This window comes from Syngnathoides biaculeatus, chromosome 23 (genome assembly GCF_019802595.1).
Source record: "Syngnathoides biaculeatus isolate LvHL_M chromosome 23, ASM1980259v1, whole genome shotgun sequence".
NCBI classification, from domain to species: Eukaryota; Metazoa; Chordata; class Actinopteri; order Syngnathiformes; family Syngnathidae; genus Syngnathoides; species Syngnathoides biaculeatus.
In genome coordinates this window covers 20,336,367-20,451,505 of record NC_084662.1, presented here as the reverse complement: position 1 = coordinate 20,451,505, position 115,139 = coordinate 20,336,367, and the positions used below count along the sequence as shown (strand labels likewise).

Genomic DNA, 115,139 nt, shown 5'->3' with positions numbered 1-115,139 from the left:
CTCACCCCCTTATTTTAGTGTTTTATCGCAGCAAAAGGGAGAAGGCCCATGACAAGTCAGGATTCACTGAGATGCCGAAGAGAACTTACAAATCGTAAAATGCAGTCGCCGGTCCATCTTCCTCCATTGCAATCATACTGATTTTACTGTTTAGACAATGTGCAACTAGATTCTCTGTAGCTGTATTAGGCATTTGCATTCCAAGTGATGTGAATTGTGCGTTCTCTGCATGACAAATGGTAGATTTTAGTCTTCTAAATAAAACCTGTCAAAAAATGTATACAAAAAATGACAACATGGCAGTAGCGACTTGACAAAACGCATGCTCAGTATTAGGACGCAGTTGATCGTTCCATTCTTCCCTGCAAGTTTGCAATATTGCCACTCTTCCTGTCTTGATATATTTACCGACTGTGACCATCTTGTTGTAAAATAATGCAAAAGGGATCAAAAAAGTGAGATGAAAATGAGAAAATATGAAGATCTGTGGTTGTATTGCAAAAAAACAAAAAAAGACCTGTTTTCTAAACGATTATGCAGTTCTGTGATGAGATGTTGATTAAGTGCTCAAAGAGGAGGACTGGTTCTGTACTGTAACATAGGTTTTGGATGCTCTGAAAAAAATAATAAACATTTGCAATGTAAAGCAAAGACGCATATTTCTGAGAGACCTTACTTTTATAAGAAGACTGTCCCTGTAAGTTTATTCTCCCCGTGTGGTTTGTTATTGGTAAAAAAAAAATAAAATGAAAAAATAAACAATAATAATAATCACAATGTTGATGATAACTATCCACTGAAACAAAAAAGAAAACATAAAGGGTTTTTGTTGCTTCTGTACTTTAGAGCTATGCATACCAAATCTCCAAAAATGTCCCGTAGTTAGAGTAAGGTGATGAAATACCCAAACCTGAATGACACAATACATTCAACTGTGAGATTGATGTCCTCAACGCATGTGATATTAAAAGACTCCCTTTCTGTATCTTGTCAGTGTGTCAAGTGGTGGACATTTTGTAGCTAGCTGAATTGATTAAAAGTAATCAACCCAAGATACACTTGTCTTTGTCTTTATTGCTCTCATGGATGCCCTCAATAGATGAACAATATTGTGATTAAATGTTCAAAATGACATTTCCATCTCAATAAATTACAATGTTGTGGAAAACAGTACATTGCAGTAATTGCAACTATGTGTTGGGTCTAAGCAGGTGGAAATTTCAAAATCACTGTCTTCACTGACATTCTGATTGCCCACCATCTAATTTGGATGCCTCACGCCCTGTCGACCCTCCCTTTTGCACACCCCTGCAGGTAACCTCCTTGTTTGTGTGATGAGCAAAAATATATCCATAATTTTATCCTGTGTTTAATGAGTGGGCTATACACATATATGATAGAACATCCATCCATTTTCTTAGCCGCTTATCCTCACAAGGGTCGCAAGTGTGCTGGAGCCAAACTCCCAGTTTTCAACGGGTAGGAAGCAGGGTACAACCTGAACTGGTTGTCAGCCAATCGCAGGGCACATGGAGACAGCCACACTCACAGTCACAGTCACAACTATGGGCAATTTGATTATGCATATTTTTGGGATGTGGGAGGAAACCAGAGTGCCTGGAAAAAACCCACGCAGGCACGGGGAGGGCTGGGATTGAACCCGGGTCCTCAGAACTGTGAGGGGAACACTTTCCAGCAGCGCCACCGTGACATCACATTATAGAACACCTTACACAATAATAACTAGATACACTGACAATGAGAACACCAACAACATCAAAATATGAAGAGAGAAAAAGGGGTCTTTGTGTACTGTAATCTACGGACTCAAAGTTGTTGTTGAAAACCCACTGACTGTGTTCAAATATTGTAAAGTACATGCAACAGACTTATAAATCAGAATATAAACAATGTACAGTACACTGCTTGAACATGCAAGTAATTTAAATCACTCAAGATCCTATTGCCAACAAAAAGATTAAGTGAATTCATGGAGGACAAGATTCACAGATCTTAATAATGGCAGAGTTTGGACACAGCTGAGGCTGAAATCCCATGAATGTCTCCCTTCTGTAAAACGCCAAAGAGTTGTGTGAGCATAAAATGTAAGAGGGAAAAAGAGCACATCCACTGCTGGGAAGAAAGGCAGAGACAAAAGGAGGTCGGCGGTGAAACTGTAACACACTAAAAAATAATACTAAAAATTCATTGGGGAGGAGAGTAACTGTAAAGCAAAGACTATAAGAGGTGGAAACAAACACACAATCAACTTTCAAATACTAATACTCATAATAACTGCAGTTGATCTGAACAATGCAATGCCAAAAATGGGCATACTGTGTGGCTGACTACCACCTTGGGGTAGTAGGAAAATGTTCTAAAATGAACGCGCACCATAATTACTCCTTCTTGTGAGTGAACATAAGGCGTGAGAAGAACCTCGTGGTTAGCATGTCTGCCTCACAATCAAGAAATCTCTATTAAAAAGCCTCAGTGTGGCGTTTCCATGTTCTATCCACTCGTGTGGGTTTTACAGGCATTCCTGTATGTTGAGTTAATTGACGACTGCAAATTTTCCATAATTTTCTTGCAACTGATTGGCAACCAGTCCAAGGTGTAGCCTGCCTCTCCAATGAAGTAAACTGGTTTAAGAACACTTTATTATAATGATGATGTAACCATCTATGATTGCACCACTATGCAAACTAACTTATTAAGCACGAGCTCAAAACGATTGTCGGTATCATTCAGGACACCCTGTAACCTTTTACAGGGTTACTACCTCTCCGCGACCCACTTTCGGGTCCCGACCCACCATTTCAGAATCTTTTTTTACACTATAATGGGAGATTTTGAAGGTCCTGGCCAGCACAATGCTGAGTGAATGTTACGTCAATACCATCGAATTGTTTGTTACCAATGCATGATGACATTTTTTTGTTTGAAATCCCCGATCAAGTGATTACGTCGTTCTAATTGGAACTGCCATCCTGCTGAATTGCTTTCCAAAGGTTTTTGGGGTATCCATATCCTCTGAAGGACTGTACCATCGTGTTTCAGTGAGGCCTGATTGCAAAAGATTGCTGGTAGATGATGGATGATAGCGCTATCCAAAATGAGAGGAGGAGATTAGACGAATAGCACAGCCATAACAGCAGACTGTGGAAAGGCAGTATGGGTGGGGCTGCTCTCTGCCCCACCCGGGGAAACCACTGCAATATCTCGCCCTCGCACCAACACCGCAGCTTCTTATCAACAAGCTTTGTGTTGCAGAAGCCACCCTCCTGACATGTTCTGTCATCACATCCACTCTTTGGATGGTGTTAATTGGAGCGATGGTGAGAGCTGCCGGATGAGAAGCAGATGAGACAGGGAAAAGGCTCACACATTGACTCAAAACCTGAGAATGAGAATGGGGGAACAAGCAGGGGCTGCCAAATATTCGCTTCAAATATCCATGTCCACAGTCAAGTGGTTGTAAAAACGGAATATATCCAGAGAGCTCACAGGGTGACCCGCTGTCACGCCACATCCCGTCTCTGCATCCTCAGAGGCATAAAATGACCTCTACTGTCACGCCAGGATGTGGAGGGTAATCATTCATCGGGGGGGGGGCAGGGAGGGGCAATACTGACACTTCCTGGCAATGTAGGTGAAGTTCAACTGAAGACAATGAGACATACTGAGTTTGCTTAGTTTTACTAAAATCAGATTTTCTTCTTTAAAAAACAAACACAAGCTTGGGGATATGGTTATGATTTTATTTTCTATATTTTTAATGTATAAATAAAGAGACAGCATGGTGAACTAGTGATTAGCATGTTGACCTCACATTTTGAGGTTCTTGCCTTCCATTGTGGAGTTTACATGTCCTGTGCCTTTTGCCGTATTTGTGTAAGTATTACAGCTTCCTCTCACCTTCACAAAACGTCCATCCATCCATTTTCTTAGCCGCTTATCCTCACGCAGCTCGCGGGAGTGCTGGAGCCTATCCCAGCTGTCAACGGGCAGGAGGCAGGTTACACCCTGAACTGATTGCCAGCCAATCGCGAGGCACATGGAGACAGCCACACTCACAATCACACCTATGGGCAATTTATGGTGTCCAATTAATGATGCATGTTTTTGGGATGTGAGAGGAAACCAGAGTCCCCGGAGAAAACCCACGCAGGCACGGAGAGAACATGCAAACTCCACACATGGGGGAGGACCGGGATTGAACTCGGGTCATCAAAACTGTACAATGGTTTATACAACACCAAACATCAAAAGTCATCCAGAACCAAAGCGCAACAAAAAGTCATGTCAAAAACGATCTTTCTTGTCTTCTTTTCCACTCTCTAAAGACAAAACCTGCAACTCCAAATGTATCAAAATCAAATAGCTGCTTAATTTGTTCCTCATCAGACCAATCGGAAATATCAGGATTAACACATCGATGTATCACGTCGTGGTTATGATTTCCCTCAGAGGGACGTTATCTCTGTCAAAACATGTACCATAAATGATTGATTGCCTCACATTAATCTTGTAATACATAGACATCTAACTGATGGAAAATCACTTTTGAAATCAGAAGTCAAGGATAATAGTTTATTCAGGAATTGTTCATGTTACTCTCAAAGGGTTTTGGTAATGAAAACACTACTTGCACTATCTCATTATTTATTGTGACAACAATTTTGTATTTTGGAATAAATTTGAGAAAGAATTATTACAGTTGACAGACATGATTTGCTTTCGCACGCCACACATAATGATATGGTAGTCCGAATCTGGTCCCTGGACCTTGGGTTTGACAATCAGTTTCACTTTTTTTTTTCTTTATGTCATCCAGTCACACATTTCGTTCAAGCTATTATCTTCAAGTATAGTACTGTATATTATTGAGCCGACAAGTTTCAGTGGCCAGAGGGAGAGTAACCAGAACTCAACTGAGCTCAGAAGATCATTGATTACTAGACTCTGAAGACAAAATTAAAAATTCGTTCTAGACCAGATGTAAGGCACAATTGAACATATAATCACAGTGAACAGCAATTTCACTTGTTTCATGAACGTGAAACATGAAAAAGACAGCCAGCAATGAGTCATGAAGACATTACTGAGGGGGGAAAAAAGCAGATTTTATTCTAATCTCCAAATACTTTTCAAGACTTGACAAAAAGATTGTATTCTTTACAATGTAACTATTCTGGCATTTCAGTCATGCATAACAATAGTGTTGTTTTTAGTTAAATGGAATTTACTATTTTACACCATAAATGCAACATTTTCCTGAATTAAAACATGGTGCCTCATTGGACACAGCTGCACAGACTCATGACTCACAAGTGATTACATGCAATATGTGAACATGGATATTGTACCTGCAAAGAAAACAGCAAAAGCAGTTTAGAACCTGCTTCCGGACATTAACAGTGCTATGGCTGTCAATTTTTCCTCAAACAAATCCTAATAAGTCTTATTTTTTAGATGCAGGTTTTATATTTCTACCAACACTGACTGAAAGAAAAGCCTGCAAAGGCATGGCTGGTTGCAGTAGTCCCTTTGAGTGTGTTTGTGTCATTTCCATGATTCAGAATTACTGCTACACTCATTTTTGACAGGTCCAGCAGAACAGGCACAAATAATAAAGTGCCTATGGTTTAGCGGGTTCCTCATAGCTTCTCACCGAGAACTTGAAGCCGTGGTTATGAAGGCGGTCGATGAGACTGGTTTTGTAGAAGGCACTTCCTGGTGTGTATACGCCTCCCCTGTCCAAATTGAGGTGGAGGGATACCAAGAAATGATATCAACACATCACACATACTGTATGAGAGTTTTTCTTTTTTTTTTCTTTTTTTTAGGAAGGTGGGTCAGGTAGTGTGAAGGAGACATGACTAACCTCCTGGGAAGGGAGTGTTTTTCTTTCAGCACAGTAACTGCTGCCTGTACCATAGCAATCACAGTGGCCACATAACCAGGCTCTTGAAAAGAAAAAAAAAACAGTTAATATTGACAACTATTTAGCATTACTTTAATATTTTTGCAAATAAAATAAATAACAGGATATATGATTAGTTACAATTCAATACAGGTATATTGGAATTAGGGACACAACAGACTAAGAGTGGGTGCAGTGGTACTTTACTCCTATGTAAGCTCCAGACCCAAACATGCTGTCCCAAGACGTTGGTCGCCTTTCGATTTGCTTGACTTTTGAAATTTACCCACTGGAAACAATAGATATTGAACTATTACCAGCCTAAAACCTCTGTGGTTGTTACAGGCAATTTTTCAAATACTGTAACCCTATGGAGCTCGTGCACGTGACGTCACCATTTTCATGGCCCCATATTGCCGGTCAAACAGAGCTGGTCGACATTGTGGGAGACATTATTTACAATACCCGAGAACTGTTGTGCGGTTGGTTGTCACAACAGACGAGACAAATATTCAAAGAGATCATTTTATGGAATACTAGCTGAAAAGACCAGAAAATATCGATGGATTTTGGCAATTAAACACGATGGATGGTGCCCAACCAAAATACACACGCACCAGTGTAATGATTGCTTCATTTCAGGTAGGAATTATTCTTCTCAATCTGAAATTACTAAAAAGCATGTACAATGCCAAATTGGCTCATTTGAGAACAATGCATGTTAATAAAAAAATAACTGTCTGTCCAGAGGTTTACGGAGGTTAAGTGTGACCGCAATCGCTTTCATGTACGTTCCATGTAGACGACCCCATCCTCATTTTTTTTTTCAATCACAGTTAATGAATGCAAGTTTGTAAATAAGTTAATGTTGCTTGATAAAATATTGAAAGTGCAACGTGAGATTACTGCAGAAGCCTTGGAGGTGAGTTTCATCACATTAAAACAATACATCACTGTGTTATATATGCATCTTTTAAAATTAATGGTTTCTAATTTGCCTTCAAACATATTGTACTGAGCAGCCAGGAAAGTAACATGAATTCTCACAAAAAAAAGACAAAGCTAAACATTTCTGGCTTTAATCATTTTTTCATGAGTTTTCTGTCTGTTATTTTGTAAGTTTTCCTGAAAATTATGATCTCCCTCCAAATGTTGTGACTTTGTCAATCTTAAAATTAAGCTTAATTGGAAATATCGATCCAAACATACATCTGTGTTTTCATAGCACTACTTATCATTAGGGTCAAGTGTGAATCAGAGCTGAATCCATCTGACTAGGGCACCTTCAAACAAGGGGTTCTCAATAGTTTTCACCCTGGGGGACACAATTTCTTAGTTTCTTTGGCACACATGTACAGTAACTGCCTTTTCAAATGCGTTGTATCACCAAAGGTGTATTGTTTGACATGACATCTGCCAATCAAAGGCCTCAGTATTTGTTAAACTAGTGGGTAGCAAACAACGTAAAATTTCTACTTGATTTTACTACTTGTATGTTCCATGTGGGAACTTGGTACAACTCCTGTACCATAAAAATTGGAATAAAAAAATAGGTGTAAAAATTATTACTAGCTTTAAGAGACCCACCCAAATGGTTCCACTTTTTGAGAATCACCGCATTCAAGCACTCACACACACACACACACACACCATTGGGCAATTTAGAGTGATCAAATAACCCAACATGCATGATTCTGTATGTGGTAGGAAACCAGAGAACCCAGAGACAACCCACATAAACAAGGGGAGAATATCCCAACTACACACAGGAAGGCTCGCAGAGTCAAGCCCGGGACCTCTTGACTCTTAAGAAGACTCCCTAACCACTCACGCACCATGCTGACAAACTCAAAATAGAATGTTGATATCGGAATACCATATGAGTTATGCACAAATACCTGCTCCCATAACTTCAGTGCAGATCTTGGCATTGGGTGGTCCCTGTAGGGGGTCTGTGCCCTCTGAGTATCCCTCTCCGAAAAACATCATGTTGAAGCAGGTGTCCTCAATCTGGTAGGAGAGCGTACAATATGAGAGATTGATTAAAAGCGAATAAACTCTTTAAGTTGACAATGAGCAAAATACATCAAAATGTACAGGTATATTAGATATACTTGAATAAAGTCAAGTGTTGACTACTGAACACGGAAGTGGCTATTTGTAGGTATGTATTCTTGAAATAATAAAACATTTACCAGGACCGGTGTCAAATATATATTTCAAACCCAAACAACAAATGACCAGTTTTCTCCTTCAAAGTAGGCGAGACAAAAAAAAAACAGCATGTCTAACAAAGAAAAACTGCAGATTGCTTCTTTCTGCACTAAAGAGGCAGGGAGAGTTTCAGCATAAAAACCTGGTACATGTAGATGTTGCCACTCTCGAAGGTTCGGACACACTCTCACACACACTCGGACATTTTGTTCCTAAACCTTTGACTGCTACTGTATATTAGCTGATGTTACTTTGCTGCGAACTTTTACTTTTCAACTAACCTACAGGAAAGAAGTAAACATATCCTTACCTGGTTAATTGTTGGACCAGCCTTACTGAATAAGCCAAAGGAAAAAAACCTGGGAAACTTGGAACAGAAAGACACCAAACATCAACATAGAGTACAAATCAGTTCCCGGTTTATCTGGATTTAATATTCCAATGCCATGTAATTCGTTCAATGCAGCTCACCACACAACAGTAAACACCACTAACCAGCGTTGGCAAGCGAGATAGCGATGGGTAAATAGTGTGACGTCACAGGAACACAACACGATACAAGGCAGTTTATGACTCAGCTTTGACTTTGACTCTTTTTTTTTTTTTTTTTAGATTTTTTTGGCAAAAACTGTGCCTTCATTGTAAATATTTTATCTGAGTCATTTTACCTCATATATAATGTCCATCCATCCATTTTCTTTGCCGCTTATCCTCACGAGGGTCGCGGGGAGTGCTGGAGCCTATCCCAGCTGTCAACGGGCAGGAGGGGGGGGTACACCCTGAACTGGTTGCCAGTCAATCGCAGGGCACATTGAGACAAACAGCTGCAGTCACAATCACACAAAGAGGCAATTTAGAGTGTCCATTTAATGCTCTATGCTTTTGGAATGTGGGAGGAATCCGGAGTGCCAGGAGAAAACTTGCACAGGCATGGGGAGAACATGCAAACTCCACACAGGCAGGACCTCAGAACTGTGAGGCCACCTCTTTTCCAGCTGAGCCATCGTGCCACCTCATGTTTTCTATTCATTTATATTGGTTCTAGCACCCTGTGGAGTAGTGTTCGCTATCTCGTTGTTATGCAAAGTCATATACAGTAATGACAATAAAGGCTTTGCAAATGTTGACAATGGAAAATTTGTGAAATCTAATTGGTTATAACAAGGTAACAAAGCAATGATGTCCATACCGTGGTGAGGAGTTTCCTGCCTATGCTGAATTTGACCATGATCCAGAAGAGCAGTCCACCACAAAAAAGCTTGGCAACTGACCAGAGACCACCTACCCCAACATATGCAAAATACTGGACCTGTCATAGGAGGAGAGTGGGGGGGGGAAGTGGGGGGGGATTATTGGGTTAACAGAATGGGAGGGATTGTAGTACTGCCAATGATATGCAGGTCCCATCTGGTGAAGTGGTGAGCACAGCACAATTTGTTTTTTTTTTCTTTGCTAATCAATTCTGAGCTGTCTCTGTAGCGCTGCTAGCGGGCGTTGCGGATGATTCATGGACAGAGTGAGAGCCACCTTGTGGAGAAAGGCAACGCTAACTATTGGTAAAGTGGGGTAGCTTGCTACTCAAAACCACTCATAGAGGCAATCAGACCTAAGGGCGGTCCTTAAGAGTACACCCACAGAGAGATAATTTTTTTAAGATTGAGACAGATTTTTGTTGTTGTTGTTGTTGTGGGGGATGGAGGTGTGGCTAATCTGACCTGAATGGGTGCCCCCTTCAATTTCACTGTTACATGGTTCCACAGTCCTTTTGTTCTCTTCTCAATTTGGCATATCTTGCAACTACCATCTTCCCACTCCTAAAATGAATAGCTTGACTTCCATCACCGCACTTCGGTGACAAAAGAACGTTGAGTCACATACACCCCTGCATGCTTCTGTCTTCCCGACCATCTCGGCGCGGAAACTGATTTGCAGTGTGGCTTTTCAATGTGTTCTTTAAGTCACAAAATGCAAATGTTGACTCGCAAACTGCAATGCAGGACATCTTATTCAGGTCATGAGTGAGGATTCCTGGTTTATACACATGTGGCTAAGATTCGTCTTGCAGAATGGATATCATATTATTCTTCAGGCATATCTAATTATAAGGAAGCAGAACACCTCACTTATTAAAATGTTAATTCCTGGTGACAGAATTCAATTTATTTATTAAGGCACGCCAAAATATTGATTGGAAGGATATGGTAAGTGCACTTTTCACCCTTCTGGCTTAGTAAGCATAATAAATGATATAAGAAATATTCACAATCTGAGGAACATTGGGGTGAAAAGAACATTTGGATAATGGTCTCAGAAAAGGGATATCATGTCCAAATGATAGATTCAAAACAGTCCACCATTTATGACAGTCCACCATTTATGAATACAAATACTTACTCTAATTCTACTCCTGAATCAAAAGTCTTATCAATATATTCCACAGTGTGTAGTGGAGAGACTACAGTGCAGGGCTTACACTGTCAGAGATCAGCACGTGATAGTCCATTTCTGTCCCTCATGGTTCAATATACACTAATTTTATAATAGCAACAAAAGTGAGTCATACACACAAAAAAATGGGATTCAAATATTTTTAAGTTACAGCAACGAAAAATAACTGGCATTCCATTCGGTGGATTTAAACTGACAGGACTACTTACTGGTGAGCGACATTCCTCCTGGTAAAGGAAACGTTGTGTTCTCTTGACTACAGAGGGGTCGGAACCCATGAAAGGGATGGCATACTGCACAATCTCCTTGCTAAAAAAAACAAAACCTCTGGAAAAACATAAACGGACAGACAATGAACACAAATCCATTCATTCATCAACTGCAATGGTACAGTGGCAGTAAAAGTGTGGCATTTGACTCACTAATTACTATCATCCCTTGATCGGCCAACAAATATGCTGTCTAATAATTCAACTACTACCAAATATAGACCATGTTGAGAACAGTAGTAATGATATTCTCATTACAAAGGGATGTGATTAAATACGGTAGTCCACTAAAATAAATTAAAAATACTTTTTCTGTAACTGTTGGAAATGTTAGGTCAGTATGTTAGTTAATTTTGAAAAGAAGAGAGGAAAAATCAATCTCTCCTGCTCTTGGGGGAAATAAATCCTCCATTTGGATTCAGCACGGCTGAGCATTACATTCCACTTAAGCTATAATTACCGGAAATAAGGACAATTTCCAGAGAGCGATTACCTTACCTCGGGCGGACTTTGGTTCCCACCACAGGTAGCGGCTTGTGGCCAAACTTCCTCCTCAGCTTGTGAAGAGCGCTACTATCTGCAAAGCCGTACACGGCCGACTGCCAAGTTGCATCATGACCGCATGAGCCCTGCGAAAGTTAACAATACTTGTAACACTGGTGACCAGATTTTTTCAAATTGGCCAACATTTCTTCTCAAATAATCATTCATGGGCAAATGTATTGTCATGTACAGGACACTATTGTCATGTACATTGCTTATAAAGCTAAGAAAAGGTATTTCATCAAAACATGCCAATTCTGCAAATACATCAACAAACAGAATTTATAAACTTAAATAGTAAGGATAATTTGACATAGATTACCTCAGGGCCACTGCTTATTGTTAGGAAGCTTTCCACAGCTGTCAGTGTCCCTAAAATCATGAGAGTACAAATTATTTCAAAAAACCACATCATATGTGAAAAGCAGAGATGCTATACTGAGCCCACCAAACTGGACCAGTTCATGCCTCAGCTACAAAGCACTATGATGTCAATAGACAGTAGATGGGTCAGAAAAGTCGCTAAGTATAAATTCTAGATGCAGTATAAGATACAATCACAAAAGCCACTCTTGCCTAGAGCTACTTGTATTACTTCTTTTTGCATTTAGAAGACTTTTGAGGGTCCACACACATCAATCTTGCTATAAAAAATAACCCTAACATTGAATAAATTACTTGGATTATTTCTTTTTGCACTTATGTGACTTCTGAGGGGCCGCTGTATCAAAGCAGTCACAATAATAAGTCTAACCTTTAAAGTTGCTCTGAGTATAGAGAATTCCCAGATCTGCTGGTATGGAATCAAAGCCGCAGCTGCCAATTACATACACTCCTCTCTCCAGTGCCTTAGCGTGGTAGTCCAGCTGCATGCGCTCCAGGAACTGCCAATTGTTTTTTTGTTTTTTTTTTTAACACGGCAGCATTAGTACGAGTGCTTGACTCTCAACATTCATATAACTAGACACAGAAATGTCCCATTACCTGAGGTTCTCCACATATGTCAATGTAGTGAGCTCCGTTTTCCACACATGCTGCGACCACCGGCTCTCCATAAAACCTGTACTAAAACAATGACACAGACAACATAGTCCACCAGTAACTCAATACCAATTTCAACGTGTTTTTTTTTTTTTTTATTATTATTATTCCTTCCTCGATAACAGCAGCATTCAATACTTACCGGACCCACACAGTTGAGAATAACCAGACCCTGTTGGCACATGATGGACAGAGATTCTTTGCTGGACACATCTGCTTCAATGATGTCAACGCCTGTGCTCAACTCGGGCATGGCTGGAATACGTAGGCATCTTTAGTGTTAGCATTCAGTAAAAAAAAAAACGAAAAAAAAACAATAAAAGAAAGAGCATTATGACAAGAAAAGCATCTTATTCAAATAGCTTGATTCTGGTTCCAAACGATTCTCGATTCCGATTCAATTATGTGGCTGTGGTGCCAAAAAAGTTTGCATGGTTCAAATAAAGTGTGTCAAAAACATCCATTTTCTTGCCAGTGGCACGGTGAACAAGTGAGGCGTAGCGTTTCTGCCTCACAGTTCTGAAGACCGGGGTTCAAATCCCAGGCGCACCTGCGGGGACTTTGCATGATCTCCCCCGGTATTGTTTTGACTGAGAGTTGACTTCATTGAAGCTCTGTGCGGTGTAGGCCGAGGCCTGGAGCGCATCAGACACTACACATCGAGAAAGTCTTATTTAATTTGAACGATTCAAGGAGAACCGGAACGTTAGCGTTGTTTGCATTCAGTTCTCAATGCTCAACCATACAAGCCTTACAAACGCGATTTCTATGAGTGGTTGACCATATGCAAGTAGTTTTGCAAATATAATGATCAATCAAAATCCCAGGTTTTATCACATGATCCTTCACAACTGTCATGATCCTGCTGCTCCAGCCCGGGCTGTGCGGATACCCGCGCGGCCGCACTAATTGGAAGGCACACACCTGTGCCTCATGCGGCCTGATTATCCCCTGTATATATAGGACCCCAATGATGAATGGTTCTCCGCCAGATTGTTGAGGTTCATGTCCCGGTCCAGCACTCTCGTACCCCTGATCGGCAACCCGTGTGTACAGACCTTTGCCTGTTCTCCGACCGACCCCGTAAGCCTGACTTTTTTGACACTTCTGCCTGCTTTGATTGTTCTCCCGTGTACCGACTCCTTCCTGCCCGCTGACCTGCTCTCTACGCCCGACGTCCCAACTACCGCTGCTGCACCTGACTGCCTGCCCGATCCCCGACCATTTAATAAAAAACGTTTTTCCTCAAACTACCTTGCATCTCCCGAATCCTGCATTTGGGTCCTACCTCTGTTCCGATGGGTCGTGACAACAACAAAAATCACATTTACGGGTACCAGGTGAGATATTCGCCTTTCACCATTTTTAGATATTTCGATTTCAAAATGTGCTTTTCTACAATGTCGAAATCTATTTTCAATGCCAAATCATGCTGAAACACACAGATGTACTGGCCAGAACGTCAAAGAAATGTAAATATTCATCCTCATCTTGGTAAAAAGATGCCTAAACAAACGTGCAAAAACACAAAATGCTTCAGACACAACTTTTCAAACAAGATATGAGCTCTAAACACACAGAAAGGCAGACCCCAAAAAAGATGCAAATGCACACAACCTGAACACGTCCACAACTTAATATTGACTTGGTCTCAGCCACACACAGCCACAGAAAAGACAAAAAATACACATGCAGATACAAACACAAAGATACTATATGCAAAGGTGAGTAGAAACCTGCGACATTTACTGTCGTATTTTCTTAAGTAACGTACATGCACAATGTAAGATTGTAATTTTATATTTTGTTAAAAATGAATTTATTTCTCCTTTAACCACCCAAAATTAGCATCTCCAATTAATGCATGTTTTTAATGATTCAGTTTTTTTTATTGCTGTAGTTAAATTATAGTGGGCCAAAATCAGAATTTGATCTTTCCTATATTTATATTGTAGTCAATTTGAGTTTGAAATCCAAAGTTATTACTCAGTAACACGTTAATGGATAGGGTTCCAATAACGCCATCTTCTGTGTCATAGAGGTCAGGCAACACAGGTGATAGGTGAAGCGTGAAGTTTTTTTCTATCGTTAATTTATCCGATTGGTCTAAATGTGGCGGTGACGTCATTGAAACCTATGCAAAGGATTCAGTCTCTTTGAATGACACGCCACACTGCAGCATGATTGGCTCCTGCGTCATGGGAGGGGCAGGCTATACACGTTTGACCAGCCAACCATATCAAATAAGAATTCGGGACTTTGTTATGGTTAGATTGCGGCTAGGGTTGGTATTTTAGCGGCATGGATGAGTTAAAGATGGGATTAGGGTGGGTTCGGGTTCGTGGGAAAAAGATGAACGCCGCTATACCTAAATCATACTTCTTTATCAAGAAAGCAGTAGGGCGTGTTTACACCAGAGTGCAGCATCGGGTGTCTTGGAGGCACTCAAATAAAAGCAGGGCATGTCCTGCCTAGAAACTATGAGGAAATTCCAATAACCCCTCTACCACTGCATAGCGCAAAATTACTCTTACACAACTGAGTATTTGGAGGACGACTTTATACTTGACTCATAATATTCTAAAGTAACAGCATGGTGATCTTGTTTGAGTACAATGTTGGCCACCCGACCAACTTGTATACACACCCAGTCTATCGGCGGCCTGGTTTAACACCCCCTTCAAACGCTGCCTGCTTCTTCCGGCCACGGCCCATCTGAAACGGTTTTCTCCGGTATTGTCAGCGGCGTAGCGGGCAACTTCTTCAACAACAAACTTCCCGGTAAAACCCGAAGCACCGAATATTACAATGTGGTAAGGTCTGCTGGATGTCACCACCTCCATTGTTTATGTGCTTGGACAAAGTCACTCCGGGTAACGGGTACTTCCGGCCGGTTCACGCGGATTGTCCGCTTTTTATTATTTTTTTTAATTTATTTTTCTTTTTTGTAGTGTTGCAGGGAAATAAATCGGTTGAAAATAAATCTGATCGTAACCAACTTCACAATGGAATTACACTCATATACATTAAAGATGCGCCGATACCACTAAAACCCGGTTGGTCCTTTCTGTGATACGTTTATGCGTCTGCCATATTGAATGTGTCAAGTATACGACGTAAACTAATGCAAGTAGATGGATGGAACGTCATAAAGCGACAAAAAATTGTTTGGCTGTAAAAATAAAATGTAAATATACTTTGGTTAAAAATGGATATTATTGTAGTTCCATGTGTGGTATTTTGGAATAAATATATGGACCTCATTGTCTGGAAAAAAAAAAAAATAAGGCTCTAACGCAGCCACTCTTTGATAGCCAACAACGTTTACGAAATCTCATTCAAAATGATTCATAAATTCTATCCATCCAAGGATCAGATTGGTAAAAAACACAAAATAGATGTTGATGTGAAATCTACTCTTTGCTCTCAATAGGGATGATTCTTTTAAGTTATATAGGAGGAATGTGCTATTTGAGCTCACTGATTGTAGATATGATAATAGGAAATCCAACAAAGTATATATAAATAATCTTGTAATATTTATGGAAAAATTTTCACATTCATGAGTGTAAATTTGCTCGCACAAAAACATATTTTGATGCCTTGTTCAGTGTGCTTAGAATATTCATTCTATTAAATCCTCTCAAAATAAAAAATCTGTTAAGACCATAAGTGTTTGTGAACAGTTTAATATTCTTCTATAACCCCCCCAGTGTAAATCGTAAGAAAACCGATTTTGCGTGTGTATATTGATGTGACCTAAGCAGGGGGGTGGGTAAATTTTCTATATCCCCTTTAATCACAATACATTAGAGTATAAATATCAATTCAGTATTCATTATGATCATATTCATCCGTGCTACCAACTTTGCGGAAAAAATAAATAAATGCAATATTTCCTGCACTAGTCATACTCCCTTGTGAACGTACCAAATAAACAAAAGGCAGATTGCGCAAATTGACAAGGCACTTGGTAAAGGAATATGCTTTACCCATTGCAATAAATGTGGAATACAGGTGAAATATAAATTTCAAACCCTAAATTGCACATCTTAACTATCCAAACCATGTTGAGGTTGCATAAATATACTTTATAGTCCGTCATCATTTCAGTGTTATTCAGTCATGTGTATAGAAAAAGTAAACCTTTTATTTATGTTTGCAATTACGCTCGCCCTGCATTGGTCCTTTGGTATTATGACGTAAACTGGATATGCTCATTAATCTAAACACAGAAACATAAATTTCAAGGATAAACCTGAAAACATTGGGCATCTATGAGCACTAAAAAAACACAAAGGCAATGCAAGTACCTGAGTGAGGTGCCTGTAAAATGGAAAATATTGCATCCATGAAAACCTGTGTAGAATGAGGCCTGCTTTCAAAATCCTTGATGCACGCACTGCTGCGCTTATGCAGATTGTTGGACCCTGGTGATGGTAAATATATACTCACAGCTGGGCACACCCTAGTTATGACTTCCCTCGGAGAGCTATTATGACTATGAACCCCTATGAAAGAAGTATCACCTCATAGATTTAGACAAAACCAATTGAAGAGTAACTAGTTATAAAATCAGAAGCCTATTCAAAAATAACATTCTTAAGCCTTTTCAAAAATGACATTAACTATGATATTACTTTTCAAATTGAGATTGGTCACAAAAATACTTGCAATCTATCGCAACATTACTTTGAAACACAATTAGCAATTTGGATTCACTTTCGTGGGCCACATAAAATGAAGTGGCAGGATGAATCTGCCCCTGCGACATCAGCTTTGACACCTGCGCCTTACAGTATTGACTGATAGCGTGTATTTTATTACTATCTTGTGAGGTAAAACCAATCCATGACACCTGCGCCTTACAGTATTGACTGATAGTAATAATGTGTATTTTATTACAACCTTGTGAGGTAAAACGAATCCATCCATGTTCCATCCCATTCTTATTGCAGCTGACTTCGGGTGCAAGTCTAAAAATCAACGGGTTTGGCCCTGGTTGGTACTTGGCCCAGGCAGTCTGTGACTGGTAGTCTGGATCGGTCACACGCCAATCACAGGGAACATAGAGACAAACATTCTCTCAACTGCATTTTGCAAGAATTACGATGTGAATGCATAATTTAGGCCAGAGCACCGGTTTTAGAGTCTTCAGTTGTCCTAAAATGCATGTTTTGGGCATGTGGAAGTACCTAAAAATAAAAATAAAAACATACAAATTCCTCACAGCAGGTCCTGAGCCCAGATTTGACCTCACAATTTTGAGGCACTTGTGCTCAGAGATTAAACCAAATTTATATCAAAAGTGCGAATGGTGTTTTCTGTGTGCGTTGCGATTGGCTTGCAACCAGTTCAGGGTGTACTCCCGCAACCCTTGTGAGGATAAGCAGCTCAGGAAATGGATGGATACATTGCTGTTTAAACTAAAACAAGGTCAGTTTTATCTCTTTGGTTCATGCAGACAACAGTTTGGATTCCTGGCCAGCATCCAAGTTTCTAGTATATTTTGCAGGGTGCTGAAGTATCCCTAAAATGAATCCCAGCACTACTAAACTTCTGATCCTGGAATTACCCATGCTGGCCACCCACCGACTACCTAGCCAGTGTCAGTATGAAGGGGTTGTGTCAGAAAGGTGACGGTGCTGAACAAAACATGCAAGTGACTTGCTGTGGTGAGCCCTCATGGGTGCTCAAAGTCACAACAAAAACAAGCTGCATTTGATCACGGGTCAGTTTTTTCTCTTTTTCTTTAAGAAATTATTTCTAAAACATCAGTGTCATGTGTCTGATCCAGATATGCAGCACTGGCTCAATTATAACAGAACAGTAAAACGGGTTTAAAATGATTGGCCCATTGTTGTTTTAAAAAAAAAAACGTATGCAATCGTGAAAATGACAATTTCCTTGTTGTATCAACACAGATAAACTCATAACACAGCCAAAAGTAATTGGAGCAAAGGACTAAAAAGAAAAAAATCCCCAAAATGCTACAAATGGGGGAAACAAGTATTTTTTTTAAATATGGACAAAGTCAAAGTTGCAAGAACCCTTGAGGTAAAGGTTTTGTCTAGGATAAATGATTAACACAAGTAAGCAATCATCTTTTGACTCGAGAATGCTTACAGCTCGGTGTTTCTCTGAGAAATTCAAACTCAACTTCTTGAGTCTTAACAAGCTGAAAATTGGTTGTCTGTGACTTCAACCCCATGTCTCTTATGTCCAGTGAGGCAGCCATTCTCCGAGCCCTTCGAAGAAACTCCCCACATTCGTCATGTAGAAGTCGAAGTTGAGACTGAAGTCGGTGCAAATGTTAGAGGCCGTGTCCACCAAAGAGCAGTAGAGCCCAGTCCCGCCTACGCTGATCACCACGGTAACAAGACACAGCAAGAGCAGGATCAAGCAGGAGTTTCCACCCAGCTCATCTGCATTGAAGACATATTCCATAGATGTAAAGCAGGATTTTGGTTTGGCTCAGTCAAAAATTACCCGATAATCATAATAAAAGAAGAAAGGCAGTTAAGTACATCTCAGAATGAGCCTACACACGCAGACTTGTCATGTCAAAGGTTGAGTGAACATTTCAAAAGCTCAGAAGCTAACCGTGTTCGATGCCATCTTCCGGCTCGCTGAAGCGGACTTTGCGTTTGGAGTTCATTTTGTTGTCCATGTTGCTGGGGGGCGGCAGACCATCCATGGATGCTCTCCTCCTCTTCAGTATCGAAACCAGACCATCAGTGCTCGGATTCTAAATTTCAAACACAAGCAAGATGATAATGGATATGAAAAGACTGGTGCTGCAAAAGTAAAGTAAGGTGAATGAGAGAATTAAATGGGACATGTCTGCTTTGTTCTTCCCAATCATCTTTAAATGGAGAATGTGAAGTGACAGCTAGAGAAAAACAAATGCCAGTTGTTTGTTTAAATTGAATTGTCAGCCGCAGCAGCCACCGCGAGCATCTTGAGCTTCAACATTCATCCATTCCAATGTTTTGTTACTGGGACATCAGTTCTGTTCTTCTGTCTCATCACAACAACTTGGGATGTAGACAGTGCAACAAGAGGGAATAAAACTTTGGACCTTCCTTCCAAACTGAGGGGACCATGCAGCTTTTAATTCTCTCACTTTATACACCTTGAAACCACCAACGGGTTTCTTGTGGAATAGCAGGCGTCCAACGTCAGTTCTGAGGATCCAGGTTCAATCCCAGTGTGGAATTAGCGTGTTCTTTCCGTGCTTGTGTGGGTTTCCTCCGGGCAATCCGGTTTCTTCACACATCCCAAAAACACGCAACATTAATTGGACACTCTAAATTGCCCCTAGGTGTGATTGTGAGTGCGACTGTTTGTCCCTATGTTCCCTGCGATTGACTGGCAACCAGTTAGGGGCGTACCCTGCCTCCTGCTCATTGACAGCTGGGATGGCCTCTGGCACTCCCACAACCCTTGTGAGGATAAGCGGGAAGAAAATGGATGTATGGATAAAATGAATGTAATAATTCCAGTGTTGCCTGGAAGTCTTGAATAAGTGCATGGTAAGATGCACAGTATTCATACATACCCTTAAACCCCGTTAGATAAAACCTAACCTGAACTATGGGAAATCTTGTTATATTGTGTGTTTATATATATATATATATATATAGCCATTCAGTAATAAAAGCCACATCATGCATACAGATCTAACGCCGTATTGTACTGAGAGCCCACCAATGCACAGCGTGACCTTTTCACAAGTTACGAAGCAAACAATGCAAACTATTGTGGACTGTAAATGAAAGGCTGCTCCATGCTTCCTGCTCGTGTTTTCCTTATACAGGCCTTCATGCACACTCTAGTGTATCAGCTTTTTCATTTATATGTATTGAAGTGATGCTCAACGCGATCGTAGTTTGTATGTGTGACTACACCTTTATAAAAGACAAGGTATTATTTTGATGATTCATCTGTACACCAATATACTGTACATGCATTTTATATACCACTTATCCTGTTTAGGTTCACAGCAGAGGTCTATGCAAATATAAGGAGCTTATTGAATGTGTATGGATCCCACACCTAATGGACAAGGTCAGTGGTGTGAACCACTAAACTCACAATGCCCCACTTTTAAAAGAGATTGTATTACAACCATCTATGTTCTAGATCTTGTATTCTCGTGAGGGTTATGCATGAACTGGAGCCTATCCCAGCTGTGGTAAACACCCTGGATTGGTAAGCATTCAATCACAGGCCACATATAAAATAATAATTCACACTATTGAACTCACACCTTACAATGTCCAGTAAAAGTCCCAAGTTGTTCACAACCGTGCTACATTTGAATGATTAAAAAAGAATAAAAATAGGTACAGTGGTACCTCAGAGTTCAAAAAAGTGTTCAAAGACCGATTTGTTCTTTTCTTTTTGGCTTGTCCAGTTAAGGGTCGCCACAGCAGGTCATGGCAGATGTACGCATATTTGTTTGGTGCAGTTTTACACCAGATGCCCTACCTGATGCAACCCCTCTGCATTTTAGCCGGGGAGAGAAGTTTACAGCACCTGGTATTCCCAGGCGGTGTTCCGTCCAAGTACTAACCAAGGCCAAACCCGCTGATTTTTTTGGCCCAAGTCTTATTCTAAGTCCGATCTTAAATGTCTACTGAACATGTGGAACCATGCTTCAGTGGAAAAACTACTTTGATACCATCTTTTTTGTGCCTATACATTGCTACATGTTCGAGTCACAAAAAATCTATCCAGTTAAAGCATCCAGGTCAGAGCAGGGCTTCCCACACCGCAATAGGAGAAGGTAGCCACCAGGTAGCTCATGAGCTAAGAAGCTCCCGGGGCTCCTCTCAGTCTGCGAACAGGCTTGTCTCCAAGGCGTCCCCTCCCCTCAAGCTCTCATGTGAGACCATGTAGTAAAAGAAACATAAAACATGATGATTGGACACTTCCCCTCCTCGAGCCGTCACCTTATCGTGGTGGAGGGGTTTGTGTGTCCTGATGATCCAAGGAGCTAAGTTGTCTGGGGCTCCATGCCCCTGGTAGGGTCACCCATGGCAAAAAGGTCTTAGGTGAGGGACCAGACAAAGTACAACTCCAAAACTCAGATGACAAGTACAAAAATTGGGCCTTGGTTTCCCTTGGCCGGACACGGGTCACCTTGAGAGGGGTTGGACTCTGTTCCACTCTGGAGTTGCCCCCAGTGAGAGACACCGAGCAGGTGTGGGTATACTTATTGCCTCCCGGCTTTGGTCATGTCCCAGAGGCGGATGACATTGAGTCCGAGTGGACGATGTTTCGCACCTCCATTCCTGAAGCGTCCAACCGACGCTGTGCCCGTATGGTGGTCAGTGCCTGTTGTGGCGTCAACCCGCGAACACGTTGGTGGACACCAACAGTGAGGGATGGTGTCAAGCTGAAGGACTCGTATCTGCCATTTTTGGCCTGTGGGACTCCTAAAGCAGCTGATAGGTACCGGCTGGCCAAGCAGAATGCAGCTTCAGTGGTCACTGAGGCAAAAACCCGGGCATGGGAGGAGTTCGGTGAGGCCATGAAGAATAAGTTGACTTTGAGGAAATGGTGGTCCACCGTCCGATGTCTCAGGAGGGGAAGTAGTGCACCGTCAACACCATTTATAGTGGGGATGGAGCACTACTGACCTCAACTGGGGAGGGGGGGGGGGGGGGGAATATTTCGAAGACCTCCTCAATACCACCAACATGCCTCCACATGAGGAAGCTGAGTCTGGGTGCTCTGAGGCGGGCTCTTCTATCTCTGGAGTTGAGGTCACCGAGGTAGTTAAAAAGCTCCTTGGTAGCAGGCCCCAGGGGTGGATGAGATTCGCCCGGAGTTCCAAAAGGTTCTTTATGTTCTGTGGCTGTCCTGATTGACACACCTCTGCAACATCGCGTGGACTTCGGGGACAGTAGTGCCTCTGGATTGGCAGACTGGGGTCGTGGTCCTCCATTTTAAGAAGGGTGACCGGAGGGTGTGTTCCAACTATAGGGGATCACAATCCTCACCCTCCCTGGTAAGGTCTATTCAGGGATACTGGAGAGGGGGTCCGTCGGGAGGTCGAATCTCAGATTCAGGAGGAGCAATGTGGTTTTCGTCCTGGCCATGGCATAAGCATAAGTAACAATACAATCTTAATTTACTGTCACAATATCATTGAAAAATAGTCATGTGTTAGCCAAAAATGATTTCTTTAAATTGTTTTGAAAGGTTTTTACTTTTATTTATCATATTTTTCTAAAGTAACAGTAATCCAATACAATTTTTGATTACTCTGCCCACCTCCGTTGTGGAGTTCTTCATCAATGTGTCCCTGCCGATTGACTGAAAAACGAAAGCACAATCCACGCCGTGAACTCATTTAGAGAACTCAGGGTGTAGAGTTGTGCCTGTGAATACTGATGTTTAAAAATGTAGTTTTCTGTAAGCGTAAAGGAACTTCTTCATTATGATTCACTGTGGCCACCCTGGATCCACCCAGCCTGAGCTCCACTCGGTTACATAACAGAACAGAGTTCAGCCTGAAGTGCTCATTAGGTACAGCTGATTTATTCCATGCCCTAGCAGACAGTCTACAACCCTGCAGCCAGGACACGATGACTTGGCCCCGGCTGAGAAACACAGCACAATCCCCATGTGTCTCAGGACTAGGGTGGAGGACTTGAGATGATGTCATAAGGGAGGCCAAGCATTGAGAGTATCCCTGCAAAGGCTTAATGGCTGCGGGCTGGGGCAGGGTGGAGTTTGCAAACATAACATCTACCGTAATTCCATGCATGTGTCAAGGAAGAGTGAGATCAGCTCAGAGTAAGAAAGGAAGGAAGGAAGGAAGGAAGTTAGAAGTGTGAAGGTCTTTCGTACCTCATCTGCATGGCAAAGTCTATCCAGGTCCGTGTCTGATGCCTGGGGAACTCCTGCTGTCCACTCCACCTTCAATTCCTCCTCTTGGTCCTCTACTTCTTTCATTTGCTCGTACGGCTCTTCTTCACTTCCATGTTTAGGATGCTTAGGTTGACCTGACTTGGACTTCATGTTTGCCACTTGTTCATCATCCTCTCTGTGTGGTATTTCATGCTTGAATGCTGCAACGCATGCATCATCGACATTGTAGTACCTATCACGCATTAACTCCACATAGATTTTAATGAGATGTGTTACAAGAATGGCTTTACAAACTGTGCAACTAAAAGGATTCAAATGAAATTTGCTTTTATTTTTTCACAAATTGTTAATGCTCGCTCCATATTTAATGCTCAATTTATTTATTTATTTATTTATTTAAGGTGGGGGTGGTGGAGGAGGGGAATAAATAAATATTTAGCTGGAAATAAAAAAATATTGCAAATGCTGTAAAAAAAAAAAAAAAAAAAAAAAAAGATTGTGTAACTTTTGCATCCCAGGGCTGTATGTTTTTTATTGAACATTTGTACGAGGTTATTTGTAGGCAAGAAAAAAATGTGAAATATTTTTAATTATATAATTGTAAATTATTTTCACTTTTATTTATTTATTTCTACTGAAATTATTCCTAATTCATAGATTATTCAAATAAGTGAGATGTCAAATGCATTAACTAATATTCACAAAATCTTGAACAATTATTTTAAATGATAAGAATACAACATGAACAATACTTGAAATATACATCATTTACCAAATTTTTGGGGGGTACATAAATTGATACAACAAATATTACAGGTCTCCTTATACTGCAAATGTTTGGTGAGCTGTATTCAAAAGAAGAGCAGCAGAAACCCGGACTAAGATGTTGAGATAGTATAAAATTATTTGGACCAGGACTTTAATGTGTAGGTTTTTTTTTTTTTTTTTTTTGCATTCATTAAAATGATTAATAGCAAATAACAGATTAAAGTGCATAAACATTTCATCCATTTACTGAGCTGCTTATCCTCACAATGGTCACAAGAGTTCTGGAGCCTATCCCTGCTGTCAACGGGCAGGAGGCGGGGTACACCCTGAATTGGTTGGCAGCCAATCGCAGGGCACATGGAGACAGACAAGAATCGCACTCACAATCACACCTAGGGGCAATTTTAGAGTGTGCAATTAATGTTGCATATTTTTGGGATGTGGGAGGAAACCGGAGTGCCCGCAGCAAAACCCATGCAGGCATGGGGAGAACATGCAAACTCCACATAGGCAGGGCTGGGATTTTCCATTACAAAAGTGACTGAGGTTTTGTAGTTCCTTTGTCAACAACACAGAAAGAAATAGTTGGCTTGACCCTTACCCCGAGAAGATGCCTCTTTCTTGATTTGAATGTCTATTAGTGTTATATCCTCACTCCCAGATGGGCTGATTCCAGAGACAAAGACAAAGGAAAACCACAAGCATGTAAAAGACAAAGTTAATCAACATGAGCTGATGAAACACAAATATGAACAGTCTATAAAAGTTAGAGGTCATTGTACTGGTGTTAAGAAAAATGAGTCTGAAGCCATCCATCCATTTCCTGCGCCGCTTATCCTCACAAGGGTCACGGGTGTGCTTGACCTATCCCACCAACATTGGGTAGCCAGTCAATCGCAGGGCGCATGCAGACAGACAACAGTCACCCTCATAATCACACTGGGGGAGAATTTAAAGTCTCAAATTCATGCATGTTTTTAAGATGTGGGAGGAAACTAGAGTGGCTGGAGAAAGCCCACACAGGCACGGGGACAACATGCCAACTCCACACAGGCAGGGCCAGGGAGTTCTCAGAACTGTGAACGATGATTTTAAAATTGAAAATACTCTCGCTTTGACATACTATAGTTCTTTGACACCAAAACACCAGAAGATGGCACCAAAGCACTACTTTTATATTAGACAAGACTTTGGTCTGAGCACAAAAGCACCATTCCATGTATTATCCTGAATCAGATGCACCTGTGTGAGGTCGTTAGCAGCATAAAGACACCTGCACACCCCATACAATCAGTAAGACTCAAACTTGTAACATTGCCAAGACCAAAGAGCTGCCCATAGACCCCAGAGACAAAATTGTACAAGTTGGTAATACACTAAGACGCCAGGGTTTGAAATCATGGGAGAAGGCTTTGTGGCCAACACTCTAACCAGTTGCCCAACCATGCCACTAAGACTGAAGCCCTACTACCTTTTTCGCACTGGGAGCTACAAACCCAATTCCACTGAAGTTGGGACGCTATGTTGAAGAGAATACGATGATTTTCAAATCATGTTCAATGTACATTTAATTGAATACACTAAAAAGATGAGATATTTAATGTTCAAACTGATTAACTTATTTGAAGACTAATTTGGCTGCAAAATGTTCCAAAAAAAGCTGGGACAGGTGACAGAAAAGATAGTATAAAATGAGCTTCCCTGAATTGCTAGGTTATTCACAAAAAAGATGGGGCGAGGTTCACCTCTTTGTAAACAGGTGTGTGAGAAAATGGTCAAAGAGTTTAGGGACAATGTTCTTCAACATACAATTTCAGGGAATTTAGGAATGTCATCATTTATTGTCCATAATATAATCAAATGTTTCAGAGAATCTGTAGAAATCGCAGCAAGTAAGCAGCAAGGCTGAAAACTAACAATGAATGCCCATGACCTTCGATCCCTCCGGCACCACTGCATCAAAAACCAACATCACTGTGACTGCCAGACCTGTCTCCCATTGAAAATCTGTGGCGTATTATGAAGCATAAAATGTGACAACAGAGACCCCAGACTGTTGAACAACAGAAGCTGTACATCAAGCAAGAATGGGAAAGAATTCCACCTCCAAAGCTTCAACAACTAGTGTTCTCAGTTCCCAAATGTTTATTAAATGTTGTTAAAAGGTGATGTAACATTGTGGTACGCATGACCCTGACCAAGCTTTTTTGGAACTTGTTGCAGCCATAAAATTCTAAGTTAATGAGTATTTGATCACAAATGATGTCTTTAGAACTTTTTACTGATTATGATTTCCAAAAGCAATTTGAAATGTGGACTCATCAGACCACTGCAAACCTTTCCAATTTGCGTCCATCCATCTCAGATGGGATCGCCCTAGAGAACCCAGCACCGTTTCTGGATGTTGTTGACATGTCGCTTTCCACATTAGCATTTGAATTTGTAATTATAGATGTGGCGGTGAACTGTATTAACTGCGTTAACTATGTGAGCTCAGGAAAACCTCCGCAAACCATTGCTGAAGCGTTCCTATCCGTTCTGCCTGAGGGATCAAAGGTCATAGGTACACAATGTTGGTTTTTGTCCTTGGCATTTATGTGCAGATTTCTCCAGACTTTCTATTTTTATGATACTATGGACAGTAGACGATTAAATCCCTAAATTTGTAAAAACCTCAATCTTTCGGAGATGCTTCTTTCATACCCAATCTTGACACTTTTTGACATTTGTGATTCAATATATTTTTTTAATTTACTTTTTACAGTGTAGCGCCTTCGTGGGATTGGATTTGTATAAGAAAGGGCTTTTCCGCCATCTTGTTTCATCTTGTACCTTCTTAGTGTTTAAAAAAAATTACAGTACAGTATGTGTACAGGCTGCGGGAGGCCCCGTAGCTCAGTGGTTAGAGCATGGGTTTGGTAAACCAGGGGTTGTGGGTTCATATCCCACTGGGGCCTCCACTCCCTGAGAAGGGTTGCGTCAGGAAGGGCATCCGGCGTAAAAATTGTGCCAAACATATATGTGCGTTCATCTGAGATGACACGCTGTGGCGATCCCGAAAGGGATAAGCCGAAAGAAACCAGCATGTGTACAGGCTGCGATGACTCACCTGAGATGTGTCCCACAGATGTGTCTAAGCGTCTCAATCTGTTTCTGATTGATGTTGTCAGTTTCAGCGGGCAGATGGATGTCAGCATCCTTCTCTTTGCAGCAGCTCTCTGCAAGTACAGAAAATATTGAGCATATGTCCATATTTTCCCAAAACACCAAATTAGAAAGGAATGTTTGCAGTACCCCAGTTTTCCTGCACGACAGTGAGGTTGAAAAGAACACGTTCATGGTAGAGCTTCTCTAGCTGGAGAAGCTGGATGGCCAACTGGTCTGGTGACAGAAGCAGTTAAAGACATTCAACCCGTTCAAGGCTTCTCCTTTAGGCCTTGTCTCTTGCCACACTTGAAGCATTAACAGAGACACGTGACGCTACATCGTGTGAGCATGAGACAAAAGTATGGCGACACGCCCACAGACAGATAAACAGACCTGGAATTGTTTTGACATGGAATGTACGCAAGCAGGCAAGCCTTAATGGATTTTGCTGTGTGCACTGAGGCACAGCCATGCTAGAACATAAAAGCATCTTCCCAAAAAGTTTAAAGACTATAAAAAAGGAGTTTTCACATATTGTTGAAATAAATTGAACTTCTGTCATTTAATTAATTAGGTGAAGTCTAATGCTTGTGTGTAGTGACATTTATTTTACTAGTACAAAAATTTGATCTTGGTTTCCCCTGCACGGACGCGGCTCACCGGGGCCAGGCCTTCAAGGTGAGGCTCAAAGCCGACCGCCTGGTGGCTGGGCCTGCACCCATGGGGCTCGGCCGGGCACAGCCCGAAAGGGTAAAATGGGTCCCCCTTCACAGGGGCTCACCACTTGTGAGAGGGGCCATAGAGGTCAGGTGCGATGTGAGCTGGGCAGTGGCCAAAGGCGGGTACCTTGGCAATCCGGTCTCCGGCTACAGAAACTTGGTCAAGGGACATGGAATTTCCCCTTTTTGGCAGGGAAGGAGCCCCAGTTAGTGCGTGAGGTCGAGAAGTCCCAACTGGATATAGTTGGGCTCGCTTCTACACACCGCTTGGGCTCTAGCACCACTCCTCTTGAGAGGGGCTGGACTGTGGATAAACTGATTGCCCCCCAGCTCGGGGCCTGTATGTCGGGGTTTGGATGAGACGGTAGCCTCCCTCCGCCTTCAGGTAGGGGGACAGGTCCTGACTGTTGTTTGTGCTTATGCACCAAACAGCAGTTCAGAGTACCCACCCTTATTGGAGTCCTGAAAGGGAGTGCTGGAGAGCGACCCCTCTGTGGACTCCATCATTCTGCTGCAGGACTTCAACGCCCATGGGGGCAATGACAGTGAGACCTGGAAGGGCGTGATTGGGAAACTTTTTCCTCCTTCCTTTCCTCCTAGACTTCTGTCCTCATCAGGGATTGTCCATAGCGAACACCATGTTCAGGCATAAGGGTGTTCACATGTCCATCTGGCACAAAGACACCCTAGGTTGCAGTTCGATGATGGATTTTGTGGTCATGTCATTGGACTTGCGACCACTTGTCTTGGACACTCTGGTGAAGAGAGGGGCGGAAAATGTCAACTGATCACTGATCACCTGGTGGTGAGTTGACTCCGATGGTGGGGGAAGATACCAACCCGATGTGGCAGGCTCAAACATATTGTGAGGGTCTGCTGGGAATGGCTGGCAGATTCCCTTGTCAGAAAGAATTTCAACTTCCACCTCTGAAAGAACTTTGCACATGTCCCAGAGGAGGACAGGGACATTGAGCCCAAGTGTACGATGTCCCGCACCTCCATTGCTGAGGCGGGCGATGGGAGCTTTGGCCGTAAGGTGGTCGGTGCCTGTTGTGGCAGCAAACCGCGAACATGTTGGTGGACACCAACAGTGAGGGATACTGTCAAGGTGAACAAGGAGTCCTATCAGGCATTCTTGGCCTGAGGCAAAAACCCGGGCATGGGAGGAGTTCGGTGAGGCCTAATGGAGAATGACTTTAAGACAGCTTAAAGGAAATTTTGGTCCACCGTTCAGTGTTTCAGGAGGGGGAAGCAGTGCACTGTCAACACTGCTTATAATGGGGATGGGACACTGCTGACGTCAACTCGGGTTGTTGTGAGTCAGTGTAGAAAATACTTCGAAGGCCTCCTCAATTCCACCAACACGCCTTCACATGAGGAAGCTGAGTCTGGGTGGTCTGAGGCAGGCTCTTCAATCTCTGGGGTTGAGTTCACCGAGGTGGTTAAAAAGCTCCTTGGTACCAGGCCCCAGGGGTGGATGAGATTCACCCGGAGTTTCTAAAGGCTCTTGATGCTGTGAGGCTGTCCTGGGTGACCCGCCTCTACAACATCGCGTGGACATCAGGGACAGTGCCTCTGGATTGGCAGACTGGGATGGTGATCCCCCTTTTTAAGAAGGATGACCAGAGAGTGTGTTCCAACTATAGGGGGATCACACTGCTCAGCCTCCCTGGTAAGGTCTATTCAGGGGGACTGGAGAGGAGGGTCCATTGGGAAGTCAAATCTCAGATTCAGGAGGAGCAATGGTGTTTTTGTCCTGGCCGTGAAACAGTGGACCAGCTCTACACCCTCGGCAGAATCCTCAAGGGTGCGTGGGAGTTCGCCCAAACAGTCTACATGTGTCTTGTGGACTTGGAGAAGGCGGTTGACCGTGTCCCTCAGGGAGTCCTGTGTGGGGTTCTTCATGTGGGGGGTTCTTCAGGAGTATGGGGTACTGAACCCCCTGATACGAGCAGTTTGTTCCCTGTACAACCATTGTCAGAGTTTGGTCCGCATTGCCGGCAATAATTCGGACTGATTTCTTTAAGAGTTGGTCTCCGCCAAGGCTGCCCTTTGTCACCGATTAAGTTCATAACATTTATGGATGGAATCTCTAGGCACCGCCAAGGCGTAAGGTGTGTCCAGTTTGGTGGCCTCAGCATCACATCGCTGCTCTTTGCAGATGATGTGGTTCTGTTGGCTTCATCAAGCCGTTATCTCCCACTCTCACTGGAGTGGTTGGCAGCCGAGTGGGAACCGGCTGGGATGAGAATCAGCACCTCCAAATCTGAGACCATCGTCCTCAGTCGGAAAAGGGTGACGTGCCTTCTCCAGGTCGGGGATGAGATCCTTCCCCAAGAGGAGGAGTTCAAGTATCTTGGGGTCTTGTTCACGAGTGAGGGAAGAATGGAGCGGGAGATCGATAGACAGATCGGTGCAGCATCTGCAGTGATGCGAACTTTGTATCGGTCCATTGTGGTGAAGAGGGAGCTAAGTCAAAAGGCAAAGCTCTCAATTTACCACTCGGTCTACGGTCCTACCCTCACCTATGGGCACGAGCTATGGGTTGTGACCAAAAGAACAAGATCCCGGATACAAGCGGCAGAAATGAGTTTTCTCCGCAGGGTGTTTGGGGTGAGAAGCTCGGGGCTCAGTGTCGAGCCACTGCTCCTCTGCATTGAGAGGAGCCAGATGAGGTGGCTGGGGCATCTGATTCGAATGCCTCCCGAACGCCTCCCTGGTGAGGTGTTCCGGGCATATCCCACTGGAAAGAGACCCTAGGGATGACCCAGGACACGCTGGAGACTGTCTCTCAGCTGGCTTGGCAATGCCCCGGGATCCCTCCTGAAAAGCTGGAAGAAGTGGCTGGGAAAGGGAAGTCTGGTATCCTTGCTGAAGCTACTTCCACCGCGAACCCACCCAGAAAAGTGGGAGAAAATGGATCGATGGATGCACATTTATTTTCATGTTTTTGACATGCATTATATTATATAAGATGGAGACCGCATTGGGTATTTGTACTGTACAAAATATATACAAAATTACTTCTGTTTTATTGAAAGGATACAATCTTCTTGGAGTGCACAGGTCTCTGCGATCTGAAATGAAAACCCCATTTAACATACAGCAACACAAAAAGCTGTGGAGGATTTTACCCTTGAGACTTTAAAACAAAAAAACTAAACCCTCGACAGAGCACAGTACACAATCAAATTAGGATGTTCAGCCACAGGTGGATGATTTCATGTGATTTCATGTGTGTTGTGTTGTATTGGGCATTACGGTGACTCAGCTGGAAAGCATTGGCCTCACAGTTCTGAGGTCCCGGGTTCAATCCCAGACCCGCCAGTGTGGAGTTTGCATGCTCTCCTCGTGCCTGCATGGATTTTCTCCCGGCACTTCGATTTCGTCCCACATCCCAAAAACTTGCACCATTAATTGGAAACTCTAAATTGCCCCGAGGTGTGATTGTGAGTGGGACTGTTTGTCTCTGTGTGCCCTGAGATCAACTGGCAATCAGTTCAGGGTGTAGCCCGCCTCCTACCCGTTGACAGCTGGCATAGCCTCCAGCACTCCCAGCGACCATTGTGAGGATAAGCGACTTTAAAAATGGATGGATGGATATATTTTTTCTGTACATAAAAAATTTATATTTTATTTTATTTCACGTGAAGAAAATAATTATTTGAACACCCTGCTATATTGCAAGTTCTCCCACTTAGAAATCATGGAGGGGTCTGACATTTTCATCGTAGTTGCGTGTCCACGGTGACAGATAATCTAAAAAGAAAAATCCAGAAATCACAATGTATGATTTTTGTCTGTCAGAAAGCCCATGACAGAGTACCAAGAGGGGAACTGTGGTACTGCATGCGTAAGTCTGGTGTGGCAGAGAAGTATGTTAAAATAGTACAGGACATGTATGATGGCAGCAGAACAATGGTGAGGTGTGCCTTAGGTGTGACAGAGGAATTTAAGGTGGAGGTGGGACTGCATCAGGGATCAGCTCTGAGCCCCTTCCTGTTTGCAGTGGTAATGGATAGGCTGACAGATGAGGTTAGACTGGAATCCCCTTGGACCATGATGTTCGCAGATGATATTGTGATATGCAGTGAAAGCAGGGAGCATGCAGAGGAATAATTAGAAAGATGGAGACATGCACTGGAAAGGAGAGGAATGAAGATTAGCCGAAGTAAAACAGAATATGTGCGTGAATGAGAAAAGTGGAGGGGGAAGAGTGAGGCTACAGGGAGAAGAGATAGCGAGGGCGGATGACTTCAAATACTTGGGGTCAACAATACAGAGCAATGGAGAGTGTGGTCAGGAAGTGAAGAAACGGGTCCAAGCAGGTTGGAACAGCTGGCGAAAGGTGTCTGGTGTGTTATGTGACAGAAGAGTGTCTGCTAGGATGAAGGGCAAAGTTTACAAAACAGTGGTGAGGCCGGCCATGATGTACGGATTAGAGACGGTGGCAATGAAGAAACAACAGGAAGCTGAACTGGAGGTGGCAGAAATGAAGATGTTGAGGTTCTCGCTCGGAGTGACCAGGTTGGATAGGATTAGAAATGAGCTCATTAGAGGGACAGCCAAAGCTGGATGTTTTGGAGACAAGATTCGAGAGAGCAGACTTCGATGGTTTGGACATGTTCAGAGGCGAGAGAGTGAGTATATTGGTAGAAGGATGTTGAGGATGGAGCTCCAAGGCAAAAGAGCGAGAGGAAGACCAAAGAGAAGGTTTATGGATGGGGTGAGGGAAGACATGAGGGCAGTTGGGGTTAGAGAGGAAGATGCAGGAGACAGGCTAAGATGGCAAAAGATGACACGCTGTGGCGACCCCTAACGGGACAAGTCGAAAGGAAAAGAAGAAGACAATGTATGATTTTTGTAACAATTTATTTCTGTGATACAGCTGAAAATAAGTATTTGAACACCTGAGAAAATCAATGTTAATATTTGGTATGGTAGCCTTTGTTTGTTATTATAGACGTCAAAGTTTCTTGTAGTTGTTCACCAGGTTTGCACACTGCAGGAGGGATTTTGGCCCACTCCTCCACAGTTCTCTAGATCATAGACAGGTTTCTGGTCATTGGCAAACTTAAGACAGGCCTTGACATGTGCTGGTTTAAGCAGGGAACCTTCCGTGCCATGCATGATTTCAAACCATGACGTCTTGGTGTATTATCAACAGTCACCTTGGAAACGATGGTCCCAGCTCTTTTCAAGTCATTGACCAAGTCTTGTTGTGTAGTCCTGGGCTGATTCCTCACCCTTCTAAGGATCATTGAGACCCCACGAGGTGATATCTTGCATGGGGCTCCACTCCGATTGAAACTCACCGTCATGTTTAGCTTCTTCCATTTTCTAAGGATTGCTCCAACAGTGGACCTTTTTTCGCCAAGCTGCTTGGCAATTTCTCTGTAGCCCTTTCCAGCCATGTGGAGTTGTACAATTTTGTCTCTGGTGTCTTTGGACAGCTCTTTGGTCTTGGCCATGTTACAAGTTTGAGTCTTACTGATTGTATGTGGTGGACAGGTGTCTTTATGCAGCTAACAATCTCGCACTGGCGCATCGATTCATGACAATACATGGAGTGGAGGTGGACTTTTAAAGGCGGACTAACAGGTCTTCTAGGGCCAGAATAATAGCTGATTAGGTGTTCAAAAACTTATCTGCAGCTGTATCACGCAAATAAAAAGTCATACATTGTGATTTCTGGATTTTTCTTTTCAGATTATCTCTCTCACAGTGGACATGCACCTACGATGAAAATTTCAGACCCCTCCATGATTTCTCAGTGGGAGAACTTGCAATATAGCAGTGTTCAAATACTTATTTTCTTCACTGTATATATGTTGTGTACACACACAATACAGTTTAATACAGTAATATTAGCTGCAGAGTGTTTTTCTTCAACAGTTTATTGACAAACCACCAAATGTTTAACTTTCCCCGCACTTACTCTTAATTTCTGTAAATTTCCATACATCTTGGGTTTTTTTTCATACTTTGTCATCTCATTCATTCTTTTCAGGAGTGAAAAAATACAGTTAATGAATGAGAATATCAAGTACCTGCATATAGGTATTTTTAGATGTACCTATTTTTGACCACATTTTTTTTTTGCTTTTACCTCTTTATCTCAGCAGTATTCAGTCATGAAAGTGAAAACGTCCCGGAGCACCGCTGGAATCGTTTTTCACTTTTCCCGTTGACTTCCTCGTGTGCCTGTGCAAGTTTTCTCCTGGCACTCCGGATTCCTCCCACATTCCAAAAGCATAGAGCATTAAATGGACACTCTAAATTGCCTCTAGGTGTGATTGTGACTACAGCTGTTTGTCTCAATGTGCCCTGGGATTGGCTGGCAACCAGTTCAGGGTGTACCCTGCCTCCTCCCCGCTGATAGCTGGGATAGGCTCCAGCACTCTGGTGCCCCTTGTCAGGATAAGCATCTAAGAAAATGGATGGATGAATGAAGGGAGATTATAGGCAAGCTTCTGTGACGGTATGGGGTGGGTTAGTGCCCACGGCATGAATAAATTGCACATCTGTGAAGGGACCATTTATACTTAGAGGTACATATAGGTTTGGGGAAACATATGCTGCCATCCAAGCAATGTCATTTTCAGGGACATCCCTTCTAATTCCAGAATAATAAAAAATAAAATAAAAATCATCACTTTGAATAGCAAATATAATGTCTTTGTAGTATATTAAATTGAATGAGTTGAAACTAATTTAAATATCGTATTTTCTTTAACATTTTACAAGTATAGTTAGATAAATGTGTAATAAACATGAAAAGAGAAAAAAGAGTAAAGTTGTTGTGGGGGGATAGCAAGCAATTGTGAAGCTGAGAGAAGATGGAAAATGTATTAAAACAATTGGAAAAAGTTTTCCCATCGCCATTATCACCACAGTGTAGTAAGTAGCTAATGTTGAAGAAATGTCGTACAAAATGCACGCACAAACATTGGCTACAGATACTACACAAGAAGATGTAAACTACTTATTAGCAAAAATAGGAAGGGCAGGCTGGAAATGGAAGTGGAGACAAGCTTATAATTCTGTGACATTTTAATGATTAAACTTTTCCAAAGTGATGGAAAGACTGAAGCTCAGAGGAATGAAAAGATATGCCTGTGATCCCAAAAATAGCTCATCTGTGAGGTCATGTCATGGCCTCGGCTTTTGTGGCTTTCTTCTGGATTGGGGTCACTAATCTTTTTTGATGAGATACAGCAATATAGAAGTCTACAGAAACCTTTTGTCCACTAATTTAATTAAAGATCTAACTAAACTGATAGGGGAGACCCTTCATTATGCAACAAGAACAGACCCAAAACTTTGTCAAAACAGCAACTGAGTTCATTAGAAGCTAGAGGTACCTCCATACTTGAACCCTATAGAGTATCTACAATGTATTTTACTTACTGAAGAGCGGACAGAAGGGAACAAAACAACAACCAATTGCTGAAAGAGGCTGTTTTTCAAGCATTAGAATGACAAATGCAAAAGTCTGGTGTCATGGATCTGTCCCTGATGCAGCGTCCACCTGCGTTTCGTCTTAGTGATTACAGCTCACGTATATAGATTGCCATGTGGGTGGTCTGATCTTTGCCAGATCGTTGGACTCATGTCACGTTCCCGCAACCCTTTGTCTACGTCCTTGCTATTCCATATACCGGAATCTGCCTCGATCTCGATCTTCCTCTTATGTCCGCTGATTCTGTTACTGCTGCCTTGTTGGACTGCTTGCCCGTGTACCAACTGTGGATTGAATAAAGACATCTCCCGAACTGTACCTGGTCTTGTGAGTCGTGCATTTTGGGTTCAGCCTCGTGTTCTGGTCAAGACAGTCTGGTTGTGTCCGTGGGTCAGTTTTGATGCAGTTATTCCCAGCAAAAGATTTGCAACTAAATGTGCAGTGTATATGCAGTGGAGTTCACGCTTCGGTATTTTAGGTATCTATCCTAAAATTCTGCTATTTAGGTAAAAATGTTATCTTCTAAGTTGTGTAGCTGATCCAGATGTACAGGATTTTGAAATAAAAATGGAACTGTTGCCTTCAAATGCTTCTGTAAGTGAATGAAGTGTGTGTAGCAGATTTTTCTGATGTCATAGGTTGGACAAAATTTCATAGTCTTGCAGAAGAGACAAACTCAAATATTTTGAATTTGATTTGAATTATATTTAATTTAAACAGCCACAGGGCACCAATATATCAGTTACAAAAACAGATGTAAATGTTATGATAAGATAAATGAATTTTTGTGGTTAAGCCACAATAATTAGATTGCTTTGATCAAGTCAAGACTGTCTGAGACCACATCCTATCTGAAAAACGTAAACTGCTTCATTCCACAATCCACCTGCAGGAGATTTGCTTCAGGTGTCATTAACTTTACGAAGTGACTGAGAGGAACGCCGCATCAAGTTGCCAGAAGAAAAAGGCCAGACAGGACAAAGAAGGGTAAAAGTAGGCAGTCAAATGCATACTTTTTCTAAAAAAATAATATGATAAATTGAGATCAGATGACATAAGAGTGAAATAAGAAAATAATACAATAAAATCGTATTAGTCATGATAGCAATGTCCTTTTTGCACATTCTGAGACTGCCGTATCCTACAACACATCCAACCTGAAAGACTTTTAAATACTATTTGTAATTATTAACATTTTGAAACTTTTATTTTTGATTCAATTGATGCTGATAACATGCATTTGATGGAATGAATGTCCAAGCTGCCAGGGTTTACTCCATTAACATTTTCAAGGGCCTAATTAGCATGTTTGTCGTACTGCACCATGCAATCCCTTTACGTAGCATGACAGAAGGAAATTATATTTAGTCGTCTACTTTTGAGGTGATTCATAAATGTGATTTGATATTACATGCTGTATGCGTAACCCTAAACAATTTACAAACAATGCTAAAACAACTTAAATTGTTGTGTAGATGAGATGAGATGAGGTGGGCTGGGAGGGGGCCCCATGGGGACGCTGATGTATCTAGGCCCAGAATTGCATGCTCCGCCCCTGAAGTCAGGTCTCCCCAGTACATTTGTGCATAGAGTGTAGCTAGGTGCATAACAGTATGTCACCTGATACTTAGTAAAAAGATCTGCTCCCAAAGGATTGAAGGAGAAAAAAAAAACATTGCCCCCTTTCCACACAAACACCCACCTGGTGCAGCGAGTGTGGCAGTAGTGTGTAGTCATTGTTTTCGCCGAGAGACTGGAGAGAGGCCAGCAGCTCTGGGCTGAGGCTCGGCGCTCCATACCTGGAGACACTTCCTGGAAACATAACCAGAAAACAAACACACTCACCTGCAGTTGTTCATGTCCAATTAATTATGGGTGTAGCCTTGCATGTTTCCTTACAGGAGGATTTTCAAGTGCAGGAAAATTGGCCTGGTGATGACGCGGCGACGTCTTCCATGATGTCACAAGTGTTGCGTTATGCATGATCAAGGGGGCATCCAACACGTGCCCATCACTCAAAGTGCGACAAAGCGATGATGTACGAATACTAAAGTATGATTCACAATGATGAATGCTGACCTTGGGCTGTGAGGCTAGATTAGCATCTGTTTATTGATGACACTACTATGTTACATTTTGGGATTCATTGTTTTGTTTTTTTAATTGCAAAATGCGGGTAGTATCTAATATAATTCATTTTATCGACGCAGATTTATTGCGGGGATACAAATGCATCAAAACATCTAAATCCAAAAAGTATCTGTGATGCACAAGGGAACATTGTACTGTTGTTCTTAAGAGTATTCCTATTATTTCCTAGCATCTGTCTGACTTTCTGTTCCTGCAAACTCTTCTTGCTGTGATTATGCACACAACAAACAACAGAAGTCCATTCAAAGTTGTGACAATTTGTAAAACGTCCTAGAAATTCTATGCCTCTTATTTTTGTACTTACGAAGAGTCACCTAAGTTTTTTTGCGGGTGTGGTCATATTATGTGTTGCCAATAGCTGATGCAACACTCAAGAGACATCTCCTAGTTGTGAGCATCATTGTGGTCTTTGTTCTGTCTTTTAGGCCGGGGTGTCAGATTTGGCCCATTTTACGAGTATGACTGTTTCCTTTGGAAATTACAGTGGGCCAGCCTACTGATTAGTTTGTTGCTTTTTCACTCTGTTGTACAAACCAAGAAAAAAATTTAAAATTCTATTTCCATGAATTTCATCCAGTGGACAATACCTACTTAGTTTATTCAAATATGATTGACTTAACTAAAATTCATTCATTGTTTCATGCTTGCTACTGCTATTGCATGCTTCTATTTATCTATCTATCTATCTATCTATCTATCTATCTATCTATCTATCTATCTATCTATCTATCTATCTATCTATCTATCTATCTATCTGTCTGTCTGTCTGTGTCTGTCTGTCTGTCTGTCTGTCTGTCTGTCTGTCTGTCTGTCTGTCTGTCTGTCTGTCTGTCTGTCTGTCTGTCTGTCTGTCTATAGCGCTTTCTCTTGCACTTTCTCAGTTTGTCTCTTACATAACATATTGTAGCTTTTCATCTCCAGCTGTGTCGTATTTTATCACCATACATGCAAGAGTATTTGTCTGGGGCTTAGCATCACCGTGCGCGTCTTAATGCTCTGGTTGCCTGCTGCACTCTCAAACCAGCAATTCTTTGCAGGGAGATGTGATTCGCTTTGTCTCCCCACTTCATTTGTCATGAATTACAAACTGTGTGCACCGGTCATTTCATGAATTTAGGCATGGTCACCCGTTATTTGATTAAAACATGAATGTTTGGTTGATTGAAGACTCATTTAAAAATCTAAATTGCCCACAGGTTTGAATGCTAGAGTGAATTATTCTTTGTTTATATTTTATTTATGACACTGATGATTGTAAGTGGTATACATCCACCCATCCATCCATTATCAAAGCCGCTTATCCTCAAAAGGGTCAGAGGAGAGCTGGAGCCTAACCCAGCCAGCTTTAGGCGAAAGGCAGACTACACTCTAAACTGGTCACCAGTCAGTCACAGTGCAGATATCAACACCATCACTGAGTGGAAATCGATCCTACGCTGCCAGCACCAAAGTCAGGCGTGTGTACCACTACACCAGTGACTTAAGTGGTATACAAAAGAAAAGAAAAACTCCTTAAATGACGCCCATATTAAATATTTAACAGTTGAAAATACTCTTGCTTTGACATACTATAGTTCCTTGACACCAAAACACCAGAAGATGGCACCAAAGCACTACTTTTATATTAGACAAGACTTTGGTCTGAGCACAAAAGCACCACTCCATGTATTATCCTGAATCAGATGCACCTGTGTGAGGTCGTTAGCTGCATAAAGACACCTCCCCACCCCATACAATCCGTAAGACTCGAACTTGTAACATTGCCAAGACCAAAGAGCTGCCCAAAGACCCCAGAGACAAAATTGTACAAGTTAGTAATACACTAAGACGCCATGGTTTGAAATCATGGGAGAAAGCTTTGTGGTCAGATGAGACCAAAACAGAACTTTTTGGTCATAATTCCACTAACCATACTTGAAGGAAGATGAATGATGAGTTCCATCCCAAGAACACCATCCCTACTGTGAAGCACGTGGGTGGTAGCATCATGCTTTGAGGGTGTTTTTCTGCACATGGGACAGGACGACTGCACTACATTATGGAGAGGATGTCCACGGTCATGTATTGTGAGATTTTGGGGAACAACCTCTTTCCCTCAGTCAGAGCATTGAAAATCGGTCGTGGTTGGGTCTTTCAACATGACAATGACCTGAAGCACACAGCCTGGAAAACCAAGGAGTGGCTCTATAAGAAGCATATCAAGGTTCTGGCATGGCCTAGTTAAGATCCAGACCTAAACCCAATAGAAAATCTTTGGAGGGAGCTGAAAGTCTGTGTTTCTCAGCGACAGCCCAGAAACCTGTCTGATCTAGAGAAGATCTGTGTGGAGGAAGGGGCCAAAACCCCTCCTGCAGTGTGTGCAAACCTGGTGAACAACTACAGGAAACGTTTGACCTCTGTAATTGCAAACAAAGGCGACTGTACCAAATATTAACATTGATTTTCTCAGGTGTTCAAATACTTATTTGCAGCTGTATCACACAAATAAATTGTTAAAAAATCATACATTGTGATTTCTGGATTTTTTTTTTTTTTTTTAGATTATCTCTCTCACAGTGGACATGCAGCTCCGATGAAAATTTTAGACCCCTCCATGATTTCTCAGTGGGAGAACTTGCAATATAGCAGGGTGTTGAAATACTTATTTTCTTCATTGTATGCATAAAAAGTATTATGGTCTTATTTGTGGTACAAAAAAACAAATGGGCCATAAAGGGACATTATCTATGTCTATGTACTAGGCATCAGATTTTTGATATGGATTTTTATGGCTTTTGTTTTTGGGTGACCGAGGCCCTGTTGACTATTTGTGTCAAAACAAGCAAAGTAAGAATCGTACCTGCGACACTGCTGATGCCCATTTCATCTTTTTTCTGGAGACTTGCAGTATTTGGACCTTTTGGCGGGCCAGTGTTCTTGTTACTCATCACCTCAGCCAGATTTTTTTTCATGTAAATGTCCAGCCAGCCAGTATTTTTACACAATACTCTGGTTCAGTGGGGTTTGTAGCTAAGTAGCTGTGAAGAGATTTTCCTTCCCAGGGAAAGTATGTACCGCAGTCGTGTGTTGTACTACAGAACAGAAGAGGTCGGATTAGGTCACTTCTAACAAAGAATCCTCAGTTACCAAGCAGGGAGATATCTCCGACGTCTTCCATGGGTTTTCGAAAGAGTTCGGAGGTAGAAGCATTAAGCAGCTTTCTTTAATTCTTTGCAGCCAGCTGTTGAAGAGGAAAAAAAAGATTGTTAGATTGTGTTGAAAAGTTTTTGTTTGCCTTGGCACGCATTAAATGTTTTACTAGGGAGAGAACACATGAATAAAGTATCGGAAGGCTGTATCTTTGCATCACAACGCTCGCGGAACGCCACTAACGATCCAGACTAAATGAGTTGTTTTTGTGTCACAACTAACGCACGACTGCTCACTGACGCATTGATTCATGCTCGCTTCTTCAACAGCGTCTGCATGCTCAACATCCTCTATGATACATTTACTAACTTGCTCTGAGCTGGATTAAAAGATACAACCAGCATGATTATTACTAATACTTTAGTCGAGAGAATAGCTTTTAACTTTCATCTGGACTGTTTAGATTATTTCTTATTTCAAGGGTGACAGTCATAAATGTTTCTAGACATTTTTGGAGCCTAGATCCCTCGGATCCCTAAAATTTGAGGCATCAAAAACTTTTTTTTGAAATTATGTTGTTTTTAAACAATGTTGACAAAATGAAAAATCACAGTAGATTTTTTGTAAAATAATATTTTAATAACAATTAGAGCTATTAACTCTGTTTATCCAACATCAGAGAAATTACAATAGAATATGTTGGGAAGATGCATGCCTCCAAATTTGCATACATATTTCTTTAAATATCATAAACCTGAAAAAGAAGGGTTTGTTGTCTTCCATTTTAAAGGGCATTGTTTTGTGAAAAATGAACCTTAATTAAAATGATCAGAATACTTCAGAAGTGAGGAGTAATATTGTTGTATTTACCAACACAGCCCTTTTTAAGCCCTGCCTGCTTCATAACCTTATCACGTTCATTGCTTTTTTTTTTTCCTCATCCCACCTAATCACCTGCCCCCCATCTGTCAGGGCCTCCCCCATGGGAAGCAAATCACACGGCCCGAAGCCATTTTACACTCTAAGAGCTTGTCAACGCAAACGTCATGACTTCCTGTCTCTTAGCATTAGCGCAGAAAGGATCAGTCCTAGCTAACATGATGCAGATGAATTACACAGATGCCTTTTAGTATTTTGAGCCTGTCGTGACACAATTTTCTTACAGCATTTATTCTATTTTGGAAAACTGAATTTTAATACATATCTATTTTTTATATTTATTTTAATGAACCTAATATGCATTTTTTTCAAATGCAGAATGTGTGGGCGTTTGTTGCTCAAACACCCCTGAATGGAATGTCAGCATTTGGAAATTTTGATGTGTTATTTACTTCATGTCCTTTATAAACTAGCGTAACAAGGGTATTCCTATACGATATATGGTTGAAGCAGAACATTGCAACAATGAAGATAAAGCACGCATCCTTGCCTTAAAAGTGGTTTCCTCAACATAATCCCTCTCACCTCTGTCCAACCGGGCTCTGTTAGTGCAATCTGGCTTCAAGCAGGATATGTGCAACATTTTTTAACTTTCATTAGCATTTCTCGTTTTGCTGCATTCAATTTTCACTTATTGTTTCTGTTGTAAGTCGTAGATACCTGTCCTCTATTTGAATTGAAATAAGAGAAGCTGCCCCTTAAACCTCGTGTTGTAGCATCAGCCCTGGTGAGCTACAGGGAGGATTCGGAAACTTCACACCATCAAGCTGCAGCCAGGTTTTGAAGCCCAAAACTCAGAACTGTGAGGCAGACGTGTGAACCACTAGTTCACATTTCACTGCAGGCTACAGTAGTTTGTGGAAATCAGTCAAACATTTTTTACGGGATGAAAAATGAATAACTATTTCTTTTTTGTTATTTTTATTTTAATCTAATTACAATGTCAAACACTTTATTTTAATGTTACATGCAAGGCATGCGCACAGACATTTTTGGAGGCAGGTGCTCAAGTCAAAAAAGAATACCCACCACCAAAATTATTTAATATCAAAGGAAAAAAATAGTATTGTATATTTGACTTATATAATTACGAATTCATCAGTTGGTTGACTTAATCAGTCAATTTTAAATGACTTTAAAGTAATCATAATATAATATTGCCATCGCTTCCCATCCCACCCCCCTAATTTTATAATCTTTTTGTTTCCTGCAGGGAATCAGGGAAGATGCTTGACCACCACGTAGTGACTATGTGTGCACGTACCTGCTGCAAACACATTATAGCCTACATAACACGTTTTTTGTTTTAATTATTATTTGAGGCTGTCAGGTTGGCCGAGCTCCTTCATAGTGGCCTTTAAAAACAAACAAGTGTGCATTTCCGCGGCTATATAGATTTCCCATTGGAGTAGTGCTGAAGATGTGACAGTTCTGATGACTCTTGCTCAATAGGTGCAAAGATGCAGACTCTTCCACTCTCCATTATTCCAATACATAGCGTGACATCGCTCCACTGAAAACCAAATGCATTAGCTCTTATATAACTTAAGAACACATGTGGCGAGGATGAAGACATCTTGTACTCACCACAGTGTGAAGTATAGCGACGTGCGTGGCGGAAAGGAAGCACATGTCTCGGGCGTCTGGGCTTGTCTTCGGATGCAGGGGAACATCAGCCTTTAATTGTGGTCACGCGCCTCCGCCGCACGATCGTCTTGTTTACCCTTCCATCCAGGGAATTTGCTGCCTCGTCTTAAAACTACAATGCATCTTTTCCCTTCATGCCTCATGCCTTTTTTTTTTTAAAATATTTATTTATTTATTTATTTATTTTTACTGAAGTTACACGTGTGGGCCAGGGTGCCATCTTCTGGCAGAGAAGTGGACTCGTCACGTTAATTCTGGAATCAATCATGTGATATCTTAATCCAGTATGGTGCGCCTCAGATTACCAGGAAAACATGGTAAACATTGTCCGTGTGATAATTGTTGCATAGTTCCAAATAAAATTTTACAATCTGTTTATTTTTATTAATCTACACTTGTTTATTCTAATGTACAGCATAAAATGAAAAGTACTATTTAAAATTTTAAAATGACATTTAAAATTAAATTATAACGTTTTATTTAAATTGTAAAAAAAGGATCATGACTAAAAAGAAATGCAGGATACATAATGTTTAAAATGTCACCATATTGTTTTAATCAAATTGTCACATTTTTACGAAAAAAAATCACTGTATTCATAAACTGAAATGTTGTTGAAGTTGTTGTTACTTGACACTACATCACAAATAATCATAATGTTATTTTCATCAAAGTGTCATTTTTATTTATCCTTGATTTACCTTTTAAGATGTTCATTTTACAAATTATTTTACATCAATTATTTTTAAATAGTGTAGTAAAATATATTATGTATATATGTTATATATAGTACATATTAAACCTGAACTGAACCCTGACTTCAGGCCTCTCCCCAGGAAAAACGTCTGTGGACCATTTTAATTCATAATTAACATATGTACTGAGGCACCAGAGAGTCTATATATATATATATATATATATATATATATATATATATAAAACATCGCATATACTAGAAAAAAGTTGGTTTTGTAAATCCTTTAATGTTTTAAGGATGTCATAAAATATTTGCCATATGTCATTTCCTCCAATATAAATTAAAAGAGCATTTTTAAAGTAATAATTATCTGTTTTATAACACTATCAATTTGTATGATTACATTGTAATCTTAACTTTTAAAAAAAAAATAATCTCGCTAACATACTGATCCAGACTGTATATAATAGCAATGTTTCCTGTGTTTCACATCCTTTTAAAAAATAAATTTTATAACCATTTCTGATTCCATGTCTATATTTTCTTCTTTTGTGATAACAAAAAAAATGTACAAAAGAAAATCCCAATCACGTGTTATTCTTTTTTTTTTTTTTTTTGTATTTGGATTATGATACATGACGTGATTAAATCTCGCAAACAATCATTCCATATGAAACATGTCCCTCTTCTGGATCTTCTTTTTTCCCGGGAGGTCCATTTCCCCTTTTTGTGACTCCTGGCAGACACATGGATGGAGTACTTCCAGCCGGGAGCTCCCCATCACCTTGTAACTGATGCTGGACCATGTCAGGACTTAGCCTCTGGTCCAGGAGAACAAAAGAGGGCAAAGTTAATCATGTAGATTGCATTTCCTGTTGTGTCCTTATCATCAGAGCAACTCAAGTCACACGCCTTGATTTGTGGCACTTGTGACTTGTTTGGCCCCTATTTTATGAAACAATATGTCCTGAGAAGTGACTTACTCCCACTTTTGGTTATCATGACAGGGGATCTTACCTGTAGTGGCGGTTGGTCATGTACCGCTCGATCTTCTCCTCTGAGGGGGAATCCCACACCTCCGTCACATGACCACCCGGACCCGACATAGCGATCACAGGCACACCGGCGAACACAGACTGAACACATCATTATTTTAATAAAACTTACCAAGCTGGATTGACGCATGGATAATTGCGTACATTACCTTTTTAGGTATCCACGCCAAGTATCTCTCAGCACTTCCTCTGTACACAATTGCGATTCCGTAGCTCGAGTACACGTCGAGGCACATTCTGGTCCACTGTCCGTCCTCGTGTCTCTTCACAGACCACTTGTCGGCGCTCAGGCTCCTGCTCTAGGTGGGTGTCTTCAGCCATAGGGTGCCTTCGGAGTGTGCTTCAAGGGGACCTGGCTGGATGGGCTGAGGGTGAAGATGGTGCGGCCCAGCGGCTCGAGGTCCAAACAGTAGCGCAGACACACGGTTACACCTCGTAGAGTGGGGTGGATGGATGGATGGATTAAATAGACAATACAGTCGATAGACTATTGGCTAAATGGACAGATGAAAGGATGAAGAAATCAAATATTTTCACCTGATTGGTAGCTTAGAGGATAGTCATGGCTGAAAGAGAAGTAATGGGGGTAGAACTCCACTCCTCCTTCAGCAGCAGAAGACAATATTATCATCAATCTATTTAAACCGATGGCAACATAATGTGCTTTCTTTTTCTCACAGTTGATATTGGTCAAGAGATACTGTATACTCTTCCCACCTTTTGGGTAGTGACAAGCTTCCTCATGGCCGAAAGAGGAGTTAAACTCCACTTCTCCTTTACCAACAGAAGACATGATTCACGATCATCCTGATCAAATTGTTGTACATAATACTATGATAGTATAGCATTTAAATGCTTTTATACATCATCACAGTATTTGAAATTAAAAAAAGAAACTCAAAAGTATTTGGATTAACATAATGAAGTAAATAACCATCATCTATGCATCCATTTTCTGAGGCACTTATCATCCCAAGGGTCATGGGAGTGCTGGACCAATCCCAGCTGTCATCGGGCAGGAGGCAGGGTACACCCTGAACTGACAGGCAGACAACAGTTGCACTCACAGTCGCACCTAGGGGCAATTTAGATTCTCCAACTAATGCATGTTTTTTGGGGGGGATGTGGCAGGGAATCGGAGTGCCTAGAGAAAACCCACACAGACATGGGGAGAACATGCAAATAGGCTGGTCCGGGATTGAACCCGGGACCTCAGAACCAGCTGCACCACCGAGCCGTCCAGTCTGAACTCCTCCAATATTTTTATCCAAGTATTAAAAAAGGCCTATTGTTCCAAGGAGAGAGATGGAATTACTAATGGATGGATTAATGGAGCGATACATTACTTTCATCTTTTGGGTCGTCACTGTTGTAATGGAAGTCCATTTGTCTTTCAACAGTAGAAGACAACGTCATCATCATCCCATTTAAGTTGGATGGACCGGCTGCACACAAAAAAAATGTGGGGGGTTTTTCCCTTACAAAATACCACAAAGTATTCTAGTAGATATTTACTGAGTGTGTGTTTGAGTGTGTACCTGTGTCCCCTTCAATTTCTTTGGGTCTGGGATAGCTTTACGCCTCCATGACAAGCAGGATGATTTATGTCGTTAGACTAATTGTGTAATTGCTTGAGTAATTTGGAAATGTTTTCAGAAAACAAGAAAAATAAAACATTCATTGGCATTTGTTGTTTTACCAAGGGCCTCTTATTATGATCACATAAATGAAGTTGAGGATAAGCAGATCAGTGCTGGTCTCGAGCAGTTTCAGCAGAAAATCCCGAGTCTAGCCAATCAGACACCAAGACAAGACCAAGACCTTTAAAATGTGGTCTTGAGACAACTACCACACAGACATACAGAAAAAGCAGCAGGTGCTTTATTTTACTGATATCGTGATACTAAGTACAAATACCTTTTGAAAAGAAAAACAATTGCAGTCACAAAGTATTTGTCCTTGATTTCTTACCAGTTGCTGTTAGCAACCCACCAAATGTCTGCATTCCTCAGACCGTGGGAGACGCCGGGTACCAAGGAGAAAATGTCACGTGTGCGTCCGATGTTCCACGAGTTTTGACATTGTTGTGAAAGTTCAACATATTGCTCACTGACGCAAAGTGCAAGGTCAGTGTTTATCTAGTTTGTATATTCGGTATACTGGAAATAATTCGTTGAACTATGCTATCTGAAGTAGACTGAATACAAATGTATTAAGAGTGCATGTGTTTTGTTACATTGGAGTGTGTGTCTGTTTGTGTTTGAATGTGTGGTTGCCTGCATGTGTGCATGTGTTTGTGTTGGTTGTATATTTTAAACAACTTCACTGCTAAGTCTGCTGACCTTACACCATAGATGGGGTGAATCAAGGTTAAGAAGTTTAGGGTCACTGTGGTCCATTTTAGGGATGCTTCAGCACCCCCCCCCCCCCCCCAAAATACACTGGAAATGTTTATGCTAATCAATAAGTCACATATCGGCTACAACTTCCTTTCATTTCAATATAAACAGAGGATATTTCTACTTTATGACTACCTGGGGGGTAACAGTCCCGGGGGTGGAAGTTGTTAACCCAGGCCACGACCTGGGATGTGAAATTCTTTAGATTAACGCTCACAATGGTCATCAAATCAGTACTATGTACCTCCATCACAGTCTGGTTTGAAGCAGCCACAAAAAAGAACAAACTCCAACAGCGATGGACAATCAAAACTGCTGAACGGAGTGTCGGCACCACCCTACTCACCCTCGAGAACTTGCACTCCACCCAAACTAGGACAAGAGCAGGCAGGATCCTTATCGATTCTCTACATCTTGGTCACCAGCTCTTCTGACTCCTACCCCTCAGGTAGGCGCTACCAAACAATGTGAAACCAAAACTAGCAGTCATTACAACAGCTTCTTCCCCTCGTCATTAAATTCTTAAACAGCAAATTTACAATTCAACTGCAACATGCTTCCATTTTTCTGTCTAGTTTGCTTGCACATTCTGCCAGGCCAATTATTCATCATTATTCCTGTTGTATCGAAGTGGCGAGACTGGAGCTTTGGTGTGGTCAACACAACCTGGCGTTGAACACTCTAAAGACTGTAGAGATGACTGTGGACTTCGGGAGGCATCTTTCACCACAGCTGCCCATGACGCTGTCCAACTGTCTTGTGTCAACCCTCGAGACCTTCAAGTTCTTGGGAACCTGAAGTGGGAACATCAACTCCATCCTCAAAAAAGCCCAACAAAGGATGTACTTCTTGCTGCTTCTGAGGAGGCACGGGCTGTCACAAGAGCTGCTGAGACAGTTCTAAACAGCAGTCATCCAATCAGTACTGTGTACCTCCATCAAAGTGTAGTTTGGGGCGGCAACAAAAAAGGACAAACTACGACTGCAACGAACAATCAAAACAGCTGAACGGATTATTGGCACCACTCTACCCACTATCGACGATTTACACGCAACGTAAACTAGGTCCAGATCAGGCAGGATTCTTTTGGATCCTCCACATCTTGGCAACCATCTCTTCCAGCTCCTTCCGTCGGGAAAGTGCTATAGAACAATGAAAATAACAAGTAGCAGGCATTCGAACAGTTTTTCCCCCTCTCACAATTAAGTCATTAAATTCTTGATCAGCGAACCTACTATTTTTCTGCCTTGTGCCATGTTAGGACACTCTCCCACATCCTGCTGGTCCGATATATATACACACACAAACTGCTTACATACTTGGCCATTAAAGCTGATTCTGATTCTGATATATCATACATACTGTAACTTGTGCACTCACTGTAGTAGTCTCACCATGCTGGACCTTCTGCACATCTGTTGTTAACTTATACTAGCTTTTCTCGCACCTAAGTAGCATATGCTCCACTTGCACAATCAACATTGTCTCAGATTAAATTCAAACAAGATTATTTCAGTTGTACTCTAGACTGTCAGGTGACACGGGAGACGACCTGTTGGAGCGTCTGCCTCCCAGTTCTGAGGACCGCGGTTCCAATTCCGACCCCCGCTGTATGGAGTTTGCATGTTCTCCCTGCATGGGTTTTCTCCTCATCTGAAAAAGATGCATGGTATGTTAATGGAAGATTCTAAATTTCCCATGTGTGCGTGTTTGTTTCTACGTGCCCTGCAATTGGCTGGCAACCAGTTCAGGGTGTACCCTGGCTTCTGCCCAAAGATAGTTGGGGTAGGATCAAGGAACATCTTGGTATAAATTACTATCACAAAAATATGGCATTTGAACAGGGATGTGTCGACTTTATCCATACACTGCAATCTAATCTCTGGCTGGTGAGCCTATTGTGGCGTTTAACAAGTTAACACAAAACAGTTGAGGTTTGTAAGCTAATTTCTTTGACCTGAATTTACCATAATTTATTTATGTAAGTTTGTAAGTATTATTTTTTTATATAAATATTCCAGCTATCTAAATAATTGTGTTTTGACATCCAGGGCTATAATGATGAACTGCTCCGATAAAAGGACAAACTAAAAGCTGAAATTAAAAACAGTTCGTGTTTTTTGAATATATTGTGCATGTACAGTTTTTAATTGATTTACTTTTCAGAGAAATTAAATGTTTTTGCATTCATCCTGGCCACAGTCTTTGTGTCAGATTGTTAGATAATTCACCTCTATTCTACTTCTGCTTCTTTTTCTCACAGTAGACTGTGTAGTTTAAAAAACAGTCTTTGGCTATTAAAACATTCTGTCTGATATTAGATTATTCTTTAATGATCTTTTGAAAAATCAGTTTTCTCAGTGCCCTGTCTTATGCCTCTCTCTCTCTCTCTCTCTCTCTCTCTCTCTCTCTCTCTGTATATGTACACATACATACAGTATATATATTATATACAGTATATATATATATATATATTCAGTCTAACTCTAACTCTAACATTTAAAAATAAAAAAATGTTACGCTAACGGAAGACTAAACTGTCCATTTGAGTGTGGATGGTTATTTGTCAGTTAGTTTAGGATTTACACCTCATCAATGATACCAAAAACCAATAAAAGCCTCAAGAAATGTAAATAACACATGCTTGTAGTACAGCATAATGAAAGTATTTGGTCATATTTTTCATACATTTAGTATGGCCATCTGAAACATCTGAAAAGGTTTCCGACCACTGCATATTACCTTCAAACTTTCCAATTGGTGAACTTTCAAATTCTATTGCCCTGTTTTCTATTGTCTTGAAATTTGATGATTCCACCTTTTTGCCTTCAGTGCTGTATTGTATTGTATTGTATTGTATTGATTCATTTATTCAACCAGGTAAGACTAGTTGAGCGCAAGGTCTCATTTACAATGGTGATTTCACTTTGATGATGGTGGTGGAAGTGTGATTCTTTCTTCAGATGGAATTGGGGGCTCAGTCATGGTGGAGTGAATTATGAATAGTTCCAGTTAACATTCAATGTCAGCACAAGCCATGTCAGGAAAAGTCTACAGGAACATCTTAATTTAGGAATAATTAGAGACACTTTCAGTCGTGACAAATGGGTCTCAACATCCCATTTGTAAAAGGGAAGAGTTTTAAAATAGTGTATCTTAATTGTGCTCTTTTGTGTGTGTGCGTTCATATGTATCAGGGGAAAAAAAACAGGTTTAAACAGAGGTTTTATATTCACTGTACAATGCTGCTGCTTATTCTTGCTGCCTTTTGCACTACTATGTACAGTGAAGAAAATGAGTATTTGAACACCCTGCTATATTGCAAATTTTCCCACTTAGAAATCATGGAGGGGTCTGAAATTTTCATCGTAGGTCCATGTCCACTGTGAGAGAGATAATCTAAAAAGAAAAATCCAAAAATCACAATGTATGATTTTTTTAACCATTTGTGTGATGCAGCTGCAAATAGGGTTAAATAATTAAATTTGAGAAAATTTTGAGAAAACCAATGTTAATATTTGGTACAGTAGCCTTTGTTTGCAATTACAGAGGTCCAAAGTTTCCTGTAGTTGTTCACCAGGTTTTTACACACTAAAGGACAGATTTTGGCCCACTCCTACACACAGATCTTCTCAAGATCAGACAGGTTTCTGGGCTGTCACTGAGAAACTCCACTGGAAGTGGATCAAACGTTGATTACCTTTGACGTCATGTTTAGCTTCTTCCATTTTCTAATGATAGCTCCAACAATGGACCTTTTTTCAACAAGTTGCTTGGCAATTTCTCCGTAGCCCTTTCCAGCAGTGTGGAGTTGTACAATTTTGTCTCTGGTGTCTTTGGACAGCTCTTTGCTGTTGGCCATGTTACAAGTTTTAGTATTACTGATTGTATGGGGTGGACAGGTGTCTTTATGCAGCTAATGACCTCAAACAGGTGCATCTGATTCAGGATAATACATGGAGTGGAGGTGGACTTTTAAAGGCGGAATAACAGGTTTTTGAGGGTCAGAATTCTAGCTGATAGACAGGTGTTCAAATACTTATTATTATTACTTACAAATAAATCATACATTGGGATTTCTGGATTTTTCTTTTTAGATTATCTCTCTCACAGTGGACATGCACCTACGATGAAAATTTCAGACCCCTCCATGATTTCTAAGTGGGAGAGCTTGCAATATAGCAGGGTCTTCAAATACTTATTTTCTTCACTGTATATTTTAGGAGGGTATTGTGTTTATAAAATCATAGTAATGCTGATTGTTCGGTGGGAAAAACACACACACACACTTCGTATGTCACACAGATAGATACAGTACTTCGCGGTACATCACAGTTCAGTAGAAAGCCAATGACAGTGGGTTTTATTTCATTTATTTTTTCATTTATTTTATTTTTTGCACATTTGGAGGGGATTCACAGGTACTTTGATGTACTCCTACTAGTGAATTTATTCAAGTATGTCCCATCATCAATAAGAAACCCATATCCGAAACAGGTACACCTTCTAATGTGGGCAGAACATGGCACAAATGTAAATGATCATTTTGAGTATTAACAATGAAAAGGCTCGTTCATATTATTACAATAAATAATATTATTCTAAGTTACGGATCCTTCTCAGTCAGCGGCACTTCCTTGGTCTAAGAAGAACGGCTTAAATTTTGAAATCACTTTTTTACACTAGATTCAAAAGATTTACAGTTTGATTTCCATATTGTTCAGTACCAAAATGTATATACAGTACAGTAAAAGATGTTATTATGGATTTCCCTTTAAACAGTCAAAGGGAAATCAAAAAATAAGGATTAAGCCCAGCGTCAACTAAATGAAAAGAAAAGCTAATGTTTTTTTCATCAAACTAAGACAGCAATTCATTTCAAGGACAGTTTACAGTGAGTGTCTTCATTGTGAGTTTCAGTGTTTTTTGTCTCTCTAAATAAGGCAAATTGGCAAAACAGGCAGAAAAAAATAATACACTATACTGATAGTATTGTACATTCAGTGATGAAGAGCAAAAGTGATATTTTTTTTAATCCAGAATGTGCTCACATTTGAGGCTCAAATGATCAACGACACCAACAAGTTCAGAATATACATGATAAACCATATCCACACATATATACAGTATCTACGCCCGAGAAATAAAACATGCTTACGTGCTAATAGGACAGTTTTTAAAAAAAAATCCTCCACTGGAAGTGCATCAAACATTGATTACCTTTGACATATATTGAAAGGAAAATAAAATATTATAGCACCTGATTATAATTGGAAAATATTAAGGTGACGGCGTGACATGTTTCTTTAATAAGCAATAATCCACAATGATATTGTAGTTAACATAAATGTAGTGGGAACCTTATTTAACTACCGTGACTGGCTATAAAGAAACTCTATTTCCCTCTGAGACTGAAATATGAGGAGCCGTCGAAATATGAGGAGCACCCTCGCCTCCAACCACCCAATCACCTCTTCAAGGTCCTCCAGGAGCTCCAGGGAGTCCACTGCGAAACTCTGCCAAAGGTCGCCTGTGGGGCAGTGATGTCAGCGAGTGTCTGTGGATTTAAACAAGTACACGACAAATGAAATGAACAAAAGACCTTGAATGTCATCTCGCACAATCATGCATTTTGTCATGATCCTGCCGCTCCAGCCTGGGCTGTGCGGGTGTCCGCGCGGTTGCTCTGATTGGGAGGTGCACACCTGCGCCTCATGCAGCCTGATTATGCTGTGGATTTATATGACCGCGATGACAACTGGCCGGGGCCAGTTCAATGATCTTCATGTCCCGTTCGTGTGCTCCGGTATTCCTGATCGAACCTGTGTGTACCGACCTTCGTCCGTTCTCCGACCAACCTTGTAAGCCTGACTCCTTCGTTAATTCTGCCTGCTTTGATTGTTCTCCTGTGTACCGACTCCTGCCTGCCCGCTCACCAGCTCTCTTCGCCCGACGTCCCAACTACCGCTGCTGCACCGGACTGCCTGCTCGATCCCCTACCTCTGCATATAATAAACGTGTCTCCTTCAACTACCTTGCATCTTCCAAGTCCTGCATTTGGGTCCTACTCCCGTTCCGATGGGACGTGACAGAACGAACTGGCCAACACAGGACCCTGCAGGAAAGACCCGGCGTCGCCCGGACCGATGCAAGGTAGACCGTCTGCCGGAGGACCAAGCCTGTCCGATCCGGGTAGGCTCCCTGATATCCTCCGCTTCCGTGTCTTACGCTCCGCCAGCGAGGTATGAATATGTCCCGAACACGACCCGTCCGGCTCCTCATATTCTTCAGGACTCTGACTTTTCGGAGTATGAGGAGGACCGTGATTTGTATGACCGGCTGCCGGAGTACGACTCCGATTATTCTGATTATGAATCTGCTCGTCCGATCTTTCATCCCAGTCAGTTTGTTTCACCTCCCCACGTTTCCAGCACCCGAACATCTTCGCCCGGTAGGTTTAAGTACACCAATACGTATGAGGGAACCCGCTTGCCCATCTACCCGGGACCGCCGCGTGGCGGCCAGAGGAGACGCCCCGTCCGGGCGCTCCCCGGTGCCTCCCGCTGCGCGGCAACTAAGACATCGTCCTCCCACTCCTCGCCGGCAACGGCAAAACCGGCAGACCCGCAGCTAGTGGCGAAGCTTCCAGCCCAGAGGGAGGAGGAGTCGCCAAATCACGAGGCGTTCCGCCGCGAAATGCGGGCGGAGATAGAGCGGCAGAGCGCGGAATTGGCAGCTCTCATGGCCCAGGTCCGGCAAGGATTGGTGAACCAGCCGAGCTACGCTCACGTCGCAACGGCGACGGACTCGCTGCTGACGCAGGTTCACGTGGCAGTTGGAACTGACCCGCTCCCGAGACACGCCCATGTGTCAGTTTCGACTGACTCTCTGCCTACTCTCGTTCACGTTGCCGTGGAAACCGACCCGCCCCCTCGCCAAGTGCACGTCGCAGTGGGTACGGACTCGCCACCTCGCCAAGCGCACGTTGCTGTGGAAACTGACCCGCCTCCTCGCCATTCCCACGTCGAGGTTTTTACTGAGTTCACGCGGCAGTTGGAACTGACCCGCTCCCGAGACACGCCCACGTGTCAGTTTCGACTGACTATCTGCCGACTCTCGTGCATGTTGCCCTGGAAACGGATTCGCCACCGCACCACACCCAAGTTGTTGTTTCAACAGATGCACTGCAAGCTCACGTGGCAGTGGGGACCGACCCGATGCCGCCTCACGTTGCTGTCCAGGAGGTGGCGACGTCTCCACAGCCGGTTCTCGTCTGTGCTCTGGAGTACCAGTGGCGACCGGCATGCGGTCGCTCCACACTCCTGCTCTGTCAGCGACCGGCCCACGGTCGCTCCCCGTTCCTGCTCTGTCGGCGACCGGCCCGCAGTCGCTCCCCGTTCCTGCTCTGTCGGTAACCGGCCCACGGTCGCTCCCCGTTCCTGCTCTGTCGGTGACGGGCACGCCCATACGTTCCCGTCCAGGAGGTGGCGACGGTGACACTGACGCTGCCTTCTCACGTTCCTGTCCAGGAGGCGGTGACGTCTCCCCAGCCGCCTCACATTCCCGCCCAGGAGGAAGTGGAGTTGGTGATGCTGCCTCTGCCTTCTCACTTTCCTGTCCAGGAGGTGGCGACAGTTCCCCAGCCGCCTCACGCTCCCGTCCAGTAGGAGGTGGAGTTGGTGATGCTGCCGCCGACTTCTCACGTTCCTGTCCAGGAGGAGGTGGTACTGCCGCCGCCTTCTCACGTTGCTGTCTAGGAGGTGGCGATGGTGTCACCGCCTTCTCACGTTGCTGTCCAGGAGGAGGCGATGGTGTCGCCGCCTTCTCACGTTGCTGTCCAGGAAGAGGCGATGGTGTCGCCGCCTTCTCACGTTGCTGTCCAGGAGGACGCGAAGGTGTCGCCGCCTTCTCACGTTGCAGTCCAGGAGGAGGCGATGGTGTCGCCGCCTTTTCACGTTGATGTCCAGGAGGAGCTGGGGAGTTCTGTGGAGCCACCCTGGAGCTGGAGAGACTTCGGGATGGCGGTCATGGCTCTGGTCCTTCTTTCCATCATCCTATTCGCTCCAGATGGCTCCCAGCCGCTTCATGACCTGGCCTCGTTGGTGACCAATCCACAGCTGCCTACTGACCAAGCCTCGGTGGCGACCAATCCCTGGTCGTCTTGCAACCACGGCGTGGTAGGTTCTTGTCCGGAGCAGTGGCATGCCTCGTTCTGGTTCCTGCTTCGCCGTTTGGTTCCTCACAGAGGTCGTCCGCCCGAATCGCCCCTTGGGGACCCTGGTGCTTGGCGTCCGGGTCGTCCTCCTGACCTGTCCACCCGGACGCCTTGTGTTTGGTGGCCTGGATGGCCACCAGACTGGGGTTCGGGGGGTGGGGGGGAGTGCCCTCCTTCGGACACCCCTTCGCCCACCCCTGCCTGTGTTAATTATTGTCTGTTTTTTCGTTTAGGCACGTCTGGGAGCCGTGCCTTTGGGGGGGGGGGGGGGGTACTGTCATGATCCTGCTGCTCCAGCACGAGCTGTGTGGGTGCCCGCGCAGGTGCGCTGATTGGGAGGTGCACACCTGCGCCTCATGCAGCCTGATTATGCTGTGGATTTATATGACCGCGATGACAACTGGCCGGGGCCAGTTCAATGATCTTCATGTCCCATTCGTGTGCTCCGGTATCCCTGATCGAACCTGTGTGTACCGACCTTCGTCCGTTCTCTGACCAACCTTGTAAGCCTGACTCCTTCGTTACTTCTGCCTGCTTTGATTGTTCTCCTGTGTACCGACTCCTGCCTGTCCGCTCACCTGCTCTCTTCGCCCGACGTCCCAACTACCGCTGCTGCACCGGACTGCCTGTTCGATCCCCTACCTCTGCATATAATAAACTTGTCTCCTTGAACTACCTTGCATCTTCCGAGTCCTGCATTTGGGTCCTACTCTCGTTCCGATTGGACATGACACATTTGTGAGGCTGCTCTTCCTATTCAGAGTCTTTGGGATCTGGAGCCTCCCCGGCTGACTTTGGGCAAAAGTCAAAGTATAAAAACAAACAATCTTTCACATTCACACCGTCACTCAGTCCAAACTGAACTCTGCACAGGAGTCGCGCGAGTAGCCGAAAACATCACTGATACGCAATAATAATAAATAACTGTGAGCATTTCATTGGTGTTTTTCATTCATTTGGTCGTTTGTTAGAGTTTTAATAACATAATAATACCCAGAAGAAGAGAATAAAATTCAGTGTTATTTTTCAATGCTTGCACGGGAAACACATTTAAACTTTGTGCATTCATGTGAAGCATCAAAACAATAAAACAAGAATAATAACTTCAACGATTAAAAATACATTGTGACTGAAAATCCTCTCCACTCACAGTCTTGGTTCTGTATGGTGTGCTCCTGCGTGAGGTTCTCCCCGACCTACTCCCGGTCTCTGCTCCATTTGTTGGCTTGGGCTCTGACGTCTGTGATCGTCTGCCGTATGAGATCCCAACACTGCTGCTTGTCGTTGAAGCACGTGAATCCCTAAAAAAAAACATGAACATTTTCAGCTCGCGTTTGCGCTTAATCTCAATCATGATCTTATAACACCTCTTTTGTATGTAGTCGATGATCACTCATTTGGGAGAGTTATCAGAACAACTAGCAATTTTGGCCTCACCTTGACCTTGGCCCAAGGACCTCTAAGAACTGTCTGTGTATAAGTAGGTCAGGAAGTCTACCGTAGCCCAACACGCGCACACAAACACACACACACACACTCTTTACACAACAGCAACCCCCCTCTACCAAATAAAGAGAGAAGACAGGCCCACTGGGGACTGAAACAAGAAGGCCCCTGATGTCTCAAGCCACTTGAGACAATTAATCAAATGAAACTTGTGTTGAGTATGTACAACATACAAATAATTTTTAAGGAAATGTAACATACATACTTTACAAGATTATCTTTCAGCCCTTTGCCCACCAGATGTTCAGCTCGTCTTTGTTCTTTGCTGCACATTGACCCAATTCCCGCCCCATGTGGTCATTAAAATTGCATCAAGAAGCAACGTTTGAGTGTGGTGGAGGCAGGGAGCGTTCTCAAGGGGGCCAGACCGTACGTCTTGGGACATCACGTCACCATATGCAGCAGATTGGGTTTAGGAGCACATTTTTTGCTCTCAATGTGAGGTGGCAATATTTTATTTCACTTTTGCTGATGCAAGGCCAATTAGACTTTTTTTTTAAAGGGGAACTCCAAATAGGATTTTGTAATCCATATTTAAATTATCTGTCACATATTTTCTGCAGCGTTGGGAATATTACTTTGAAAATGTAGTTGATCCCACTTACAAGATACCCTTCAGGAAATGTGAAATATCTCAATTACATTCTCAAAGTAATATAACTAATTACATTTTATTACATGTTGATTGCATTTTGGTCATTTTGAATGAATACATGCACAGGGCTGGATGTTACCTCTAATAAATAAGAATAATATAATTTGTTTATAATTAGATTAAAACCATATAGGTCATTATTTTGGAATTTACTTATTTGTTCTTTACGCAAATGTTAAGATGATAGTTTTCATTTAATTTTGATAGTGATTTTTTATCTTTATTTCTTATTGTGTTTTTGCCTCTGTTTTAAATGTTTTATTTCCATCCATTTTCTGAGCTTCTTATCCTCACTAGGGTCACGTGAATGTTTTATTTCTTTGTATTGTATTGCTTTTAATCATGTAAATTTGTCAAACTTAACTCAAATTACAGTGATGGAAATTTCCAAAAGCAACTGCAATTCAATTACAATTTTATCCAAGTTTTTAAAAATTACAATTCCATTCATTTTGTAATGAAATTACAAAAGCTCATTACTTGTACTGTAACTAGTTTCCCCCAACACTTCCTGTTTACACGTGGTACCACATTCATTTTTTTTTTCAATTGTATTTATTGGCCCTGGATGTTTCCTTAAAATATTTAATGTGTTCTTGTTTCAATGTTTTGAAGTCCACCCATCCATTTCTTGTGCGGCTTATCCTCACAAGTGTCACGGGAGTGCTGGAGCCGATCCCAACTGTCATCGGGCAAGAAGCGGGATACACCCTGAACTGGTTCCAGGCGAATCACAGTGTTTTGAAGTATTTTAGTAAATCCCATACAACATTCAGACAGGAATAAGCAGGAGGGGAAGGGGGGGGGGGGCATAAGAATATGCATATTCTATAAATGCTGAAATATTTACATTGCGGTTATAATGTGCATAATTGTCCAGAAATAAAATGAGAGAATGTTGATTGACTGAAGAACAAGTCCAGCACCTTTTTTTTGCATCTGTTGCACGTTGTCAATCTCGTACACTTTGATGTCAAAGTTCTCTGGGATTCCATGATCAGCCCAGCGAGATTGCAAAGCGGATGATTGTCTAGTGGAGAAGGGTTTGTCATCAGAAAGGTGACGAGGGTGAGTACCTAAAAACAGAAAATAAAAGAGAAATACGCAAAACAGCTGATACTCTTTTCTGCCAACTTTTGAAAACTTGAAGTGGATACACAAAAATAGTATGTACATTTAGTAAATGGGGTAATTGACAAAAGAGCAAGCAATGTATCCATGGAGCGCTTTCACTAGAGTATACTACGAGCTTTTGTTCCTGTTTTTCTGCTCTTAAAACCATTTGAATCTCGCTTTTTAACTCATCTTCACACCCTTTTGTTTCTGAACTAAGTGCAACCTGATTTTACATTTTAACTTTCGTTGGTGACAGTAACCATTGGGTTCATATATTAATGATATGACTTCGGGTACTGCTAGGCTTTCTTTTCCACTAAGTGTATTTGATCTGACTGCATTCTACAGACATGTCATCTCCAATTCACATCACAACGTGGGAGGACGGAACTATTTTTCTATTAATTAATTAGTACAAACTAAACTCATATTTATGAAGGTATTATGGCATATTTCCTAAATTTCACTGCCAGTCCTCCATGTCAATATCAATATTTGAATTTAACAGCCCCTCAATGGCAGTAAATGGGTTTTCACAGTGAGAAATCAGCAGCATTTTGTTCCAAAGCCCCATTTGATATATTGCCTTTTTTTTGTCTCAAACACAACAATAGACAACAAAGATGGGAGAAGTGTATTCATGATTAGAATTGTCAGCATTAAACAAAAAGGTGGTTGATTTCAGGAGTTGTTTCTAATTGCAGTGATTCATCACATGACATTGGGCTTTGGCATTAATTAAAAACCACGCTTTAATTTAAAAAGAAATGCTTATGTTGTTTTAAATCTGGCTCTTTCACAGGATGTTAGAATATTTTTATTAGTTAATTAAAAAGCCATCCATCTATTTTCTCAGTCGCTTATCCTCACAGGGGTCACGGGAGTGCTGGAGCCTATCCCAGCTAAATTCAGCCAAAAGGCAGATTACACTCTGAACTGGCCGCCAGCCAGTCGGAAGGCTGATAGTGACACCATCACTGAGCGGGAACTGATCCCATTCTGCCCGTACCAAAGTCAGGCATGTGTAACACTACCCCATTAGTGACCTTGAATCAAAAACAGAAAGTAAATTAACGTTTTCAACAAAGAATAGTATTTTCAAAAATTAATTAATAAAACATTAACAAGTCACACATTACTTGGGGTCGACAGGGTGCCATTGTTATTACAGGTGTTCCCTGAGGCCGCCATGGGATGATTAAAAAAAAAAAAAAAAAAGGAGACTCAATGCCATATATTTTAGAAATGAACAAGTCTTTTGGATACATCTTCAATCAACACAAACAGTCAAAATGCCTTGATTCAACTACTGATGGGCATGGAAGTTCTTTTGATTGTACTGAAACACTCAAATCAATTCCTTAAAAGATTTGTTCATGAGATTCAATCACCGAATCGTATCTACAGAATGTTTCAATTTGGGGAGTGGGGAGTATCACATTTATTTTCCCAATTACAAAGACTTTGGTGACTGAAGTCATGAAACATGTGGGGTCCAGTACCTTCAACATTAACAACCAGTGATTTATAGTCATCTTCCACATAGACTGCATATTAGGTATTCCTATTGTTTTATTTTACCTGGATTGCCTCTCCGTCGAGATGATCTGCTACTGTGAAACTCTTTGAGGAGGAAGCCGCTCCTGTCGCTTACAGAATCTCTGTTAGAGGTGCTGCTGGCTGTGGCTTCACTGTCCCTCACTAAGCTATTGTAGCCACTGCTCAGTGTACTGTTCCTGTTCGAGAAATACAGTGACGTTTTACCCATAGCTGGTGGCAAATCACCACTTAGCACACTTGTGGTGTCACTTGCATGTCCACTCATATGAGAAGGTGTGCGGGGAGAGGTAAGTTGGTTGTACGGAGAAGGAAACAAGCCTGTTGGGTCCAGTCCTGACAAAGTGGGGCTGGTGGGCCTTTCCTTTGGAAACTCTGGAATGCGACCATTAGTGAATCCCTGGATGGCAGATTTTGTGGATGAGCATGTGGAGCTTTGGCTCGGAGTCCGACTTATGGAGTGAAAGGAGGGTGGAGGGGAAGAAGAGAGAAATGACGAAGTCCTCTCAAAGCTAACAGTTTTGCTGTCTGGTGAAAGACTGGCACTCCGGTTGATGGACTGCTGCAGACCTTGACGGGAGAGACTCAAGTTCTTGATACTGGAGGCAGACAGGCGACGCACTTTGGGACAAGCCATCTTGAGTTTCCCAACAGCAGACAGCTTTGAATGTGTCAGCCTGGGTTGAGTTAAGGTTTCAGAAGGATTGGAATTATGACTGTGGTTAGTCTGGCGAGTCTTTCTGGAACTTTTGCTTGCTCTTGGTATTGTACAATCCCCAACACTCTTTACTTTGTGAGCCCCTTTGCCAGACCCATCACAACTTCTCTTGGAGTTTCCCTTGGAGCTTGGAGAGGTTTTATTACTTTCTCTGTCAAAAATTAGTAAGTCACATGTGTTCCTTCCAAGAGACGTGCTGGTAAACTGATCTATTTTGGCATGGAAAAGTCTGCCACACTCCTCCAAGGGATACATCATCCTCCCAGACATATGGTCATGTTTCATGCCTACTTTAGAGGTCTCGAACAATGATCCAACACCCCTTCTAAGAGGTCTCCTAGCCTCTTCCTTGTAGTCTGTTTCATATTTCAGTGAAGAGGAATTATGGAGGCTGTGGTTCACTGGAGAAGACTGCTTGCCTCGCCTCCTCTCTAGGGTTACCCCTGGGCTGCAAGGGGTGGATGATGTCAACCCCCTTGGGTCTCTACAACCATCTGTCAAGTGATTGTGAGTTTCCTGGCAATTGGCATTTAGCCAGGTTCGAGGCAAGCTACCTGTATTAAAGGATGCGCAGGAAGTTCCCAGGCAACCTAAAGAAACACCAATTACCCTACTATTCCCAATACATCTGTGAGCTGATTCATACCCCAGTGAAGCCTTTGGGTGATTCATGGAGTAAACATCCTCCGAGTCACCATGGTGACTCCTCTCTGTATTTCTGATCCTCGCGCCACAGATTTTGTTTTCTGCAGTGTCGTTATGAATAGATACATTTCCCAAGACTACTGGGTCACATGAAATCTGACTGCAGTTTGGGTTACATATCTTGTCTAATTTGATTACATGAGTCTCAGAATCAGATTCTGGACATTTTATTGTCATACCAGTTCTTTCTTTTTCTTTCACATCATCTGAATCCCACTCTTCTGCATTTATAAGCATTGGATTTATAAATGAAGGTAGGATTCTCTCTTTTCTTGAATGATACTGTAACTTTTCAGTGTCAGTTGCCACTCGTCCTGGATGAGAAACATTTCTCTCGCTTGTTGCAGAATCTTCAGTTATATTGCTTATGATTTGAATTGGTTGGGTTCCTGCAGGGCTTTGCATGTGTGAAGTTGACTGGGCAGCATCTTTGATACAAATGATGTTCCCTCCTGCCCTCCCACTGTCCAACGTGCCACTAATGGTCACCTCCTCCACCATGGAGAAGACAAGTTCATCTTGACCTTTCAAATCTAGCGGCTGTTGAACAGTTACAGTGATAGTTGCCTTCATTTCCTTAGCATCCTTTTTGGGGTCATTAGCTGCGATGTCTCCTAGTAGAACACTGCTGGATAAAGGTTTTGAAGAAGCGCAAGAAGGAGAAGGGGGAGATGCAGGTAAACTTTTTCCAACTGGTGAAGTCCTTTTGTCTGCTTTGAACCAATCAGCTGTTTGATGATTCTCCTCTCTTAGTGCAGACTGAAGGGGACTGTTAGTAGACATGCCCTGAGTTTCGCTATGTATAAATTCAGAAGACAGTGTTTCAGCAGAGTGAATGGCTCCGTTTTTTGGGAGTTGATAACGACAAGTAGTGTTGTGATGGAGAGTTTGATTCAATGGCTCCTCACTGGAACTGGTTGCACTGCACTCCTCGCAGTCATAAAGACCAGAGTCTTCTCTCTGAAAATTATCCTCATGAAATGTACCATCTGTTTGTTTTTCCCGACCCAATGCCTGATTGCAACAAAGCCCCTGCTTCAACATCTGTGGTACCTCTGATGATTGTGTAGTAGCCTGTTTCCCAGGCTCCTTCTGAGATTGTGGCTTTTGAGTGATTTCCTTAATAGGAGTACTCTTTAAGGAGGACTTCAGCAAATGCATTGTTTCCTCTCCGTCGATGCAGCCCAAGCGCTCCTGAAGTTCGGCAAATGTGTCACATTTGAGACAGTCCCTCTCGGGTTTTTTCATTTCAACTTTCATCATTTCATTCTGTCCTTGGGCATCATCTTTCTTCTCTCCATGGAGTTTGGGGATTTTCAGCAGCTGTTGGAGCAAAGCAGTAAACTCCGGGTCTTCCACGTCAGTCTTATTTGGGTGTAAGGAGGGTATAATGGGCACAAATTCAGGTTTTGCCAACCTTGGAGGAGCTCTACCCTGGATTAACCCATCAGAATCTATTTGGATAACTGTATCGCATGACTGGTCACTACTGGAGTGTTCATCGAGCTCCTCGCGGAGACGAAAATGTTGTGAGTCAACATCAACTTCATCTGTGGAGTGAAACGCTCGCAGGGATAAAGATGGAGCGTCTCTCTTTTGTCTCGTCAAACTACTACCATGAGGTGAGCATGAGCTGGATTGCTGTAGAGTAAAAATAAATTGGCAAGGTTACTTTTAGTATTGGACTATATTGGACATGAGCTAAATTTTCTGGTGACATAAATTGTACTTTAATACTACTTTAATGTTTAGAATTTAGACACTGCACAAATGAAAATACAATCCTTGTATATGTGTATGAGTAAAACGGCTTAATTTATGATGCAGTACCTTAGTCCTCTTCTGTGTCCTGCGGATGCGAGAACCTAGCTGGATAATGGAGGTGGTTTCCTGTAGCTGTGCCAGTGAATTAGCAACTTGAGTAATAACTGTTGTGTGGCAGTTAGCATGACTCAGAGACTCCCGAAGAAGCATGGTTAGCTTACTTCCCCTGCACACATGCATCAAAATATTACTTCAGTCACATAAAACAGTTCATTTTCCTTAAAGTCTTATCTAGTCTTATCTTATCATCAACACAATATTACAGGGTATGTGTAGAAATTTTGGGCACCCTGAAAACCTTTTCATAAATTGCATTTAAATTCAAAGAATTGATGAGTAAGACGGTAGGAATATTTTGCTATACTCATATTTTGAATACAACACAATCGTCACAGGGAACATAAGATAGAGGGAACACATGCCGCAGGATTGTACACACATGCACAAGTAAACACACACACACATATATATATATGTGTGTGTGTGTGGTGTGTGTGTGTGTGTGTGTTGTGTGTGTGTGTGTATATGTATGTATATATATATATATATGAGTAGTTTTTGTCAAATAATAATGGCATTGACACAACAGATCATTGACAGTTATGTGGTGATAAAAATTATAAAACTGCTTACTTTTTGGGGATCGTTTTGTGTCCACTTAGTAGTGATAAAACAACAGGGCCTAGGTCCGAATGCGGAGGTTTGTATCTGGTATATGCAACACCGCCCCTCATACCGCTACAGACATCAATCATGGTCAGCTTGGTCGGGCCACGTGAAGCTAAAGCAAAAAATGTTATATACAAAAATGGGAAAACAAAAGCTTGTAATAAAATATTCAACGAAATTAGATAAGCGCCAAGCTTGGTTTAAGATGGAAATTTTTTAATATGGAAACATTCTATTTGCTTAGGATATGCTCCCATGGTAGATGGAGTGAGTACTAACTAACCTTTTCCAATGGTGCTGTTTTCTTGTGTGCGAGGGGGTTGGACGTGCAAAGTAAAAAACATTATCGAGCTGTGGGACAAGAACGTGGTGAAATCTTTGTGCCGCCGTGCTGCAATGGCGACATCCAAGAGGGAAGCAGCCCGCTCAGCAGTTGGGGCCTTGACCCGATTGTGGTTCCGGAGCTGAAAAATAAGTAAAAGAAAGACTTTCGTGTCATAAGTATGTATAAACATGTATACAGTAATAACTCCCCAAAAACACACTATGTATTTCACAATTTAATGCTTTCGTTATGAAAATCATGTCAAACGTATCAATTTTGTCGTTCCACCTGAATCCCATGGATGGGGTCATCTTGGAGCCGAATGTGAGCTCTAGGGCTGTCCCTTATGCCGCCTACAGAAGGGACAACCTCCCCAAGCAGATCTCTCAGTGTGTCCTCCTCTCCGCAGCAGAGTTCCACAGCTGACACGGATACAGTCAGATCCGTCCAAGTCTTCTCCCGGCGCTTCTCGATGGCGCTGTATAGCCAGGAGATGGCACACGGAATCAGTCCGAGCTTCTGGATGCTCTCAGCATTCCCTACCATGCTGGACCAGGAGCCTGGAACAGATAATGATTTACAAGGATTGTATTTACATTATAACATGCAGGGCATACTGCTACAAAATGCCATGGAAATAATGATAGTTGTATCTCAGTGCATAACTAAACTCAAAAAATCATTATCTGGGATTGGAATAGTATCTTGAGAAAAAAGATTGTACAATGATACAAATACAAGGGATACAGGGATTTGAAAAAAAGCAACACTAACGTATTTAGACAAAGTGACAATAATATTGAAAAATCCATCCATCCATTTTCATAGCCGCTAATCCTCACAAAGGTCACAGGGAGTGCTGGAGCAAATCCCAGATGTCAACAGGCAAGAGGTGGGGTACACCCTGAACTGGTTGCTAGCAATCGCAGGGCACATGGAGACAGACAACAGTCACACCTATGGGCAATTTAGAGTGTCCAATTAATGTTGCATGTTTTTCAGATGTGGGAAGAAACTGGAGTGCCTGGAGAAAACCCACGCAAGCACGAGGAGAACATGCAAAGTCCACACAGTGGGGGACTGGGATTGAACCCTCGCCTTCATAACTATGAGACCAATGCTTTACAGCTGCGCCACTGTGCCGCCACTCAAAATATTAGTTTCGAAATATGCAGATAAGAGATTCATTTGTTGTTTAATTTCATATGATTTACTTTGTACACAAGCCTTTAGAAAGTCAGTTTTTACAACAAGTTACCTTTAAAAATGATGGTCATAATTAACTATTACTGCATGTCACTTAAAAATACTTGGTAGTCCAATTATGGATATAAATTACGCTTTTAACGAAATAATTTTTTTTTCTGGAATCATGCCCAAGTGTACCTCATCGTGGTCTTTTACCGACCATCTGGTTAAATACAGAATATGGGCCTTTTTTACCCATTTGTCTGATCCAAACATTAATTGAATGAGGATAAGAGAATTGGTTTATTCCAATTAGAGACCAAACTGCCTGCTCCTGTCTGTTGTTCAGACAGAATGGTAAACTGGGGAGGAGATTGATATCCCTCGGCTGTGGGCCATGTGTAGTCTGCATTGGCCAACTAATTCATTTACGGAGAGTGCCTTCATCTGAAAAAGCAGCTCCAAGGAGACCCTGCCCTTACCCTATATGTGTGTGTGTGTGTGTGTGTGTGTGTGTGTGTGTGTGTGCGTGTGCATGTGTGTGTGTGTGTGTCAGTGCGTGTGTGTGTGGTACAGTATCTAACACAGCAAGGTTAAGTGCAGGGGTCCATATCTTTTATAGCGACATTTTACGGTCCATTTTCTTTACAATCCCCTCCGCGCTCAGACCATACCCAAAATATAATAAAAGCCATGTTTTTGAGTGCTGTATGCTTGACGGTCTGTCATTTATGGGAAGCTTTACGAAGTATTCATATGATCAACTGGTGGATTTTTCTGTGCAATGTCATTCATGAAAAATAAATTGTTGCGTTGAAGAGGAGACTAAAAGTTATTTCTCATATCACTTCATCAGTAACAGTAGACATGTCACCCTTGGGAGGATAAATGGCTTGGAAAACGTATATAGCATGTGTCATGGTCCTGCCGGTCCAGCCCTGGCTGGGCGGGTCCCAGCACACGGGCGCTGATTAGGAGGCGCATACGGGCGCTGATTAGGAGGCGCACACCTGCGCCTCATCCTCGCTGATTCACCCCGGTATTTATAGGACCCAGGGGACAACTGGTCTTCGCCAGATCGTTGCAACTCATGCCCCGTTCCTGCACTCCCGTACTCTGGATTGGCAACCCTGGTGTACCGACCTCCGCCTGTCCTCCGACCAACCCCGTAAGCCTGACGTCTTTGATACTCCTGCCTTCTCTGATCGATCTTCCGTGTACCGACCCCAGCTCTGACCGACCTGCTCTCTACGCCCGATGTCCTGATTATCGCTGCCCCACTTGACTGTCTGCCTGATCCCCGACTTTGGACCGAATAAACACTTTTCCCAAACTATCTTTGCGTCTCCGGAGTCCTGCATTTGGGTCCTCCCTCCGTACCGATGGGTCGTGACAGAACGATCTGGCCAAACCAGGACCCAACAGGAAAGACCTGGTGCCTCCGAGACGGACGCGAGGTAAACCGACTGCCAAAGGACCAAGCCGGTCCTGTCCGGGTACGCTCCATGATGTTGTCCCCTTCTCCCCTGTCACATGCACCGCCTGTGTGTCATGATTACGTCCCTTGATTTATATGACCGGCTGACTGACTACGATTCAGATTTTGACTATGAATTTCCTCTCCCGATCTTTAATCTCAGTCAGTTTGTTTCACCTCCCCGCGTTTCCCGCTCCCAAGTGACTTCGCCTGGTAGGTCCAAGACCTCGTCCTCCAATCCTTTTTTGGGAACCCGCTTGGCCATCTACCCGGGTCCTCCCTGTGGCGGCAAGAGAAGACTCCCAGGTCGGGTGCTCCCTCGTGCCTCCCGCTGCGCGGCGACAAAGACACTTGACTGTCTGCCTGATCCCTGACTTCAGAGTCCTGCATTTGAGTCGTGACAGTATGTGTGTGTGTGTGTGTGTGTGTGTGTGTGTGTGTGTGTGTGGTGTGTGTGTGTGTGTATATACCTATATATATATATATAACGGTTACTGAGTAAGCACATAGATTATATCTCAGAAACAACGGCATTTATTTTGGTGTATGCTATTGTGTGAATCCAAAATAACTGCCGAATGGTGACAAAAATTTAAATACTCATATCGCTGTCATTTCTTAAAGGAAATTCAGTGGGCCACGTCTTAACCATGATTGATTGAATTCAATGAAAATGACCTTTAAAAAGCAATACTTTTCTATACTTAGTCTGAAAGAAAGAGATCCGAAAGTTAAATTACAGCAAAGAGGACCACGGATGGGTATTGAGGACACAGACAAAAATGACAAGGGGTTTGAAGTGATCAGGAGAGAATGGATGACAAGAGGAGTGGGATTAACGTGGAAGAGGAGGGGGGATGGATGGGTGGTCCTTGAGAAAAGAAAAAAGCATCCCACTCACATTTAAAAATGTGAACTCGTGGCCCCCTCGCAGCGAGCGATTACTCACCAACATCAGCAGACCCCAAACCCAAAACACACCCATCACTGCCGCTCAGCACGCAGCGGATGACGTCAGCCAAGACGCCTGCACACACCTCAGTCTAGTCACGAGGACAAAAGACAGAAAGCATTTAGTGACTCATTTCTGCACGCAAATTGTATGTCCAAAGCTCTGTGAATTCTCTTGGGTTTAAATACTGTAAGCAGAACTCAAGACAGCCTTGAAAATTATCAACTGATTTGCCAATTGACAGGAAATTACAAAAAAAAAAAGAAAGAAAATGAAAGGGGTATTTGGTGATGAGGATGAGGTTCCAAACCTGACTGGAGTCTTGAGGATAGACAGCATCATAATGAAAAGCCTTCAGAAGATCCTTCCCCTTTCTGCCAGAGGTCTTCTTGGCACGCGATGGACTCTGGCGCACAGGTTCTAATAAAATCGCTCTTTTCTTGGAAGGGTCGATGTGGAGAACTGGAGGTTGGCCCTCGTTCATTGCTGGATTCACTCGCAACACAACTTTGACCTGTAAACAAAAAGATGGAAACAAACATAAATAATTTTAACGTTTGAAATACGTCAATAGGAACTATACCAAGATGTTCTTGACTCTCTTCACTTCTTAGATATTTTTGCTTGCAACATCCCAAAAAAGTAAAAAAAAAAAAGTTTGTGTATTTTAAAAATAAAACTGGCAGTCTATAATATTGTACATGTAGCAATGGCCTTAAGTAGAACATAAATAAATAAAGCATTTTTGCAACATTTATTGCTTCACATCAATGGACACTGTGGTGCTCATTATCATTTGCAGCCCTTGTCAACTTGGAAGTATGATACAGACATATGGATATACTGTATATGGAGCCAAGCTGACCTACTCAGTAAGCCCAAGTAATATGTGTCATTGCTTGCAAAGGGTAAAGTATGTCTTCGTTTAAAAATTGTTGCATTGTTTGTCTATGTGTGTTGTTCCACCACTTGTGTTCAAATGAACATCCTCAGTGTTGGAGAGTAACTAATGATATATAACGAGATTATGTAATTTAATTTCAAAATGTATGCAGGTGTATTTAAATTACAGTACCTTTGGGAAAATTCAGTGATTGGAATTATAATTACATTTAAAAAAAAATAGATGCAACAGCAGACACTAAAGGTGACACTTGTGATAGGGTGTGTCTGCTCATGTGCCATTCTGCAGGCATGTTAAACATTACAGAATTTTAGAAATATAACCTTGAAGCACCATTTTGTGATGCAATTTATTAATTTACTCGAGAACTTGAAAATGTAGGACTCGTAGTTATACTTAACACATAAAAGAACATTGCCTTTTGAACAGTTTTATCTTTATATCTGACATTTTTGTGGAACATTCACTTATCTGGTCCTGAGTTCCCTTTTGGCCTCCTGGATGAGCCAATGCTTGTTCTCTTGGGGTAATCTTTGTAGGCCGACCACTCCTGGAAAGGTGTACTAGAGCTACATGTTTTCTCCATGTGGGGATAATGGATTTCCCTCTTGTTTACTAGAATACTAAAACTTGAGAAATGGCTTTAGTAACCCTTTCCAGACAGGCAAATGCCAATTATTTAATTTCTCTACTATTCTGGAATTTCTTTGAATCGTGTCATTTTATTGCATCCTTTTTAGATCTTTTGGCCCATTTGATTTTGTCTTGACAGATTCTCTTTTAAGTAATTTCTTTATTAAGGGAGGTCTGAAGGTAAATTACAGCATGGTTTGGTTGAATATTTGGGTGTACAATAATTAATTCACTTGTTTTATGTCTCTGTTTTATGATGGGTTATATCACACACCATAAACTATAGTTCACGATAAAACAGAAAGCGTGGAAAATAATCATGGGGAAAGCATCCTGCCTTTGTCTGAGCCGCTTATCCTCACAAGGGTTGCGTGAGTGCTGCCGCCGAACCCAGCTATCTTTGGGCAGAGGGTGGGCAACACCCTCAACAAATTGCCACCCAATTGCAGGTAATAGGGAAAGCAACATTTTAAATAATACCAGTAATCTGGCACTATAAACACGTGTCCTTTCTATTGATACATAGCAACTTCTGGCACACATTATGACTACAGTCACACTGCAGATCAATTCAAATTTTTTGGGCCATATGTAAAAGGTATCTGGTTTCATTCATGTCAATGTAACCTAGAAAGGATAAGTGCTATGGATGGGTGAACATTAAAGTTCCAATTTTTGGGTGGGGGCACAGTTGTACACACTTGGTCTTGGCAGTCAAAAGTCTTGGTCTTGTCTTGGTCTCGTTGAGTTCTGGTCTCAGGCATGTCTTGGTCTTGGATAGTGCGGTCTTGAGCACAACACTAATGCAATCACTCACGGCTGTACATGGCGATGCAAACCCCCCACTGTTTTTCTACATGTCATGACATTAATTACTTAATGCAGTGGTCTACGGGAAGTTGGGTTCTTAGAGGTCTTAAATTTGGTTCGATCCTCACTGACAGCTACTTAATAAGGGTCACAGGCTCATACGGTCACGAGAGCAATAGAAAGGGTATCTTACAAAGGATAATACAGAGAATGAATGGAAAGAGATGTTAAACTAATATAGGACATTTAGTCAAGGCCAGTTGTCGGGATAATGTCGGGATGACATCATCTATCATTGACTATTTGAAATCCATGTTGCCGCATGATATTTCTTTTTTTCCTCTCTCCTCATAATTCTGATGATGTATGCAGCAAGTGTCAAATGAACCCTATTGAATCGGTGTGAGTTTAATTATTCAAGAGACACTTTAATGTTTTTGCCCTCTGTCACGCATAAAATTTAGCACGCAGAAGCACAACTGATTTGAGTGCTTGGGCAGCTGGGGCAAGCTCTATCTGAGCCACTATCTGTAACTCTAGACTCAACGCAAGAGTCAGTCTCTGAGGCAAGGACGAGCAGGCCGTCATATTGATCTAGCCCATGTTCCCCATAGGAGAAGAAGGATGGCAAAGGAGAGAATAAGATGGAAGCATTAGCGCCACATAACATTGCATCATGAAGAAGAGAGGTGATACAGGATCCCCTCTAAATTGAACGTGATGTCTTTACAATTCAATATGAGTGGTAATGATGCTTACCCGATGGCATTTGTGGTTTAGAATTGCGCTTGTGAAGAAGCACCACTAGTGCACCTATACAGCTATTTGTCTCCATAGATTGCACTGCGCATTGAAATGACCCACAACCAACATTTATGCATGCAGGTAGAACTCCAAAATTACAGGATTCACCAGTTACCATTCTTCTTTTTATCTTCTGAGTCAACTCAGACAGGGCTCATTTGTAGCAGCTGACTTTGATACTACATCTGGAATATCCATCCTTTTTTAATACTCCTTATCTTGTTCTAAACTGGAGGAAACTGGAGTCTATCTCAGCTGACTTTGGGCAAAAGACAGACTACACGCTGAACTGGTTGCCTGACTATCACAGGGCACATACACATTCCCATGCACAACATCACTTAGTGGCAACTGCACACCAGGGGAAAGAACCATTACATAAGGAGATAACCCTCTGGGATAATGGTTTGACAATTTGGTCCTCCAGTTTGTGTTTGTTCCATTTATATGAATGAATTTTTCTTAACGACGCAAGTTCACTGGTTGGCCACCACTTTCAATAAACAATGATGCCTTGACATACGAATAACTTTACATACAAGTTTTCTGAGCTACAACCCACAACCGGGAGAATTTTTTGCTGTCTTGCGAGCCACGATTTGATGTACAAACACCTATAAATGGCGCCGACATTGTTAAGATGCTGAAACGCACAGGTTCTGCTCTTTCCACGTGTGCACCTCGGCACGGTAGCATCTCTGTGCAGCTGTGCTCGGATTTTGTTATTTTGCATCTGGTACAAGTCAATTTTCACCATGCGGCCCGAGAAAGCAAGTGCCAAGGAAAGTAGTGAAGAAGAAGAGGATGATGTCAATGGAATTAAAGCATGAAATAATAGAAAAACACAAACAGGGTGTACGAGTGAGCGACCTGGGAAAGAGTTACAACCATTCTACGTCAAACATATTGCAATGCCCTCGATCAAGTGCCCTTGACCAAGGGCAAGAGCATTGTACCACAGTATAACATTTAGTCTTTTTTTCAGACAAAATGTACCATTCACTTGACGTTTTCACGACAGTAGTGCAATTTAGTGAAAACAAAAAACAAATATTACCATCTACTTGGTCAAATAATTGTTTTTCTTTATTAAAATCTGTTTACTAATTAATTTATCTCAAATGAGAATGGCACATAAACCTCCACTAAGGCTGAACAATACCACAAAGATGCTCGATACTCCAGTAATGGAAAATACAAAATGTCACCTGCAACAAAGTAAGATTTTGTCTGGTTCATGGTTCATATGCTCACTTTTCATGTACACATATATCAGCCATCCTCAGAAGAAATAGATATCCATGCATCCATCCATCCATCCATTTTCTGTACCATTTATCCTCACTGGGGTCGCGAAATAAATTATTTCCTTTTAAAGAGAAGATGAGCACAAGGGTGAAACACAAGGACAGACAGTAACACCAACACATGCACATATGAGATACTGATTTTTATTTCATGCGCCTCTGCTGCCAAGAATATGCACCAAAAATAGATGTTGTTTTGCCCACAAACTCTCTAGGCACTCGCTGGGTGGGCCCAGCTGACGCTGATTGATTGGGTCCTACTGGATGCTGATGTTTTAGTCAGGCACCATGTAAAAGAAGCCTTGTTTTAATCGTTTGATAAATGCTGTAGCGCTAAATCTTAGGAATTTAAGTGAAATGTCAGTGAATATACAACAGTAAATAAGAATGTAAATTACCTTGGCAATACTGGGCGAGTCTTTGGTTCTGATAGCAGCTTGTAGCAGGCAGGAGGGGACAGGTGGAGGGTTTTTCTGGATGAGGTCCCTGAAGCTGTTGGAGAGATGAGCAGGAGCAGCGTCGGATGCCTGGCCTTTTCTCCTCGTCAGGTTGAGCTTCTCTGCTGCTCTGTAGGGAAAGCGAGGACGGTCATAGCACCAACACAATGGATATTTGCAATCAAAGCTTTTTTTTTCACCGTATTATTCATGAGACATTTACCTGGCCAAAAATGACATGGCAGCAGTGTTTGCGATGTTCATCACCCTGGAGAGGTGATGAATCTTGGAGCTGGTGTGTACAATATCGGTACATCTTAACCCAGTGTTGTCTGAAGGCTGCCACAGAGAGAATTGCAATGTAAGAATCCAAACATATAATTGCACTCAAGCACTCACTCTAAATGGTTGCATTATCATGACGTGTTAGTCTAAGTGGGGCACACTGGGTTAAACGTATACCATTAGTCACATGACGGCTGTGGAGTGCGAGGAATCTTTTGTAATGGCTACAAATGTGCACTGTCTGAGTTAAAGCGTGACTCAGAAGATAAAATGATGGAGTAAATTGAACATTTAATTCAATATAGTGTAGACACAAACACTGCTACATTAGCTACATGGCTACATTTCTACAGCATTTTCTGGAACGCTAACATCTTGCAATCTATTATCATCCTCTTATTTACTGTAGTTGAGTCTGCTTTGCAGGTAGAAAAGTATGTGGGATTTTTTTTTTTTTTTTTTTTTCAGTACTGTATTTTGAAACATGGGATACATCCTGGACTGCTTGCTATGCAATCAGCCAGTACAATGAGACAAATAATCATTCACACTCAGATTCACATGGATGAGCTACATTTTATTGAATTCTGCTGCCCAATACAAACTATAATCTTCCAAGACTGCTGAGAGTACTCGGGGTTTACTTGAAGCTATATAAGAACAAATGTGTATTTGCTTATACGTATGTTTGGGTGGAGATTATTTCTTTGGAACAGGCTCACGTTAGTAGTTTTTATCAATAATGGAGTGCAGTATGAGATGAAACAAATTATTTCCCATTTGTTTCCTCACCATCACTTATCCTTGGCACACCTGTCTGAACAGTGTTCGATATAAAACATTCCACTTGCTGCACAGATGTAACACTGCCAATATAATATATATGTATTGACTGCTTTATTTAAGTATTTTTTTTTCTTTTCAACCCAGTTGTATCATTTATTAAAAGCAGCCTTTGTCGACATTTGTAAGCAACACACATACACACCATTAAACACTTTGACAGAGTTTCCACTGTTTATACAGGCAATGGTTTATTTTGTCCAAATCTGATCAGGTGTAGTTTAAAATTACTGTACATTTTAAAGAGAACATTTTCAACCGTTTTTTTTATTTTGAATTCCTAGAGTTTGGGAATGTCTGGGTTAAACAAAAAAAAAGCCCATTTTTTTATAAAGTCTCCATCTTTGTGTGCTACTTGGGTGTAATACAGAATTTGAGGCAAACAAATTGTGTTGTATTCAATGGTAAGTTATGAGTTGTCCTGCTTAATTGATGTCGCACAATTTAAATGTATGCAACATGCATTATCCAATTTAAGAATGCGTGCAGTAAATTACAGCCACATAGAGGCACCCCATTCTTTTCCTGTGAGGTAAAAAGGTAGTGTCCCTTCTAGATTATTTGTGTGCGTGCGTGTGTTTGTGTGTGCATGCGTGTGTGCGTGCGTGCGTCTGCGTGTGTGTGTGAGTGTGTGTGTGTGGGTGTGCATCCATTCTAGAGTTTATTTATTGAAATGTACGATGCACCAAGTGACGAAATGAGGATAGCCTCCGTTCGAGTTGTGTGTTGTTACATACTTGGCCATTAAATCTGATTCTGATTCTGAACAAATACGTGTACCAGCTTCATCATTTGACCTTTTAGCTAAATAAGAAGGGCAACATATTCCAAACAGTTCTCAGTATGATGCACGTCTTCAAACCACAACTACATACATAACCTGAGTATTGTTACCTGTTTTTATTGGACTTCTTGTATTGGATTCCAAAGCTGAGGATTTCCTAATGCTGTGGGCAGTGAGTGTAAATTAATTTCTCCTTTGTTCATATATTCAGCCAGTGCAGTCCATGTTTTCTTTGTTCATTCCTTAGTTCCTCTTTCCTTTTGCATTAGCTCTTACTGTATATTGTCTTTTAACTCCTATATTTTCCATTCTTATTTCCGCTACACCCTTCCACTTTCTCTGCAGTCCCATTTCCTTGCTGCTGACCAGTTTCTCCAACGCCTTTCCTCTCACATTATTTCATCATATCCGCATAATAATATCATATTTATCTCTTTCTACCCAACAGAACAGTCTTTATTCTCATGTATTTTTCAGGGAAAATATCCACACTGAAAGTGTATCGTGAATATGGAATTTAGGTAGAATATCAGCTGAGAGAAGTGTGTTGATTGCAATAAAATGTGTATAGTCATAATGTTTGGGTTTTTTTTTTATGAGGACATGGGATATTGTAGCAACTGTGACTTCCATCAAGGAAATCCATATTTATGTTTTAATATCTACCTTTTTAAATGGGACCACCACTAGAATTGATCACAAGAGCTTTTTGAATGGCTGCATTTTATGACAAGAGTAAATCATGATCCAATTCCATTCCATTAGCAGAAGTACTTATGACAACGTCTATAGCCATGAGCTCTAAATAGGCTGTGAGTAGGACCGATAAATCATCACTTTGCTGACATTGGCACCTATAAAGATGTGCATTATCCCAGAAGCTCATTAAAAGGGGGCTCACGTGAGAGGGCTGGTGTGTGATTGACTGTTAAGGAAAGGCTTTGAGGGTACCTGATTGTGGGGATAAACATTGACACCATCAGGAGGCACGCGATGCTGCTCCTCAACCCAGCGGTCCATATCCTGGTTGGGAGGCTTGACCACTCTTCGTCTGAGTGTCTGTGGGGTTCTCTGTGGAGTTCTTGGGCTTCGGGGCACCATGGGGCTCTGGGGGCAGTGATTCAGGCTATGTGGTTGTGATGCAGATCTGTCCCCGAGTTTTGTGTTACTTTGCCCCAACAGTGAAGCATTCCTGGCACTGGAGGGTTGATGACCCCTGCTCAGAGCCAAGTGCACTGCCTCGTGTTTGAGCTGGTGCAACTTTGTGCCACAGGTAGCACACTCGCCCAGCTCCCTGCTTCTTTCTCGGGACTCGATGGTGGACCGGCTGTGGACGCATAGGTTGTCTTGAAGAAATGCACACAGGTCACTTGTTTCCTATGGAATTTGAAATTTTAGAATTTTGACCATTATTAAATCATGGCAGTCACTTAAAGAAGTACTAAGGAAAACCTGCCACGAATCAACTTGACAATTACTGTTGAAGGTACACTGACATGTATTAAGAACATTGCCTCTGTCTTTGCTATGGTGACCCAAGATAATAATATTGTACAGATAATAATTTGGTGCCCTGCGATTGACTGGCAACCAGTTCAGTGTGTATCCTGCCTCCTGCACGTTGACAGCTGGGATAGGCTCCAGCACTCCCCACAACCCTCATGAGGATAAGCGGCAAAGAAAGTGGATGGATGGAGATAATAATTTGATAATTTAGTGGTATACACTATTGTTTACGCGGCACGGTGGATCAGCTGGAAAGCGTTGGGCTCACACTTTTGAGGTCCAGGGTTTAATCACGGCGCACCTGTGTGGAGTTTGCATGTTCTCTCCGTGCCTATGTGAGTTTTCTCCGGGCACTTCGAATTTCTCCCACATCCCAAAAACATGCAACATTAATTGGACACCCTAAATTGCTCCGAGGTGTGATTATGAGTGCGCCTTGTCTGTCTCCGTGTGCCCTGGGATTGACTGGCAACCAGTTCAGGGTGTACCCTGCCTCCTGCCCGTTGACAGCTGGGATAGGCTCCAGCACTCCCATGACCCTTGTGAGGATAAGTGGCTAAGAAAATGGATGGATGGATGGATGGATGGATGGATGGATGGATGGATGGATGGATGGATGGATGGATGGATGGATGGATGGATGGATGGATGGATGGATGGATGGATGGATGGATGGATGGATGGATGGATGGATGGACAATATTGTTTGGCTTCTTTATCTTTATTGAGAAAAGTACATGAACTGCTATCCATTCACATTCAGTACATCTGTGTTGTCACTTCATAACTGGCAGTATGTAAGTGACATAATCCAATTGCTCCTGACAGCTACCTTGCTGTATTATCTGTAATGAACACATAGATAAACCAAGTTCACATGTCTCACGAGACAGGGCATGCAGACAACTTCAGCCATGATTTGAAATGCTGGCCAAGTTATGTGGTAAAGTAAAGTTTTAATTTTTAAATGAGTAAGATTTTTTTTATGTGTGGGGCAAGGAAGCAAAGTGCATATACAGTAATGCCATTGGTATCATCTAATTTGGCTTTATTAACTTAGAGTTGTGTAAAATGTGTATCATCCATCCATCTATTTATCCATTTTACAAACCGCTTCTCCTCGCTGTGGTTAGGGGGACGCTGTAGCCTATCCCAGGTAATGCTGGGCGAGAGGCAGACTACACCCTGAACTGCTCGCCAGCCAATCGCAGGGCACATACTATACAAACAAACAATAAATCGCACTCACATTCAAACCTATGATCAATTTAGAGGTTTTTTTATTATTATTATTAACTTACCATGGATGTTTTTGTGATGTGTCAGGGAACAAGAGCACCCAGAGAAAAAACACGCAGACACAGGTAGAACATGCAAACTCCACCCAGGCATGGCGGTATTTGAACCCAGGTCTTCCAAACTGTGATGCAGATGTTCTAACCAATTGTACATCATGTACAAAAATTGTACATCAGAATGATGCAATTCAATTCAAAAAACCTTGCCATGCTAAGTAAAAGAGGAGTTGTCAAGTTGAACCCTGACTGTCAATTGTGTGGACATAGATCAACAATGTGTCACTTGTCATCGTGACAAATACACTGTCACTCGCTCTGCCCTTGACCACACACACAAAAAAACACACAAATGCATACAGACACTTCCATCCTGCCCTTTGCCATCTGTCCATCCAATCCTGCAAGTTCACTTTGGCAGTGACCCAAATTCCCTTAGTGGACTACAGACGGGGCTCTCAGCTTTAAAATAAAGAAAAATACAGACTAAACATTATGCAAATGAACAGTGCTTAACATTTACAGTGTTAGAGCGTCTGTCATGAAGTGCTTAAATGCAGGCTCTTTTAGTTTCAGTGAGCTCTTCTCATTTTTGTAATTGGAAAAGGAATAGGAATATCGGAATGTGCTATTTATACCCAAATTGGAGGTAGTCACTCAGCTTCTCTGAGCATGGGAAATTTACCATAACATTTAACCACTAAACTTGATTTTTCTGTTTAAATGTGCAAGTAAATTACTGAAATTTGAAACCTTAAACAAGACGGGATGAGTAATGTGCTCTACTATGCAGTATACAGAAATATAATACAGTAAATGTTTTAGAATTTATATTGATGTTATACATTTATAATACTGTATATATTATATTTATACAGTTTTATAATTAAAAATGTAACTAAATACCTCGTTTTGTCTTAAATATGCAGATTACAAATACTGTTTACATATTTTAAACGTTCTGGTACCCATATAAAAATACATCCCCAGCTACTTTGAGGTTTTTCACTTTTCACAGGTGGTTCTGGTCCCATTTAACTGCAAAAAAAACGGTTACCTTTTGTATAACAACAAATCTACAAATTAATGAATAATTTATAGTTAGCATTAAAATAAGGATGTACATTAAAGGTCTTATAGTATAAACATTGGTGTCTTAACTATTACATAAACATAAAAAAGGATTTAGGTAACTACTAATGCTAGTAAATTAAGGTCGCATAAACCTTATCTTAAGTGATGGTCTCAAATACATTTGTTAAGCACTATATATTTTGTATTAAAGACAAAGATCAATCCATGGTACTGATCAATCCTGGTTCAATTTTCAGATCATATGCAAAACACCAAGAATTCTTGCTAACCTAAACATTATAACCACTTGCACAAACTAATGAGATGAATACATGTAGCTACAGTAAATGTGGTGATCAAAATTTTATGTACAGCTCTCAATTTAATGGAATACACTAATGCAAGATACACACACTAACAAGCAATTGAGTGATTTTCGGCTTGTCGCAGTGAGGGTCGCCATGGCGAGTCACTCACATTACATGTGTGCTGGTATTGATCATGTCAATTTAATGAGCATAAATTGTTTATAAAGGCAAACGTTATAAAACAGCTCTTGTCGCTGATTGTTTAATGCTTTTTTAGAGTAGAAAAGATTTTGCTGACAGCAGCTAACTCAAACGCATATGATTGTATTTAATAAAGTGAAATGTATTACTAAATGCACTTTCAGACTTTATTTTAAATTTTGGCCTTGATATGTCAACATCATACTTCAGACATTGAATTCTTTCTCGCGTGTAGAGAAGGAGCCCAATGAGGTTCTCAAAGCTTATGAGATGCCCCACTTTAGCCAGATTGCATGTCTACAAAAGGATGACGTAGCGTGCTCGAAATCAATAAAGCTGCAAAAAGCTGTCTGACGTGGCAGGCCCAAAGTGTGGTCTCTGTCTAAAAACATGGCCCATCCCACCAAAGAAGACAAAAATAAATAGCATTCCTTCCAAGAGGAGACGCATGGACAGGAACAGGGATGTTGAGATTAAATATTTATGCCATGTTTGAAGCAACTTGCACAGGAATGGCAATTTTCTATTTTCTATTTTTCAAGTGAAGTGTTGATGATAGATGCTGGTGGTTTGTCTGCTTGGTTTTGAAAGACAACTGGCAATGGCGAGACCATAAGAACACTAATATTTTTTATTGACATCCTTTATTTAGATTAGTTGTCCATTTGCTTCCACAGCAACAAAAAAATTAAAACAGTGATTTACTCTTGTTCTGGCTCACTTCCAAATATTCGCTATTCGCAACTAGGCCAAAAAAAACTGTAGAAAAAGGCTCACTAAAGCACAGGTGGACCTAGTGAATGTTAGAGGTCCGTAGATGAGGGAGTGCAAACACTTGACTTGCCTAATTGCTGACTGCTCATGTCACAAGCTGTACAAAAATGTATTTAAGTTGACTTTGACTTTGATTCGTATTTGTATTGTCAAGTGGTTGCACAGGGTAGTTAAATGCGCTATTATTAAGTTTGTGTTAATTAAACAAAACTCTTGAATATATGGGATTGCTTGATGAGGAAAAGCTCATCAACCCTCTGTTAACCAAGCAGGGTTCCAGGTTATCTGAAATTGTACAACACTGGTCAATAATGGCAAATGCCAAGTCGGTAAACTGGAAAAGGGGCCCTAATGTACCATGTGCAAAAATGCAACACGGGTCAACAGAGGGTTAAACCCATCTTACATCAGACATGAAGAGAGAGGAAAGTAATATGGTTGTTTAATTTAATTTAATGTAATTTTGTTATATAGATTACAGTTCCAGTTGTCGAAGAACCTTAAAATGTCACTTGTAAAAAAAAAAACACACAAAAAAACCTTTATTTCACATAGCCTATAACATTAGTAATTAGTCATTAGGTTTTATGATGCTGATAGTTTTACTCTGGAACCGATCTATTGAGTTTGAATTAATCCCTATGGAAACATTTTGAAAACAGAACCTGACCCTCTTTTTCCTGTCATGTACCAACATATGGACATTCACCCAAAAAAAATAAAAAACTCATGGAATAATTTATTTTAGTAGTTAAGTTCAAAATGTGAAACTCAAATTGATACCCTTTGCACAATGTGAAATATGTTATGATGTGGTTTTTTAAGAATATGATCATTTTAGCTTATGGCTCGCAAATGTACCTCTCCATCCATCCATTTTCTTAGTCGCTTATCCTCACGAGGGTCGCGGGAGTGCTGATCCTATCCCAGCTGTCAACGGCCAGGAGCCAGGGTACACTCTGAATTGGTTACCAGCCAATCGCAGGGCACAAAGAGACAAACAGCCACACTCATAATCACACCTAGGGGCAATTTAGAGTGTCCAATTAATGGACCCACTGTGACTTGACCAACAACTCTTCCAACAAAGTCTACCAATGCCTATTGGTATTAGGTGTGGGTCTGTTTGAGGCCAGAGGCTGAGGGGTTTCTCTCCTTTTTCCATTTCCATCCAACATGCAAACTCCACACAGGCTGGGACGGGATCAAACCCTGGACCTCACAACTGTGAGGCCAATGCTTTACCAGCTGACCACCGTGCCCCCCAAATGCACCCTCTCAATGAATTATTATAGAGTGGTACCTGATAGCCAATTGACCCGACTTCTGAGTTTTTTTAGATACGAGCTGCCATTCGGCCAATTTTGTGCTTTGATTTGCAAGCAAAAATGTGAGATTGAAGCGCTGTATGAAGGTGGTGAATGCAACTCAAGTCACATCGCAAAAAGGAGCAGATTGACAGAAAATGAAAAAAATATATAAATAAATAAATCTAAATAAAGGTGTTTATTGCTACTCCCATTTGAGGTATACCGTCAAACTAAATATAAAACAAAGAGAATCACGCTGTGGCGATTTAAAATCACCACATAACTGCCTTAATCCCCATTATCTTAATGCTAACACATATTGGGAAACACAATAGATAGGTTAACAAATACAGTTACGGTCTTAAAACACTTAAGCAACAGATATTTCAACACCAACGGTGCAGGAACCCATGGAGCTAGATAACATAATACAGCCTTATATTCTTTGTACTCCATGTATACCATGTCCACATGATACTGCCCCCAGGTGGCCAAGGCTTTCAGTCACACAACAGCCCCACAATATCCATTGCAGTGAAGCCAAAAAAATGTGGCAGAAAATGTTTTTGGGTTTGGTTTTTTTTTTTTTTTTTTGTATTGTTAAAAAAAAATTGCAAAAATATAATATTTTTCGGAGCGGAATATTTTGATTCACGAGCATATTCACAGAACAATTTCAACTACAATATGTAATAAACAAACAAAATTGGAACTGGCCTTCTGAAAAGGTATTTGCACTCTGTTTGATGAATTGATATAATTAATTTATATGTTTCACTTTTTTAATTGAACCAACAAAATTGAATTGTCTGTGGCGGTTTACTTTTTTATTATTGGGACATACTGTGTACTGATGTAGTTGATATATACTATTTTGATATATTGTGTATATTATATGTATATATAATACACACGCATCTTACTAACCTTAGAGGAGAAGTGATGGTGTACAGACAGGCTGAGAGCTTGTTTCTTGAGAGCAACTAGGGTGGCTGAGCATCTTTCGCAGCGCGTATCTTTCCCCTCAGACCTCCTGAGACCAGGATTTCTGTGCAAAGTGCCGCTCAAGGACATGATGCGCTCTCCCAACGAACCAGGGAGAGTCCTGTAGGACGGGACAGCCTCTGCTCTGGGGTAGTACATGTTTCTGTATCCCCCAGCACCCTCGGGCGTGGGACGGGAGTCGCAAACGTTTCCTTGAATACTTGCGCAAAGTCGGGAGGACTCGCAGTGATGCCGTGTCGGGTCCTGAGAAATAAAACAATGATGAGAAGGATGTATGTGCGCTCTAGCTCGGAAGAACTAGATAGCAATCGGTGTAGAAAACTGCAACCACACCCAAATGTTGTCTAGCAGACGAAGACTCTTAGTCGATGTAGAAAACTATCAACCAATCCATACAATTTGAGAATAACACGGAAAATCTTTGTTTTGTAGAGGGGGGAAAAACAGGACTTACCGAACGCGTTCCCCTGGCAGAGGCAGTAAGTCTTTCTCTGCCTTCTGTCAGAGATGACATGACAACTTGTTAATATTTAAAAAGATATCCGAACAAAGGCTGGACCCACATTCACGTGATTTTTCCAAGGTTCCCTTGCTGTAAAGCGGCAATTTTCCTCCCATGGTGGGTTTGATTAAGAGTGAAACCGAGTAAAAGTGCGGAGGACACTGTCAGAGTCGGATGGATGACGGTGACAGTGTCGAGGAGGAATGAGCGCACGGTGAACACGCGTGGATTTCCAAAGTGGCTCACTATTCGGCAAGTCCACAGGGGGGCGCAAAAGAGCGATGCACCCACAGCCAAGCAACAGCGCCCTGACGATCATTTGCATGTCTGAAAGTTGAAATTATCATTGATCATTTATTGTTATTGATTGATCATGTTGACTTGGACTGTTTACATACTTGAATGAATGTCATGATTCAGAGGAATGCGAAACGGATACAATAAAATAGAACAGGAATTCAAATACAATTTTGCAAAAGAAAATAATTTGGAAAAAAATGACAAAATAATCCATTATTGTTTGCCAGAGTGGAAATTCATGTATTGCACCAGTAGAAGGTGAAGGCACACCAATGACTTGAATAAAAATGTCTATCTTTTTCCATGGACGTTGAAAATAGAGAGACCACTGTAGCTCAGCTGGAAAACATTGGCCTCAAAGTTCTGCGGTCCCGGGTTCGATCCCTATCCCCCGCCTGTGTGGAGTTTACATGTTCTCCCTGTGCGAGCATGGGTTTTCTCACACATCCCAATATGTGTGTTCCTTTCGGGGTCGCCACAGCGTGTCATCTCAAGATAAACGCACATATGTTTGGTACAATTTTTACCCCAGATGCCCTTCCTGACGCAACCCTTCTCAGGGAGTGGAGGCCCCAGTGGGATATGAACCCACAACCCCTGGTTTTCCAAACCAGTGCTCCCAATATCATCCATGTTAATTAGACCCTCTAAATTGCCCCTCGGTGTGATGGTCATGAGTGATCCTAGGTTTTACCCAGCTGACTTTGAACGAGAGGGAACAAAACTGAATACAAAGGTTTCTTTTGGCTTCTGCCATCTAGTGGAAGAGCAACCTATTCTACCTCTCGTTTTCCATTATTTAGTTAAAAAGATACAGTACATTATCCATCCATTCATTTTCTTAACCGCTAATCCTCATAAGGGTCGTGGGAGTGCAGGAGCCTATCCCGGCTGTCATTGGGTAGGAGGCGGGGTACACCCTGAACTGGTCGCCAGCCAATCACAGGGCTCATGGAGACAGACAACAGTCACACTCACAATCACAGCGAGGGGCAATTTAGAGTGTCCAATTAATGAATGTTTTTTGGATGTGGGAGGAAACCGGATCGGAGTGCCCGGAGAAAACCTATGCAGGCACAGGGAGAACATGCAAACTCCCCATAGGCGGGGCCAGGATTGAACCCGAGTCATCAGAACTTTGAGGCCAATACTTTACAGCTGCATGCTGCTTTACAGTACATTAGTTTTGGTAAATAAATGAAATTAGGAATAATTACGTGAAATAGGATTATTACTCGTGGGACACCTATTGATGTTTACGTACACAACACACTATTATATTATTATTATATTATACATATTAGAATTTGAGTAGTTCGTGATAAACGTTTGCCTCAAGAAAGCCAGCTATGTTCTCCCCATGCCTGTATCGGTTTTCTTCGGGCACTCCGGTTTCCTCCCACATCCCAAAAGCATGCATTCATTGGAGACTCTAAATTGCCCCTAGATGTGGTTGTGAGTTGTCTGTCTCTATGTGCCCTGCGATTGGCTGGCAACTAGTTCAGGGTGTACCCAACCTCCAACCCGATGATAAGTGCCAGCACTACCGCGATCTGTGTGAGGAGAAGTGGCCCAGAAAATAGAATGATGGAAGAAATTACCATTCAGACAACGACAAGCTTCAGAAATGGAATAAGGAGAGAAACCCCTCAACCTCTGGCCTCAAACAGACCCAGAGCCAATACCAAGAGGCATTGGTAGACTTTGTTAGAGGAGTCATTGTTCATGTCACAGTAGTGTTGTATTTTGTGTGAGTGACTTTACAGCCGCTCCATGAATAAAGATATTTACATAGATCAAACCCAGAAAGCATAAAAGGATTGCCAGATTAGAAAAAATGTATCTTTATGGTTATTAATGAAATTATATGAAAATGACCCATGTATAGTACATTATAGATTTTTGTCAAATTTCCCCTTGAGCGATTACTAAGCAGTATCCGCCATCTATCCATTTTCTCCACCCTGTCGCAGTATAATGAATAATATAATTAACATAAAATATCCCTTCCTTATTGTGGTGGAGGGGTTAGTGTGTCCCGATGATTCTACGACCTAAATTGTCTGGGGCTTTTCGCCACTAGTAGGGTCACCAATGGCAAAGAGTTTCTAGGTGAGGGACCAGACAAAGCATGGCCAAAACACCCACATGACGGTAATAAAAAAGGTTTCCCTTGCCCGGACGAGGGTCACTAGGGCTTTCCTCTGGAGCCAGGTATCGAGGTGGGGCTCGAAGGTGAGGGCCAGGTGGCTGGGCCCGCACCCATGGGGCTCAGCAGAGTAACATGGGTCCCCCTTCCCATGGGCTCATGATCTGCGTTATTCTCCATAAGGAACACCATGATCAGGCATAATGGTGTCCACCTATGCACTTGGCACCAGGACACCCTAGGTCGCAGTTCATTTAGCGATTTTGTGGTCGTGTCATCGGACTTGCAACTGCATGTCTTAGGCACTCAGGTGAAGAGAAGGGCGGAGCTTTCAACTGATCAACTGAGTTGGCTCCGATGGTAGGGGAAGATGCTAGTCCGATGTGGCAAGCCCAAACTTATTGTGAGGGCCTGCTGGGAATGGCTGGCAGACTCCCCTGGCAGAAGGAATTTCAATGCGCTCCTTCGAAATAACTTTGTGTATGTTCTGGGGGAGGCATTGAGTTTGAGTGGATGATGCTCCGTGCTCCCATTGTTGAGGCACCTTACCGGAGCTGTGGCCATAAGATAGTCAGTGGCTGTTGTGGTGGCAACCCATGAACATGTTGGATGACACCAACAGTGAGGGATACCATCAAGCTGAAGAAGGCAGCTGATAAGTACTGATTGGCCAGGCAGAATGCAGCTTTGGCGGTCACTGAGGCAAAAATCAGGGCATAGGAGGAGTTCGGTGAGCCCATGAGAACGAGTTCAAGACGGTTTGAGGAAATTCTGGTCCGCCGTCCGGCGTTTCAAGGAGTGGGAAGCAGGGCACCGTCAACACTGTGTATAGTGAGGATGGGGCACTGCTGACCTTAACTCGGGACGTTGTGAGTCGGTGGGGAGAATGCTTTGAAGATCTCCTCAATTCTACCAACATGCATTCCTGTGAGGAAACAAGAGTCTCAGTTCTCTGAGGCAGGGTCTTCTATCTCTGGGGTTGAGGTCACTTAGGTGGTTAAAAAGATCCTCGGTGGAAGGGCCCCGGGGATGAGATGAGATTCGCCCGGAGTTCCTAAAGGCTCTGGATGTTCTGGTGCAGTCCTGGTTTATAGACCTGTGTAACATAACGTGGATATAGGGGACAGTGCCTCTGGATTGGTAGTCTGGGGTGGTGGTCTGACTTTTTTAGAAGGAGTACTTGAGTGTGTCTTCCAACTACAGGGGGATCGCACTCCTCAGCCTCCTTGGTAAAGTTTGATTCACGGGTGCTGGAGAAGAGGGTCAGTCAGGCAGTCGAATCTCAGATTCAGGAGGAGCATTGTGGTTTTTGTCCTGGCCATGGAACAGCTCTACACCCTCGGCAGGATCTTCAAAGATTCATGGGAGTTTGCCCAATCAGTCTACATCTGTTTTGTGGACTTACAGAAGGTGTTTGACCACGTACCTCGGGCAACTCTTGTGGGTGGTTCTCGGTAGTATGGCGTACCGAATCCCCTGATATGGCCCCGTACGACCGGTGTCAGAGTTTGCTCCACATTTCCGGCAGTAAGTCGCACTCGTTTCCGGTGACAGTTGGACTCCTTCCAAGGGTGCCCTTTGTCATCGATTTTGTTCGTAACTTTTAAGGACAAAATCTCTAGGCGCAGCCGAGGCGTAGAGAGGGCCTGGTTTGGTGGTCTCAGCATTGCATCTCTGCTGTCTGCAGATCAGAATCAGCTTTAATGCCCAAGTATGTAAGAACACACGAGGAATTCTGGCAGTTGGTGCAGCCCTGGTACAACATTCATGTTGAGTACAGAGGAGAAGAACAAACTAACAAGAACTAAGAACAAAAGACATTTGATGATTTGATGGTTCTGTTGGCTTCATAAAGCCGTGATCTCCAAAACTCACTGGAGCGGTTCGCAGCTGAGTGTGAAGCGGCTGGGATGAGAATCAGTACCTCCATATCTGAGACCATGGTCCACCGGAAAAAGAACCCGGGGACGACCCAGGACACGCTGGAGAGACTATGTCTCTTGGCTGGCCAGGGAACGCCTCGGGTTACCTCCGGAAGAGCTGGATGAAGTGGCTGGGGAAAGGTAAGTCTGGGCATCCCTACCCAAGCTACTGCTCCCGCGACCGGCCTGGAAAAGCAGTAAAAGATGGATAGATGGACATGTTTTTTTTTAATTTGTCACTGATAGAAGTACTCGATTGAATGAGAAAGTTTGTTATTAGAATGCGTAACAATTTTCTTTTCTTCATGTCTCTTAGCAGCTTCATATTAAAGTGAGGGTTTTTTTTCATGTAAGTTATTCCATCTCATTCTATTGTAGTGAGCGAGTGTCCCTTATTAATGAATATATGCTCATTACTATTCTAATGCAGCCCTATGGGGGCACAAACCAGTGCAATCTGTAGGCCGGTCCCAAGCCCGGATAAATGCAGAGGGTTGCGTCAGGAAGGGCATCCGGCGTAAAAACTGTGCCAAACAAATATGAGCGTTCATCTAAAGAATCCCATACCGGATCGGTCGTGGCCAGGGTTAACAACGCCCGCCCCCGGCACTGCTAACCTGCAGGGCGTCGGTGGAAATTCAGCTACTGTGGGTCGAAGACAAAGAAGAGGAGGAAACCGGATCCAGCGTCAGAAGAAAAAGAGGAATGCACAGAGCCTACAACTGAGTGTAGGGACTTTGAATGTTGGGACTATGACAGGAAAAGCACAGGAGTTGGTTGACATGATGATTAGGAGAAAGGTTGATATTCTGTGCATCCAAGAGAGCAGGTGGAAGGTAGTAAGGCTAGAAGTTTGGGAGCAGGGTTTAAATTATTCTACCACGGAGTAGATGGGAAGAGAAATGGAGTAGGTGTTATTTTAAAGGAAGAGCTGGCTAAGAATGTCTTGGAGGTGAAAAGAGTATCAGATCGAGTGATGAGACTAAAATTTGAAATTGAGGGTGTTATGTATAATGTGGTTAGCGGCTATGCACCACAGGTAGGATGTGACCTAGAGTTGAAAGAGAAATTCTGGAAGGAACTAGATGAAGTAGTTCTGAGCATCCCAGACAGCGAGAGAGTTGTGATTGGTGCAGATTGTAATGGACATATTGGTAAAGGAAACAGGGGCGATGAAGAAGTGATGGGTAAGTACGGCATCCAGGAAAGGAACTTTGAAGGGCAGATGGTGGTGGACTTTGCAAAAAGGATGGAGATGGCTGTAGTGAACACTTATTTCCAGAAGAGGGAGGAGCATATAGTGACCTACAAGAGCGGAGGTAGAACCACGCAGGTAGATTATATTTTGTGCAGACGATGTAATCTGAAGGAGGTTACTGACTGTAAAGTCGTGGTAGGGGAGAGTGTAGCTCGACAGCATAGGATGGTAGTCTTCTTCTTCTTCTTCTTTTCCTTTCGGCTTGTCCCGTTAGGGGTCGCCACAGCGTGTCATCTTTTGCCATCTTAGCCTATCTCCTGCATCTTCCTCTCTAACCCCAACTGCCCTCATGTCTTCCCTCACCACATCCATAAACCGTCTCTTTGGTCTTCCTCTCGCTCTTTTGCCTGGGAGCTCCATCCTCAGCATCCTTCTACCAATATACTCACTCTCTCGCCTCTGAACATGTCCAAACCATCGAAGTCTGCTCTCTCGAATCTTGGCTCCAAAACATCCAGCTTTGGCTGTCCCTCTAATGAGCTCATTTCTAATCCTATCCAACCTGGTCACTCCGAGCGAGAACCTCAACATCTTCATTTCTGCCACCTCCAGTTCAGCTTCCTGTTGTTTCTTCAGTGCCACCGTCTCTAATCCGTACATCATGGCCGGCCTCACCACTGTTTTGTAAACTTTGCCCTTCATCCTAGCAGAGACTCTTCTGTCACATAACACACCAGACACCTTTCGCCAGCTGTTCCAACCTGCTTGGACCCGTTTCTTCACTTCCTGACCACACTCTCCATTGCTCTGTATTGTTGACCCCAAGTATTTGAAGTCGTCCACCCTCGCTATCTCTTCTCCCTGTAGCCTCACTCTTCCCCCTCTACTTTTCTCATTCACGCACATATATTCTGTTTTACTTCTGCTAATCTTCATTCCTCTCCTTTCCAGTGCATGTCTCCATCTTTCCAATTGTTCCTCTGCATGCTCCCTGCTTTCACTGCATATGACAATATCATCTGCGAACATCATGGTCCAAGGGGATTCCAGTCTAACCTCATCTGTCAGCCTATCCATTACCACTGCAAACAGGAAGGGGCTCAGAGCTGATCCCTGATGCAGTCCCACCTCCACCTTAAATTCCTCTGTCACACCTAAGGCACACCTCACCATTGTTCTGCTGCCATCATACATGTCCTGTACTATTTTAACATACTTCTCTGCCACACCAGACTTACGCATGCAGTACCACAGTTCCTCTCTTGGTACTCTGTCATAGGCTTTCTCTACATCCACAAAGACACAATGTAGCTCCTTCTGAACTTCTCTGTACTTTTCCACTAGCATCCTCAAGGCAAATAATGCATCTGTGGTACTCTTTCTAGGCATGAAACCATACTGTTGCTCGCAGATACTTACTTCTGTCCTGAGTCTAGCCTCCACTACTCTTTCCCATAACTTCATTGTGTGGCTCATCAACTTTATTCCTCTATAGTTCCCACAGCTCTGAACATCCCCTTTGTTCTTAAAAATGGGAACTAGAACACTTTTCCTCCATTCTTCAGGCATCTTTTCGCCCGCTAGTATTCTGTTGAATAAGTTGGTCAAAAACTCCACAGCCATCTCTCCAAATTGCTTCCATACCTCTACCGGTATGTCATCAGGACCAACTGCCTTCCCATTTTTCATCCTTTGTAATGCCTTTCTGACTTCCCCCTTAGTAATCATTTCCACTTCCTGGTCCTTCACTCTTGCCTCTTCAACTCTTCCTTCTCTGTCATTTTCTTCATTCATCAACTTCTCAAAGTATTCTTTCCATCTATTTAGCACACTACCGGCACCAGTCAACACATTTCCAACCTGGTGTACATGCCTCCAATGCCTCTTGTTTAGCCTTTGCCACCTCTACCTTTGCCCTACGTCGCATCTCGATGTACTCCTTTCGCCTCTCCTCAGTCCTCTCAGTATCCCACTTCTTCTTCGCTAATCTCTTTCCTTGTATGACTCCCTGTATTTTGGGGTTCCACCACCAAGTCTCCTTCTCCCCTTTCCTACCAGATGACACACCAAGTACTCTCCTGCCTGTCTCTCTGATCACCTTGGCTGTCGTCGTCCAGTTTTCCGGGAGCTTCGGTTGTCCATCGAGAGCCTGTCTCACCTCTTTCCGGAAGGCCGCACAACATTCTTCCTTTCTCAGCTTCCACCACATGGTTCTCTGCTCTACCTTTGTCTTCTTAATCTTCCTACCCACCACCAGAATCATCCTACATACTACCATCCTATGCTGTCGAGCTACACTCTCCCCTACCACTACTTTACAGTCAGTAACCTCTTCAGATTACATCGTCTGCACAAAATATAATCTACCTGCGTGGTTCTACCTCCGCTCTTGTAGGTCACTATATGCTCCTCCCTCTTCTGGAAATAAGTGTTCACTACAGCCATCTCCATCCTTTTTGCAAAGTCCACCACCATCTGCCCTTCAAAGTTCCTTTCCTGGATGCCGTACTTACCCATCACTTCTTCATCGCCCCTGTTTCCTTTACCAATATGTCCATTACAATCTGCACCAATCACAACTCTCTCGCTGTCTGGGATGCTCAGAACTACTTCATCTAGTTCCTTCCAGAATTTCTCTTTCAACTCGAGGTCACATCCTACCTGTGGTGCATAGCCGCTAACCACATTATAGATAACACCCTCAATTTCAAATTTTAGTCTCATCACTCGATCTGATACTCTTTTCACCTCCAAGACATTCTTAGCCAGCTCGTCCTTTAAAATAACCCCTACTCCATTTCTCTTCCCATCTACTCCGTGGTAGAATAATTTAAAGCCTGCTCCTAAACTTCTAGCCTTACTACCTTTCCACCTGCTCTCTTGGATGCACAGAATATCAACCTTTCTTCTAATCATCATGTCAACTCCTGAGCTTTTCCTGTCATAGTCCCAACATTCAAAGTCCTTACACTCAGTTGTAGGCTCTGTGCATTCCTCTTTTTCTTCTGACGATGGATCCGGTTTCCTCCTTTTCTTTGTCTTCAACCCACAGTAGCTGAATTTCCAACGACGCCCTGCAGGTTAGCAGTGCCGGGGGCGGGCGTTGTTAACCCGGGCCACGACCGATCCGATATGGGATTCTTTAGATGAACGCTCATATTTGTTTGGCACAGTTTTTACGCCGGATGCCCTTCCTGACGCAACCCTCTGCATTTATCCGGGCTTGGGACCGGCCTACAGATTGCACTGGTTTGTGCCCCCCATAGGGCTGACAGCATAGGATGGTAGTATGTAGGATAATTCTGGTGGGTAGGAAGATTAAGAAGACAAAGTTAGAGCAGACAACCATGTGGTGGAAGCTGAGAAAGGAAGAATGTTGTGCGGCCTTCCGGAAAGAGGTGAGACAGGCTCTCGATGGACAACCGAAGCTCCCGGAAGACTGGACGACGACAGCCAAGGTGATCAGAGAGACAGGCAGGAGAGTACTTGGTGTGTCATCTGGTAGGAAAGGGGAGAAGGAGACTTGGTGGTGGAACCCCAAAATACAGGGAGTCATACAAGGAAAGAGATTAGCGAAGAAGAAGTGGGATACTGAGAGGACTGAAGAGAGGCGAAAGGAGTACATCGAGATGCGACGTAGGGCAAAGGTAGAGGTGGCAAAGGCTAAACAAGAGGCATATGAAGACATGTACACCAGGTTGGACACGAAAGAAGGAGAAAAGGATCTCTACAGGTTGGCCAGACAGAGGGATAGAGATGGGAAGGATGTGCAGCAGGTCAGGGTGATTAAGGATAGAGATGGAAATGTGTTGACTGGTGCCGGTAGTGTACTAAATAGATGGAAAGAATACTTTGAGAAGTTGATGAATGAAGAAAATGAGAGAGAAGGAAGAGTTGAAGAGGCAAGAGTGAAGGACCAGGAAGTGGAAATGATTACTAAGGGGGAAGTCAGAAAGGCATTACAAAGGATGAAAAATGGGAAGGCAGTTGGTCCTGATGACATACCGGTAGAGGTATGGAAGCAATTTGGAGAGATGGCTGTGGAGTTTTTGACCAACTTATTCAACAGAATACTAGCGGGCGAAAAGATGCCTGAAGAATGGAGGAAAAGTGTTCTAGTTCCCATTTTTAAGAACAAAGGGGATGTTCAGAGCTGTGGGAACTATAGAGGAATAAAGTTGATGAGCCACACAATGAAGTTATGGGAAAGAGTAGTGGAGGCTAGACTCAGGACAGAAGTAAGTATCTGCAAGCAACAGTATGGTTTCATGCCTAGAAAGAGTACCACAGATGCATTATTTGCCTTGAGGATGCTCGTGGAAAAGTACAGAGAAGGTCAGAAGGAGCTACATTGTGTCTTTGTGGATCTAGAGAAAGCCTATGACAGAGTACCAAGAGAGGAACTGTGGTACTGCATGCGTAAGTCTGGTGTGGCAGAGAAGTATGTTAAAATAGTACAGGACATGTATGATGGCAGCAGAACAATGGTGAGGTGTGCCTTAGGTGTGACAGAGGAATTTAAGGTGGAGGTGGGACTGCATCAGGGATCAGCTCTGAGCCCCTTCCTGTTTGCAGTGGTAATGGATAGGCTGACAGATGAAGTTAGACTGGAATCCCCTTGGACCATGATGTTCGCAGATGATATTGTCATGTGCAGTGAAAGCAGGGAGCATGCAGAGGAACAATTGGAAAGATGGAGACATGCACTGGAAAGGAGAGGAATGAAGATTAGCAGAAGTAAAACAGAATATATGTGCGTGAATGAGAAAAGTAGAGGGGGAAGAGTGAGGCTACAGGGAGAAGAGATAGCGAGGGTGGACGACTTCAAATACTTGGGGTCAACAATACAGAGCAATGGAGAGTGTGGTCAGGAAGTGAAGAAACGGGTCCAAGCAGGTTGGAACAGCTGGCGAAAGGTGTCTGGTGTGTTATGTGACAGAAGAGTGTCTGCTCGGATGAAGGCAAAGTTTACAAAACAGTGGTGAGGCCGGCCATGATGTACGGATTAGAGACGGTGGCACTGAAGAAACAACAGGAAGCTGAACTGGAGGTGGCAGAAATGAAGATGTTGAGGTTCTCGCTCGGAGTGACCAGGTTGGATAGGATTAGAAATGAGCTCATTAGAGGGACAGCCAAAGCTGGATGTTTTGGAGACAAGATTCGAGAGAGCAGACTTCGATGGTTTGGACATGTTCAGAGGCGAGAGAGTGAGTATATTGGTAGAAGGATGCTGAGGATGGAGCTCCCAGGCAAAAGAGCGAGAGGAAGACCAAAGAGACGGTTTATGGATGTGGTGAGGGAAGACATGAGGGCAGTTGGGGTTAGAGAGGAAGATGCAGGAGATAGGCTAAGATGGCAAAAGATGACACGCTGTGGCGACCCCTAACGGGACAAGCCGAAAGAAAAACAAGAAGAAGAAGACACGTAGGGTTTAAATCTAGGGGTTGAAGTTCAAGTTAGGGTGCTAGGTTTACACACGACTGTGTTTGGGTATAAAATTTGGGTTTCAAGCCAAAGATAGGTGTTTAGGGCAATGTTTCATGCCAGAGCAAATTTTAAAATTTGAAATCCGTATTGCATGACAGCGTTAGGGTTTCAAGACGGCATTTGGATGTGGTGAGGGAAGACATGAGGGCAGTTGGGGTTAGAGAGGAAGATGCAGGAGATAGGCTAAGATGGCAAAAGATGACACGCTGTGGCGACCCCTAACGGGACAAGCCGAAAGGAAAAGAAGAAGAAGATGCTCATTACTTTTCTAGTACTGGCTTCTTCGTTTCTTCGCTTGAGGTTTTTGACGGTTGAAGACGGTGAGACGGATGGCCTCGCGCTATTAAAATTAAGTTGCGCCGCCCTCCTGTCATTACGGTACGGCGTCGCTACCTCCACCCTTCCACAATTCGGATTTCCCTTCCACACAAGCAAGGTTGTCGTTAGTTCGCAGTCGGAGAGGCAGCATTTGGGCGCAATTTATCGTCAGCTAATCAAAGGACGTTCGGTTATTTATTTCTGCATTTCAAGCATAATATAATTGCTCCACTCAAAACGTTCACGATGAGTTCGATCAACGTCAAAAAGCTGAAAGTAAACGAGTTGAAAGACGAGCTGAAAAAGCGTGGACTCTCCGAGAAGGGACTGAAGGCCGAGCTAATGGACCGCCTGCAGTCCGCTTTGGACGAGGAGGCCGCGGCCGGCGACTCCCCGGGCCAAGAGGCCGCCGAAGACGAAGAGTTTGAACAGGCCGCCGAAGACGAAGAGTTTGAACAGGCCGCCGAGTCGGAGTGCATGGGGGAAGAAGAAGAAGGAGAGGCTCCGGTAGAAGAAAGCATGGAGGCGAACGAGGAGGACGTAGAGCAAGAACAGAATGGGGCAAGCGCCAGTTGCAGCGAAGCTGCTGTTGACGCTCCTGCCGCCGCCGCCGCCGAGGACCAGGAGATGGGAGACGGGGAGGAGGACGACGAGACCGACCCAATGCTCAAGCCAGACGTGGACGACATGGAGAAAATCGAGGAAGACGACGGTGAGCCGGAGGAGCAGCCGGCTGAGGGTGAGTCGCTTGAATTGATCTCGTTTCCGTCAGACTTTAGCAGAGTTTATTTTGGGTTATTTTTCGCTCAAACCCACCGCGGCAGAAAGCTGGTTGGAATTGGTCCATGTTGAGCTCGACGGTGTGACCTTGGCTAAGCGTTAGCTCACTAGTGACGCAGTTATGCTACTACGGCCGTTAGCACAGCTAGCGTAAACTCCATTTTGTTTTTTGTTTCGGACCGTAAAGTGCCAACGGTCGATTTTTATCATAACGTGTAGTTGTTCGCTGTGTAAAATGTGTCTGCGATTTCGCTTAATAGGTGACCTGGTTAGTTACATAGCACGTTAGCAATATGGCTAGCGTCGTTTTCTTTGTCTGTTCTTTGTAGTGGTCAGTAGCCCGGCGGCTTTTTCATTTGGTTTCAGCGTTACAAGTCAGGTTTATGAGTTCGGAAGCCTGCTCTACGTTTTTGAATAATTTTTGTGGGTACTTTCGCAGCATTATTTTATTTTTATTTTTTTTGCAATGGTGCTTTCGGTCATGTTTGGGTTGAATGATTAACCTCACTGTCACAATTGACACTAAATGCATTAAATATGGTTGAAAGCCTAGAGATGTAGACTATTCAAGGTTAAAATGTGTGGAAAATGAAGTTGCTGTATAGTGAGTTTGGTGACCGCATGGTCATTTTCGGTGGTTTGGCGACTTCGCGCTTTCAAATTTTACAGCTCTCAGCCGCCATTTTAATTCTGTCTAAGCTATGGAGGGAGTGGGATGTCAGTGCAGTTAGCAGGTTCACATTTCCTTGCATGGGTCATTACCCCTAAAGTACTCGTCCCACACTAACTATATTTTCCACCACCTGTAGTGTTATTGTTCTCATTCTAAATACACCAAATTGTTTTACAAGCCCCGCTACCATTGCCTTTAAATGTACATTTGGACCAGCTTTTGTTGTAATTAGACTCTGGTCATTATTACAGTTGTGTTCTCATGATTGTACTATTGTGTAATATGAGGTGTATCCACTTCTACAATGATGGTCGACTTTATGTAACTGACTGAACGGGCTTCGTGGGACAGAATCCCACTGCCAGTCCGACCTCTCTCAAAGGAGCACCTCATTATATATCTTTGTTCTATTTTCAAAGGGGATGCGGACAAAGACACGAATGCTGATCAGAAGAATAAGAAGGGTGTTAAGAGACGCCGGGAGGAACATGGAAGGGGCTACTTTGAATTTATTGAAGAGAACAAATACAGCTGGTAAGGATGGGACAGAGCAAAATGGCCTTCAGCATTCCTGAAGTGCCATCAGAGCTTTGTTATGTATTGGCTTTAAGTGCCGATGCACATATACATAGCTAGCCTTTCAATAACGTTTTATAAATAATCACTTTTTCATGTTTTTTGAGGGCTATCCCTAACTGCTCAAAGAACCTTACCATTATTTACTCTTTACACATTGTTTTAAAATGCACTGCAGTTCTGTAGCAGGAGTGAAACTTTAAATTTAAATCTTTAAATCTGCTCCTCATAACACTTTGTTTTGCTGAGCCAGTTGTGTTCTCAAGGTGATTCAAGACTGCTCTCAAAGAACCCTGAGGAATGTAGTAGATGTGCACAGTTCATTTAATGGAGGGGAGGGCCTGACTGGGGTGGTAGCTGAGAAATGTGGGAGGAGTGCAGGCACATTTATAAGTCTAAACGTCCACGGAAGAACTCGCTCTTGGCCGTCACCGTCCATCGTTTGCCTCGCAGTTGTAAATATTTTTCATTATCCCCTCCACTCTTTTTATAATGTCAAGATGATATTTATGTGTTTCTGTCTCATGTATTATGTTGTATGAGAGAGATTGTGTCTGTGTGTGGATGGTGTTAAGAGGTTTAATTTTTTCCATTTTCCTGCTGTGCTGGTGACATCATGCATGGTGTGCATGGTCTGTTCATATATGCCTTCTTCTTAATCAATGTTTTCATTGCGTTAATCTTTAAAGGGTACTTTCCACAAAACCAGATTGAGTTATATATTTGGGTAATAATGACATCATTGGCCACTGACAGACATACAAGCACTAAAAATGCTTTTTAGAGTCAACATTCTTCCTTGCTTCGGCATTTTTGAGTGGCAGTCAGTACATGGCGTTGAGCTCAAAAAGAGTTCCATACCCCACATACTTGTTTGCTCAGGACTGCATAATCTTTTAAGGAGCATTACATTATTTTCTACATGGACATGTTTCTTAAAAGCCCTTCTGTGATTTAGGGGCCAGATCTTGTGCTACAGATTTGGTAAGTTACTGTAGCCTGCATTACTACACATATTTTCTGTTCAGTTACAGTGGAACCTCCAAATTCAAATAGAACTTTATATATTGTGGTATGAAATAATACAGGAACTGGTGGAAAGTTTTTTTTTTTTTCTGAGCAAACTAGCACAATGTTCAGTTGACTAGTGCATAAACAAACTAATTCATTGTTTGTTTTTTTAAGATATGTTCCTGATGAGCTTTTACCTTCAAAATACCAGCATTTAATTTCCCCATTGTTGGCACAGTTTGAGTCTATGCTAGTTGCCAGCTACTGTGTTCACCGTATAGTCTCAAAAACATAAGAGAAAACATGTTGTATTCGTATATTAATGAGTTAAAACAAAAACAGGACAAGACATGCGACTGTACAACAAATTATGTTGAAAGGACATTCATAACGTTGAATTCCTCACAGGTATGCAGTTGTCCATCTGCAAGCAATACACAATCAATATTTACTGTTTGAGCAAGTGTTCAGCAGACCACATGGTTAGTATAGCTATTTAAAGTTTTTAAAAATACTAAATATTGAACTACACATACAAACCCTATTTCCAACGTCTACTTTCAGATCTGTTTGTCGTCACTGCTTTCATTTTTGTCATCCAATAAAACGCTGGTGGTGTTAACCCTTAAATGAGCTGAAGTGTCGTGGCATCACATACTTTTAAATGTTTGGGCAGAGAAAGTTCACAAACTTAAGATGAGCATTCGACTTTAGAGGTTCCACTTTAACTCTGACATGTAATATTGTGCATTTTGTCAAATTATGTCCTACAGAGCATAGCACAACAGTCAATAAAAACTCATTCAAGTTTTAATGTGACTGCAACAGGTCTTTCTACACATATATTTACCTTTTGAGGCTTGTGGAGTTGTTGTTTTTGTCTTTCTTGCATTTAGAGTTCTCTGGATGCTACAAGGTAAGTGTCTGTCCAGGAGCACAATATGCCTCACTGCCCACAGCAGGCTTGAGGCTTACTAATTTATCACACACCCCCAAACTCCACTTCTTTTCAGCAAGTGGTGCCCATGCATTTCAAATGATCTTCATTGTCTAATTGAATCTGGATGGTGTTTCTTTCCCCTCAGGGCCTCATTTAAGTCGCCCGTGCCCCCCTTGGACGAAGAGGATGAAGAGTTTGATGACACCAACGTCTGCCTGGACACCTGTGAGTCATCTGTGATCACTTACTACACTAATGGAGTCAGTATTATTTTTGTTTTCTCTGGCGTAATGCGGTAATCTCCTAATCATCACTGGAGATGCCACTTGTAATCCGTAACCCGCATCGTTCTCCCAAAATTGCCATTATGAGTAGCTAGCAAAGTAATTCATTACTTTCTCAAGGACAGTAGTCAGACTACAGTTGCCTTATTTTCGTGACGATAAGGTAGATCATACTAAAATGTGCAGTCTCAGTTGTGGGTGTAATTTCAGTATTTTAACACAGATACAAGGCGCACCATATTATTGGGCGCAGTGAGGCAAAATTGCACCTTTTAAACTTGTTACCAGAAGAACAATTTTACACTTTTTTTTTTCCTACTAAGACTGGTGCAAGCAAGTCACCAGTCAACATGCTATTCTCACAGTGTCACATCAAACCAAAATCAATACACCACAGCAAACAGAACAGTACAACCAGAACAATGAGCGAAGAAATGACACACAACATGCGCTTCAAACGCTATTTACAGATATTTAGCGTTGCAAACCATGCTGGGAGTGCCTCCAGCATCCCAGTGACACTGGAATACGCTATCTTAAAACATGCACGCTATTTAAAAATTAATAGGGGGCAAACCTGTGTTTGGTTCTTCTTTATTGAAGTCTTAGCAATGTAAAAAGTGAGTTTTGTTGTACTTTATGAAGTATTTTAATATGTTCATGCTCAGGTTTTTGTTTTTAAATAACCCTCATCCACAAATCCATCAACGTCCTAATCTTCTCTATCCAAAATGAAAAGCTGGGCAAGTTCTCCATCAAACACGCCATGTTCCCTCTCCTCATTGTCTTCACTCTTGATGCTGTGCGGCTCCTCAAAAATGATGGTGGCCTTTACTAAAGCCCGAACAACAGTGCAAGCAGACACAATTCACAAATTGTGACCTAACTCGCCCGGTGCTGCCTCCCATCTACTAAAGCTGTGTTCACCATCTGTCATCCATCGCTCCCACGCTGCTCGCAAATTCACTTTGAACTCCGTAAACACCGATGTCCAGCGGGTGAAGTTGCTTGGTCAAGCCCCCCAGAATAACAAACTCCAAGTTGATTTGCTGTGTTTGTTTTTTCACGGCAGCTGAGAGAGTCACAGATCAATAAGGACGGTGAGGGATGGTTTTTAAAAAAAAAAAAAAAAAAAACATCCGGTCTCTTCACATACACCTCCCTCGGCAACTCATTTTCTCCTCATCCATCCAGCCCTTTTGATTAACCTGAATGATGACTCTGGTTGGAAACTTTTTTTAGGCAGCCAGTGTCTTCCTATTAAATATCACCATAAGTGGTGGTTTGTCAGTTACCATGGGAACCTAGCACAACCATAAAACTCGGCTTCTTGTGCCCTGTGTCGGTCCCTTTACAGTGATGTTCACAAGGATGCTCATTTTCCTGATTACTCACCTTGCGAACCATGGATTTGTTGATCTTGAATTTTTTCTCAGCTGCTCATTTCTCATGTTCCTCCGCGTAACTAATTTGTTCCAGTTTAAGCTGTCATTCGGAAGTGTGTCTCTTCGTTGCTGCCATTTTTGGGGATCTTTAGCCAAAAGGATGTTTTGAATAAAAAACATACCGGTATACAGTTGCTGGTGGGGGTCTTCAGCGTTTTCTCCCATACCCACACTCCCCCCCCCCCTGTAATGTCCTGGCTGTCTTCTCCCACGTCCGCTTTCACCTATATAAGTAGTGTGTCTGCTTGAAATGCTCCCAGTCAGTTCCAGGTTTTGGAACTCTGTGCACACATGAGGCGCTCCTCATTATAAGCTGCCCCGTCCATTTTGGGAAAAATTAAAGTGTGTCTTAATAGTTGTGGGGAAAAAAAACAAACTTCAAACCATCAGGAGTTACTTCTGCAATCATCAATTTCTCTCACTCATACAAATTTGTAGTTTGTGATTCGAACAAAGAGCAGTCAGCTGTCAGCCCAGAACAGTTTACCAGAGACCACTCTTCTTTTCAACCATTAAGAGAAAGCCATTTCAAGTGATTACAGCCATGACCAAAGGTTTTGAGAGTGACACAAATTGATTTTCACAAAATCTACTTCATCTTTTTATTTTTTTAATTTGAATGTACTCTGAAATGTTGTGAAAAGTAATCAAACGAATGGTAATTAATTGTGACGTCCCTTTTTGCCATGAAAACTAGGGCAGCACCAACTACCGGAGACAAATTCCTTGTGCGTTGTCACAGACTTGGCTAATAAACCTAATTCTGAAAATGAAACCCCACCTCCCATGCTTACCTGCAAGGAAATTTGTGCAGTCATCATTGAGTTACACAAAAAGGGCTTTACGGGGAAAGATTGCTGCTAGTAAGACTACACATAAATCAACTAGTTCTCAACTCATCAAGAAATTGAAGCAGATAGGTTTGATTCCTGTGAAGAAGGCTTAAGGCCGCCCAAGAAATTCTAGCAAATGCCATGACTGTTTAGAGTTCATTCAGATACAGGGATCGGGTCAGTGCAGACATTGGTCAGGAATGGCATCAAGCAGGTGTGAGTGCATCTGCACACACAGTGAGGCAAAGACTTTTGGAGGTGGTGGACGTGGTGTCAAGAAGGGCAGTAAAGAAGCAACTTCTCTCCAAGAAAAACATAAGGGACAGTGATATTCTGCAAAAGGTACAGTTTTTGGAATGCTGAGGATTGAAGTAAAGTCATTTTCTTTGTTCCACCGCCTTTCAAATTGTTTGAGGCATCTGGGGGAAAAAAATCTTGGAGTACGAAAGGTGAGCTCCACCATCCGCCCTGTTACATGCCCACAGTAAAGGATCCTGAGACCTTTTGTGTGTGGTTGCTTCTCAGCCAAGAGACCATGCTCACTCACAATTTTTCTTAAAAATACACCCGTGAAGAAAACACCCTCCGTAAGCAACTTCTTCCGACCATCCACAGTTTGGTGACGAACAATCCCTTTTCCAGCATGAATGGAGCACTTTGTAATAAGTCAAAGGTGATAACATAACGAGGCGGGTAGACGAAAAAAAACAACAAATTCTGACAAACTCCAAGCATTTATTATGCAAGAAAGGATTGCCATCAGTCAGGATGTGGCCCAGAAGTTAATTGAAAGCATGCCAGGGTGAATTGCAGAGGTCTTAAAAAAGTCTCACCACTGCAAATTGTGACTTTCTTCGGGATTATGGGATACCGAACTCTCTAATACGGGCTGTCCGGCCCTCGTATGACCAATATCAGAGTTGGTCCGCTTTGCCGGCAATAATGTCTTCCGTTTTCCGTTATGTCTCTCTGGTTTTGCTCCCCATTTTAGCTGAACAGCCTATAATTTTTTGTAGTTCCTTATAAGGTTTCCCCCTCGTAATCAAAGTATGCTGTTCTTCTGAACATGTTGAACGACCCATTTTCCTCTTCCTTTTTTGTAAATGCTCAAATCTTGGAAAACACTATTATTTGGTGAATTAGAAAATGCAGTTGTGCTTATACATTTGATTAGCTAGGTAAAATTTATAAGACGTTGAAAGTGTCGCTGGTGACAGGAAATTGAGCAATTGGGCTAATAGTTCACAAATGACAATGTCACACCCCTCTTTGTGATCGACTCCACAAAAGACATGAACTCCGCGTCATCACGTATAGTTTATTCAAATCAAAAAGAGTTTATTTTTAGCCTTATCGTGTCTTTTGATGTACTACTGTAGTTAATGTTGGCAGTGTGAGACAGACAACACATAATGCCTGGCTCAGACTACAAGACAAATTGAAGAGTTTGTTTTCAAAATGAAACACATTCGGGGTTTTTTTTTTTTTTTTCATTTTGAGAAAAGGTATTGAAGTGAAAACAAACTCAATTTATGTTTCTTACTGTTGGGGGATGGAAAGAGATGCTAAAAAGTAACTAAACACCATACTACAAAAAAATATTGGCTTTAATATTCACCGAGTTTTTTTGATGACAAATTTCATTTTTTCTCCAAAATGAGACATATCCAAACATTCTATTTTTGGCAAAGTGAGACATATCCAAATTTCGACTTAAACCTTCAGGAGCAGCTGTATTTTTTTTTTTAAAAATCAGTTGCTTTTGATAGGCAATCATGAAAACTATTTGCCTTTCAACATTTCAAGCATTTTAAAATATTTAAGACCATGACCACCACATTTAGAGAGTTAGGTATCAGAAATAAGGGTCAGTCACCAGTCACAATTTTCACAATTAGCTCACTAATGTCAGATGTTGAAAAAGGAGATAAAAAAATGGGAATTTCTTTTAAAAAGGTGTTTTTCAGTTATTTAGAAACTGTTCAGTATGAGGTCTTGGAAAGGCTGAGTTTACATCATTGTAATTTTGTGTATCTGTATGAGATTCTGAAATCCGACATCTGCAGGCATTGTGTCACTCAGTTGATTAATTTTGTTTATGAGATCATTAAGAAAGTAAACTGCTTAAAACCAGTCTACCAAGGTTAATATGGGTTGCGAGGGATACCAGCAGAAAAAAAATAGGTAGTCGATCTCATACACACATCTCCAAAATTAAATCAGTTTCAAACTCACAAATTCACTGTTTGAAATCTGACTCATTGAGTCTGCTTTCTTTTGATTTTATTTATAGCTGTCGGGGGAAAGAACACTGCAGAATAGGATATAAGTCTGTAGTAATAATAACAGTATTCATAATGCTCATAGACAGAAATTGAGTCTACTCCAAGGGTGTTGATTTCCTTTTAATGTCAACTTTTCTTAAGTCATAGCCGATAACTTTCCTTATAAAAAATGGCAAAAAAAAAAAAAAGATTGCATAGAAAAATGTATTCATTCATTAATGATCGTTGGTGAAATATTTTGAACAACAAAATTACTATTTAAGCATTACACAATCATAGACAAAACAGTATGTTTATTACATTCAGATACAATGGTACTTGGATGAGAACTGAAGTATTAAATTGCAATAATTTCATAAAGAATTAAAATTAAATAGGAAAAGCACCCTCACAATGGGACAGCCTGCAAGTAAACCAGCACAATCACTGATTCATTTATTCAATATTATTAAACATTGATAAACAAAATACAAGACTTAGTTCTCTCTCAAACGTGGGCGCAGCCATTTTGGATGATGATGTGGAAGATACCGGAACTTCCCTCTAGACGAATTCTGATTGGATGCTGCTTGCTTCAGCAGCGCACGCTGATTGAACGAAATTATGTCGCATTTTGCTCTAAATAAGATCTCGATATATCGCATTTTGAAATAAAACGCGATCTTCCTTGGCTGATATAGAACGATATGTCGCACTTTCAACAAAAATCAGAGTATCCCGATAACTTCCATTCGGAGCTAAATAATTTTGGCGCGAGTTTCGTAAATCTGAAAAAATGCCTATGTCGCGTTTTGAAAACAAACTCTTCAATTGGTCTTTCACAATTGGACGGTCGCAATGCATTTATTTTCTTCTATTACTTGGTTATGATCATTTCAATTCCAATATCTTTGAACAAACATTCACATGGTGGCAACAAAGCAAAGCTTGATTAAAAACACTGCATGATTTAAAAAAAAAAAAAAAAACTTTGTACGATGGTCATCGAAGTCTGCCATCTCCTCAATGGCCCTGTATTTGGGTTTTAAGACAATAACATTCAACCAATATTATCACTACATTTTGCCAATTTTTCATAATGGAACAATTTTGTTCATGTAACAATGCTCGTTTGGCGTAATCTGCATGTTTTTTTGGGTGGAGGGCAGCGTTTTTTTTTTTGTTTTTTTTTTTTTTTTTTGCCTCTTGTAGGCAGGCTTGTGCAACATATGTTCAGTATGTTTCATCCGCCATGTTTGTGGATCAAACTGGCTATTTGTGTGGAGTGTTCGTATATTCAAAGGGCAACTTGGAAAAAAATTTTATCGCGAGTATAAAGGAATTGGATGGTTTGAATTGTAAAAGTGTTCTGAACAATATGAAAAGTCAACCACACTCATTCAAAGAAGCATGAAAACAGGTGTAAAACTAGCCATTAGCCAGTGAAATTATTTCATATTTACATGACTGCAGTTGTAAAAGTGTGCTCTGATTTTGCTCCTAGACAACTGTGACCTGCATTTTAAGGTGTCGCGAGACCGCTTTAGTGCCTCGTCTCTCACAATGGAGAGCTTTGCTTACCTCTGGTCTGGTGGCAAGGCCACATATGGTGTGAACAAAGGCAAAGTCTGCTTTGAAGTGAAGGTACTGTCATGATGAATGTATTTAAAGACTTAATTTGTTCGAACTTAAGAGCCAGACCTATTTTAGTCCCCATCAAAAATGCTTAGTATATGTAAATTTTCCACGTTTGTATCTACCTGATAGATCACAGAAAAGATTCCAGTGAAGCACATTTCCAGTAAGAACATGGAAATCCATAACGTGAAGTTCGGCTGGTCGCTGGCTGCTGCATCGCTGCTGCTTGGTAGGTTCCCTCATTCTCGCTTGGCCCGGGCTGTTTGGTTTCAACACTGCCTTGTAAGTGTTATTGCGGGTGACACTGCCAGTATGTTCTAATGTGTTCCACCTCCATAAAACAAATAGGTAATGGATCGTGTTTTTGTGGGAATTATTTGGTTGTCTCTCTTTTATGACTTTCGTGTAGCGGCGGCGGATTAACCAGTACAGTTTCGAACAGTGGCACACTTGCTGACGTAGTGTCACAGATGAGCTTTCCAATAGCAGCTCCTTTTAATAGAATCAAAATTTATTTTCTAAGCATCCGGTGTAAAACGATTCACTAATCGTTAATCGACTATCCTGTTACAATTTAGGTGAGGCCATCCATTCATATGCGCTCTCTGCGAAGGGAAAGAAAACTACAAACTCTGTGATGGAGGACTCTGGTGAAACGTTTGATGAAAACGACGTCATCTGCTGCCTTGCTGTAAAATATCTTAAGTTACTTCGAGAAACTGTTAAATGGTCATGGATAGTAATGTCTTTCAAATCTACAAACTGTTCTTAGCATAAAGAGATGTTCTTTGTTTGTTTAGGATTTTGACGGGGATGAGATAGTTCTGTCCTTTTCCAAAAATGGTGGAGATCCAGCAGAAGCGTTCCGTGTGAACAAAGACGAGCTAAACGGCCAAGCTCTTTTCCCTCATGTAATGTGCCACAACTGCGCAGTGGAATTCAACTTTGGTCAGATGGAAACACCGTACTTCCCCGCACCCTCTGAGTACACCTTCATACAGCAGGTTCCTGTTGAAGAGCGTGTTCGTGGACCCCAGGGGCCGCAGACCAAGGCTGACTGTGAGGTAAGTTGCTAAATGTCATTCGGAAAATGCAGTATGCAGTTCTCATTGCGGTGTTTGGTAACCTCTCCACTGTTGCATGCTGTAGATCATAGTGATGGTTGGCCTGCCAGGGTCAGGCAAGACCACATGGGTGAAGAACCATGTCCAGGAGAATCCTGGGAAATACTACATACTGGGAAGTGACACAATTGTGGAAAAGATGATGGTCAGTTTTGGCAATCCTTCATAGATTTAATATCAATAATGAAATCTAAGGTGTTTTTTTTTTTTACATTAATTGACAGAGAAGCTGAATTTGGCTGTGGTATAATTTTGTTGTTTGTTCTTGATTCCTTTCATACAGGTCAATAGTCCAAATCGACAACCCAAAGAGTACAACAAACTCCTTGCCATTTCCCAGCGTGCACCACTTTTCTTGGGAAAGTTCATTGAGATTGCCGCCCGCAAGAAACGGAACTACATCCTGGATCACGTAAGTCACTTTACCGTTGCTATGCTATAACCAGTGTGCTGTGTTGAAAAGTAGTATTTACCGTAGGATTTTTCTCCCCTTTCAGACTAACTTGTCTGCTCCTGGCCAGAAGAGGAAAATGTGTTTGTTTGCCGGCTTCCAGCGTAAAGCTGTGGTGGTTGTCCCCTCTGAGGATGACTACAAGCAGAGGATCCAAAAGAAAGTTATGAGTGACGGCAAAGAAGTCCCGGAACATGCTCTTCTCAAAATGAAAGGTGAAAGAACCAGAGAGAATTCAATCACGAAGTACAAGTACTGCAAATCTTGAGTACAGTCAGAGAAGTGTTCCTAAGTAGACTTTTGAGAAACCTGTACCCTACTAGAAAAGGTTTTTCTGACATTTTACTTTGTCTCCCAACTTTTGAAAGCTAATATCTGTACTTACTGTAATTTCTAGGCTTTAACGAGTGTAGTGGACAACATACTGCATTGTTTGTTCAAAGACAGGATTATTGAATTTTCTATACCTATTTGACAACTGCAGGCTGTCAAATTCAACTGACTTTTTTTTTTTTTTTCATTGGCTTGTAGCTTCTTGACTGGGGCTATAGGGAAAATTTTGAATCAATTTACAGGCATGAGCATTTCACGTATTTGGCTAAATCCTCATGCCTGAATTTATGAAATCAATATAAAAGAATATTGCGCTTTACACGATCAGGATTTTTGGGACCGATCAGTTAGTTTTTAAGAAAAAGCAAATACTGATCATCGATCCAGTCACAAGATACAGCATCGTGTCTATTTAAATGACTTGTTTGCTGTCTATTCTTGTATACTTATTGGCTCAGAAGTTTACATTTAGAAGCGATAATATAGGCGGCATGGTGGATTACTCCTTAACACATCTGCCTCACAGCTGTGAAGACCCGGGTTCCAACCGGCCTTGCCGATGTAGAGTTCGCATGTTCTCACGGTACCTGCGTAGGTGTACTCCGGGAACTTTGGTTTACTCCCACATTCTAAAAACATGTATTGATTGAAGACTCTACATTGCCCGTAGGGTGAATGAGTGTGAATGGTTTTCTTTACATGTACCCTGTGATAGGCTAGCAATTGGTTCAGCGTTTATCCCGCCTTTTGTCCGAAGCTAGGATAGGCTCCAGCGTGCCCGCGACCCGAGTGAGGCTGTGTGGGATGGAAGATGAATGAACGAATAAGTAGTATCTTTGTTCATCTTTTTATGACAGAGGCATTGTGAAAGATAGAACAAATTAATGGTCTTGTTAAATGGCAGGAAATATATCCAGTAATTTAATATATCCACTTTTTGTGACTTTTTTTTTGTTGTTGTTGTTGTTGATGCCTTGGCTCCATTAAGATTGGAAATCACTGCTCTAGTTAGATCATGTCTTCTAATAAGTCAGGTCAAGCCAACATTACAAAATGACAGAAATAATGGGTTCTAACTTACTGTAATGAAATTGCTTTATTGTAATGCAATTACTTCACACGCAACAAAACTTTAGGGCATTAGATAGAACACGTGCATGTTTGCATACAACTATTAGTGATAGCACTAGCTTGCTAGGCCACATAACGTTTTGTTGCCAGCTTGCAAGCTGCATTGTATTAGAAGTACCTGCACATACCTCAAGCAACCCTTAAATTAGTCCTCTCCTGAGCACCATTGGCCACCAACATGTTTTTCCCCATTTTGTTTTTTTGTTTTTTTCTCTGCCGCAATCCATTATTCTTGTTGTTCTTAGGATAACGAGTATCTAATCACATTTGAGTTAACATGATGAAGTCAAGTGATAGTAAAAAATTAGATGCAGGGGTATCGGAGAACAAGATTTTATTGCAGCAGACTGGCAGTGCAAAATACTATGATTGGAAAAAAAACATACACAACAGCAACTACGAAGCCCAAATTTGTCTTGTGGTCTTATCCGGGTATCGCGATTGTCTGTTCCTCACAGCCTTTTTTTTTCTTTTGAATAACTCGTACTGTACATGATAGCAACGTGCAATAAATGTATTTTCTGTGGTCATTGATCAGAGGAGCGAATTATGACACAGCCGATCCGCATACATTCCTAATTATCAGCCCATAACGATCAGACTAGTAATTTTTTGTGTATAATGCACATTCCCCCTTCCCCCCCAAAAAAATGTCATTACACTTCAATGTTCATTATTCATTTATATAGGAGGAAAAAAACTTTATAAATGTAAGACGCCTTGTAGAGATTATGAAAGAGATGTACACTTTCATTTCAAAATGCCTCTGCCACATAGAGGTTATGAGAAGTGTACGGTATCGTACACCACGGCAACCTAGAATTATGGAAGTTGTGCCTGTGCTTACACCTTCGTTCCAATATGACTACATGTTTATATAGTTGTGCTCATACGTTTACACAGCCAGGCAGAATTTTTGATTTTTAATACACAACTGATGACTGAACATCAACCATAATTCATTTCTATATGGTTGTTATTGTATAATGCTTCGCTAAAAGGGTTGTTTAATTGGAGTCCCATAAATTTAACCGTCTTGGTTGGTCTTTCATCTTTTCTTTAAATAATTGTACACCTTACAAATCTTGCCTTCCCAATCAACCATATGGGCACAACTATGCATTCTCATTTACTAAATAAAAGGAGGGCTGTGAATTTCAAAATAAGTGCTTGGATAATTCTTTGAGAAAATTTCACAAAATACAGATCCTTCCTTTTGATCATAGGTGTAGAAGCAAAATCATGCATTGGAAAAATGCGTTATACATGGGGTTTTCAGAATTTTGAGGTCAACTTTTGGGATGAGTTTTATACATGGGTGCACGTTAGACAGGAGAAACTATGGTGCAATTCCATTTGTTAAAAAAAGACTAGTAGATGATAAAAATACACAGAGCCGAAATTAACCACAGTTGAGACATTGATAGGCTTGAGATGGAGAAAAACAGCCACATGCAGCATGGACCACATGGAACAGAGGAGCATTAATATCGACTTGTGGATGGGAGATTAATATTTCTACTTAAACAAGTTTTAAAGAACAAATCTGTCCTTTTTACTATAGTACAGATTGAGTCCTTTTTACTGCGGGATTGTGCAATAATTGTCATGTTGGATGTCATCATGTTTGTCCATCACAGGGTTTTATTCTCTCCCCGAGGAGGGCGAGAGCTTCAACGAGGTGCTTTTTGCTGAGCTGCCGAGGGATGACGCTGCCAAAGTACTGGAAACGTACAAAGAGGAAAGCAAGACTGCCCTGCCTGCTGAGAAGAAGCCCAACCATGGAGGTGGCGGGCAAAAGCGCAGTAGTGGGTCCCGTTCAGGTGGGCGCGGAGGCAAGAACCAGTTCGGCCGCAGCAGTGGATCCGCACAGAGGAGTGGAGGCGGCGGTGGTCGTACAGGCTTCCAGAACAGAGGCAACTTCAGAGGAGGTTGGAGGCATGTTTGACACCTACGGTTGTTGGCAAAGCGTAGCGATTTCCACAAGCTAATCCTTTTTCTATTGGCAGCCCCCAACTCTCGTGGTGGCTTCACACGGCCCCCTCGGGGCTACATCCCACCCCAAGCATACAGAGGAGGCTACCCCAGCCAGGGCAGCTACAGCCATAGCGGTAGTCACATCCCCAACCTCGGGGGATCCCCCAGAGGCGGACTGATGAGGGCTAGCATGGGCCCCAGAGGCGGACACATGAATAGAGGCGGTTCAATGAGCAGAGGAAACATGAGCAGAGGAGGAGGTGGCGGTAGCATGGGCCGTGGTGGAAATAGAGGACATCACAACCAGGTTGGTGGTTGCCCATCAGTTCCATCTTGTGACACGTTTGGAGCGCTGTCACCTTTTTTCGTCATGTTGCTTTTTTTTTTTCCCTATAGTTCCAGCAGAGAGGTGGTGGTAGAGGCAATTTTGGTAACAAGAACAGCAATTTTAGCAACAACAGGAATAGTGGCGGTTTTGGCAACAGGAATGGAATGGACAAAGCTCAAGCATTCAACCAGAGCTGGCAACAAGGGGTTGGTGTTTTTGTTCTCACAACGCAAAGATCATATTTTGCTTTACATAGTCCTTATTGTTATCACTTGTCTCTTTGTGCAGTTCTGGAACCAGAAGCCATGGAACCAACAGTTTCAGCCCGGGTATTACTAAGAAACATGTTCTAATGGACTGGTGGCCACACTCAAAACCACTCTAGCCGCGAACCATCTCCACCAACGGCATTTTTCATAGAACCTGCTTTTAAGAATCTATTATGAGCAACGTGGTCTACATTCCACTCGGGAGAGATCAGGCGATATGACATCATTGCTCTCTGAAGATCGACAGCCACGTGTACAAGCCGCTTGTACAACATAGATTTGTTTTTCTTTTTGTTGTATATTTCATTCGCTTGCGCCATTTTTAAATGACATGCTTTTAAAAAAAAAAAAAGTTTGTAATATCAAGAACCATAACTTTTTTTTTTTTTCCCCCCCAAGAGTGTGCATTGTTAAGTAGTTTTTGTTTGCTTTATTTTTATTTGTTATTGTAAATATTTGTTTGAACAGTCAAATAATTCATTCTCATTGTAGCTTCATACGGTATTGTTAAGCCACTGTGCAGTTACAGCAAAGCCGCGGAAAAATTCAAGCAAGTTTCTGTCTCTTGTTCCCACTTCTAAGACTGTAAGCCAACTTGGACCTCCAATAAACAATTTTTCTTGTTTTCTCCTGGTTCATGAATTAGTTCAAAGGTGTAAAAGACCTTTTGGAGTTCTCTCCAATAGCTCTCCTTTGTGCTAATAACATCTCACCTAGTCTGTCCACTGAATAGGTAAGCTATTTGAATATTTTAGTATAATTCGCTTTTGAACAAACAGTTAACTACATTGTGTTTTGAGTGTGCCTTTTAAAACTCTGTACATTTAACGAATTTCATGGCAGGCTACTCAAAAGATGATTTTGATGGGGCGCACTTAAGCAACTGTCACCACATGTACGCTTTTAATTCGGCTGTTAAGCTAAATAGAGGTGAAACTGAATTTGTAGCTAACACTTTAAAATCAAAAGCAATATTTGACCTATTTCCTATCTTGGGATTTTGGCTGGGTTCATGTTTGGATGTTGACTGTATAGCAGAGACCGTAGCCGAATGCAGATCAGGTTGCTCATCTTTTACCAGCAAATTAACAAGGGCTACATTGTGTGTGCATTTCATATCGACGCAACTTCATTCTGTCCCGTCTTTTGAGTACTTGTTTTCTTCGTGGTCTGACACCTCTGGTTCCTTCTTACACAATTTCAGTGCGCCCAAATGTTTGCCTCTACAGGATGCTTAAACAAGCATGTAAATACTATAGAAACAATTATTGCTGTTGTGAGGAAACTGTTGGTTTGCCCAGTACTACTTTGAACCATTGTTTAAATCTCTAAAGTTTTGTTTTGATAAATTAGCAGAATTAAGGTTTCAAAAATGGCTGTATTTTTGCTTTGTCGCAAGTTGTATATCAGGTTATGGAATATTAAACCAACCATGCTACAACTTGTCTTTTGTAGCTGTATATTTTTTGTCAAGTTTATTAAAGTTAAATGTTTGTGGAAGATTTTAATGCGTAATCAATGTCGATCATTGCATTTTTCTAAATTTAAAATGGGTTACCTTTTGACACCGTAACAGCCTAACAAACAGGGGCTGGGGGCTCAGTTTGAAATGGAATTCTGTTCCCTTGGTGCCAATGTAACGTGAATCTATGTAAGTCAGAAATGTGCCAGTCCTCCTAGTCTATACTAACACCGTAAGTAGTACGGTACAGTAATTATATTAATGAACCCTTGCAGGCCATAAATGTGCAACCATCCATTTTTTGAGCCAGCTATCCTCAAGAGTTGTGGGAGTGCTAGAGCCAGTCCCAGCTATCATTGGGCAGGAGGCAGGATATACCCTGAACTGGTTGCCAGCCAATCACTGGTCACATAGAGGCAGACAACAGTCGCACTCACAATCACACTTGGGGAAAATTTAGTCTCCAATTAATGTTGCATGTCTTTGGGATGTGGGGGGGAATCGGAGTGCACCCCCTACAATGACAGTTCTCTAAACCCACCGATTAGAAATATGTGGACTATCCATCCATCCATTTTCTTTGCAGCTTATCCTCACAAGGGTCGCAGGGAGTTTTGGAGCCTATCCCAGCTGTCAACGGGCAGGAGGCGGGGTACACCCTGAACTGGTTGCCAGCCAATCGCAGGGCATATATGGACTAACTACAGGTCAATCCAAGCTTTTTCAAGACACGTTATGCCAAGCCAATTTTAGGCGTCTTATTGATTTTTGTTATTATTAGTTGTGCTTGTCTTATTTTTCTGCTTATATCAGGAGAAAAAAATGCCTCATAATAGCTTGCTGAGTGGTTAAACAAGAAATGCATCTTTTTCTTTCTTGCCTCTAACAAAACTACATGCAGCTCTCATTACCTTTTGTCTTTGACATAAGCTGTTACGCTAAGGTATCTGTAAGTATCTGACTGCCACACTCGAGTCTACCATTTGAAAGCGGCTCTCAATCTCACAGCCTACCTGGTCTCAAAGTGTTATGCAAATTAGCCCCACTGTTCCATCATAGTAGGGCAAAAGTCCAGCGTCGCTAGTTAACAGATGAAGTTTAAGAAAAGGGGAGGACGCGAAAGGTTTCCATGGTTGTTCAGTTTCACAATTGATTCCGCACAGAACCGCAACTATTTTTGAACAATCAATTACAGTAAAAAGTTTTTACTTGGTATAAAATCCAGTTCCAATGACGTGAGGACATTGTGTAAAAACAGAATACAATGGTTTGCAAATGCCACAAGAGCTCATGAACATTTCATAAAACCATTGTTAGTCAAAGTTTGTCACTCCATATACAAATGCAAGCTAAAACGCTACCATGCAACCTGAAGGTCAAAACAACACCCGGAAATGCTGGTGGCTCGCCTGTGTCTGATATGGACTCATGCAACGTGAAAAAGTGTCCTGTGGTCTCACAAGTCCACTTTTCAAATTATGGTTAGAAATCATGGAAGTCGTGCACTCCGGGGCAAAGAGGATGAGGACCATCTGGATTGCCAGGCAAAGTTCGAAAGCCACGATGTGTGACAGTATGGAGCCGTTTTAGTGTCCTTGGTACAGGTAACATGCAGATCTGTGAAGGTACCATTAATGCTGAAAGGTACAGGTTTTGGAACAACATATGCTGCCATCCAAGCAATGTCTTTTTAGTGGTCATCTCGCCATATTTCAACAAGACATTTTCAAGCCGGATTCTGCACATTGTAACAATGTGGTTTTGTTTTAAAACAGCGCTAGACTGACCTGCCAGCAGTCCAGATCAGTCTTCCGTTGAAAATGTATGATACATGATTGACTCCAAAACATGACAGACTGTTGAGAAATTCTAGTTGTACATCAAGCAAGAATGGTAAACAATTCCACTTACATTTTTTCAACAATCACATCGGGCCCAAAAAATATTTAGTCAGCCTGTAATTGTGCAAATTCTCCCGCTTAAAAAGATGAGTGGCCTCCAATTTTCATCATAGGTTTACCTCACCTATGAGAGACAAAACGAGAAAAAAAAAATACAGAAAATCACATTGTCTGATTTTTAATCAATTTATTAGTAAATTATGGTGGGAAATGTATATATGGTCACAAATACAAAAACAAATGTTTAGCAGCTTGAACATTAAACCTCTTTGTCTTTGTAGTGTATCAAAACTGCCTTAATTTTTTTCCCATTTGAAGCAATTCTTTTTGTTTTAGTCTTAATTTACTCGCTTAAAAACACCAAATCCCTGACCAAGATTGTTACAAGTGCTCCCCCCTCCCCCACTCACTCCTCAGGCAATGGACGATTCCATCTTCCCACTACACATCCATGTGGAATCTTAATTCAGTAAGTGGGCAGCGAAACAAGCCTGTTGGATCATTGTGAGGGAAATGAAGTCGAGTTCTCACAGTGGAGAGGAGAAGGCGAGAGAAAGAAAAAAAAATTTTTTTGTCAACCCTACCAAAGGTTTCAACCTTTTTCACGGTGACGTCGCATGGACATAGCCAGGAAACCAACATTTATAGGAGCCAGCCAGACTCTTGCTGTTTGCAGTAGTGCTGCTGTCAGTGTTACCTGAGGCGTATTGATGAAATAGAGAGGAACTGTAAAACTGCATTAAATGTTGATTTGTGTTCTTATCAGGGACATGAAAGGCTTTTGATATGATTCACCTGTTAGATAATTATCATCAAGAATGATTTTAAAGGAGTCTCATCAGGTTGTACTGAACATCTTGTCAGCTCAGCATATTGATATTGAAATATCCCAGTGACGTTGATAGGTTGTTGTTTTTTTTATTTATTTTTATTTTTTTTTTTTTTTTTTTGGGACCTCCCACTGTTGCTGGATGGGTGAATCCACTTCCCTTGCAGACAGACTGTTCCTCGTCTTCAGTAGGTGGCCTCCCGGCCACGTTTACCTCCGTCACCGGCAATTTAGGGAATAACAAGACCCCCTACTCTGACAGCAAACAATGCATCAGGTACGCTGGGCCTGACATCAACTCACCAGGACCCCCCTATCGGTTCTTGCGAATCAACCCCATGTTTCTCCCCGTGAGACCGCGTAGCGTGTCCCCACCGCAAATAAAGCAT

The 115,139-nt window shown here is 42.1% G+C and overlaps 4 protein-coding genes and 1 long non-coding RNA gene across 14 annotated transcripts; 1 reads left to right on the top strand and 4 right to left on the bottom strand.

Annotated features, from left to right (window-relative positions):
- Nucleotides 1–3,848: 3,848 nt before the first annotated feature.
- On the bottom strand, nucleotides 3,849–15,313 carry sccpdhb (saccharopine dehydrogenase b). 7 transcript variants are annotated; one of them, XM_061812680.1, is made up of 12 exons: nucleotides 15,089–15,222; nucleotides 12,584–12,696; nucleotides 12,385–12,460; nucleotides 12,155–12,284; nucleotides 11,723–11,772; nucleotides 11,356–11,486; nucleotides 10,798–10,915; nucleotides 9,330–9,449; nucleotides 8,451–8,507; nucleotides 7,825–7,936; nucleotides 5,888–5,969; nucleotides 3,849–5,756 (listed from the first exon to the last, which is right to left on the bottom strand). In XM_061812680.1, the coding sequence occupies exons 2-12, from the start codon at nucleotides 12,652–12,654 to the stop codon at nucleotides 5,642–5,644; spliced, it is 1,062 nt and encodes a 353-aa protein (XP_061668664.1). In that variant the 5' UTR covers nucleotides 12,655–12,696; nucleotides 15,089–15,222; the 3' UTR covers nucleotides 3,849–5,641. The 7 variants fall into 7 exon arrangements, with proteins under 7 accessions (XP_061668664.1, XP_061668665.1, XP_061668662.1 ...); XM_061812681.1 differs by lacking the exon at nucleotides 15,089–15,222 and adding an exon at nucleotides 12,992–13,292; XM_061812678.1 differs by lacking the exon at nucleotides 15,089–15,222 and adding an exon at nucleotides 12,992–13,292 and having other exon boundaries at nucleotides 3,850–5,756; nucleotides 12,385–12,465; nucleotides 12,584–12,713.
- A 993-nt stretch (nucleotides 15,314–16,306) lies between these two features.
- Nucleotides 16,307–37,329, bottom strand: cnstb (consortin, connexin sorting protein b). Its single transcript, XM_061812683.1, has 8 exons — nucleotides 37,124–37,329; nucleotides 31,006–31,036; nucleotides 27,388–27,474; nucleotides 27,203–27,311; nucleotides 24,695–24,759; nucleotides 23,305–23,525; nucleotides 19,045–19,189; nucleotides 16,307–18,866 (listed from the first exon to the last, which is right to left on the bottom strand). The coding sequence occupies exons 1-8, from the start codon at nucleotides 37,241–37,243 to the stop codon at nucleotides 18,658–18,660; spliced, it is 987 nt and encodes a 328-aa protein (XP_061668667.1). The 5' UTR covers nucleotides 37,244–37,329; the 3' UTR covers nucleotides 16,307–18,657.
- A 7,338-nt stretch (nucleotides 37,330–44,667) lies between these two features.
- LOC133496623 (uncharacterized) lies at nucleotides 44,668–49,367 on the bottom strand. Of its 2 annotated transcripts, none has more exons than XR_009793825.1 (5): nucleotides 47,785–49,367; nucleotides 45,577–46,484; nucleotides 45,189–45,471; nucleotides 45,002–45,120; nucleotides 44,668–44,805 (listed from the first exon to the last, which is right to left on the bottom strand). It is a non-coding gene; the product is annotated as an uncharacterized LOC133496623 (long non-coding RNA). The 2 variants fall into 2 exon arrangements; XR_009793826.1 differs by lacking the exon at nucleotides 47,785–49,367 and adding an exon at nucleotides 46,578–47,764.
- Nucleotides 49,368–51,854: 2,487 nt separating this feature from the next.
- On the bottom strand, nucleotides 51,855–96,367 carry kif26bb (kinesin family member 26Bb). 3 transcript variants are annotated; one of them, XM_061811574.1, is made up of 16 exons: nucleotides 95,318–96,367; nucleotides 87,501–87,684; nucleotides 82,548–82,868; nucleotides 76,104–76,529; nucleotides 73,464–73,579; nucleotides 73,202–73,370; nucleotides 68,656–68,859; nucleotides 68,343–68,436; nucleotides 65,017–65,288; nucleotides 64,687–64,867; nucleotides 64,368–64,515; nucleotides 63,741–63,900; nucleotides 60,512–63,551; nucleotides 58,741–58,890; nucleotides 56,804–56,954; nucleotides 51,855–52,995 (listed from the first exon to the last, which is right to left on the bottom strand). In XM_061811574.1, the coding sequence occupies exons 2-16, from the start codon at nucleotides 87,651–87,653 to the stop codon at nucleotides 52,914–52,916; spliced, it is 5,667 nt and encodes a 1,888-aa protein (XP_061667558.1). In that variant the 5' UTR covers nucleotides 87,654–87,684; nucleotides 95,318–96,367; the 3' UTR covers nucleotides 51,855–52,913. The 3 variants fall into 3 exon arrangements, with proteins under 3 accessions (XP_061667558.1, XP_061667559.1, XP_061667560.1); XM_061811575.1 differs by lacking the exon at nucleotides 95,318–96,367 and adding an exon at nucleotides 88,116–88,302; XM_061811576.1 differs by lacking the exons at nucleotides 87,501–87,684; nucleotides 95,318–96,367 and adding an exon at nucleotides 83,080–84,340.
- On the top strand, nucleotides 94,605–111,184 carry hnrnpub (heterogeneous nuclear ribonucleoprotein Ub). The gene is made up of 14 exons (XM_061811577.1): nucleotides 94,605–95,240; nucleotides 96,374–96,488; nucleotides 98,627–98,706; nucleotides 104,812–104,951; nucleotides 105,075–105,174; nucleotides 105,524–105,636; nucleotides 105,746–106,009; nucleotides 106,095–106,214; nucleotides 106,353–106,481; nucleotides 106,567–106,735; nucleotides 109,625–109,915; nucleotides 109,994–110,268; nucleotides 110,358–110,495; nucleotides 110,578–111,184. The coding sequence occupies exons 1-14, from the start codon at nucleotides 94,748–94,750 to the stop codon at nucleotides 110,626–110,628; spliced, it is 2,478 nt and encodes an 825-aa protein (XP_061667561.1). The 5' UTR covers nucleotides 94,605–94,747; the 3' UTR covers nucleotides 110,629–111,184.
- Nucleotides 111,185–115,139: the final 3,955 nt, after the last annotated feature.

Bases quoted from the DNA above. Each gene is read 5' to 3' on its own strand.
- sccpdhb (XM_061812675.1), bottom strand. From the start codon at position 15,284: ATGGAGGTGGTGACATCCAGCAGACCTTACCACATTGTAATATTCGGT. The intron at 12,466-12,583 runs GTAAGTATTGAA...TCATTGTTTTAG, and splicing joins TTCTCAACTGTGTGGGTCCG to TACAGGTTTTATGGAGAGCC. The intron at 9,450-10,797 runs GTAAGTAGTCCT...CTCCTATGACAG, and splicing joins AGGAGGAATGTCGCTCACCA to GTCCAGTATTTTGCATATGT.
- hnrnpub (XM_061811577.1), top strand. From the start codon at position 94,748: ATGAGTTCGATCAACGTCAAAAAGCTGAAAGTAAACGAGTTGAAAGAC. The intron at 104,952-105,074 runs GTACTGTCATGA...TCTACCTGATAG, and splicing joins AAGTCTGCTTTGAAGTGAAG to ATCACAGAAAAGATTCCAGT. The intron at 110,496-110,577 runs GTTGGTGTTTTT...CTCTTTGTGCAG, and splicing joins ACCAGAGCTGGCAACAAGGG to TTCTGGAACCAGAAGCCATG.
- kif26bb (XM_061811574.1), bottom strand. From the start codon at position 87,653: ATGCCCAGACTTACCTTTCCCCAGCCACTTCATCCAGCTCTTCCGGAG. The intron at 68,860-73,201 runs GTAATTTACATT...TTTTGTTTACAG, and splicing joins ACTCGCCCAGTATTGCCAAG to GTCAAAGTTGTGTTGCGAGT. The intron at 52,996-56,803 runs GTGAGTGGAGAG...TTAAATCCACAG, and splicing joins CACCATACAGAACCAAGACT to ACACTCGCTGACATCACTGC.
- cnstb (XM_061812683.1), bottom strand. From the start codon at position 37,243: ATGTTTCCAGGAAGTGTCTCCAGGTATGGAGCGCCGAGCCTCAGCCCA. The intron at 19,190-23,304 runs GTACGAAAGACC...TTTGAAATTTAG, and splicing joins GACTTTGCCATGCAGATGAG to AATCCGAGCACTGATGGTCT. The intron at 18,867-19,044 runs GTTAGCTTCTGA...TCTTCAATGCAG, and splicing joins GGAAGATGGCATCGAACACG to ATGAGCTGGGTGGAAACTCC.